The sequence below is a fragment of the Zeus faber genome (genome assembly GCF_960531495.2).
Source record: "Zeus faber genome assembly, chromosome: 15".
Taxonomy (NCBI): Eukaryota; Metazoa; Chordata; class Actinopteri; order Zeiformes; family Zeidae; genus Zeus; species Zeus faber.
Window position 1 is genome coordinate 30,859,181 of NC_137194.1, and position 120,762 is coordinate 30,979,942.

Here is a 120,762-nt window from a genome sequence, read left to right on the forward strand (position 1 = left end):
ATAAATAAATAATTAAGCTCATGGCAAAAAAAAACCCGTTTTTTTTCTCCATAGCATTTACTTTTGATACTTAAGTACGTTTTATACCATATAATGACTCTCAATTCTAAAGTACCTTTACTATCAGCTACTCAAGTAGTATTCCAATGAGTGACTTTCATTTTTACCAGAGTAGTATTTTTAGCAAGATATCTCTCCTTTTACTCAAGTGTGTCTTTCCAATACTTTTTCCATCACTGTGTGTTGCACATGGAATGCTGTTTGGGACACAGTGAAAGGGACCCTTTTGACACACAGAGACACCTGAATGAAACAGACCCTCAAACTGACATTGTTGCTCTATTGGATGCGCTTCCCTTGGTGACTGAAGTGTAAAATACTGTGTGCATGGAGCTGTGTAATGTTCGTAGGAGCAATTACAACAGACCACCCTTTTTAAGTGACACCATTTAAAGGTGTGGTGATAATTAGACTTAAAGTCCCTGTGAGGCAATAATGAATGTGTTCTGAGTCTGTCACACAACAGAAAAATGTGTTGACCACCCAGCCAAATTTGAATTATTCAAAAAATCATATATAAAATTATAATACTTACAAAAGTATATTTAAAAAAGTATATAAAATAAGGTTTCAAAATGGTGAAAAAAGGCAGTTGCTCTGAGATGCTGGGGGCGTGTCAGCTGAAGATGCTAAAACCACACACAATTGCATCTATCGTGTTAAAGGTTGACAATAGAGTAAATAAATTCCATGTTTAAATGTTCTGCTGAACCCAGTCCTGTGTATAACAGTTTACTGGTATAATTCCACAATTAAGTACTGCATTGTTCCGTCTTCACATTACATTAAGCAGACGCTTTTATCCAAAACGACTTACAATTGTTCAAACACCGACGGACGCAGCCATCAGGAGCAATGAGGGGTTAAGTGTCTTGCTCAGGGACACTACAGCATGCTAGCAGGAGGAGCCTGGGATTGAACCAGCAACCTTTAGATCACTAGACCACCAGCTCTACCTCCTGAGCTACCATCCCGGAAATGTAGAAAAGAAAATACATGAATTGTCTAATCTTACAATTTCACCTATTCTAGACATGCAAATGTAGGTAATTGTGGGAGACACATTAAGTTTCAGAGAGAGTGTAGTATCTTGGTATTTTGCCGTCAGGTAACAGAGACCAACTCCTGGTTTGTTCACCTTTTATTAACCGTCTTCAGCAACATGTGGCTTGGCCGTAACATGCCAGGCTGGCTATCAGTACTACAACTGACAGAGCGAGCGAAGGGGCATTTACTTAAGATAGAGTCCCTCTACTGGCAAAGTCCTATAACTGCACTCTATCACATCCCTCCCTTCTTAGCTCTTGCTTTTCTGTCCTTTAGTTAACCAACGAAAATAATAATACACCACAGCATTTTCTTTCCCGTCTAGCCAGTGACATCTAAACGTATATATATATTTTAGCTTGCTGTACCCTGCTTCCTTTATATAATTTTATGTAAATATGACAATGTCAGAACACCTTTTATTTCTTCCGAACACTTTGTTATCTACTTTTCTTTCTTTTTATTTATTTATTCAAACACTCATCTCCCCCTTAAGGAGACTAGGCACATTCTTGCCCCTAAAGGCATCCACTTTATGTGGAGTAGTCTTTCAAATGGTTTGGAGGACGTTTGTCCCTCCTTGATCTGCACAATCCGTCGGCTGATGTACCCCCTGGTGCAGTATCCTCCTGGGTCACCAATGGCACAGCTCTGTCCTCTCTTTGGTGAGAACTTGCGCCCTCCAGTGCTCCCGCAGCTGGTGGACTGGGTTCTGTTATGTCGTCCCCTGTAGTACTGGAAACCGGTGTAGGAAGCTCCCCTTCCTGCCTGCTGAACAGCTGATCGACATGTCGCCTGACCACTTTTCCATCCCCCAGCAACACAGTATAGGAAACTGGTCCTGTTTACTCCTGCACTCGTCCAGATATCCATTTAGGTCCATATCCAAAGTTCTTAGTGTAGACAGAGTCACCTTCCTCAAAGTTGCGATGTTTGGCATGCCTGTCATGGTAGTTTTTCTGACTTGTTTGTTTTGACTCGATATTTTGTTTTAAATCTGGGTGCATCAAGTCAAGTGTACACCTCAGCTTCCTTCCCATCATCATCTCAGCTGGTGACAATCCACTAGTCGACTGTGGAGTGATGCGATAGCTAAACAAAGCCCTATCCACCCTTGTCTCTATTGTCCCAGCTGTGCTCTTCTTCATCAGCTCCTTGAATGTTTGCACCGCCCTCTCTGCTAGACCATTAGATGAGGGGTGGTATGGTGCTGATGTGACATGTGTGATTCCGTTCCTGGACATAAACTCTTTCATGTGTTCGCTGACAAAACACTGAGCATTGTCTGACACGATCATTTCTGGAATGCCATGTGTGCTGAAACTGTTCCTCAAACAATTTACAGTCACTGCAGAGGTGGATGAACATCCAACCACTTGGAATGCGCATCCACAATTACTTAGAACATTCTACCCATGAAGGGACCTGCATAGTCTATGTGGAGTCTTCTCCAGGGCTTTTCAGGCCACTCCCATGGATGTAGTGGTGCACTCGAAGGTGCTTTCCTATGTTCTTGACATGTAGCGCATGATTTTACTTTAGTCTCTATATCCGCATCCCTCAACTCACATTGTCTCTGCCGATAAGGATTAAAGTCAGTGTCATGGTTGCCTGGCCAACCTCTCAGGATATACTCTCGCACCCTGGAGAGTATTGGATCTGTTGTTGTCCATTGTCGTAGCTTGGTTGATGTCATCGGTGGACCATGGTCCTGATCCATCATCAGCACTTGCTCCTCGGGTACTGACACAGGACACTCCGGTAGTGGGAGGCGGCTAAGAGCATCTGCGTTGCCATTGTCTTTACCTGCTCTGTTAGCAATGCTGTACTCGTACGTTCTCAACAGCACAGCCCATCTCATGATTCTCTGTGACGCCATCTGTGGTACCGCTTTCATATCGTGAAGTAGACTTATCAAAGGCTTGTGATCAGTGCAAATCACAAACTTTCTCCCATAAAGATACTTATGGAAGCGCGTTACACCAAAGACAATGGCTAGACCCTCTTTATCTAACTGGGAATAGTTCTTTTCTGCAGCGTTGAGCGTTCTTGACATAAACCCGATGGGTTTCTCCTCTCCATCTGGCATGCGGTGTGCTAAGACAGCTCCAACTCCATACGGCGAAGCATCGCAGGCCAGTATTAGTTCTTTGTTTTCATCATAGTGAACTAACACACTGCTTGACTGTAACAACTCCATGGACTTGAGCTTTCTCCTGCTCTGGCCCCCAAGTCCATGGCTCCTCTTTTCTCATAAGCTTGTGTAGTGGTGCCAGGAAGGTCGATAGGTTTGGAAGGAACTTGTAGAATTTTAAAAGTCCCAAGTAAGCTTTAAGTTTAGTCACTGACGTAGGTGCTGGCGCTTCCTGCACTGCTTTCACCTTTGCTGGCACTGTATGAAGTCCCTTGGCGTCCACTCGATGTCCTAGAAATGTCACTTCCTTCTCCATGAATTTGCATTTGCTTCGTTTTAGGCGCAAGCCTGCATCTTCTAGTCGCTGTAACACTAAATCTAGTGTGTGGATGTGGTCCTCATCATCCTTTCCTGTCACAAGTATATCATCTAGATACACAGCCACATTCTTTAGTCCCTGTAGCACACCCTCCATTGTGCGCTGGAATATAGCTGGACTAGAGCTCACCCCGAAAGGTAACCTTGTGTATGTGAATAGACCCTTGTGTGTATTCACTGTTGTGTATTTTCTAGCTTCCTCCTCAAGCACAATTTGTTGATATGCATGACTCATATTGAGCTTACTGTACTTCTCTCCCCCATCTAAGGATGCAATCAGGTCCTCCATTCTTGGAATGGGGTATTGTTCTAATGGAGACACTTTGTTTACTGTGAGCTTATAGTCTCCACAGATTCTCACTTCACCATCTGGTTTTAAGACGGGCACGATGGGTGCCGCCCACTCTGAGAATTTCACTGGCTCTATGATTTTTGTTTTCTCAAGCCTCTCAAGTTCATGTTCCACTTTTTTCTTCATTGCAAAAGGTACTGATCTTGGCTTATAAAAGCATGGGGTGGCGTCCCGAGCCACATGTATTTTAGCAGTGAATCCTTTCAGCTTCCCTATCTCATCCTTGAACACTGTTTCATGTTTTGAGAGTACTTCCTGTACAGTAGCCTCACTATCCACTATCTTGTGTACATCTTGCCAGCCTATGGGTATTTTTAGAGCTTTTATCCAACTCCGCCCCACTAGACTCGGTCCCGAGCCTTTGACTACAACTACTGGTAACATCTTAGAACTGCCTTTGTACTCTACTGTTAGTTTTTATGCCCCACGTACATTTACCCTGTGACCACCGTATGTCCTCAGGTTTATCTTACACTTCTGTAATCTAGGCTTCTGTACCCTCCATAAGTTGTGGAATGTTGCCTCTGCCATTATGGTCACTCCGCAACCTGTGTCTACCTCATAGGTTGCTCTTGTGCCATTTACACTTAGTTCTATCTTGATGGGCTCTTCTTTGGGAATGACTATCTCTTTCTGCATGTTATACATAGTCATTTCTCTACTCTTTATGCTGTAGATAGTCAAAACCTCATCACTGCTACTGTCCCCTCCATCTTCTTGCATGAAATTTGCTCTCTTATCCTGCTTTTCACTCCCCCCTTTTAGCTTTTTCTCGCCTTTCCACTTCCCTCTATCAACAGGTTTTGACCTGCAGGCTCTCTTAATGTGCCCCACCTTCCCACAGTTATGACACTTTTCATCAGAAAACCTGCATTCATTGGCCATGTGGCTTATTCCCCCACACCTGTAGCATTTCCCACGTCCAACCTGCTCTTTTGTGTACGTATCGGACACTTTGCATATGGTACCTGTCGCTCGGCTCCATTAAGCACTGTCTCTCGTACTGTTCAAATCTTTAATGTCCTTGTTCGCAGCCTCCATTGCCTGCGCATGCCTCAGCGCAGTCTCAAACGATAAGCCGTCCTCCGACAGCAGCCGCCGCTGTATGCGGTCATCGTTCATTCCACAGACTAATCTGTCCCGCAACATCACCGTCAGGGTGTCTCCAAAGTTGCAGTCCTGTGCGAGCCTCCTTAGCTCTGCCACGTACTTTATTACACTCTCGCCGGAATTCCTGCTCCTGGTATTAAACTTCCACCGCTGCACTATCTCACTAGGCTTCGGGTTGATATGGTTCTTTAACCACCTCACCAGTTCCTCGAACGACTTGTCTCCCGGTCGCTGCGGACTCAGCAGATTCCTCATCAGCGTGTAGGTCTTCGCGCCCACACAGCTCAGCAGCACGGCTCTTTTCCTCTCTGCATCGCCGATTCCGTTCGCTACGAAGAAATTATGCAGGATCTCTCAGTACTCTTCCCAGCTCTGCGACTCATTGTCAAAGGGTGCCACCGACCCCCCTGTAGCAGCCATGTTTTTGTCTTTGTCTTTACTCCGTGATAAAGGGAGCGCCCAGCTTCTTCACGCTTGTAGCAATACGCTAATATCCCGTTACCGCGATAGCCTTAGCTTTAGCTTAGCTAGCTAAGCTTCACTCGGTAACAACTTTCTGCTCAAACTCACGCCACAGTTTTTCGAACATTCTTCCGGTTTATCCTCGTCGCCATATGTAGTATCTTGGTATTTTGCCGTCAGGTAACAGAGACCAACTCCTGGTTTGTTCACCTTTTATTAACCGTCTTCAGCAACATGTGGGGCGGCCGTAACATGCCAGGCTGGCTATCAGTACTACAACTGACAGAGAGAGCGAAGGAGCATTTACTTAAGATAGAGTCCCTCTACTGGCAAAGTCATATAACTGCACTCTATCACAGAGAGGAATATGTTAATGCAGTGGAACCACTGTAGCGGGGTGTGGTCCGAACACAGGGTAAATGGGCACCCCAGGAAGTAGTAACAGAGGGTGCCAACCACCCACTTGATGGCCAGACACTTCTTCTCCACAGTGCTGTACTTCCGTCTCCCGCTCAGGCTGATGTAGAGTACTGGCACTGGTCGGCATGCTACACTTGCTCGAACAACACTACCCCCAGCCTTCTGTCCGACACATAGGTCCGCAAGCAGAAAGGGAGAGAAAAAATTTTGTGTAAACAGCACTGGCTTCCCACAGAGAGCTGATTTTACCTTCTCAAACGCCTGCTGGCACTTCTCCATCAACTGGATCGGAACTGACGCAGCTTTTCGAGTTAAATCAGACAAAAGACTGGTCAGCTCTGAAAAGTCGGCTTCAGCCAGCCCCAAGAAATGCTTTACCTCCTTCTTCGTCTTGGACCTCAGACTGTTCCTGACCGTGGCGGTTTTACTTATCTGGTGTCGGACCAGTCCTCCACCCAAGTGCTATCCCAGATACCTGCCTCCCTCTGCCCAACCGCGCCCAACCGCACCCAAACCTCCATGTAGGCAGTGGCATATGCCATGTGCAGAGGCAGGACCCAGTCCATGAGTCTCTAAAACGTGGCTGGGGCCCCGAACAACCTGAATAGAAGAATAACAAACTAATACAACCCCTGCGGAGTGGTTGGTTAAATCCAGTGTCGTGAAAAATTTAACTGTGACCTAACCGGTCAAGTAACTCGTCAACCCGTAGTCTATCTACCAGCACGATGGGGCTACACCAGTCAATTGTAGACTCCTCTATCACCCCCATGTCCAGCATGTCCTTAAATTCTGCCTACACAATTTTGCGTATATGCTCGGGAAGGCGATATGGCCGGGAGCGTACTTTTATCCCCAGGGTCGTCTCCACATGGTGGTATATGAGGGGACGTGCAGCGTGGGAGGAGGGAAAAAGACATCAGAGAAGCGATGCTGTAACACCCTCAAGTCCACGCCCTGGCCTGGCAAGAGATGATTACTGGGCTGGGGTGGGATCACCGCGGTGATTACCGCGGTGGCCAGAGACTCTTTTAGGAGGTTAAGGTCAAAAATCTGAGTCGCCCCACCCCTGTCCGACCTCATAATTGATCTCCCCAACCTGCCGTGCGACTTCGAAGGGCCTTTGCCACTTTTAATTTTGAGCTGGACATAGGGAGCATCTTTAACAACTTGTCTCCCTGTGCAAATTGCCTGAGCCAAGTCCCTCTGTTATACACTGATCAGCCACAACATTAAAACCACTGACATGTGAAGTGAATAACATTGATCTTCTTGTTCCAATGGCACCTGTCAAGGGGTGGGATATATGTGAACAGTCAGTCAGTTTAAGTTGATGTGTTGGAAGCAGGAAAGATGGGCAAGCATAAGGATTTGACCCATTTTAACCAAGGACCAAATTGTGATGGCTGGGTTAGAGCATCTCCAAAACGGCAGGTCTTGTGGGGTGTTCCCAGTATGCAGTGGTTAGTACCTACAAAAAGTGGTCCAAGGAAGTACAATCGGAGAACCGGTGACAGGGTCATGGACGCCCAAGGGCTCATTGATGTTCGTGGGAAGTGAAGGCTAGCCCGTCTGGTCTGGTCTCACAGAAGAGCTACTGTAGCACAAATTGCTGAAAAAGTTAATGCTGGCTATAATAGATAGGTGTCGGAGCACACAGTGCAAAGCAGCTTGCTGTGTAGCCGCAGAGCATCAGAGTTCCCATTCTGACCCCAGTCCATTGCTGAAAGAGCCTACAATGGGCACGTGAACGTCAGAGCTGGACCATGAAGCAACGGAAAAGGTGGCCGGTCAGATTAATCACGTTTTCTTCAACATCATGTGGATGGCCGAGTGTGTGTGCATCGTTAACCTGGGGAAGAGATGGCACCAGGATGCACTATAGGAAGAAGAGAAGCCAAATGTAAGTATAAATGCTCTGGGCACTGTTCGCTGGGAAACCTTCGGTCCTGGCATTCATGTGGATGTTACTTTGATACGTACCACCTAACTAAACATTGTTGCAAACCAAGTACATCCCATCATGGCAATGGTATTCCCAGATGGTAGTGATCTCTTTCAGTAGGACAATGCACCCTGCCACACTGCAAAAAATGTTCAGGAATGGGTTGAGGAATATGACAAACAGTTGAAGGTGTTGACTTGGCCTCCAAATTCCCCAGATCTCAATCTGATCAAGCATCTGTGGGATGTGCTGGAACAACAAACCCGATCCATGGCAGGCCCCATCTGACCCGACTTAAAGGATCTGTTGCTAACGTCTTGTTGCCAGATACCACAGAACACCTTCAGAGGTCTTGTGGAGTCCTTGACAGGTCAGAGCTGTTTTAGCGGCACAAAGGGGACCTACACAATATTAGGAAGGTGGTTTTAATGTTTTGGCTGATCAGTATACAGCTGCCACTGATGTTCCTGGGCCTGGAGCAAATTTTCCTGTGGAGCAAATTCTCTATAACATACTGAACTTTGTTCTTACTGGTGTTTGGCCATTCCTCCCAGTTTTCCTTAATTAGGTCCAATACCCCTCAGGGTCTCCTGCCGAAGAGGAGTTCAAAGGGAAAAAATCCTGTAGAGGCTTGAGGCACCTCCTGCACCGCAAACCACTTTGGGTGCAACCATTTATCCCAATTACGGCTATCATGGTGCACAAACTTAAGAACCATGTTCTTCAGCATCTTATTGAACTGCTCCACCAGGCTGTGGGTGTGGGGGTGGTACACACTGGTCCCAATTGAGCGACATCAAAGAGAGTTCCCGAAGCGTATATGACAGAAAGAAATTGCCCTGGTCGTTCAGGAGTTCCTTCCGAACCTCGACTCGGGAGATGACCTGAAACAGTGACTGCGCCACAATTTTGGCCTTAATACTGACTGCGCAATAGCACCACCTCAGGGTATGTGGTTGCATAATCCACTAGGACTAACACAAAACGATACCTGCAAACACTGCGGTCTACTTGCCCGCTGAGGTCCGTAGCAAGTCTTTCGAATGGCGCCTTGACTAGGGGAAGTGGCCTCAACGGGGTGGTTGGTGTAGCCAGAGGATTGACTAATGGCACTCGCGACATGCAGCCCACCATTGGCGCACATCGGCCCAAGTGCCCAGCCAACAGAAGCAGGCCATTATCCGCTGCAGTGTTTTATCGCGTCCAAGGTGACCGGCCATCGGGTTATGGTGAGCCCCTGTAAAAGCACTTCCAGGCAGCTTTTCAGAACCAACAACTGAGTCATTTCCTCCTGACTGAGTGTCAAGGCTCATTCAATATAACCTGTCCCTAATCACCAAGAAATACGGGTGAGTGAGCGCATCCCAACACTGCTCTAGCGTAAAATGATGTGGAGGAAACCACTGGGACTGGTGAAGACCCCAGTTGGAATTCCTCCACTCTGGACCCCATAGCAACCACTAACAACCCCTCAGCGTCACTGCACACCACTTACAATTCTCTACCGAATGTAAACGCACTCCCCTAGCTTACCTTATTAAAGTGTCAAACCCTGGCCAATCTAGTCCCAAAATCAGAGAGTTCGACAAGCAGGTGCTAACCACAGCCTACACCATATGTTTTTCTCCCTTGTAACGTTTCAAGCCACACCATCTGATACGTATGAATATCCCCATGCACACACCAAATCTCCACCCGTGATGCCTCCACCAAAGCCCTGGGTGGAACCAGGCGTTGCTGGACCATCGTCTGAGAAAAGTCAGAGTCCAGCAAAGCCTGATGTATACCCCCTTGTATTCTTACCGGTAAGTTGTAAGTCCGTTCCCAACCGGGGGAGGAGCCTGGTGGGCCAGTGACCTGAATCACCTGTCCAACCTCTGTCATGGGGCAATTTCAGGGAGGGAGACAGACTTTTGGGCAGTGAAGTAACCATGCTCCCTTTTCTGCCACAGTGCGTTTCCCCTAAATTTACAGTTGGCAAACTTGGTCTACACTGGAGCATGTACGTAGTTTGTAGCTGGAGCTATGTAGTCTCATTAGTGAATATGGACAATGGCAATCATTTCAAGATTTTATTTTTAAGAAAAAAAAAAGTTTAAACACTTTTGTAGAAAAAACATCAGTAACAGTCTACAAAGTCAAGAATCTACCCCTAGGCGCTTTTCTCGCAACATGATGTGGTTGATGTTATTGAGCCAACAATCTAAACGAGATGAAATCTGAAACAAGACAAAAAGCTTAATTGTTTTAACCGCAAATAAATGTACTCGATATGCATTATTGTCATACAGTCCTCCATCTAAGCCTTATGCTAATTGTCCATCAATATTGTTCCTGATGCTCAATCAAACTTTGACACAAAAATTGGATTATAGGGTTATAAATATTAGAAACAAATTAAGAAACCCTTGCAAAAACCCTCCACAGTGTGCTTTTGAACTATAGACTAATGCATTTAACAAATGAAAAACAACACAGTGTCCCTGTGCCATTACAAGGCTTTTTTAACAGTCTTACTTTGGTGTAGTTCAATGATCTATACTTCGATACTTCTGAAATAAACTCCTAGCCACGCACTGTTTTGCATTTGTACAATTTTCCACAATCAATCTTGAAACAAAACTCTCTCCTTGTTGGACTATGACTAGGGGGGTGATAAGATTTGTTATTAACAGTGTCCAAAAATAGCTTAAAGCGAACCTATTATGCTCCTTTTCACCAAGTTAATATAATATATTATCTCTGTGGTCCCAAAACATTTTTTTTATAGTTTTTTGCTAAAAACACAACTCAGATGGGGGGGCTGGGGGGGTGGGCGGGCAGTCTAATTCTACTGAAGTGACGTATATTATTGCAATGACGTACCACGATGATGATCAGCCATAACATTAAAACCATTGACAGGTGAAGTGAATACCATAGCTCATCTTGTTACAATGGCACCTGTCAAGGGGTGGGATAAATTAGGTAGCAAGTGAACAGACAGTTCTTGAAGTTTATGTGTTGGAAGCAGGAAAAATGGGCAAGCATAAGGATCAGAGCGACTTTGACAAGGGCCAAATGTGATGGCTAGACGACTGCGTCAGAGCATGTCCATAACACAGTTCTCGTGGGGTGTTTCCAGTATGCAGTGGTTAGTACCTAACAAAAGTGGTCCAAGGAAGGACAACCGCGGACAGGGTCAGGGGCACCCATGGGCTCATTGATGCGCGTGGGGCACTAAGTTTAGGCCGTCTGGTCCGATTCCACATAAGAGCAACGGTAGCAAATTGCTGAAAAAGCTTTTGTTGGCTATGATAGAAAGGTGCACTGCATGGGGCTGCGTAGCCACAGACGGTCAGAGTGCCTATGTTGACCCCCGCGCACCACCAAAAGCTCCGACAATGGGCATGAGTGTCAGAACTGGACCATGAAGCAATAGAAGGTGGCCTGCTCTGATGAATCATGTTTTCTTCTACATCATGTGGATGGCTGGGTGCGTGTGCTTCATTTACCTGGGGACGAAATGGCACCAGGATGCATTATGGGAAGAAGGCAAGCCGGCAGAGGCAGTGTGATGCTCTGGACAATGTTCTGCTGGAAAACCATGGGTCCTGGCATGCATGTGGATGACAAGTACCACCTACTGTACCTAAACACTGCTGCAGAACAAGTGCCCCTTCATGGTAATGGTATTCCCTGATGGCAGTGGCATCCTTCAGCAGGACAATGCGCCCTGCTGCAATGCAAAATATGTTCAGGAATGGTTTGAGGAAAATGAGACTGTTGACTTGGCCTCCAAATTCCCCAGATCTTAATCCGATCAAGCACCTGTGGGATGTGCTGGAACAACAAGGCCGATCCATCGTGGGGCCCCGTCTAACGCGACTTACAGGGATCAGGACACCTTCAGAGGTCTTGTGGAGTCCATGCTTCAATGGGTCAGAGCTGTTTTGACGGCACAAGGGGGAGCTACGCTATTACGATGTTACATCTAAAATAAAAATAAAAATCCTAAGAACCACTGGAAATTTAACCACTAGTTTAAAGGATAGGTTTTCTAATTTTCAACCTAGGCCTAATCAAAATGTTGGTTTCAATCATTTATAACCATTCATAGCACAACCTTTACTATTGAAAAATGTAGGACCCCGCTAGAGTACAGATTTTCATTGGGCTTAAATGCAGTCCAATTGATAAATGTGTAAAACAAAACAAAAAACACATTGCATATTCTTTTTGAAAAAAGCAAAATTTCATTATAGTCACACTGGGTGTATATTTTGAACATGTTTTGTCAAAACTCACATTTCATCCAAAACCATCATAAATGTACCACTTGAATATGTTCATTTTGTACCTGCCTTTGTTGGTTTAACTGAGCCGGCCCTTGGATAATTTCATGAACTTGCTTGGCTACTTAACTGCGTCAAAACAAACCAAAAAAGCATAATTTTTGACAGCCCCAATACTAGTCATCTTTTGCAAGGTTCAAATTTGCAAGATTAAAATTGTTTCACAGTAAAAGTGAAATGGACACAGCTCCTACAAATGTCAAGCCATTTGTCATTTGCTGCGTGCATCACACCATGTGCTACATACTACATGTGCGTACTATTGTCCAAGTAAAAAGAACAATGGCTTGTCGGACATAGTGCGTCATCCCTTTGTGCAACTTCCTTTCAGTACATTGCTGGTTGATGATGACCCTGCATATAAACTTTAACCAAAGCCCTACACTCACCATGCATTGTATGATACTCGCCTGGTTGGTGTGCAGTGTTTGCATTTTAAGCTATTTCACAGGATTTAATTAGCCATCCTTATACTTTTCACACCCACTAGTTGATGCATCCTATGGTTTCAGACCTACTAATGATGCTCACATGCTAGCATGGTGTACTAAACAGTGTGCTAGCATTCCAGTTAGGATCCAGCCAATGCCGTTGAGGCTAATCAGCTACGGAGATCTAAGGTCAGAGCGCACTGTAGCACCATGGGTACAACCCTGTTCTGAGTTAAAGAGGACAGCTGCCTTATTTAGCGAGGTACGCGTGTATGTCCATCCTCATTTTTGAAGGTTCTCTTGTTGGGGCAACAGTGGCTATGACTCTTTTAACACGCTGATCTGAGCAAAGATCTTGAGTGCAGGTCCCAGCTTGATGTTCATGGTTCCCATGAGGTGGTCTTCCTTCAGCAGAAGCAGGGCTTGTCCATCAATTTCCTGGGAGCGGAATTCCTCGGCTATCTCAGCACAACCTGGGACACAATGGAAAACAATAAAAAAAAAAAAAGTTTTAAAAAGGCTATACAAGCCTTATAAAAGCCTTTGTGCTGACAATTTGTTAAAGGCCACCTATGGCATTGCCTGCTGCAGTACGTCCATTCCAGTGTCACCACTGTAGGTGACTGTGAAATGGACAGTAGATTATAGGTTTTAGCAACAAAAGTTGTCTAGGGCCCGTTGACATAAAACCATTATTTCTCTCATTCTGCCTCTTTGCGACAGTGATGAAAGCTTTTCTGCAACCACTTTGAGTGCTTGCCATGTTCACTCTTAGTCTCCATTACTGACACTAATGTAGGGAGAACAACCCTGATTTTTCTCCACAAAGTGAGGTATTCAGACAACTGGATACTGCAGGACTGTCTCTCCTCTGTAATCTCTCTCCCAGTGACTCTTTGGGGGGGTGGGGGCCTTGCTGAGATCCTGGATATGTTAACATTTTTCTTCATTTTCATTCCCAAACAATAAAAGGTGTACATTGGGATACTCACCAGACAAAGTAGACGTTCCATCCCAAGATAACGACACAAAGGCATGATGTGAAGATAACCGAATTACTTATTATTTTAGCTGGAGACCATGTCAACAGAGACTGGCCCCCTCCCCTCTATCTCTCTCTCACACACACACACACACACACACACACACACACACACACACACACACACACACACACACACACACACACACACACACACACACACACACACACACACACACACACACACACTCTTCCCTTGTAACTGTCTCACACAGAGCTCGATCTCCAGGACACTAATTATAATTATGACACAATCTTGAAGAAAAACCTCACAAAGGAATGTCTTTGTGCTGAAGATTTCTGAATTAATGTGAATCAATGTTAAATCAGTCCCTAATTGAAGTAACATTTTTGCAGATGTTTGTATGAAAAACTGTATAGCTGTATGATGCAAAATAACAAAGTTACAAGACACCACTTAAATGTATTCATTTTCATGTGGCCATACTACCACCTACAGTCCAACGGACAGAAATCTCTGTGACCACTAGGATTGCAATGGTAATTTGTATTGTGTAGTCAGACTATTACCACTATTACCATTAATTAGTAGTGTTACGGTGGCACAGTGCATTGCTGCCTCACAGCAAGAATGTCCTGGGTTAAATTCCCACCTGGGGCGCTGGTTGGCACTGTGCTCCAGCAGGTTACCTCCCGATTAGGGTCCGCTCTGTATGGAGTTTACATGTACTCCCCACACTCACATGGGGTTTCCGCCATGTAACATCAGTAAGGACAACCATGCAGAACATTGTCATCTGACCATGGACATTTGTAACCAGGTCCCTGGGTGCGTTTCTGTATGCTGCCTGCTGTCCCCCGGTGGAAGGACAAGCCAGGATAGGTCAAATGCAGAGGACACCATTTGAAACGTGTGTTAGTCACCATGAATGTGTGTGATAAAGATTCTCTCTTACAGTTAGTCATACATTTTATGTTCCTGATAGAATTGTTTTCTATGTTTATGGGTAAAAGGTTCACATAGGTCACACAGTCATACTAATATCACAAAGGTTTGTTTAAACCACTAATTGGTTTGAGAATATCGATTTATGAAATTATGTGACTTTTGCGTATAAAGTTAAATTACATTCACTAGTCAGGGAAATATTAGCAGCCAGTTTAAGAGAGGAGGCGCCTAAAACTCCACCTCCTCTGGCTAGTACCCAAACTCCTCCGCCTCTGGCCAGTGTTCCAAGAGCACAGCGACCATTTGCCTCGGGCTGGCCCTCAACTTGAGCTCAAGAAATCTGTTATTTTTACTTATGTTTTCAATGACTTTTAAGTTTTCGCTAAAAGTCTGCGCGCAATTTAAATTGTTTACTGTCTGCTTCAGTTACCCAACTGAAGAATTGTTTTCTTATTTTCCATTTGGTATTTTTAATATCACTAAACCTTGCTGTTTTTGTGACGTCATGTTATTCCCTTTTGAAGTTTTTCACCGATTCACGAAAGAGTCAAGCCTAGCTGATTGAAGTCAGTGTTCCCAGATTCATTTTATTCGACACTCAGCAACGACCTCAGAAGAACACAGGGACCGTTGCCAAGCAGTAATCTTAGATCCGAGTCTGCTGCTCCCTGTTGATCCGGCCACCTGAAATTAAGTAGCCACACCTTGTTGCGGGTCAGGACCTCCTCTGTTCGGTTAACTATCCCGGTTCGGCTGGTTAGCAACCGACAGCTGGACTCTCACAAGGCTGAGCCCAAAAACACCGGCAGATAAACTGGCTGTTCAGCGAGCTGCTGCAGTGGACACACCATTGTCTACAAACTTTGGGGAAATCAGCTGAAACTCTCCACCTCTTACTCTCCAACACGTAAGGCTACTTCCAATCTGCTTCATAGTATGAGTTGATGTCAAATTAACTAAATTTCCCTTTTAGAGAAGTAACTGCCTTTAGCGTGAGTCTTGCCGTTATGGTTTGGTGAGAGCTTTCTACGTCACTATTGTCCCTTAGTTAAAGTTTTGACTTCATTTAAAATCCTGTATTAATTTTCTTTATCATATACGGACATGGACAAATTTGTTGGTACCCTTACAGCTTATTGAAACAATGCTTCATTCCTCCTGAAAAGTAATGATATTAAACGCAATTTTCTCATGTATATCTTGGAAACACCTCTGTGCTTAAACTCCAGCAAACGTGATTTACATCTGAACAATTGAACCACCTGCATTCCCATTCTCACAGTGACTCATTTTAAAATGTCTTCTTCCCATACATTTGTATTTCCTGCTTCCTTTCAATTAAATACACATCCATTCCTCTAAACCCCCTCCCCCTGTATGTACATGCCATCGGTATGTCAGAGTAAAGCAAAGAAACTGAAAAGAGATAAATTACTGCTAGAGAGATCAATTATATTCTAAAATTGCCTGGACAAATTTGTTGGTACCCTACGAAAAAAGAACCCACAATTTTCTCTGAAATAACTTGAAACTCAAAAGTAATTGGCATCCATCATTGTTTATTCCATATTTAATAGAAATCAGACTTTGCTTTTGATTTTTGATTCAACAGAATATTTTACATAATAAAACAAAAAAAAAATGGCATGGACAAAAATGATGGGACCCATGACCTAATATTTTGTTGCACAACCTTTAGAGGCAATCACGTGATTTCTGTACTTCTCAATGAGACCTCTGCACCTGTCAACAGGTAGTTTGGCCCACTCTTCCTAAGCAAACTGCTCCAGCCGTCTCAGGTTTTAAGGTTGCCTTCTCCAGACTGCATGTTTCAGCCCGTTCCATAGATGTTTGATAGGATTCACATCAGGGCACATAGAAGGCCACTTCAGAATAGTCCATGTTTTATCCATTCTTAGGCGCTTTTAGCTGTGTGTTTTGGGTCATTATCCTGTTGGAGGACCCATGACCTGCGACTGAGACAGAGCTTTCTGACACTGGTCAGTACGTTTCGCTCCAGAATAGTCTTGAGTTTTCATTGTGCCCTGCACAGATTCAAGGCACCCCGTGCCCGACGCAGCAAAGCAGCCCCAAAACATAACCGAGTCTCCTCAATGTTTCACAGTAGGTATGGTGTTCTTTTCTTTGAAAGCATAATTTTGTCGACTGTGAACATAGTGCTGATGTGACTTGCCAAAAAGCTCCAGTTTTGACTCATATATCCAAAGGACATTCGCCCAGGAGCATTGTGGCATCAATATGCAATTTAGCAAATTCCAGTTTGGCTTTTTTATGTTTTTCTTTCAAAAGTGGAGTCCCCCTGGGTCTTCTTCCATAGAGCCCACTGTCACTCAAAAAGCAACAGATGGTGCGATCAGACACTGAGTTCAGCTTGTATCTCTTTGGAAGTTGTCCGTGGCCCTTTTTCTACCATTCGCACTATCCTTCTGTTCAATCTGGGGTCGATTTTATCTCTTGCGGCCGCGTCCAGGGAGGTTGGCTTCAGTCCCATGGACCTTAAACTTCTTAAAATTATTTGCAACTGTAGTCACAGGAACATCAAGCTGCTTGGAAATGGTCTTATAGCCTTTTCCTTTAACATGCTTGTCTATAATTTTCTTTCTGAACTCCTTAGACAACAGACAGACTTGCTCTGGTCCATGTTCAGTGTGGTGCACACGATGATACCAAACAGCAGAGTGACTACTTTTCTCCATTTAAATAGGCTGAATGACTGATTATAAGATTGAAGACATGTGTGATACCAATTAAAGAAAACAGTTAGTTTGAAATATCACTACAATCCAATTATTTAGGGGTACCAACAAATATGTCCAGGCCATTTTAGAATATAATTGATCTCTGAGCAATAATTTATCTTTTTTCAGTTTCTTTGCATTACTCTGTGACATACCAAAGGCATGCAGGTATACATGAGAAAATTGCTTTTAATTTCATCACTTTTCAGGAGGAATGACGCATGAAATATGAAGCAATGAGCTGTAAGGGTACCAACAAATGTGTCCACATATGTATTTTACTATTATTTCATTTGCCATATATTTTACAATTATTTTATTTATTCAATTATTTTGCGTGATTAAATTAATCCCATTTATCTAAAAGAAGCTGTCTGTTTGTGTTCTTTAAAAATTTAAGACAGGTAAATGTATCGGGAAAGAAATGCAATCGTTATGAGACAAATCAATTGTAATTTATTTATTTTATTTTCCTCCTAAAGTGTTGCCCCGTTTTTATAAAGTTATTTATTAGGATAATTTAATAGTTTAACAGACCTGCCAACCTTGGGAAAATATTTTGAGTACCACAATAGTGTAACAGGGAGTTAGTTGCATCTCGTAACATGTTTACCAACTAGAGATGCACCGATTGCAATTTTCTTAGCCTATTCATATTCCTGACTTTCCGATATTCTGACCTGCCGATTGCGACTTCCGATCTGCTATACGTCAATGATGAAATACATGGTCTGATCACGCTCACGTGATAGGACAGCTGCACATAGGGACTACCACTGGAATTTTCAGTTATCACAAGAGTGAGATTGCTGATTTTGACACTGTGTGTTTATTATTGTTCATTATTCACTATAGAATATATTCAGTATAGAACATGAAACTGTCTGAGTTCCAATATAATAAAATATAACATGGAACGATCACTCAGTTCCAACAAAATAGAATATGGGACTGTCACCAAATTTCAGTATAATGCAACCTGTAACTCTCACTGAGTTTTAGTAGGACACATAACTAACATGGGAATGTCCAGTTCAAACTTCAAATTAATCTCTTTCATTTTTAAGTGAAAATATACATTTATATTATAGTTATATGGTACTTGCCATTTCAAAATAAATTTAAATCATTACAAAAAATAAAATAAATGGCCGACTCGTCTCACTCTTGTTCAATGGCAATCCTCCTTCACTCACTGTGCATTAAACAAACAATCAAAGCGAACGACTCATTATACTAAGTGACACACTCAAGAACCGAGTCAAAAAAACAACATTTTCTTTATTTCGCTCTCTTTTATGAGCGTGAACTACGCAACTACGTTATATTACATTGGAATCGGATTTGAGAACCAGAACATTTTTACCAGTACAGTACATGAGCGCAGTATCGGGCGTGTAAATTTGACTGGCACAGAATCTGAAAATATATCTGAAACTGATTGTCTGAGCACCAGTCATGGCCGATTAAGCTGAAAGCCGGGCAATGCATCTCACGTAAAAACAACATTTTTGCATAGTTTCAGCTGGCATTTCGTATCTGCGTATTTTGACCAACAATTGAGTGGTTGGTACACAGAATGCATGCAGGTTGGCAGGTCTAGTTTAATAAACCACATAACGCGACATAAATTGGTACCCGTGTGAGGCAAGCGCACTTTTAATTTCTAGTTATAATGCTACACTTGTTAGTAGTCTAGGTTTGGTCACCATGATGTTGCCAATATAGTCTATTATTCAATAACTATCCACAACTGATTTTCCCTCCAGAGAGGGGGGTAAAATAACCAAGGCGTGAAATTGGCTGGAGGTGGCCTTTAAGGTGTCATGCGTAATGTAATGCACATGCCAACCACATGACCCATTGGGTGCAGTTTGCATATGTAATATGTGAAATTAGTCATCAGGTGAATAACAATTAATTCAAAAACATCAATATCCAAATTCCCCTGCCACCCATTCTGAATATCCATCCATTTTCTTTCCGCTTATCCAGATTGCGAAGGCAGCAGGCTTAGCAGAGTGGCCCAGACATCCTTTTCTCCAGAAAAGTACTCCAGTTTTGATCTATAGCTATGATTGCTCCTGCAGGACCTGGGTCTCGTCCCAGTTAGTCATACCTGTGAATACTCACTCGTGGATACAACGCATAAATACCTGAACTCCTCAACTTGTGTCAGCTGCTCTCTCCCCACCCAGAGGTGAACAAGCCACCTGTGAAACATGGCCTCAGATTTGGAGGTACTGAATCTCATCCCATCGAATCAATCTCACAGCGGGTTTGACTCAGTGGGTTCGAACCCGAAAGGGGCCTTTCTGTGTGAAGTCCCCACATGGGTTTACTCTGGGTGCTCCGGATTCCCCCATCCCAAAAAACATGCACATTAGGGTTAGACACTCCTGCCAATACCACTGAGCAAAGCATTGGTCAAAAGATATGGAACTGGTCCCTGGGTGCCGCTACGTGGCTGCCAACTGCTCCTAGATACGCAAGATACTAGAATGGGTAAAATGCAAAGAGTAATTTCCCCCAGAGGGATTCATAAAGTATACATATAATGAAGTATACATATATACAACTGCAATGTCATGGCACAGCTCACCTGGCAGAGAGCGGATGAACCTGTAGACGTTTTCCACGTTCCACTTGCCAGGGTCACTTGGTAAGAAGCTCTGAGAGAGAAAGGGGTACAGGTCAGGGGGATCATGGATGGCAGCATCATAGCTGGAGGCGCGTGAACAACGGCTGGACTGCTCCTGGGCTGGACAGGTTGAATTTCCTGAAGACAAACTACCAGTGGCTGGTTTCTGCATAGACACAGGCTTCTGGAGACGAGAAGAACAGAGTTAAAAAAACTTAACTTAATTGGATTGTTTTTGTGAAACATTAAAGATGGACCAAAACAGAAACATCAAAATATAAAGAAACAGCTCTTGTAAGCATTTTGAACTGTACAAAAAAAAAGGTAGATACATATCTTTCAATAATCGCCACCTGTTTAATCTGTTGCTCAGACAATCGGTTTTTTTGATAATTATGACGTCATTGGATACACTCGTTTACATACAGCCAGATAGATCAAGCCATCAAATTGAGAAGCCATAGCCAATGGCTTTACCTACTTAATTTCAAGTCACGTCTGTAGGTTAGTGAGCAAGCTCAAAGGTTAGCTAATTGGTCTAGTTAGTTAATTGTAGTGGCTAATGGTCTACCCTCATTAATTAGGGCATGACCAACTTCCACATCCTACCAGTTCAGGAGATGAGAATCTCTAGGGATAAAATTATGAGAACCGAACAGTAATTCACAAATAAATTGTAGATGAATGCTGAAATGGGTTCAGGGTCTGTAGATGCAAAACATCAAAACTGACTTATGGTTTTGTTCCATCTTTAGAGGAAATAATTACAGGTTGCACAATTTAAACATAATAAGCAAAAGATAAAAAGCTATAAATAAAAGGTGGAGTGATGAAAGGTTTGGATGTTTTTCGAGATTTGGCTCTTAACAAGTGACTCAGTGAAAAGATTTGTTCAATATTCTGACTATTCGTTTGTTTGATGCCTCACAGCAAGAAGGTCCTGGGTTCGGTTATCTCCCAAATAGGAGCCTTTCTGTGTGAAGTTTGCATGTTCTCCCAGTGCTCACATGGGGTTTCCCTCACGTCAGTAAGGACCCCCACCAAAAACATGCACACATCATCGTCTGACCAGCGATGGACACTCATCACCAGGTCCCCGGGCGCGTCCACAAAGGCTGCCCACTGCAACTGGCTGTGCCCCCGGAGGAAGGACAAGCCAGGATGGGTTAAACGCAGAGGCCTCATTTCACTGGCCACCATCCAAAGCATGTGCATGTGTGTGTGTGCATGTGTTGTAGTGTGGTTTGCTGTGACGATTAAAGATTGTTCTTCTTCTTCTTCTGATTGCAATTAGTTGGCATTAATTAGCTCCAAGCTACGTTTCAGGAAGCACTTGAGCTCCGATAGCAAGTTGGCGCTTGCTCAAGTGACTATCATGTATTATCGCCGTTTTTTTCCGAGAAAGCTTTTGTGACTATTACATGACGTCATTTAGCAGATCCTATTGTCCAAAGCCACTAACAATAAGTATATTTGTCACAGTATCAAACCAATTGTATGTCACAGTAAGCTAAGCATTCTCTAGAAAGAAGCAGTTCTAATCGAGTTTGTATTACACATTTGGTTTGAGTGTAAAAGCTAAACTCAGACATGAGAATGGTTCTCACCTTATTTTTGGACTCAAAAGCTGAACATTTGTGGTTCCGGTTTATGCCCTTCTGCTTCTTCAGGTTATCCACGGTGGTTTTGCGGTTTGGGAAGAGACCCATTCGCCTAGTACATCCCACATTGTAGCTGGAACAGAGGGTTGGAAGTTCAAGTTTAACTCCAGTAGGATCTTTTAAGGCTTACAGTTATATTTCAGATAGAGGTAGGCAACACTGCACATTCACATTACAATTGATATAGAATGCCATGTTAGAGATGCATCATTTGCATTTATAGGGTTGGTTATCAAAATTCAATAGTTTATATTAAGGTAGACAAAATTAGAATGATAATATCAAGTATCAAATCATTCTGTGGTGTTCAACACCCAAGTAGTTAAACCTTTCACCATCAGTAAGCAGTAACAGGCTTCAGAAAGTATTCTGACCTTCATTTTATCACACTGTGAAAACTAAAATTTGCCATTTTTTGCCCATTAATCTACAATCAATTACCCATAATGACAAAGGGAAAAATGTTTTTTGAAATTTTGCAAATTTCTTACAACTCAAAAACTAGGTAAATAAATATTCAGACCCTTAATTCAGTACTTTGTAGAAGCCCCTTTGGTTTAGTTTATCCCATTATTCTTGGGAGATCCTTCTCAAGCTCCATCAGATTGGATGTGAAGTGTCTGTGAACTGCAATCTTCAGGTCTCTCCAAAGATGTTCAATGGGGTTTAAATCTGGGCTTTCACTAGGCCACTCAAGGACAGTCATTTGTCCTGAAAGGCGAACAATCGCTCCAGTCTGAGGTTGCGTGTGCTCTGAAGCAGGTTTTCTTCAAGGACCTCCTGTATTTGGCTGCATCCACCCTTCCCTTAATTCTGGTTTGTTCCAAACTTCTTCCATTTCACAATTATTGTTGCCAGGATGCACCTGACCACAATTTGGAGTGCCACAGCAAAGGGTCTGAATACTTATGTAAATAAGAGTTTTCAGTTTTTGATTTTTAATACATTTGCGAAAAATTCTGTTTTCACTCACTCACACACACACACACACACACACACACACACACACACACACACACACACACACACACACACACACACACACACACACACACACACACACACACACACACACACACACACACACACACTTCTGTTTTGCTACCCAGCTTTTTTTTTATCAAGTGTCCTCTAAGTAGTAGTAAAATAAAAATGACATCTAAAGCTCTGGTCAGCGATGTAAAGCCATTTGTAGGAAGAAAACCAAAAGAATACATGTCAAAAATAAAACTGAATGGTAGTCTTTTTTTCTATCCTACAAAAATAATAAATGTACTGTACCGTTTAGCACAGAGTGTAGAGCAGAACCTCTTGGAACCTTTAAAGATGTGGGCAAAATCAACTCTGCCGCAAAGCTCGCATGTAAGCATGGAATCCTGCTTGGCTTTGAGCTCTGAGAGGCCGCATACGAAGAACACAAATAGGTATTACTCACATCATTGTCTAGTTTACATATGGGGAGATGGCATTGATACTGGATTACTTAGCTAAACAGTATTTGCTTTTAATGGATACTACATGTGTCAATTTCACTACTGCGTTTGTGGTTCAACAACACTTCTGACTAGGGGTGTCACGATTCCACTTTCAATTTTAAGGTCACATTTTGATTTAATGTTATGTATTTTTTCCAGCACTGACGGCTATGCCACTGTTAAGCCCCTTTCACACATAGTTCCCAGTAAATTACTGGTAACCTTTCTGGCACCGCAAGTGAGTTTCACTATTCACACATGCAGCTACATTCTGGAACATTTCAGTCTTGCACCTTTTCACAGATGCCATGATAATGCTGGAATAGATGGGACAGTCCAGCAGAAGTCACCTGGTGTGGTCCCGGTCCATAGCCATGTGCCGGAGAGCGACTGATGGAGCAGCAGCTCATTCACATGCACGCACAAAGTTAAACGTAAATATAAATTTATAAATGAGTAAAGATGGTTCGAGAGAACCCCGATGCATGCTCGCCGGGGTGGGATCTTTCATTCTGATTCATGGGATCTTTCACCACTTTCATTGCACCGCAGGGTTTTGCAAGACCCAATGAATCTTATGCGAAGTTGACATTTTCAAGTACAGAGTGAGAAAAGCGAAACCAAACAAACTGCCATTTGGAAAACAGTACCGTTCATTTTTTATTTTATTTTTAATGTTTAGGCTATTTTGGAAAACAGTAAAGTTATAAGAACCTTTTGAATAGGCCATTAGATTTTATATATATATATATATATATATATATTTTTTTTTTTCTCTCCAATTTTACTGTTGAATCGGAGAACACAGATGGTTGGTGTAGACCCCTCTGCGGAGCCAACCGCAGCTCGCCTGACTATGAACCAAATTTCATGAAAATCGGTTCAGAGCCAGGCGAGTCGCAGTCGACTCGCGAGGGGCCAGCACAGTCCAGCGCACACTGCATTTGTTGACCGCCCCAATATGGTGACCATGTCAGACAATATTACCAACAAAAATACGGGGAGAATTGCTTGTGATTTTGAAGTTCGAAACCCAACTAATTTCGATCGATTTTCGATTTAGAATACGAATCGTGACACCCCTACTTCTGACCAATTGGTTGACATATCACAAAATGGAAGTGGCAGAATGTTTTACTGGATATGTTCTTTACCTCAAAGTCCATATAGTGACACTCACTGGAAAAAATGGGTGTGTGGCAGTATTTGAACGTAAAGCAGATTTGTTGACAATGGAATGGATGTATTGCAGCAGGGAGTTTCATCTGAAAATGTTAATATCTTAAGAACACAAAACAAAAATAAATAAATAAATAAATAAATAAATAAATAAATAAATAAATAAATAAAGCGTTGACTTTTATAGTCAGTGACTAAACGCTATAATCTGTCCCCTAATCAGGGGCTCCAAATAACCTGAAGTGAAAGTGGGAAATAACAAGTTACATTATATAAACTGAGGACTTTACCAAGTGCTGAAAGGTCCTCCATCTCTGAAGCCATCTTTAGGCTTCCCCTTTCCAATTGACAGCTGGGTCTCGTCAGGCTGTCAATGGCAAATGAAGGACGCTCCACCTGTTAGCACATTATAGCCGTTAATCAGGAGAATCCTAAAGGGAAGAAAAGAGGAATGCTCCCAAACTGGTCAAAATTCTACTTCATGTGGCCCTGATTATTTTTCTAACTGTTAAAATGTAGTTGGCACACGCCAATGTAGCCCACTCATACATTTTATGTACTAATAGCGTTGGAATCAAGCACATGAAATTATGAAGTAGCGTTTAGTTTGCTTATTTCTCAACTAAACCTGTCATTGCCTCATGCGATGACTGTTACCGATTCCCAAAGCCTTTGTTGCTCAGTCTGTTGCATGTCCCCCCCCCCCCTTTCAGTCAGCTCTCCAATCTTTGCTATAACTACAGAATTTCATTTTCCCCATTTCCCTAGCACTCATAGATTTATTCAAAACCTTGCGTTGATGAATGATTTGGCAGGCAACTTGCAGTACACTTGTAGATGACTCGGAGACAGCGGCCCATAGGTTGGTGGAGGGCTGATTATTATTTATGATTATTTGATCATTTTAACATGTATTTTTCCGATGACCTGCTAGATACCACTAGTCAATTTACAAATCTGGCTAGTACGCACACGTCTTGGGTGGTGATTTTGCGCATCCAGATTATTTGTGCACAAAGTCAAAACATTTCTATGCAGATATTTGTGAATGAGAAACGAGGCATTGTGTGTGTGTGCAAGGGAGTCAGAGCTAGGGAGACAAGGAGATATCATCGAAATATCAAGCAGCAAGATGAAGCAGCATAATGTGTTAAGCAGTCATCATTTCAGATCACAAACATGAAATGCCAATTTGACGCCCAATACCATTCGGCGTGCCTTGCATCAGTTTTACCGCATCAATAGAAAAATCTACCGCATTTGGCACTGGGCAGGTCGAAAATTTGATTATTTGCTCATATCACCCACTGATTATAAATTGTAACTGCTTCCAATAAAAGTGTGGCTGGATAAAGCTATTAACAACTTTCTGCACACAGTCGGGAATGCAGTCAAGCATACTCCACTTAAAACAGGCCTGATTATGAGAGGTTATAGAGAGCCACTGGTCGAAATGCTCCAACCGAAGCTTTGACACAGAGTGAAGACATACATCAGAAAAAACAAATTCTCAGTTGTCTAATACAATTTCAAATAATAACAAATAATACAAGATCAATCAACAAGATTATTGAGACCACATTTAGGTCTCAATAATTATCTTCAGTTTGATACTCAAAAGATTGCATCGCTTGCTCACTGAAACCGAATTATCTTTTTGGGTTCGTTGCTGGTAGTTTGCTGCTGCTAGTATGTTGTCTATGTTCACAAAATTGAGATTTGAAACTCAAGAAAGCCCATGTTCCTGGCTGCAGTCAAAGAGTCACAAACGAAACAAACAACTATTTTGCAATTCTTGGAGTGATACCCAAATCCCAATTTGTTTAAAAAGGCTTATTCAGTAGGAATTGTATTACTACTAAATTATAGGCTGCATCAAGCTAAGTGTTAGTAATCTGAAACAAAAGTATTACATTGTAATGTTATTACAAGCATTTACAAAAATGTTCATAAAAAAATACTTAATTTAGCGGTTAAAATTAAGAAAAAAAGGATTCCTGAACCAAGGTTTTTAAAACAATTAACATTTTTTAAAGAGGCTTTGTAGAGGTCAGCACCTGACATACAAAAATGCAATCAATGTTTACAGACACTAACCATCAAAAATTATATATTTGTGTAACCTAACCCTAGTCACTGGGATCTACATGGCTCTTGCTTCATCAGAATAAGAGACCTATTACATTACATTGCATGTAGCAGACGCTTTTATCCAAAGCGACTTACAATTGTTCAAACACCGACGGACGCAGCCATCAGGAGCAATTAGGGGTTAAATGTCTTGCTCAAGGACACTACAGCATGCTAGCAGGAGTAGCCTGGGATCCAACCAGCAACCTTTAGATTACTAGACGACCAGCTCTACCTCCTGAGCTACCATCCCCAGCTACCTATTACGCTTCTTTTGTTTGACAATTTTCTTGCTACCACTAATAAGATACCACATTATGCATTCTAGCCATACTAACATATGTCTATACCATCCTGTTCCAAAATGGGCTGGTTTCTCTGGGAGAGCCACCTTCTCGAGGCTCGAGTTCTGTGAGCCAATGGCGTTTGAGCATGGCTTCCGGGTTTCACTATATTTTCACTGATTTCACCTTATCAGTGTACCAAAATCAAACAAATTTGAGGTGCGAAATAAGCAATCCAGTTGCTGAATCTCCACTCATATTTGACCTACAAAGCCTAATTTAAAAGTTAGTTCCGACTTTAGTTGCCGTGCTCCAAGCTTGTGGGAGACAGGGAGACCGTAAACCCACCGGGACTCTCGGGCGCGGGGATTTTGTTTCATAAACGCCAGAACGGGCCACCCCACCACCACGAGATGCAGAAGGACACGCAAGCCCCACAGACCTGCCCAAGGGGCAGGTGACAACAGCGGCACGCCGACCACAGGGCCAAGACCCGAACCCGTAGTCTATCTACTGCATACTTTTTTTTAGAAAGAAACAAATACAGAATTATTTTAAATACTTACATTTCCGTTGTCTGATGTTACTTCACGGACAGTTATTTTATCTTTATTTTTAAATATTTGTTTGTTAAGTCACCCAGATGGGGGGGTGGGCGGTTCTAATTCTACTGAAGCCCAATGTGACGTAGGGCTTGGCTGCAAATGTGAAGGGGTTGTTTTCTAAAGGTCCGCTCAAAAACAAAAACAAAAAAAGACAAAAAACTGTGAGTTGTATTTTTGCAGTTTGTGTGTTAGTAGGCCCACAAGAGACCAAAATGTAAGTGCACAAGCACTGAAAAAGGGAGTTTTTCACAATAGGTCCCCTTTAAAATGATGGTTTAATAACGTATTTCCAAATAGTGACCGGGGCCTTTATTTACCTCAAATGCAGTGAACCAGGCCTTTATTGGAAGCAGACTTATATTACGGTCAGGCTTTTATATCTAATTTATATCTATTCAATGAATATATTTAATCATATTTTACTATGAATTTTAAATCTGGGTGGCATGCCTTGCAAAAACATGTTTAAAAAACAGAGCGCTAATGTCTACCCTAAAAGTTGCACTTGTGGTGGTCGTCAACAGAGGAGTCTGAGTGTGCCTTGAATGCACCACTTCCTGCTTGGAGTACTGGAGCGGGAGAGCGTCAGAGTGTTTGTCCCAAGAAGCGATCTGCTAAGCAGCAGTAGGAAATTGAGTAAATTAAATAAATCTACAATAACAACAGAACTGTTTGGGGTGGAGCTGCCGCGCTGTTCCGGTGGGGAGCTCTGCCCCTCAAAAAATCGAATAAAAACAGTTTGTCAGATCATTTTTTTCCCAGTCTTTATTTGAGGCAGGCTTGTATTTGTTTGTGTAGACAACGCCCTCAACATTTATAAGAGGCCCGGTTTATATTTGAGGAAATACGGTATATCAATATTAATGGCCTATAAATGATGCTTGCACTACCTTGACAATTGGGAGTGTTTCTTTTTGGAACAAAAGTTTTTTTTAAGCATACTTTTATAATTTTTTTTTTTTTTTTTTTACTACCTAACAGTTTTTTTACTACCTTGTTTAAAATCCGAAAGCAGATTTATTTCTATTTTACATGGGTCTTCCACATCCATTTCATTTTAATGATAATTGATTCTGACACAGAGAAAATGAACATCACGTCACTGAACCACTTACAGGGAAAGGTCGGGCACCTTCTTGGATGACAAACCCCCCTATGAGGTGAGTGAGGACGTGAGGTTTCACTTTAGGCCGCGGCTCTTTGCTCTTGCCATCCTGCGGTATGCTGACAGTCACCTTGGGCACATTGCTCCCATTCCCCGAGGTCATGGCTGGTGCCAAGCCCACATCTGGACGCTTCACATTCACCCCCTCGGTAACGCCCTCACCTGCGGAAGACAATACGATTTTTAATGGTATAAATTTAACACAAAGAATAGTTCACTGATTTTGACGGGAAACTTTCATCCATCAAAATCAATAATTGTTAACGGCGAATGAAAACAACTTTAGCGCTTTTGATTGGCCGGATATCAAAACACTAAGAATCAGCAAATGGTTACTATAATTGTTAATTGGGAGCAAAAAAACCATGTGAACAAGTTGCTTACTTTTACAGCGCAGAGCATATTTTTCAATCACTTGTTAAACAATGGGTCTCGGCGGAGTGAAGCACGCCGCTTTGTTCCGACAGCTCCAAACAGCCGCTTGCCTTTATCTTCCGTGCGCGGTCCGTGCGTTTCTTTATCTTTATTTTTTTACAACTCGGCGTACAGCATAAAAACAAATGCAGAGCGAACTTACAATAAGACCCCTGCAGTAACTTTTAGACGCCAAAAATCCAAACGTTTAGCTCATGGACAACAGCACCCGGGAGAGTTGTCCCACTCTCCACATGTATGTTTGGAGTCGAAAAAACACAATGAGGAAATATACCGCCCTCCAATTGGTCCGAGAACGCCAAAGCGCCCGTCCTATCGTAGCAGGGTTCCGAACATGACACCTTCCGATTGGCTGAATGACCTCAGGAAACAGCCAGACATGTAGGAGGGGCTTATTTGTTTACCATTCATGTTTTGTTTACGTCAGTTGGCTCTCGTGGGTTTAATATCAACTTTAAACATTTATTTTTGACATGACATTAGCCATTTCGGGGACCGTTTTGAAGTTCAAGATTTTGACCTACACCAGGGAATGCATTTATTTGCTTGTAAAATGTTAGTTGCGTTAAAAAAATAATTAAATCTGAAGTTAATGATACCAGTTTTTATACTGTACAATGAAGTAAAAAAATTTCTGAAAACGTATTTAGGTGCTCTGGTAAAATATTTTTTAGGTATATATTTTGTTGTGTATACTTGGGTTTGGTTTTCCACTTTGTTTATTGCAATTGTTTTGTTAGTACAGTGGTACCTCCACTTACGACTAATTAGTTCTATAAGAACGGTCGTATGTTAAAACAGTCGTACGTCGAAGCAATTTTTCCCATATACACCGTGCCCATATTTTTCTATGATTTCCTTCTTAGTTTCATTGAGAATCATTGCCTTTTGCTTTTTCCCATCATCCTTCTTAGGACTCATCATGAAGGGTGAAAATAAACAAAATACACAGCACATACACAGTAAATATGAAAAAAATATCGATAAGCCACGAACTACGTGCACATGTGATGTAGGTCCCCTGCTGACTGACTGCTGACTAGCCGGCCGGCAACACGCCAACTGCAAATTCCACGATCATATCTCGGAGCAGTCGGTCGCAAGTTGATACAAATTTTCACGACTATTGCTACTCGTATCTTGGATTAGTCGTAAAGTAGATGCAGTCGTAAATCGAGGTACCACTGTATCGCCTATTATTTTTATGTAGGCTGTTACTGACAGTGCAATTTCTCTTCGGGGATGAATAAAGTATCTATCTATACCGACGCAGACAAACATTAAACATACACAGAGGAATAGCATTAACGTGAAATTATAAGGTAGGATGAGAAATTCAGAATTATCTTTTAACTTTTATGGTCCCCAAAATTAGAACATCATTTTATAACGATGTAATAACAGAGCCATGGCTGCCATGTGTTGGGAAGATGACGTCAATGATAGCAGAGAAGAGGATAAATGAGTCAGTGTGCACTTAAAGTCAGTATCACAATTGTGAGGGACCAAGTGAGATGAGGCACAATGGACACAGGCAAGTAGAACATTTTATTATTTTTGTACTCAAAGTATCTACACTTTTATCGCAAAAACAATTTGAATGGAAGGGGATAAAAGGAAGCTAACTAGGCAAGGTACAGATGTATACTAAAAAGTTCTATTGCTTAAAAAAATAAAGCTAAGTGAGCAAACCTTCTTCCGGCTGCCTGTACTACAGAGAAATCAATGAGAATGAATGATAAAGTAGAGTGGTTCTTGAGTGAGTACAGTAGTGTTGGACTGCCCTGAGATCAAATTCAGGGATAGGTTTGTTATTTTTTTCAACCAATGCCTTATGAAACTGTTGGTTCCAATCATTTATAAGAGTTGCGTTATCACAACACAAAATATTGACAGTTTCTCATCACAGCCAACAGAAACAAATATTTATTAAGTGTGAAAGCAATACCCCATCACTGCCCTCTAACTAAGAGTTAAAAAAAAGTTTTTCTTTTTTTTGTATATTAATCCCTGAGAATCTCATATTATATAGCTGCAACCAGGTAAAATGTTCAGCGATTTGACAGAAAAATAAGAAAATTCTGCCAATGAAAATTAGAAATAGGTTATCTTTTATTGAGAAAGACTGTGTACATAAAATAAAAAAAGAGCAAGGGATTCAAATAACATTTGAAAATGACCATACAAGTGTATTTCATTATTTAGTTATCACAGGCACTCTTTTTGAATGGAAAACACACATTTATCAAAATACGTAAAGCTACTTCGATAGCAGAGCCATGTCCCTCTAAGAATTGCAAGCTTAATTCTTCTTTGTTACATTATTTCGAAATACAATGCCAAGTCATTGTCAAGTTATCGGTTCAGTTTCGGTTAATTTACCTCAAGGACGCAGTTACAAATGCTCGCTAAAAACAGACGATTTTCCCCAACAGTTGCCCTGCAGTTTCACTTCCTCCAACCGCAGTTAAGATATTGGCCTTAGTCCAGGTCTTGCATTTAGTAGTAGGCAACACATTTGGGAAAATTCTTATGAGTTTCATGTTGAAACATGGGTTTAAGATTTAATTTAGTTAAGTTAAAATCCATCCCGCTCCACTCCCCGCCCCTACCTAACGCAGTTAATTATCCTAACTCTTTTCTGCACCTGAGAAAAGTTCTTGCTTTGTGTCTTGGTAGTTGGATCTGAAGCTGCAAAAAACAAACAAACAAAAGATAAATAATAATAATTGTCATTGTGGTGTGACGACGGTGTGGTTTGAGCCGCCACACCTGTCCTGGGTCTAGGTAATTGGGGCCCAGGATCAGTGTGGCTGTACACCTGTTGCTCGTTGGTTGGTCTAACAAGCAACAGGTAACACCCCCATCCCAACACACACTCAGGAGAGGAGCCCTTGTCATGACACTTGTCCATCCGCTCCATGGCTCATTCCACCTAGCCTACTCCCTACAATAAACTGTGTCTGAAACACCATCTTCTGTGTCTCTGTGCCAGAGGTCTGTGAAAACGCCACTTGGGTGGCGTGTGGTAGGCAAAACTGCCACAGTCATTATCAAAAGTATTTATATTCTAAATAAGGTGTGACACATCAGTGTGCAGTAGTGAGTGTAAAAATTATATAACAGATTATTTATAGAGGTTAGGGCTTGTTCCCACCTCATGTCTGGCTGGTGTTCACAGGAGAGCCGCTGGTGGTGGAGGCCAATTCATCCTTCAAAGCGGTTAGCATCTCTTTATACTGCTTCCTATGCTGGGGGCGGATAAACATTCCAAATCCTAGAAAAAAAAAACAGAAAATAGACAGACTGAAACCAGCATGACTATTTAAAAGGTTTGCCATTTTTCAACCCAGACCTCATTTAAATGTTGGTACCCATCAGTCAACTGTTCATAGCACAGCCTAGGTGAACACTTTATTATGGAGAATCTTACTGATCTGCTGCAGCTTCTCACTGGGCTTACATGCAGTTAAATGGGGCTAACATCTAAAAGGTGGAGACATACTTAAAAACCTACTTAAGACGTCAGAACCAACAGAGAAAATGTACCAGAATACAGTTGTCAGAATACTCCCTAAGAATGCAGTTTAATTCTTTATATGCCATTCCATGCAACTAGGGGGCTCAGAGTGATACATATGTGTCCCATCACAGCAAAAGCCGCCATCACACGCATTTCTAAAATCGCCAGGAGCAGCCAAATAAATTAAACTTTCTTGAAGGAAAATTTGATTTTTCTCGATTTGTGTTCCTTTGTGTTTTTTAATCTCTCAACGTATTTTCAAAACCGAGTTTGATTCATAAATAGTAGAAAAATGTTAAACCATGGAGTAAATATTCTCGTTAGATTACATGGGGAAACACAGTTCACTTACAGAGACGCTGAACAGCGCTGAACAACGACCGATCGATGGTTTCCTTTAAAGCGAGCGTTCAGGTGAAGATCATTCATCCATATTCCATGTGATATGAAGTCACAATGTAAAACCGTTTTGATAGAATACAACCTTTAAATCGTACTACTTTTACACACACGGAGCCATTGTTGTGAAACGGCGAAGAAGAACCCTTCACGTCATGCACCTACGTCACTTCCGTATACAGACAGTTAAAGCGCCGCACGGGGGTGTTTCGGTGTCACTTGTCTGTGAAAACTTTCTTCTCCGTATCGTTATGGATTATGCCAAGTGGGTGGTGGAAGTTCTGAATCATACTAGCGTGTTAGCAGCGTGTACTGGACTTCATTTTCCGCGAGGATAGTCAGTTCTCCTACAGCGCTGCTGAATCCGATATTACTTCGGACTTGGAGAACATTTCAAACAGCGGATTTCAAACATATTTTCAAGAACCACTGGAGGAGACCAACGCGTTATTGTTACAACAGAAGTTGATGATGTATGAAATCCGTTGGGTTGGCGACAGATTTTCAGATTTCAGATTTTCTGAGACTCATAATATTGATAGACTCTACATTTTGTTGTGTTGTCTGTACTTTTAAACTCCAAAATAATTCCACTTTTATAAAACATGTACATTCATATAAAAGCTTTTTTTTAAAACAAAATGAGTCGTGTGTCGTTGAGCTGTTTTCGTGATTAGCCCATTAGGCATTATGTTAAGTAGCCATGAGGCTTTGTTTGTCCGCCATCCCCCATTTGCATTCTGGGAGCTGAATGAACCTAGTGCGGGTAAAACTTTGAAGGTGATTATCTCAGAAACACGGTTTGCCACACCCTTGTCATTAACAAGTCATAGCTTTAAGAATATTTGCTTGATTTGCACAAGTGACACCTTGTTTCGAAGCTCTGATTCTTCGCATTCAAATGATGCGAAATTATTATTATTTTTTTCGAAAGCCGCAAAATGAACCTACAGTACGTGGTGGGTCACATATGCGTCTGAAATAAGGCTTTCATAAATATGGCATTGCAGGGGTTTTACAAATGCTTACTGTCGAGAAGAGGGAAGTTGCCATCATTCTCCGTGAAGAAGCTCACTGCTGTGGCGATCAAGCTCTTGTAGTCACCCTCCTTTTTATAACTGCGGATGACCTGGAAGAGTCGGCTGGACTTCTCCACGCCGATGGCCGCCTTCACATCAGCTAGAAAGACTGCGTGGACTTCGCTTTTTGGATCTAGTATGTATGTATGCACGCACGCACGCACGCACACACACACACACACACACACACACACACACACACACACACACACACACACACACACACACACACACACACACACACACACACACACACACACACACACACACACACACACACACACACACCTTTATCTATAGTAGATCTATTTATACTGTATATTATCTATCATGCATTTTTGGTTACTTGGATTTATTTTTATTGCACAGAGATTTGCTTTTCCTTGGTTTATATTTCCAAAGATTTCCTCCTTTACCTCCTGCACAGCTTACCTCCTAAACCTTCTTTGGATCCTGACAATGAGCAAATTCAAATTCGGGGCAGAAGAGTTACTGTATGTACCTGTCTGCCCCGTCGTAGGCAGATGCTGCTGACTGACTGCATGGTTGCCAAGGTGACCCCCCCCCTTGTTGAGTTGCAGAGACGTATTAAGTTGACTGCAAGACGAGTCCACGCTGGAAGATCCTACTGTCATACAGACACCGGGATGTTTGCTGTCGGCTTGAAAAAACATCAACATAACTTAAAAGTATATATCTTTTTTAGAATTTACAGTTTTTTTTGAGAGCTTGTGCTATTAACTTTAAAGGGGGGGGGGTGTACCAGTCTGCCACATCATTGCCCCCTTCTCCTCCTTGGAGAGAGAGTGATCTGGCTTGTATCCACAGCCTTGACCCGTCAGCTCCTGGCATTTCTCGTCAAAGATCTTCTTATGATGAGGCCGTATAAACTGGTAAAGCCCTGGAACCCATTGGCATACATCTGGTTAGTGCTTAATATCCCTTACACACTACTATTTAGAACAGCAAATTAGCGTATAATGTAATAATATTAATAATAGTGTTAATATTGTTTTCAAGTAGTTCGTTAGTGGTGCTTAGTTTTGGCGAGAAGAACGATGGATGGATACTACGTTGTCATATTGCCAATGCACTTTCTTTCAGCATGTTGATGATGACACTGTATAGAAGCTTTTGGGTGAGAGGGTCCGTTACACACGGCGCTTACTTTATTTCGTTCAATAACAAACCGAGACAAATGAAATAGCCTACATCTGAAATAAAAAAATCATTTTTTTATTTTGAGTAACTGGGCAAGGGGATGCACAGTGGAGCACAGTTTGTGAGCACCTCATCGCTAGCGTGGGAATTGAGGGTGCCCCATTGGTGGCATGTGGGCCCCTAGAAGCCACCGGGCCGGCGTATTGGTTGCACTGGCGGTAGTTACACCACTGTCTTGCACTAACTCTGGTATTTTCTGCATCCTATACTACTGCGCCATTTTTTGCATCACTGATACAGTTCTTCCTCTCTCAACGTGTTGGGGAAAACAATCAGAGCCATTCACCGTTTGAGCAGCTTACCACGGAAGAGGTTGTGAGTGTTTGCATCTCCAGTCAGGAGGTCGGCCGCTTCTGTCAGCAGTGCGCGAAGGTGATCTGTCCTCTTGTACGTCTGCAGGGCCTGCATGATTTTCTCAAAGCTCACTTGGCTCATGGTCTTCTTCACCTCAACCAGGAAGCATTTGGCTTTTTCAGCCATGTTCCCCTCCCCTGACAGAGCCGGGGAATTGGTTCTCTTCAACAGGGATTAGAGAAAATAAGCCTATTATTTCCACTGTCCAATTGAAATAGGGTCATCAGGCCATCAACCACAACATCGTAGAATTAATTGGTTTCTTGGTAACACCGCATATACCTGTTCTTGGACAACTTTGATTTTACGTTTCCCACTCCGGAACGCTTCATCCATGTGCTTGTCATGCTGAAGAGACGGTGTTGATAAGGAGGTCACCTATTGGGGAGGGGGGCAAAGCGGATGCCTATAAATACAGTCCTCGTATATATATAAGCATTAATTAGATACGTATTTCGAGTAAGTCATCCCTCAAAATAATCTGTGTAGGAGATTACCATGAAAAGCAAGTCATCAACAGCCAAAAATGAAGCGATTTGTACGAGTGACCGTTGGAAATTTTTGGGCTATGCACTTTTTCCTGTTGTGTTGTGCGTTCTTTTATTTTCTATAGGTTCACTCCCATTGATTGGTTGATGTGTCAGGAGGAGTATATAATATAATTGTAAATTTGAGAGATTATAGAACCAAGAACACAAATACACTGTATGGCTGTTTCTTAAAGCAAAAAAAACAAAAAAACAAAAAAACAAAAAAACATCAAATATAGGATTTAACAAAATAATACAAATTACTACTTTAACCAATGTATGTTTATTTGCTACTTGTTTTGTCAAGCATAAAATCTGTTTAGAATGAGCCTGAGGTTAATAACAACTTGTCCTGTAAGTAATTTATGGAGGGATCTCAGTAGCTTTAGACAACCTGAACTTTTGATTGAAGATAAAAGATCCTATTCCATGTTTTGGTCATTTCAACACTTGCAAACAAACCTTGCTGAAAAGTTCCATCCAATGGTGGATTAAAACTACACAGTTCACTCCCCGGTAAAGCTGGGGCCACATTACATGATTTTTCCCCTAATCGTGAACGACAATGAAAAGATTGAGAAGCACACATTTGATGACTGAAATTTGCAGATTTTCTGTCTCTTCTGCGCACACCCATAACTGCTGTCTTTGAGAATTTGTGGTACTCCAGCACTCGCAAGAATGCATCTTCCTGTGAGATGCAAAATATACACAAAAACAAACATGGACGCCATACAGCTGGCTACTGTGGTTGTTTGTATAGCAAACTTGCAGCGGTGACGACATACACTAATAAGATACTCACAAGTCTGTCACTCCTCCATTTCAGAATTGAGAAGTCCACACACTGAGTTCTTTGGCTTCGCCATTGTGCAGGTGCATGACCTCATTGGCTGTTGAAAATTGCTGTTGCTTGTTGATTTGACGCGCACACACCAGAGGATTTTGGAAACAAGTTTACCAAAATCAAACATTTTTGATTGAATCATGGCCTGGCCTATAAGCATGGTATAGAGACAGATTTGCACATACACACACACGCACGCACACGCACGCACTATGATTCAACAGCGCATCTACCTCCGCCAACCCAACTCAGCCGGATCTTAAATCACTGCCAAACAGGCCTTGAAAATCACGTAATTTCGCCCTAAAATGGAGGACTTTTACGGCGCGTGGCCCTGCCTCGAGTCACACCAATCAGCGCGCAGATTAGGCCGATTTGAGGCAGCTTGGCGGTCGCGGGAAAGGGAACCCTGCTGTCATTGGCAGCCGGTGCTTGACCACGCCCCTTGGTCCGCCACATGGTTCTTTACCTTCTCTTTCCCCACCAGAGCGCAGTTTTCCTCTCCATTCTGTTGGTCACTGTGATCCAGTGCGTCCATCAAGCCCACTGGCCTCGGGGTGACATGCATCTCAGTTGTGTACTCCATACACAGCCCGGCCATGCAATTCGGCTCATTATGTTCATCTGACAATTGAAAAACCCACAGGGGCCAAAAATCACATTCTGTGTCTGAAAAGGCTTACTAGTTACTACAGCAAATGAGTATGCACACTATGCCAGCCATGGTACCCCACAATGCAATACGGGGAAAAGACACAGTAAAGTTTCTAGACAGTGACACTGTTACACCATGACCATGGAATATGACTGAGAAGCCATTGTTCTTGAATATATGAACATGAAGTACGCAATTTCGAATGTGGGAATAGTAATGAAAACTGTACCATTTTGCAGGCAAAAGTGCTAACCACTAATCCACCATCTGCCTGACCTTTAGTTTATCTGAAACCAGCGGCAATGGCAGTCGTGAAATGATAACTGAATATGAAATCTGTTCCTATATCTACCTAACAGACAACGGTCACATTCTTTTGCATTTTGCAACCACCGTTGCCTCGTGTAGCTGGTGGCAAAGAGAAAAAATATATATAATCGGGCTCGGTTGTGAAAAAGGGGTGTACTCTATACTGTATATAGTGTGCGCATGTTTGTAACTTTGATAGAGGGGATGATGGGAAGTGTAGATGTATAGATTACAATTTCATTATAATTTTACCTTGCCGATAACGGTTGATTAAAGACATGCATTAAGTGAAATTCGACATTTGATATAAACAAACTTATACTTTAAAAAGGTAGCCGTATCATCGAGATTTGAGCTGCTTGCCAAGGTTTCATAGCAGGATCAGAATAGTTAGTCACCTCTAACAGTGAAAACAATATGTCGAAAAGCACATGTAGCGGTAGATTGGGGAGATGATTCTGTGGCAGTATTTAGCAATCCTTCACATGACGGGGGAGTCTTTTGAACTAAGTTTATTATCAGAAATATTGCTTAAAAGTGGGAAATCACAGGTTTTGAGCATTTAAAGGGCCAAAACTATACCCCCTAAGTCGTTAAGTGGTCCATAAAACCAATTTGTATTTTAGAGGCTGGGCTGTGAACATCGATGTACTGGCACGACCCCTAGAGAGCCTCATTGAACTGACTAGAGGATATAACTTCCATTCAAAACAGCACAACTTGAAGAAAAAAATGGGGGGGGGGGGGGGGGGGGGGGGGGGGGCAGTTTTGACCATTTTACTGCAGAAAACGGGTGGTGTTCTCCTGTAATACCATTTTCAGAAAAATTTAGGGAAAAAAAAAAAAAAAGATACTCAACTCAGTCTTCTCCTTTTGAGAGTAGAAGTGTGGGAGTCCAGTGCTTTGGCCTTCTGGGCGACACTATGTTGACTGGACGTGCAGCTCCTAAGGCAAGAACTGGGAGATTGTAGAAAACCAGTGGCATCGCAGCTTTCGGTGGCCGCCTTCTCAATTGGAGGCCTCTGGAAAGTTTGAAACGATAAACCCCACGCACAACATCTAATGTGTGTGTGTGTGTGTGTGTGTGTGTGTGTGAACAGTATGGAGTAGTGCATCATAAAATTGTTACACAGACAAACAAATATATGGTGAGCTGAAAGAAAGACTTGGGGTTCAGTACACTCAAGCAAGAAACAAATAATTTGCATATCTCTGAAGAATGGGAACAAGGATAACATCATTAATGATTCCTAAAAATAAACAAATTAAATTAATCCATGTTGGCAATTACCATTAGGCCTTATGAAGATACCAGCTCCCATCATTTATAACTGTAAAAAGCACAACCTAATTTTTGATTAATAGTAGTACATTAGTAGATGTGTAATGTTGGCAACAGTAGTCTGTCTTTACTTTTTTTGGGGGGGGGGTGCAGTGGAGCAACTTCTTATTTCTCGTATTACGTTAGTGTCGATGTAGCCACAAAAGCAGATTTGCAGAAGTTGCAAACAATGTTTTGCTCGCAACAAAACAACGAAAAACTAATGAAATGCAGAAATGTAGGGTTGTGATTCAATTAGAAAATATATAAATTAATTGCACAATTTGCTGTTATTAATCACAATGAATTGCTATTTTATCCTTAAGAATGAGGCTTGTAATCATATTCATTCATTTGGATTTGTATGATTGCATTAAAAATACTTTTTAGTTAAATGTCCGAAAACCCCATCTATTTCTAACGTTACCGCAGTACTAAAACATCGGGAGTTCTGCTCTAAGATGATAGATCAAACACAAATGCGGTAACTCAATTTAAAACTTGTAAATCTTCTTCCTTGCCCACCTCCATCATTAGCCAAGATGGTGGTTCACCCTGCAAATCAGCAGGACAGGAAACAAATACTTGGTATTGATAACCAACCGTTGTTATAGCCAACCTTGAAACTAAAACTCATTCAATTGATATAACTTTTTTCCCCTAAGCATTATTAGGACCATTTTGCGACAGAAATGCCCTCGTTGTCCTGTACCTGCCTAGCAGAGTCTCCAGTTAAAGTATTTTCTTGATCCGAGTGTCAAGATTGAATATTATAAGATCAGAATCAGAATCACAAATACTTTAATAATCCCTGGGGGAAGTAAGATGATTAATAATGTAAAGAGGGTTGTATGTCTGTTATGTTATTGTTATGTTATTGCATATAGTATGTGCTTCTAAACATACCAGTTTCTTTGCAACCCTGAAGAACTGAGTAACATCACGGACAAGATTCCCGAAGTTGTCGTACTTGCGTACGTAAGGCTTCAACCAGGAAGGAAGCTGGGCTTGAACATCAGAGTTTTTAAACCTGGGAGAAAATAAACACGACATAATAAGGAGGTTATTCATATACATAATTCTAGCCATTGTTCTTTTTTTACTCACACACAAAAGTATTTTACATGATAGTAAGCACATGTATAGAATGTAATACCTGGATAGCCATTTCAGACGTAGGGATGGCTTTGGTAAAATTGTCCGATAAGCATCACATTTTGTGTTTATATTGCAAATAAAATCCACAAATAGGTTTTCTGGCTCATGCGCATCCGAAACGTTAGGATGTGATTTGATACTTTACAATTCATTGGTGTATCTAATAATTAAATGTAAATTCTGATATCTACGACAGCACATACGATATAGAGATGACTCCCCATTCAAAGATATAGTAGTCTAGTCTTAATTACTGTTGCCAAGTAAATATGTGTAATGGATGTTTTTTCACATCAATAGTGGCTCATCAAACACACTTTTCAGGAACGAACACTGTAGCTCCTCACCTCTGATCGCAAAGGAAGACAGCACCATAATCCTCTTTGTGACGAATTACTCTACCGATGGCCTGGTTCACTGCACGAGACGCCTGCTGTCTGTACCACTCTATTCCCGACAGGTACTGGGAGAGAACACACACAAAATGTTCGGTTACCGAAATTATCGGACCAAAAAAAGGACATAAGCATATTTAAGAAAAATGTTCAACTACCAAAATATAATTCTAGCAGGTGACCTTACCTTCACTCCAGGAACCTTCTTTCTGCTCATTTCATCCAAGAATTGCATCTTTAGGATCACACGGGGGTCCATTTTAGGAGGAAAAGGCAGCCCTGTGATGATGACCCCCCGGCCAAAAGAGTCCGCAAAATCCAGCCCTTCACTAGCCTATAGTATGCAAAAATAAATGGCAGACATTAAATTAATAAATACTAAAAACTTAATACATATGCTGCAGCTTCACTGTGCTTAAATGCAGTCCAATGGGGAAAACGTTGAAGCAATTGGACTGGTTTTGAAAAGCTCACAGAATGATTGTCTTTGTTATACTGAAAGAAAAAAAAAGGAAAAAAGAAAATGGTCAAACGGTGTATTTCACTAATTTTTTTAATGTATTTTATATCAGCTCTGGTTGCATTCGCGCCAACATAGACATAAAAATACACAGCAACATTTGTGCCTATAATGTGAGTTTCCCCATTTTCAAAAAAGGAAATTTAAGGCTTAAACATCTGATCCATTAGAGTGCATTAAAGCTCAGCAGAATGGACAGTTTATTGTTAGTGAAAAGTATGTGCTATTAACATTCATAAATTATATAAACAATTTTTTATAACCAACAATAGTTTGTCTGTCAAGGACCAAATAGAAATAAATGTTACTTTCTAAGTGAAAAGTGTGAGTGGGTTATGCAGATAGGTGAATGGTCCTAAGGTTGCAAGGTGTAACCAGTATCTGTATTATCATTCATGCCCATTCTTAACCACTTGTAAAATAACAACCGGTCACGTCAGCACTGTATTGGAAGCGATCTGAGAGGTTAAACGTCACCTTCCCACGACACACAGCAAAGAAGCTTCCTCCTTTAGATTTGGCATCATTGACCTTGTTGTAATAACCTTCTATAGCCTAAAAGACAAGAAAATAAGATGAATCGTTGCATTAGTTCTGACTGAGGAAGTCCAAAATGGAAATTAAACAACATATTATGCACGTTCATATTAAATGGAACTCAACTTACATCCATGAAGTTTCTCTTTCCCTTAGCTTCTACAAACATTGGCTTCATGTTTTCGATGCGGTCTGCGTGGCCATTTGTCTGATGAGATGCACGCAATTAGCACGTAAGCTTAAAGATGCAACACATATCCAGATAAGATCACAATAAGACTCCAACATGCCTCACAGGTGCATTTAGTAGCTTTTGTGAAAAAAAAATAACATTTGGCCAAGGTTCAATTTACTCACTTTCCAGAACTCCAGGGTTTTATCCATCAAAGGGTAGGAGGGGAAGAAGACTAACAGACCATCAGGAACCACACGGCCGAGGTTGGCTGAGGAGAGACAGTGTGGGTAATATCACATGCTGTAGCCACGGTACAGTACGACTAGCAGCTGAGTCCCGTGAGGTCGTTGTCAAAATGTGAGGGGGAAAAAAGTTAGCCATTAACATTTTGACCTGTTTCATGTCACAGACGATCCTGAATTAACAGAAACAGATTTGCTACAAAAGGAAGTGATGTATGTTGTTCCTCCGGACCACCTCTACTCTGCATAGAACTGATAAGGGAATGCAAAATTGTCATCAGTACCTTATTTGCTTTTTTATCCTGTGATATAAATTGTCCATTCTTTGACATTTACCCCCCTTCCCCCAGTGAACAGGACTCATGCCGGAACAACAAAAAAACAAGGCAAACAAACAACCAACTCACAAATAAAGATGTGGTATTGTTTTTACAGACAAGATTAGAATGGTGCTTTCAGAGCTCAGGACTTGGACTGAAATGCAGTCACATGGAGGCAGAGTTGGAAGTTATTAAAACAAATGAAGACGTTTTAATTGAAGGAGAGCCAGGAAGTTGAACACAGGACAGGGATCATACAAATTGATGTAGTGAAAAAAAACGTGGAAAAAAAAGTGCAGCAGACAGGGGCAGCTGTGAGACGTGGAATTACTTAGTGACCTAATCACGAATATGGACAGCAATAGAATACAGTTTGGGACAGACCCCATGTTTGCAGTACCGGGCATGATTTGCATGATTTGCATGAATTGTAATGTCTTTGCTTACCAACTGTGTTTCCCAAGGATGCCATGTTTTCAGGGACAAACCTATCAAATAAAAACAAGTTTATACATGGCCACAAGCAGCAATGAGAGGGTTCAAGCCCATGGGTTGTTCACAGCAACTGCTTTCTTTAAAAGATTGTTCATCATAATTAATAGTGAAAGTTTAAACCGCCTCTTCTCGTATTAGTATTGATGTGTAAATTGTTAACATAAATATCCTGATATACAGTAAAACTACCATTTGCAGTACAGTGGCATAATTACTTTAGAATGTACATGTCAAACTGAACTTACCTTGTAGTTGTGGTTAACTAACCCTTTCCTCCAATACCACCCATCCCTCACCTGGAATACCAACTCTAACTGCAACTCTGCTCTATATACACAAACTGAATATCATATATTGTTACATTTTAGAAGGACAGGACTTTTCACCCACATTTATGGGAAACGTACTGTATCAACAGAATGATAAATGAGACCCAATATCTGTTCTCTGCTAGTCTGTTTAGTAGCCAAGAACCCTTCTGGAATAAGAAGTTGGCTTTGTGTTAAACCTAGCATCACCATATTCCTTATGAACAAATTTTTCGGAAAGATTTCAGTCACATGAAATGCAAAGTAGCATGACCCACTGGTTGATATGTATGTTGTCTCTGTGATATATTTTCTCCATCGCCCAGTCCAAAGTACAGAGGTATGCAAATGCTAAAAAGCGGTACACAAATGTAGTTTGATGATAAAAAAATAATTTAAAAAAAGGAAGCTGATATATACACAAGGCCTTGAGTGAATTGACGGCAAAGCTTACCTCTGATCAAAGGCTGAACTTAAGCGTACACCGTCTGGCCCTCGGTCAACCACGCTAACGAAGATCTGGTCACGTTGGATCACATGGCCGTTTTCCAGGCAAACGGGGAATGGACTGGGTAATAAGGTCCAGGAGTGGGAAAGTTAACAGAAAGTTTTTTTTTTTGCACCAGCCCAAGTAAACATGTTGTTAATGATGTAGAGAAGCTAATTGTGTGTGAAGGTGAAAATTGGATTGGTTAATAGGCTGAATAACCACAGCTGACTCTTACATCTGCATCTCGGAGGTGAAAGAGGAAAGTGGTGATAGGGTGCCACTTGTGAGTATGATATTGCGTACGCCTTGTCGCACAAGATCCAGCATACTGAAGCCAGGGGAGAAACACCAGTAGCTCAGAATGTTGCCTAAAAGAGCACAGACAAACACAGATAAGCACAGACACATGCATCTTTAGATAGGTGTTCAATGTTTAAGATATGGACACAAGTACAACATTGATTGGCAATCACAAATCTTTAAATACATATTTTTAAAATGCTAAACAGTTGGAAGACAGACAGGGTATCAGAAGAAGCCTTTAATGTTAAAAGGTGTTTATATAATAACCTTAAAATCCAAAAGGCCTCTTGAAGCTTTCTATAATAATAATAATAATAATAACAATAATATTTTCCCCTTCTGAGGCCCACATGTTTTACTGGGGACTACTCAGTCTCAACAATTTAAAGCTAAGCAGTCTTCTGCAAAATAAACCATTATGAGAAGACCCCAGACAAGAATCAAACTCTGTGTCTTCAGGAACGGTGTAGATCTGTTCGCACTCAAGTGCTCTAATAAAAGCTAAATCATACTCCATTGCATGTTAATGTCATGATCATTTTGAACAAGCTTTGTTAATATTGTTATACAGTAATTGATGTTTCATGAAGTATAAGAAGGGTTCTCTTTCTCTCTCTCCCTCCCTACCCCTTCTCCATCAATGAAGGGAGACTGTTTGAAGGTATTATGTTGTCAACGGCCTGTAGGCAAGATCATCTTGTCCTCCCTCCCACCCACCTCAAAAGCACCTGAGGAAATGTACAATAATATTTATAATAATGCAGATTTAATTTCACCATATGATTGTTACAATTATTGTTATTATTATTGTAAACAATGTTGCATTTTATGTAAATGTATTTCTATTGTTTACACTACACTTTTTCCTCAATAAACGTCTCACACATTTGCCCGAGTCCTGCACGACTTGAGCCAAAGAGCAGCAGTGCTTGTCAATGTCACATAATAGTCACTTAGCCAATCAGATAAAAGAGGCTATGTATTTTATTTTACTCAATTTCCTTATTGAACGAAACAAAAATCATCGTGTGTAACAGGGACACTCTTAGTATCACCACCCCCATGTACTTGCCACCGGGCCAAACAACTATTCTGAGGGAAACCCTGAATAAGACATTATAAATAAAAGCCAAGTAAACGCCTTCCTGCAGGTTTCAAAACACATGCACAATTTATACAAAAAACGAGTTCAGATAATAGAAAAAAAATGTTTGTGGAAGTTATGTGACCCCGTGTTTTGTTTTTCCTTTCCCCCTTACCTTGTTTTTTGGATGAGGCCCACACATCAGCTTGCTGTTTTTGCTTGTGATTGCTTGTGTCCTGATGGATATGAACCTACACACACACACACACACACACACACACACACACACACACACACTTAAACCTGATAACATCCACCAAAGTTTTATAAACGCTGAATACTCACTTTAAAGTGACCGGTGTTTGACTGCATGTGTGTTGCGGAGTTGCCCTCTTGGGGTTCATTACAGAAAACAAGCTATGATAGAAGAAGATGACAGTTAACCAAGGAAGCGAAAACAAAATGTGCTGGGTTTACCATCCCAAAAGGTTACTAATGGTGAATATTATCCCAGTAATAAATCACTGTAAACAATGAAATGCAAAAAAATAAATTCAGATTCACCAACATAAATTTAAGTTAAATTTTAGGCTCTGCAAGTGAAGAATCGGTATTCGCTCCCTGGTTGTTTATAAGGGAGATTATTCTCACACACACACACACACACACACACACACACACACACACACACACACACACACACACACACACACACACACACACACACACACACACACACACACACACACACACACACACACACACACACACACCCCTTACATTGATTAACATTTCACCCTGAGAGCCTACCTGAATCATGTCCGTAAGCTTCTGCAATCCACTTGTGTTTAAGAATATTCCTTGTCCTGATGAGAAAAACATTGTACTTTGTGTGACATCTTTTTAAAGCTATAAAAAAAGATATTAGGCAGTATCAAGGTGTGATTAGTCTATAAAGCTTATAAGTTTATAAACAGCTCCCACCGCCTGGTAGTTTTGGATTAACACTGCAGACACGAATATGTGTACATGGGCAAACGGTCAGTCAGCCATTTGCATGATCAAAGGTTTGACATGTAAAACAAACATTTATAAAAAAAACTGCAAGCCGCAAACAAAAAATCCTTACGTCCTGCAAGGTAGCCGGTGATTTGCTCCAGAGCTTCGCTGATGCCCGACTTTGTCTTTAAGGTCACATGAGCCTTCTGAAATATCTCAAAGATAAAGCTGTGTGTGTATGTGTGTAAGTGAGAGGGTGGAAGAGGGAAAAAGAGAGCAACCTGAACATTGATTAGATCCATCAATATCAAATGTTTACATGGATGTTTCAATCTCATGAAAAAAAACACACTAGAACAAATTTGTTGATCGTTCAAAAGATTGATATATAACATATGCATGATAACTGTTACTAAATCGATTCATTTAACCTTCACAGGAAACAAACATGTGAACATCCTACGTTATGACATATGTAGGGTGGTCCATAAACGCACCCATTAACCAACTGCAGATTTTGACTGCAGCTTGTACTCCATAATGCCGAGTTCAGACTACATGATTCTGGCCTGATTTTCCACTCGCCCACAGGTTTTTGGAAACGGCAGAGCAAAGCCCCAGATACGAGGAAAATCATGGCACGTTCCAATGAGCGACGAGCGTGTGGTGTGAACTGCTCACAATACCCTGTCGTTGATCAGTCATGCAGTGTGAAACCACAATGACTTCAAGATTCAAGACAAAGTTGTGTAGTGTGACCAGTACAGTAATCTGACGACTTTGAAAGTCGTGTAGTGTGCACATGGCATTAGGCGCATTAACAGGAAGACATAAAATTGCAGCTGTCAAATACCTAAAAACCAACTGATGAAGTCCTGAAAATTGAGGTTTGGATTAAATGTATTCAATAATGATAGATACCACGATGATTTTCACATAAAGGGTAGAACAACATTAACTGGTAGTTTTCTCAGCTGTCTCTACCTTCCAGGTTTAGTGATCCCCTTATCACTCAAAACCTCGTAGGAATCGATGACAGCCTCGAGGTCCAAGAGGATTTCTACGATGGCACACAGTTGAAATAATGGAAAGAGCAGAGAAGATATTATCAGGTGCATAAGGGATGCCATACGCTTCTGGGATACTTTTTTTTTGGTGTTCATACTTAGCTGAATTACGTTTTATTTTAGCAATGGTGGTAATGTCCATTTTTAAACCTGAAGAAAACAAAAACAAACAAAAAAAAACAAAACACAGAAAATAAAATACATTTATTTTGATTCCATATTTTTATTTATATGATTCCATAGTTATTATCATTTCAGCTAGCTAAACATATTTAGTTATGGCTTTTTTTTTAATTTTTTTTTTTAAACATCACAACGGAGTGGGTTGAGGGTTCTCACTGGAGTTCAGGGATTCTGAGTTCCAGTCGTTGGCACCAGGGTCTCCCTTGCAGGGTTCTTTTGCTTGCTCTGCCAGGAGTTTGTCTACTGTGTCAATGGATGATGCCAGATCATACGGAGTCAAATCGAACGATGTCGATTCCTCACAGGTTCTCTCCTGTGGACAGGGTGGGATGGTAAATTATGAGCACTCAGATCAGATGTGCACTACACAAAAGGATTTTAAAGCTCCGTTTCAGATTAAAAATAAATACTAAAGGGTCCCATTCACAAGTTGGTAATTACGTACTGCCTTGGTAACTGAATACGTATTGGGAGTGCAAAAGGCGCAGATCTGCTGATATTTTTTCTATGATATCTTAAGATTTAAACATTATTGGGAATTAAAATCGTCATTAAATTCAGTCTATTTTTCGGCTTTGTATTTATGTAAACGTTGTGGGTTTTTTTCCCCATTCAATTTGCACTGTGCCTGTCGTGGAGGTAGACCTAGGGTGTATTCCCTAAATGTCGCTTACATGTCGGGATTTAGCGAGGGGACATGTACAGGGACAAAAAAATCCAGGGATATCCAGGGATGTGTGTACAGGGACACAGTGGAGCGACAGAAGGAGCACCACTGTGAGGACACCAGACGCTTGTTGCAGGGGCTGCGGACTATTACAAACTACAACAGCAGCTCCTCCCCAGCCACGAGTGTGGACACCTCCCTAGCCAACGAACTGAACTCCTTTTTTGCACGGTTTAAGTCTGGCAACAACACCGCTAGCTCGCTAGCTAATTGGAATGTGAGATTGCTGTTCATCGACTACAGTTCAGCTTTCAATAGCATAGTCCCCACCAGACTGGCTGTCAAGCTAGGACTGAGCACTCCGCTGTGTGCCTGGATCCTGGACTTCCTCTCAGCCGGCCCCAGGTGGTTAGGGTGGGGAAGCACATGTCCAGCTCCCTCACCCTGAACACAGGGCTGCGTCCTCAGCCCCCTACTATACTCCTTGTACACACATGACTGTGTGGCCACGTCCAGCTCCAACACCATCAAGTTTGCTGAAGACACCCTAATGGTGGGCCTAATCACCGACAACGATGAGAAGGCCTACCCTGAGGAGGTGGCTGACCTGTCACTCTGGTGCCAGGACAACAGCCTCCTCCTGAACGTCAGCAAAACTAAGGAGCTGATTGTGGACGAGAGGAGGGGATAACAACCGAGGACGCACGCGTAACTGTCGACAGGATGAGCAGCTTCAAGTACCTGGAAGTCCACATCACGGAGGAATTAACATGGACTACACACACAGACACTCTGGTGAGGAAAGCGAGGCAGCGTCTTTACCACCTCAGGCAGCTGAAGAAATTCAGGGTCTCTGTGAGGATCCTCAAGTCCTTCTACTCTGGAGCAGTGGAGAGCATCCTGACAGGGAACACTACTGCCTCGTTTGGGAACTGTACTGCTCAGGACAGGCGGGCCCTGCACACTTATACTGTGTGTGTGTGTGTGTGTGTGTGTGTGTGTGTATATATATACAGTGGGGCAAAAAAGTATTTAGTCAGCCACCAATTGTCCAAGTTCTCCCACTTAAAAAGATGAGAGAGGCCTGTTATTTTCATCATAGGTATACCTCAACTATGAGAGACAAAATGAGAAAAAAAATCCAGAAAATAACATTGTCTGATTTTTAAAGAATTTATTTGCAAATTATGGTGGAAAAAAAGTATTTGGTCAATAACAAAAGTTCATCTCAGTACTTTGTTATATACCCTTTGTTTGCAATGACAGAGGTCAAACGTTTTCTGTAAGTCTTCACAAGGTTTTCACACTTGCTGGTATTTTGGCCCATTCCTCCATGCAGATCTCCTCTAGAGCAGTGATGTTTTGGGGCTGTCGCTGGGCAACACGGACTTTCAACTCCCTCCAAAGATTTTCTATGGGGTTGAGATCTGGAGACTGGCTAGGCCACTCCAGGACCTTGAAATGCTTATTACGAAGCCACTCCTTCATTGCCCGGGCGGTGTGTTTGGGATCATTGTCATGCTGAAAGACGCAGCCACGTTTCATCTTCAATGCCCTTGCTGATGGAAGGAGGTTTTCACTCAAAATCTCACGATACAAGGCCCCATTCATTCTTTCCTTTACACGGATCAGTCGTCCTGTCCCCAGCTTTGGGGCAGAAAAACAGCCCCAAAGCATGATGTTTCCACCCCCATGCTTCACTGTAGGTATGGTGTTCTTTGGATGCAACTCAGCTTTCTTTCTCCTCCAAACACGACAAATTTTTACCAAAAAGTTATATTTTGGTTTCATCTGACCATATGACATTCTCCCAATCCTCTTCTGGATCATCCAAATGCTCTCTAGCAAACTTCAGACGGGCCTGGACGTGTCCCCCTGGCTTAAGCAGGGGGACACGTCTGGCACTGCAGGATTTGAGTCCCTGGTGGTGTAGTGAGTTACTGATGGTATCCTTTGTTACTTTGTTCCCAGCTCTCTGCAGGTCATTCACTAGGTCCCCCCGTGTGGTTCTGGGATGTTTGCTCACCGTTCTTGTGATCATTTTGACCCCACGGGGTGAGATCTTGCGTGGAGCCCCAGATCGAGGGAGATTATCAGTGGTCTTGTATGTCTTCCATTTTCTAATAATTGCTCCCACAGTTGATTTCTTCACAACAAGCTGCTTACCTATTGCAGATTCAGTCTTCCCAGCCTGGTGCAGGTCTACAATTTTGTTTCTGGTGTCCTTTGACAGCTCTTTGGTCTTGGCCATAGTGGAGTTTGGAGTGTGACTGTTTGAGGTTGTGGACAGGTGTTTTTTATACTGATAACGAGTTCAAACAGGTGCCATTAATACAGGTAACGAGTGGAGGACAGAGGAGCCTCTTAAAGAAAAAGTTACAGGTCTGTGAAAGCCAGAAATCTTGCTTGTTTGTAGGTGACCAAATACTTATTTTACTGAGGAATTTACCAATTAATTAATTAAAAGCCCCATTCTGTCTCTCATAGTCGAAGTGTACCTATGATGAAAATTACAGGCCTCTCTCATCTTTTTAAGTGGGAGAACTTGCACAATTGGTGGCTGACTAAATACTTTTTAAATACCACTGTGTATATATATATATATATATATATATATATATATATATATATATATATATATATATATATATGTGTGTGTGTGTGTGTGTGTGTGTGTGTGTGTGTGTGTGTGTGTGTGTGTGTGTGCGCGTACGTGTATGTATGTGCGCACACACACACACACCTTATATACCGGAACGCAAGTGACTGGCCGACTGATAAAGTAGAATAGACCCATAGGGTCCGAGAATAATCTCTTTGTCAAAGGTGTAGGATCACATGGAAAATAATGAATTATCCAGTTTACTCGGTTAGACATCCAGTCCCTTACCACGTTGTGTGCCTCATCGAAAATGATCACTGCCCCTTTCAGCTCAATATTGTGTGCTCTGCGGCTCTGTTGAACAGATGGATAATCAGAAACTTTTACAGTTCATTTAGATTTGTGAACAATGCAGCAACCAAACATGAGAATACTATTCATACATTTCCTGGTTTTTTTTTGCATAATAATTCTCAATGATGATCCATGAACTTGATGGCCTTCAACCTCTAATCCTCGCAGAGTACATAGGTCTTAAGGGTCCAAGATGTTGCGCCTTTCAAAGAGTGGTTATTTTAGCATTTCGCAATCCGCAAAATGATTTACCTTTGGATCAAGGAGGTAGTTGTATGGCATGAATATAATGTCTGCTTGCTGCTTTAAGGAACGTGCCAGATAGTAAGGGCAAACCCTAGAAGAATGAAGAAGCATACAGAATGAATACACACACACACACACACACACACACACACACACACACACACACACACACACACACACACACACACACACACACACACACACACACACACACACACACACATACGTAAGTTAAACAAATCATACCTGTGTTTGTTGCCAGCCTTCACCAAATCTTCTACATCCATGATGGAATTAACGATTTCTTTGTCGGTGCTTTTCTCTGGTGAAAAGGAAGCTAAACAGGTTTACACTCGCAAAGCCTGGTGGTGAGTTTGTCAAATGAACTCTATGATAAAAACACGTGACATGATATGTGGAATATTAAAATGAGTAGGTAATAATTACATCAAGTATCCTTCACCAGAAAAAAACAAAATATATATATCGTATGGTTTTGAGTGTCATTCATGCTATTGAATGGGCCGTTTATTAGAATTTTTACCTGAATGACGCAAAATGCATATATTTTGACTTATTCGAACAGAGCCCCATCTCACCCTAACCCAGGGGATGGGGCTGGCATCAAGGTGTCCTGCACAATGTGCACTCAGCTACGTGGGTGGGCACTCGGGGATTGCGGCCGGGTGTGGCATTTAGCTGGTTGCGGTATAGTGGGCTTGGGGGCGGTTCTGACAGGGTGTCGGTCTGTCAGCATGGGACCTGGGCACCCACAGCCCGGGTTCTGCGCTTGTGGGTGCGTCTTATGACTGCAAGTGGTGGTGGTTTGTATGTTGTTTGGACTCTTAAATCCCGATCCCTTGGTGTGGCTGTGGGGCCTTTTCCACTGCTTGAAAGCACTACGATATCATTCCGACCTCATACACCAGAACTAATTGGGACAAGTGTTGTGCACTGGCAGGCACACACACACACACACACACACACACACACACACACACACCTCGATTTCTCCCTCCTTTACTGCCATATCTATCTCAGGAAGAGGACACGTGCCAAATTGCCGTTCCAATTTTACTGGATTATGATGATTATGTTGTCTATACATGTTTGTTTTTCCAGGTACATGTCAGCACAGGTTTAAAAAATAAATAAAATAAAGGCTGGGTACAACATTTTTCAACCCTCATTTAAACTTTGGTTACCATTATTTATAACTGTTCAAGTTCATAGCACAACCTCACTGAACAATTTACTATTTAGAAACTTACCACTCTGCCAGTTTCTCACTGTGCTTGCAGTCCAATGGGGCAAACATTTAAGCCTGAATAAAACATTTTGAACCTAACCATTTTCCAAACGAAATTACCTGTGCATTGCAGTTGAAAACGATGAAAGATTATGTACATTTATTACCTGAAATTCCCAACGTGGGGACATTTCTGTATGTAGATGTCAAACAGACTTTGGTACATGGGCTTACTGTCATAGTTGGGCAGGATGGGAAGCCGCTAATAGCGTAGCCTGGCTCTGATTTAGACATTTTACGTTTGTGCGTTTAAATACTGTAGAAAATAGCAATTACCTTCAAGGTTGTTGTAGAACACGCACGTTCTGGAGGAAATTTTTGCCCTGCACATATGAACCTGGAAAAACATCGGCACGGAGATCAGGATGAGATCTGTCGGTGATTGTTTGGATTACGGCTTTGGGACGGATTAAGTCCCAAAGCCGAGATGCCCAAAGGTCCAGTTACCTTGATATGGTTGCTCTCTTGGCGCATAACCTCTGGGTGAATACACAACTGCTCTCTTGATCCCAGCACACACACTTTAGGCCTAAATCAGAAAGACATTCAAATCTACTCAGAAAGTTCAAATATGACCACAAGGAGTTAAGAGATTGATAAAACTTGTAACTCAAGTAATTAAATTGTGTGCAACATTTTTATCATTACCCAAACAACCAGAATGTGAATACGGATAAAATGTCCGGTGCCAGCTAAAAGTTTGAGCACACTTGCTGGAAATTAGTTTGTTTGTTTCCCTGATTACCAATGTTTTACATTGTACTGCATTTGTATGTGTTTGCCTGGTAGGTCTTTCAATATTCAAGAGACTCAAGAGGTTTATTCGTCACATACTTTCATACATACATGCAGTGAAATGTCAATGCAATGCACCAGGTGATTACACACAATATGTCCTAGACTGAACACAGTAGCTCCCTAAGAATTTCTACTTGACCAACTAACTGATTCCTAAAACGTAATGCAGTTAGTCGAATACTATAGAATAAAATAAAAATATATAGAATAAAATAAAATAAAATTGAATAGATAAAAGGAATAGGCTTATGTATATGGGTTAGACTTATGTATATGGGATAGGCCAATTATGTATCTACAGATATGTGCATTAAAGTGGCATGTGAATTAAGTGAGGTAGTGTTTGTGAGATATACAGCACAGTATACAACACAGTTCCACAACGTTGATGTGTGTTTCAGGTCATTATATTGCTGACGAATGAAGAAATAGTTGTAGTCCTAACAGAATGGCTGGATGGTTGGTTGAGATTGCCACAGGCTTGCTAAAGATCATCAACTGTGTCACCTGTCGGACTGAACAGTTAACCAAATCGAATCAAACAGACATCGCAATTTAACAGAACGCAATTTTCAAATCGTAAGGCCTGAGATTAATGTTACACAATCTAACCGATAGGGCTGTGCAGGGCAGGCTCTTCCTATGGGCGAGATAGGCTGCACCTAGCACGCCGTCCTGGGAGGGCGGAGAGGGAGCCGCCAGAGCACATTTTTTTGCACCTGCTTCCCTCTCCGACGATGAGCGTGCCAGAAAAGTGTTTTTATTTTACGTCTCCTAATGACACAAAATAAGTGTGTATGGAATGAGTCTGTTTTTTTTAAGCGGCGCACTGAGTATGTGTACATACTGTATGTGCAACATTTTTATAAAAAATTAATTGCTGCTGAAACACTGCATATTTTTTGAATGTACATTTTCAGATTATAACAATTACAAGGCTTGAAGTTAAATCAATGAGCCACTATTCTGCTGTGATTCAAGGTGTTTCTTTGTACAATTCAATTGTTAAATAAAGATGTTATTCATATCAATTTATGTATCAATTCATTTCATCATAACGCGTTGGCCTGGCTTACAGGAAAGAGCAGATTATACGTTAACCGTAACAAATGTTGTATTGGTCATTCTATAGAATGATTTGTTGCTTGAGTTAAGTGAAAAAGAGACGATAAGGAACTTATAAAAAATAAAAACTCACCCTCTCTGCGTCTCACAAATACTCTCTGGCTGGCTGCAAATATTTCAAGTTTTGCCTCAAACACGCAGTTAATGCATTGTCTGGCACTGCACTCTTAACAATAGTTTCTTACCCTGCATGGAATTGCAGTGATTCTTCCAATGTGCTTGCACGCACGCACACTCCATACCTTGCAGTTTTGTACCATGCAATTAGTTCAAACAATCCTATTGGTGATAAGAAACTATCATATTGGTGCAAATTACAGTGCATCGCAGAGACGGTAAACCAAGCTAGGAAGCAAGCCAGAAGATACATATAGCCATCAGATTGCCTACATTGAACCACAGAGTCACAACATTGTCATTGAGGTTTAGTTTGTGAAGGCATTGATAATCAAGGGAGAAGGGAGAAAATTGTAATTGTTGTTCTCAGCACAACGACCACAGCAGCTTCCAGAATGAGTTTGTGGCAGTATGTGGACTAATGTCAAGGCAAGGAAGATACACAGAAAAATGTTTAACTTAAATTTCTGTTTTGCTTCAAAGAATAGTTGCCCCCCCATCAAGCAAGTTGCACAGACCATATTCTAACTGATCGTTGAATTATCAAGATGATTAAAATTATGTGTCGCAGTTTCACCGAGTTTCAATCAACTGGGCCCACCAGTGCAGCCTTTGAAAAAACGTATTCCGTCCATATTCTCCTGTTAAATGTAAATGTATGATGCAATAACGACTTGTTTTGCTACAATATCAATAGGTCTTAATGGATATCTTGCAAATATCATGCAATCATACAGTTACTCTATATGATTGAAGCGTGTAAAAAGGTAACCATACAGCAACTTTCTGAATATTATAGGTATTGATCCGTACAAAGTTTTTCATTCGGAAACATCTTTATTCACCTGTATGAAGTATTCTTTAATTCAGTGACGACCTGGGAAAGCTGGGAATGTGTCCGGGATGCGTATATGATTTTTGGAGTCTCTGTGTAATAGGCTAGGACACACAAAAAACAAAGAAAACTATATGATTAAGGAAAAAATGTGTTAGATGTTCATTAGAATATCTGAAAAAAGTACTGCAGCTCAACAAAAGACTTTGTCATCTGCAATGTGCCAGTTCTAGCATCTTAGTTAATTGAAAAAAACATTTCCCACAACAGAAAAAATAAGTGGCAGCAGAATGGAACGGGGCCTACTTGGTGGGTCACCATCGACTGCAGCAGTGCCCCATGAGGACAGGGGGGTGTCAGGAAACAGCTCTCCTCCTTTCAGTCTTTCCGATATCTTACGGGCAGAGATAGTGTCCTTAAAGTATTCCCTCCAGGCGAGGGTGGCACACAGCAGGCAAAGGGTTTTACCAGTACCCGTGGGACTCTCCAAGATTCCATTCACCTTCTAAAAGACAGAGGCAGTGATGCAAATTCCAACAGTGTTCTGTACAATTTTTGTTGATAGAGGGTACAATTATATAAAAGGGTTAAAATCTTGATTTAGACTTCCGGATGTTATTAGCGGTTGTTGCGGATTGCAATCGTGCAAGTGGTTCTGCAAACCCTTCCAGCCAAGTCAGAGTTTAGTTCAATGCATGTCAAGGCACACTGGTCCACTAGCCAATCGTGTAAAAAGATAATACCACTTTGATATACTGACTTTGTTTATAAAAGTATCAGTTTATTCAGGGTTTCATGGGGACTGGACACTGCCTGAGGAGAGTGCTTTAGGCGGGTGAAATCATAAATGTCAATTAACCAACTTCAAATGGCTTTAACTTGGGCCACACCACAAGATTTTTCCAATCTTAAGATTTTGAAAAAGTGAGAGACCCCACACATGACATATCATGATAAATTAAACAGTTGCGTTCCTCGAGTGTGTGGAGAGCCACGATTTGTCCAAACAGCACACCACACACACAACAGATTCCATTCACCAAAGACTTGACATGGAGGTGTGACTATGCGCAATCAAATGTCACTTTACAGTAAACAAACATGGCCAGCTTTGTGGTGCAAGCTTTATCCTTCACCGCATTCGCCGCCATGGCTGCTGTTGTGTTTAAGACTATCAGTATCAGACTACCAGTATGAAATCAGTTAGCATTTTCAAACTTCCGGTTCCCTGTCCCTAAGTAAACGTGATTTTTTTTTAATGGGTTTTTGGTTAGATGCCTGAAATAAGGTCTGTGGTACAACACAAGTTTAAGATGTTTTCACATTTTGTTCTACGACATACACTACGTCAGTAAATACTCCACTCGTTAATTTTCAAGCTTTTACGTGTCTTAAAATAGCCAGTTGCTAACAAGTGGCTAAATGAGACTACAGAGGTTGTAGGGGATATTAAACGGCATCATGCCAATCGCAGAAAGTGATCTACTCACGAGTCGGCCTTAACAGCCTCTAGTTGTGTTTATACTCGCGCTCTTGCAAACCATTGGAACTCAAACTTTCCAGGCTTTTGTAGAAGAGGTAAGTGTGCAAAATGAAATGACAACTCGTAAGCTTAATGGTGGTGATGTTGAAGTTATGTGACTTCCACATCAACGCCATTGTTTATAGCCTAACGTTAGCGTTGTAGCAGAGTTCCGGGCAAATGTCTGTTGAATATCTAAATAGCAGACTAATTGTAATTAATTAATAACCATAAATAATTAAATTGGAGGGATAATATGATGATGGTATTGTAAAATAGCGCGTGGACGTGTTTTTAATCCAACAATAATATGCAGAATACTCATTATCCATCATCACAAACCAAAACGTAATCGATCGGTATCATAACGCAATAGAGTTGGTTTTTCTAACAGACATTTTCCGTTTCGTAATTGGTACTCTCTAGAATTACAACAACCATAAAACTCCCATACCAACTACAATCTTACAGGGTTTGAATTTTAAAGTTAAATACTCAATGTATGGCGAATAATGTTTTCTTTTTATATGGAATTGTCTGGCAATGAAATGGAAGAATTGGTATCTCAGGAGATAGAGCTGGTCGTCTAGTAATCTAAAGGTGGCTGGTTCGATCCCGGGCTCCTCCTGCCAGCATGCTGTAGTGTCTTTGAGCAAGACACACCTAATTGATTCAAGATTTTTTTTTTTTTTTTGTCACATACATATACATACTTTCATACATATATGCAGCGAAATGTAATAGAATAATAGAATTGCTCCTGATGGCTGCATCCGTCGGTGTTTGAATAATTGTAAGTCGCTTTGGATAAAGGCGTCTGCTAAATGTAATGTGCGCAATAACGTAAGCAGGTATTTATGGTAATATCCGATATTACCGTAAGTTGATGTTACGCATATTACCGTAAGTACCTGTTTGTTATTGCGCACCCAAATTCCTCGTCGGAATGCATCTATCGAAAGTTTGTTATTGCGTAAAAGTTTCTTACGCACGCACATTTTCAACAAAAGCGAGATCGATTAAGATTGAATAGAGCCAAAAAATAATAATTAATTGCCTTGATAAATTAATTGTCTGTCGATCAACGACGCCCGCACCCCAACAAACTAACGGTTAAAAAGTACGCGAACCCTATACGAGTATCGTAAGTACTTACATTTTGGAGGCATTCGATGACTTTATTCATGTAGTCATTTTGACACTCATACGGAGTGAAGGGGAAATTGACTGTCACTCCTCTCAGGTTTATTTTGGGCATGGCACGTGTAAAAACCGATGTCCACACACAATTAAAGCGTTATCAACTTGCCAAAAACAATAAGAAACACGCTAGGTTGTACCACCCAATGCTCAGTGTGACACTATATATTCTCCGACAACGGCGAAGCCGGGAAAATATGAATTCTTCCCGCGTCGGTTGCTCTTCCGCTGCTGCTTCTTCTTCTTCGTCTTCTTCTTCTTCTTCTTATGTGGCTTTTAACGACGGCTTGCATATTAAATGTGGCACTACTGCCATCTTCTGGAGTAAGTTAACTTCTACAGTGTTCACTATGTCCGATTCTCCTCATCGTTCCTGTCCTCATTAGAAAGTTGGCCAAGCACCATCTGCCTTGTCCACTTCCTCCACACTCTAGTATGCCCTTTACTCCTACTCCTGTAAGATCTAAACTTTTCATTTCTTCCATCATGCCCTTTCTCTCTGCTACATATTTCCTGCAACTAACAAGCACATGCTCTACAGTTTCTGGTTCCTGACAATGATCACAAAAACCGGTTGGATACTTCCCTATAATGTGAAGTGTACTGTTGAGATTAGATTACTGTGTCCTATTCTCAACCTAGTCACGATTGTCTCCTCTCTCCAACTTCCTCCCCTACTTCTCACAATACCAACCCTATTTTGAATGGGATGTAAATGTCTTCCTCTTATCTCACGACCCCAGTGCACTGCCATTCTTTATTGATTTTCTACCATACAATGCCCTTTTCTTCTGATTTTGAGAGACTAATACGTGAGTCCGTTTCCCTCCTCCGCCTCCTCCTCCTCCTCCTCCTACCCCTCCTTATTCTTCTAGTAAGATTCCAACACACTGATCACTTCTGGGCGTACTGCGACCGTTTAGGAGTAATATACCCCCGGCCCCGCCTCCTCTTCTCGGCTCTTCTAATTATTTTCCCTTTAATTGCGGCGCGTAAGCAACTTTCGGAAACATTTCTGCCGTTTCCTTTAGCTTTAAGTACGACACACATGGGCCGAGACGTTAACTCTGACTGCGGTACCATCAACCACCACTACGCCTTCTTCCTGGTCGGTTCCAAAATCGGAGGAAAACACAGTTTGGACCCAGAAGACACGAACACGGTGGATTCTTCCAAGGTAACAGCAACAAAAGCCAGCCCATAAATAGCTGTAGGGACTATTGCGAGGTGGTTTATTGAAACGTCTTTTTTTGTTTTAAATGCAGGCGATGTACGTTACAGGTTTTGCGCGTCACTCATTTGAAGATAACCGTGTTAAAGAAAACGCTGGCGAGGGCTAGCTGGCAAAAGTCACTTAAGCTAACGTCACGGAAGTAAACGTGACGTTAGTTAGCTCAGGCGACTTTTTGATTGCATGTCAATTCTCGTCATCGCGACGGCTAGCTGTGTTATTCTTCCAAAGCCTTCGTTGCAAAGAAATAGAGAGAGGGAACATCGACTTTTAACTGCTTCTCTTTTCGTGCTCAAGCTTTAAGGTTGAAAGCTTACCAAGCTGCTAGCTACCCTTGTGGCTTTTAACCAAGGCAAGTTGTTTAGCGTTAAGGGAACTTTTTATTTTTTATTTAATTATTTTATTTTACTGGTTTATTAAAAATACATTTTCCCGAAACTCAACCCATTTCAGTTTTAGATGATCCATTTCCGTGTGATGATCGGCGTCATCTTAACTTGCACGTTCTGTCTATTCATAAGCTCCAGAAATAAGTTTCAACACAAATTGGTCAAAAAGCCCTATTTATTTTCCACTAAGCCGTGATGTCCAGGATAAAGATGACTTCAAACTTAATTCACATTTTAGAACGCGATTTTCTCCACCTAAGTGAAAGTTAACAACAAAGTGACATGCCCTTGAAAGAATTTGGAATATATATACATTTTACAAGCTGAAATTAAGGATACAGAAAGAAGATGGATCATGTTGAGGTACGCAAGGATAATGAAATTACAGCCGTGTTCCTGGTTTCTTTGAATGACAGATGTGTTTTTCAGAGCTTAATGCCTTTGTTACTTTGATTGCATTTCGAAGAGTGTTGATCGATATCGTCACTCAGTTGTTATCTTCTGGAATTTAAAATGATCCGTTGGGGTTGCATTACATTTTTCTTTCAAATGTAAAATATTTTAGTACATGAAACAATTGCAATCCCCTCCTGAGACAAATGTGCTCTATAAACCCAAGCTATATTGCACAATGTCACTCTCCACCCACATTAGTTGCAAAAGTACTGCTACGCATACCTTCCTGTTGTTCTGCAAAACCCAACATCATATTCTGAAGTTCTTTCTTTATTTTTAAAAGAGCTACAATCATTTTCTATAATAATACTGAAATAGGAATCTACTAAGATGCCAGTATCGTGAAGAGTTCACAGTCCATTTTCTGCCCTATAGATCCATGAACCATGGCGATGACGGGCCAGAGTTCCTGTTCCTCAATGAGTAACCACACCAAAGAGCGTGTGACCATGGCCAAAGTGACCCTGGAAAACTTTTACAGTAACCTAATTGCCCAGCATGAGGAGAGAGAGATGAGGTGAGATCTTGCTACTTGGTGCTTGCTAAATGTTGGTGGCTTGTTTGCTTCTGACAGGAATTTTCTCACATCTTATTGCATATTTGCACTTACACAATCTAAGGCCAGAGAAAAACAGTAGTTATGATGTTATTTTTGCAAGATATGTAATAACTATGGCAATATTTTATGACACAGTGCTTCTTCGTTATCTGCACATGGGAGCGAGTGTAAATAAACATGGTGGAACATGGTGCTTGCTCCAGGAAATTTCTCATTAGATGGATCATGGATTATTACAGTATTTATGATAATAAATTTATTGTTTAATGAGTAATTCTTGAGCTGAACACAAGCAGCTTTTTGTTTGCCGATCGTGTTTTAGTTGAAGGTGTCAGTGAATTAAAGATTACATCTTAAATTTTTCAAATTAGTCGGATTTTGATATACAGGTACTCCTCACTTAACGACCTACCTGTTTAACGACTGTTTGGTCTTACGACCAGCTATCCGACTAGTCTGTATTGTGTGCTGCGTACAATACCGCGTCGTGCGTGCTGCATGTACGGCGTCTCATCGTCAAGCATCTCATTGTGCATCACCGTTCTCAGTCTGTCTCGTTCCTGCAGTCGGTCAGTACTTTTCTATTTCTTCTCTTCTCTTTCATCGTCCTCCTTTCCCACTAGTGTTTGCAATCGCGAACCTTACCTTGAAATAACATGGGTCCTCGCTTATCGACCAATTCTCTTAATGACCAGGTTGTAGGAACGGAACTCGGTTGTTAAGTGAGGAGTACCTGCACTGTGTGTCCATATTTTGCATGTCCTGTGAATTTGAGAGCCCTGACAAGCACCTTCCCATGCTGTGCCGCGTCGCAGAGCTTATTTATTTATTTATTATCTGCAATCATATCAGATAAAATAACTATTCCGATAATTGATATAATGAGGAATATCGGATCCAATTATCACCGGACGTTATCGGCAGTGAAAACTTTTACGACTCGCCACTTTTATCTGATTGGCTAAGCGACCATGATGTGACATTGACGAGTGCCGCTGCTGTTTGGCTCGAGTTGCACAAGAGAGGAAAGTGGTGGCCCATCATACAGAGGAAAACGGAGTATTTAAAGCAGCGCACGCCAAACGCTAATGTTTAGTGAAAGTGCGTTTGGTGGTTTCGACGCACCGGAGGGTGGATATTTCAATGGGCAGTTCGAGCATGCCGCTGAAATGAGGCAGTAGATACGATCGTCGGGGGGGGGGGGAGTAGAAAACAATGTTAATATTGTGGACACTATGAGAGCCTCAGCTTCAAATAACTCCATCTGACTGAGATCGGGGACGTGAGAAGTATATATGTATTTAAAATAGAGGAATATTAGGTCTTTTCGTTGCGCTTCACTATTAAGGACTTAATTTTTAATAATAATTTACCTCCAACTCTGCAGGATTAATCCATGTGATTCAGCCCATACCCACTCCCCCTACTAGTTAAATATACATCTACTGATGCACTTGGACACATCGTCAGTGATGGAACCTGGGGTCTTTGGGTGTTTCGGGTCTTTCGACATAATACACCCTCACCCTGGTCATGGCAACAGGTGTAGCGTCCTTCTCCCAGGGCTTTTGGGCAACAACTGAGGATGTGCTCTAGCGTTCCTCCTGTGAGACACAAAGGACATGATGGTGTGTCAACCTTGTCCCGACAGAAGAGGTTGGATGGACTGGGTAGGACGTCATAGACGGACGCAATCAATAACTTGATCTGGTAAGGCTTAGCTTGCCAAAGCTCGGTCCAGGAGATCTTGTGGTCCATAGCTTGTTCCCATTTCGTTCATGCGCCTTGCTGTCGCATCCCCACCATCTGGCTAGCACGCAGTTCCTCCACACTAGCTCTCACCTCCTCTTGAACCAGTTGGCGATTTGTCCACTGCTGTCAGCCACGCCTCCAGCTCCCGATTTGTGGCCTTGATAGATGCAGCGTCCTTTAGGGTGCAATCAAAGGTCTTGCCAAGGCTTTTGGTGGGTTTTCCTGGGTGCCGTCCAGAAAGAAGGGGAACTCGTCTGTCACTTTCCCTCTTTTGAGCACCAGGGACCTAGATTTTGCAGGCTTCTAACACATCCGAGCCCGAGTGATGATCTTCTCCAGGCCCTGGAGGATCCATCGGTACACCGGCACTGACGATGTTGTATCTGTAAAGTCGTCCGTCAAAGGCTCTGATGGGCGGCTAGCGGACTCCAGACTTGGTGAGCGGACCTCTGCACTCAATTTCGGCTGACTTGACCAACATGTTCATGGCCAAGGCAAAGAGGATCACTGAAATCTTGCAATCGTGTATTATAGTTGTATTGTAAAATAAAGCATTCAAAAAAGTTGTATTTAGAATAAGAAACAATTCAAAAAGACTTGAATAATATATATTCTGAAAAAGACAAATATGTTTGTGTGGGGCGTTATGTGTATGCCCCTTGTGCGAGCTATTAACTGGTTTGCAGACAGTTACCTGTCTGATTGGTCCAAATATCACTGTGGCGGACAAAGGGGCGTGGTCAAGCACCGGCTGCGGATGACAGCACGGTTCCCTTTTCCGTGGCCAATCAGCGCCCACATGGCACTGATTGGTCCAAATCAATGCAGGGAGTTTTCTTAATGTTTTGTCTGTCTTACAGAGGGAGAAGGGCACACGGCTTGTGAGCAGCCCAGGAGTGGAACGCCGATCCTCCTGCACCTGAGAGGACTATTCGCAACCTTAATAATAGATCCTCAGAGATGTTTATATATAATTGTGGCCTGCGTGCCAGAGACTGATCAATAAATCGCAAGCCATGTCGGTGCACCACGGCCAAAAAGACTCCATCTCCTGAACCCTTATCTGTGGGAAGAAACTCCCACAAGTGGCATAGACAACAGGATCCGGGAGTAAAAGGCGCCCCGGAGATCTGCGGGCTGCAGCAATGCCTAGCGGAGATGGAGAACGAGCGGGAGTACCTCCCCTGCCAGCTGGGGCGCGTCCTCGCCCCACCGCTGACCGGGAGCCGGCCAGAGGTCCAGACCCGTGTCCGTCCCCAGGACCCACGCGGGATTCGCCGGGTCCCCAGCCCGTTGCGGTGCCCCGGAGGACAACGTCAGGGGAGGAGCTACGTCCTTCCCCAGCACCCACACGGGGTACGCTGGGTCCTCAGCCCGTCCCTATGCCCTGGAAGACAATGTCTGGGGGGGGGGGGGGGCACTTCATCCAACCCCAGGACCTACGCGGGATTGACCAGGCTCTGTCGTGCCGCGGGACGCTCTCTCCCCTTCCCGTGCTGTCCCCTCTCTGTCCCCCAGACACAGAGAGGGGACAGCACGGGAGGGGACAACCCTGATTTCCCTGTCCCCCAGGGAAATCAGGGTGCTGCGCAAACGTCTGGGCAGGGGTGCGGACACTGTGGGCGGCCCGGCCACGACTGCCCTTGGATGGAACTCGGCCAGGTGGTCCGGGTCGCCGGCCCGCCGGATCCCTCCCCCGGTCAAAAAGGAGCCTACCAAGTAACAGTAAGGCTACAAGGGGGTAGACATCAGGTTTTGCTGGACTCGGGCTGTTTGCAGACGATGGTCCAGCAACGCCTGGTTCAACCTGGGTCTTTGGTGGAGGCGTCACAGGTGGAGATTCGTTGTGTGCATGGGGATATTCACACGTATATCCGATGGTCCGGCTCGAAATTCGTCACAAGGTAAAAAAAAAAACCTTGGGGCACAGGCTGCGGTTAGTTCCCACCTGTCGCACTCCCTGATTTTGGGCACGGATTGGCCAGGGTTTGACACGTTGATGAGAGAGGCTGGGAGAGTGCATTCACAGCCGGTAGGTAAATGTGAATGTTGCGTGGCCCACGGTGATGCGGAGGGGTCGTCGGCGAGCAAAAGGGGTGCGGAGGTGGGATCCCAAGTAGGGTCTTCCCCGGTCCCTGTAACCTTCCCTATCTACGATTTTTCGCTGGAACAGTCGCGAGACACCACCCTTCGCGGGGCCTTTGAGGGGGTAGTTCAAATCAATGGCGAATTGACACGCCCAGATGCCGTGCTCACTCACCTTTATTTTTCTGTGATTAGCGACAGGTCATATTGAGTGAGCCGTGACACTCAGACAGGAGAGGAGATAACCCAGTTGTTGGTACCGGAGGGCCGCCGGGAAATGCTCTTCCAGGCCACTCTAACCCGATGGCCGGTCACCTCGGTCACGAAAAAACAGCGGATAATGGCCCGCTATTGGCCGGGCATTTGGGCAGATGTGCGTAAATGGTGCGCTGCGTGTCCTGAGTGCCAGTTAGTCAACCCTCCGGCCACGCCAAGAGCACTGTTGAGGCCCCTCCCCCTAGTCGAGGCCTCGTTCGCAAGACTCGGTATGGACCTCATCGGGCCATTACGTGTTCCAAATTATTATGCTAATTGGATTTAAGTGTCATAAACATTTAATTTTTTTGTTTTTCAATTAAACTCATGGATGGTATTGTGTCTCAGGGCTCTTTGGATCACTGAAATCAATCTCAGACACCTGTGATAATTAGTTTGCCATAATTAGTTTGCCAGGTGAGCCCAATTAAAGGAAAACTACCTAAGAAGGACGTTCCACATTATTAAGCTGGCCACAGGTTTCAAGCAATATGGGAAAGAAAAAGGATCTCTCTGCTGCCGAAAAGCGTAAAATAGTGCAATGCTTTGGACAAGGTCTGAAAACATTAGATATTTTACGAAAACTTGAGCGTGATCATCGTACTGTGAAGAGATTTGTGGCTGATTCAGAGCACAGACGGGTTCGTGCAGATAAAGGCATAATGAGGAAGGTTTCTGCCAGACAAATTCATTGGATTAAGAGAGCAGCTGCTAAAATGCCGTTACAAAGCAGCAAACAGGTATTTGAAGCTGCTGGTGCCTCTGGAGTCCCGCAAACCTCAAGGTGTAGGATCCTCCAGAGGCTTGCAGTTGTGCATAAACCTACTATTCGGCAACCCCTAACCAATGCTCACAAGCCGAAACGGTTGCAGTGGGCCCAGAAATGCATGAAGACTCATTTTCAAACAGTCTTGTTTACTTATGAGTTCCGTGCAACCCTGGTCCAGATGGATGGAGTAGTGGATGGTTGGTGGATGGTCACCATGTCCCAATAAGGCTGCGACGTCAGCAAGGAGGTGGCGGAGTCATGTTTTGGGCCGGAATCATGGGGAGAGAGCTGGTAGGCCCCTTTAGGGTCCTTGAAGGTGTGAAAATGACCTCGGCAAAATCATCTTCATGCATGACAATGCACCATCTCATGCTGCAAAGAATACCTCTGTGTCATTGGCTGCTATGGGCATAAAAGGAGAGAAACTGATGCTGTGGCCCCCATCCTCCCCTGACCTCAACCCTATTGAGAACCTTTGGAGCATCCTCAAGCAAAAGATCTATGAGGGTGGGAGGCAGTTCGCATCAAAACAGCAGCTCTGGGAGGCTATTCTGACATCCTGCAAAGAAATTCAAGCAGAAACTCTCCAAAAACTCACAAGTTCAATAGATGCAAGAATTGTGAAGGTGATATCAAACATGTTAACATGTAACTTGGCCTGTTAAGATGTTTTTGATTGAAATAGCTTTTGATTTCAATAAATATGACCACCTAATGCTGCAAATTCAACAAATGACCATTTTCAGTTCCTTACAACCTATAAAATGTTTTGAAACTGTTGTGCATAATCATTTGGAACAGTGCATTTTGAGTTTTTATTTTTGAAAAAAATACTGTTATCATTGGGAGGTTTGTTCAATAACATTCAAATTATACCCTAACGGTTGATGACTTGAAAATTATACTGACTGTCATTTGCATCGACTATTTAGGAAAATCTGAGAAAAATATAATTTGCATAATAATTTGGAACACGGTGTAGACCGCAGTGCCCGTGGGTATCATTTTGTGTTATTCCTAGTGGACTATGCAACCCGGTACCCAGAAGCAGTGCCCCTGCACAGTATTGGTATATGTATATGGTATATGGTAGCTCAGGCGGTAGAGCTGGTGGTCTAGTAATCTAAAGGTTGCTGGTTCGATCCCAGTCTCCTCCTGCTAGCATGCCGTAGTGTCCTTGAGCAAGACACTAACCCCTAATTGCTCCTGATGGCTGCGTCCATCGGTGTTTGAACAACTAGGACCAGTAAGAATGAAATCCAGTATGTTATAGAGCTGAGAGCAAAGTTACACACGCTGATTCGGCCGTTATCACGGGAGAATTTGCTCCAGGCTCAGGAATGTCAGCGCCTCATATATGACCGGGGGCTCGACTAAGACAATTTGAACTGGGAGATGTGTTGCTCCCTACGTCCAGCTCTAAATTGCTCGCCAAGTGGCAAGGGTCTTTTGTGGTCACACGACAGGTTAGCGAGGTTGATTATGAGGTCGAACGGTCTGACAGGCAGGGGGTGACACAGATTTATCACCTAAACCTCTTAAAAGAATGGAGGCGGCGTCCGTGGCTCTTGTTACAGCGGTCATTGAGCAGGATGAGATTGGGCCAGAGTTTCAAAAAGCGGTCGATCGTGTTAAGTGACCATCTCTCTCCGTCCCAGAGGGTGGACGTAGCTGCACTTCAGCGTCGCTTCTCTGATGTTTTCTCCTCCCTGCCAGGCCTCACGTCCCTCATACACCACCATGTGGAGACAACCCCAGGGGTGAAGGTTGGCTCTCGGCCGTATCACCTGCCCGAACACAAACGCAAGATCGTGCAGGCGGAATTAGAGGCCATGCTGGACATGGGCGTAATAGAGGAGTCCATGAGTGACTGGTCTAGTCTCATCGTGCTGGTGAGTAAGCCTGATGGGTCAGTCTGGTTCTGCGTGGACTACCAAAGGGTGAATACTGTGTCCAAGTTCGACGCCTACCCGATGCCCTGGGTCGATAATGTTCTCGACCGGTTAGGTACAGCTCGTTTTTTCACGACACTGGATTTTACCAAGGGGTACTGGCAGATTCCCTTGTCTCAGGAGTCCAAGGAAAAATTGGCGTTCTCCACGCCATTTGCCTTATACCACTTTCACCCACTTCCGCGCGGTTGTTCGGTGCCCCAGCCACCTTTCAGAGACTCATGGACCGCGTTCCGCTTCCACATGTAGCATATGCCGTGACCTACCTGACATTATTATTCACAGCGACACCTGGGAGTGGCATATGCAGTATGTGGGCGCTGTACTGGAGTCCCTGAGGCGGGCTGGGCTCACCGCCAACCCAAAGAAGTGTGCCATGGGACGGCAGGAGGTAGAGTATCTGGGGTACCACTTGGGCGAAGGCCTGGTCCGACCCCAGCTTGTACTCCAGCTTGATAAAACCACGGCGGTTGCAACCACTCCAAGAACTAAGACCAAGAAGGAGGTTAGGCAGTTCTTGGGGCTGGCCGGCTACTATACGAGGTTTGTCCCCAACTTTTCAGAGCTAACCGGCCCCTTGACTGACTTAACTCGAAAAGGTGCTCCATATCTGGTCCAGTGGTCAGAAGTGCCAGCAGGCGTTTGCGAGGGTGAAGTCAGCTCTCTGTGGTAAGCCAGTGCTGTATAACCCTAAATTCTCTCTCCCTTTCTGTCTGCAGACCGATGCATCGAACAGAGGGCTGGGCGCAGTCCTGTCCCAGGAGGTTGAGGGGACAGAGTGTCCGGTGCTGTACCTCAGCCGAAAGCTCTCGGAGAAGGAGTTGAGGTACAGCACCGTGGGGCGTCTTGCCATCAAATGGGCAGTCGATTCCCTCCGCTTCTACCTCCTGGGACGAGCTTTCACCCTCTGTTTGGACCACGCCCCGCTGCAGTGGCTCCACCGCATGAAGGACACAAATGCCCGGATCACCCGGTGGTACCTAGCTCTCCAGCCCTTTAACTTCGGGGTGGTCCACAGGCCGGTGGCGCAGATGGTCATGGCTGACTTTCAATCCCGCTCTGGGGGGGGCGGGGGGCGGGAGGCCTGTCAGCCGGAGAGCTCCCCGGCCTAAGGCAGGTGGTGGGGGTATGTGGCGGACAAAGGGGCGTGGTCAAGCACCAGCTGCGGACGACAGCACGGTTCCCTTTTCCTGCGGCCACCAAGCTGCCTCCAATTGGCCCAATCAGCGCCCCCACTGCGCTGATTGGTCCAAATCAATGCAGGGAGTTTTCTTAATGTTTTGTCTGTCTTACAGAGGGAGAAGGGCGCACGGCTTGTGAGCAGCCCAGTTATGGAATGCCAATCCTCCTGCACCTGAGAGGACTATTTGCAACATTAATAATAGATCCTTAGAGATGTATATATAATTGTGGCCTGCGTGCCAGACACTGAACAATAAATTGCAAGCCATGTTGGCGCACCACGGTCAAAAAGTCTTCCTCCCTGAACCTTTATCAGTGGGAAGGAACTTCCACAATTACATTGTTGGTTGTGTCACAGTTGGTCATGGAGTTTATAGTAAATATACTGACGAAAGTGTTTGGTCACTGGTGCTTCTTTTTCTTAAAGGTATTCCCAAATTCTTTAGTGCACTGCCTATGTTACAATAATTTCATTAATGCTGAAACAGCAAGGTCATATCTTATTAATTTACTTTGAGACTTTTGTGAAGGACCCACTGTACTAAAGTGAGCTTTTCTTTATCTTTCTTCCTGGTGTTTCAGGCAGCAGAAGTTGGAGAAGGTGATGGATCAAGAGGGCCTGGCTGATGAAGAGGTGGGGTGAACAGCTTATTGAAAACATCATCTTTATAGATATAAGGATGTTTGGTAATATAAAAAAAAAAGTGTGTGTGTGTGAATAAAGCACAAACACTTCCCTGTGCTTTTCTAGAAACGAATCCGGCGTTCTCAACATGCAAGGAAGGAGACAGAGTTCCTTCGTCTGAAACGAACCCGACTGGGCTTGGAAGATTTCGAATCCCTTAAGGTCATTGGCCGAGGAGCTTTCGGAGAGGTAAGTAAATAAGCACAAACGCAGCCGAAGCCTGTATGATGATATAGTTCAAGAATGCAATCGGTGCATAGACTGTTTTCCAGTCCGGACTGTGCTTAATATTAAGAATGTTTAAATTCCTCATGTGCAAGGTGACGCTTTCTCGCAGGTTCGTCTGGTGCAGAAGAAAGACACTGGACATGTATATGCTATGAAGATCCTCCGAAAGGCTGACATGCTGGAAAAAGAACAGGTGAAAAAGAGACAAGATCCCTCTAAGATCAGTAGTTTGGCTTTTGTCTTTAAAAATGGACTCGCAGTGAACGATTCATAACATTGTCCCAGGGCTTTGTCTGTAAACGGGTTGTCACAATCGTGTTATAAAAGAGGGGACAGAGCCCTCTATAACCATTTCTCCACCAAAATAAGCGGCAATAAAAAATAGGGGATTGACCCTTTTCCATTGCCAGTATGCCTTTTTTTTTTTTTTTTTTTTTTTTTTTTTTTCTGGTGTGTGTCATGTTCAACGCCACGAAGGCGCTGGGAAAGAGGCGGTCTGTCCGGGTGTCATGTTTCTGGCAGAGTGGACTCCTATTGTTTATATTCTGATTTTTATTATGATATTTCTCCTTGGTATTTTTCAGGCTGAAAGTGTCTGGCCCACGACAACCGCCGAACCCACGGTCATGGTTGGGGTCTTGTTAGAACCGGGACGTTTCAGACATCTTGCGGTTCAAGTTTGATCCACATCAATCTACATTTGGAGCAGAAATGAATGAAAAACCTTTGGAAAATTTACCGGAAGTTGCAGATCGTTCACGCATCGCTGATACGGCAACGTTCTACAACTTTTCGATCTGGCGGTGAAGTGAAATGAGTTTGTGGAGTAGGGCGCTTTGTGACATCATCATCCAATTCATTATATATGTGCAGGTTGTGGCGCTGGTTGGTGTCGATACAAAGTGATGGTGTGTTTTACAGGCCCTCAGAAAATTGTAAATCTTATCTGACACAACTAACCTGGACCCTGTGTATTGCTGCCTGTAGCTATATTTTTTTATTATATATTATTTAATATGCACTTGGAGGAGTCTCCAGGGGCACACACAGGGCATGGCTTGGCGCAGATTACATAGCAGCTACCTCACTGCGGAGCGAGTGAGAGCTGAGTGGGGATGTGAGTGCCAGGCTGTCTGTCCGACCTCGTCTGGCGCACAGCTCCGTGCCCGCTTGTGCAGTAATGCCACAAAAAGATTGCTTTTGCTAATGCCACAAAGGCGTTGCCTTTTATGCCTAATTTCCGGCATGTGCAACTTTTTTTTCCCCCAAACATTTTAATTTTGCATCACGTCTGGAACCTCAGCGCACGTCAGATCGCAACAGAAAAGGGGCAAAAATTTGCGTGTCTACCTGGGTGTCTTGTTTCCATCACTGCCGATCAGAGCCAATAAATACCTGTGACGACTGTAGTCATTTGTCATGGGAATGAATGCTGGTTGTAACCTTTCCCACGAAAGACAAAAGCCAGATGTAAGCAGCTGTTAATGTTTTTTTTGTGCAGTGGGAAAGGGGTATATCAATCCATTAGAGCCAGGTCAACAAAACTCAACAATCACTACACTTAATATCCACCAATAATGGTAATGTGATTCTTTTGAGGAGCAAGGCAATTGTTAAGCTGAAAAATGGTTCCTGTTACAGCAGCCTCAGCGTTTAACGCAAATTAAAATTAAATCTATTTCTCCTCCAGACAGCGGTGCATTGTGCGTGCGCACCGGTTCCCGACGCCTGTGTCTGTGTTTTTATTTTAGATCTATTTATTTCCATTTGTTTCCTACATTTATGAAACAACATTTTTAAACATAACTGAGTAAAAGGACTGTCCTGTTCCGTTCCAAAAAAAAAACAGTGCACCCGCACAGTACACGTCCTGTCCACATCTCCCCGTTTCTTTCCATTACTATGGGACAAAATTTAGTGAAAACAATGTTTTTTTTGTAAATACTTTACTGATCCTGTCACATTTGGCCTTGTGACATATGTGTTTTAACTTCACAAGAAATGGAATTATTTGAATTAAAATGATTTTCTTCCAGACTCTCAAAGAAAAAGTGATTACTCTGTCAGTGCTTAGCTGATGAACTGCAGCATAATTCAACCCACACAGACAATCTTGATCGCCCCTTCAAGTTTGTGTTGGTGCGTTTCCAGGTGGGCCACATTCGAGCTGAGCGGGACATCCTGGTGGAAGCAGACAGCCTGTGGGTTGTCAAAATGTTCTACAGTTTCCAGGACAAGATGAACCTCTACCTCATCATGGAGTTCTTACCAGGAGGTGGGCGGTTTTCATTTTACTGAAATATTGTAGTCCGCAGCTCAGATTTGCAGACTTAAGATAGTTTGCATGGTAGAATGCTGTATTTATTAATCAATAATGACTTGGTTTAAAAACGAGGAACAAAATCGAGAAATAGGAAGATCTTAACTAGGGCTGGGTATTCTTTAAAAAATTACGATACCAGTACCCTTAAAGTGATACCGGTACCAATAGAGTACTTCATTCGATACCTTTTTTTTTTGTTCTACTATACCCATTGTGTGAATGCAAGCATTCAGTTGTGTAAAATGCCGCCACCCCTCCCCATCCAAATTATTTTTTCACTTATACATTTTGAAAGTGTTACAATTATTGAAAATATTTATTAGATAACTGTACAAAACTGTACAATGAAGTATTTGGGCAGTGTAATTTGAAACATAGCCAGTACAAGAGGAATGATTACAGCAAGGAAAACCTCTTTGACTGTTCATATGGACACCTGACTGTTGTTTTAAGACAGACTTGAAAAATTGTGAACCCATCCTTTAACAGACTGTTTTGGTAGTGAGCCAATAACATGTTGCATTAAATCGGAAAATGCTTGCGTTGATTGACTAGCTTATAGCTGCTGCGGCAGTGAGGCAATCATACATCACATTAAATCGAAGAACGCTTGCGGTGATTGGCTGCGAGCAAAACCATACAAAAATTTTCTCTGGAATATTGCTCTTAAATAAAAACCGTGCATTGATATAAAAGTTGTTTCTTCTATTAAATAATTACATGGATGCTCTTTGGTGCTTGTAGCGAAGAGGCAGATGAAGGATTTGGATGATTGGATTTGGATGGTGCAAATGGCGGGGATGGTCCGGTGATTACGTTGCGGCTCCAGGTTATTACTTGCGTTACAAAATTATTATTATTTTTAAATAATTGTTATACAGAGCTGCCAAGTCTCTTGCTTTGACCGTGGGACTCATGCATAGCAACCAGTTCAGATTCTCACAAGCTCACACACCACACCGTGTATCTCTCACGCTGAGAATCCCAAAATAAGTAGAATTTTAGTAAAATTTAAAACTTCCTAGCTGGAGTGGCATAAGGCGATCTGTTCTCCACGATCAGGCAGGTTAAAGGTTCACTGTAGCAAAACAAAGAAAACAAATAGTGTTTTTATTGTAGATGTATTTATCGTAATTGAATGAAATCCAAAATAAGTGTCATGCGTAACGGGAACACTTTCTTCGTAATATGTCCAACAACACTATACAGGGCACTATTCCTAAAGTTGGTGAGACTTTTAAACTTTTAATGGCGACACCGCAGACATCACAATGGTCGTCGGCCGTTGTTTGTGCAAATGCGAAAGCCGAGGCCATGATGTCAGTGTTTTTAAGAAGCTCTGTTTTACCTGTCCACATGAATACACAAAAACTGAGTTTTGAACGATGTCCACCCGGAAGGCATTTTCCATAATCTTCGTTTTCAGTTACCCTAAAATGCTGTTTCTGTGTGGATGGGAGGCCAAAACACATAGAAAATACGATGTTTTCAAAAACATCAGTATACACGTGGACAGGGCTTCATGTTCATCAAATTATTTTCTTGTTTCTACAATTAACATATTTTTGGGACCTCAGTCACCATCTTGAATTACTTCAGAATTCCAAAATTGAACACCTTCAAAATTTGAAGTTTATCAGTCCTGCGCTAGGCTCGGCGTGATGGTTTTTGTCATGCACCTCCTTCCAGGAGACATGATGACACTGTTGATGAAGAAGGACACCCTGACAGAAGAGGCCACCCAGTTCTACATCGCAGAGACTGTCCTTGCCATAGACTCCATCCACCAGCTGGGCTTCATTCACCGAGACATCAAGCCAGACAACCTTCTGCTTGATTCGAGAGTGAGAATGGCAGGCTTGCCTTTGCGCTCATTTTTAATTGACAAACTCAAAGCTGCTGTCACTTAATCAGGTTGCAAATACTGCACTGATGAACCTCTTCTCCTTACATGGTTAAAATCCATAAAAGTGATGGCAGCCCCATATGATGCTGCCACTCATAGCAAGATAATGTTCTGTTGTAATACTGATGGTTTTGTAATGGATCTTATTTTATGTAAAAGTACAGAACCCCTGAGGGTGGGAAGTAAAAAGATGCCCAAAAGTCCATGTTTATCGAGTTATAAGGATTTTTACTAAATTTCTTAAACCAGTAACTGAAATGTTTAAGGGAAAGTTCTAATTTAAACTACTTTGGAAGTCGTTTTAACAAATCAATCCTAAGCTGCTTTCAAACATGCGCTGCAACCCTGAAATTACCGAAGGAGCTGTATGTGTGAACGCGAATGTCCAAATCAGTCCAGCTCACTTGCCGAGGGTGAAGAAGGGTCATTTACTACCATAATATACGATTATATTAGGCTTGGGTGATCGTGCAAAATTCCAAATGCTGGGGGCAGCGATCAGCAATATAAATTGTTTTTTTCGGGTGGGGGGGGGGGTCTGGTCCTGATGTAAGCTTATGCCTTACGAAAGTCGGAACAAACTTTTAAATGAGGCCTGGTAGATCTAATATGAGTGAAGTTCCAGCAACTGGATTGCATATTTCTCGCCTCAAATTTGTTCAGAAACAGATTTTAGTGTACTGATAAGGTGAAATAAGTGAAAGTTACCTCCGTAACTTTAAATACAACACGGAACTCACGCTGAAACCCCATTGGCTGACGTCACTTCAGCATCACGTCAGAGTTCCAGTGCAGTGTGAATGATACCAGAAATAAAGCCCTTGATGTATTTAGTTCTCGGGGGACCTTCTCAGTTCCTAGTCCCCCTCAGGGAGACTCCAGAACTGTTTGTGCTAAAATGCTGAAAGTCACAATTACTGAGTCAAGTATCCTCGTCCGCCATCTTGGGTGTGCTGTAAAACTCTGCAGCGTCATGTGTCATTGCATCACGTCCTGACTCCTGCACGTTCTGCCCAGCTCTGCCCCTCGCCTAAATCAAACAGAGTATTTCCAGTAGGTCTGAACGCGTCTGACACGGACAATCTCCAGTTCTGTGTTCATGTGTGAAAGGGGAACTCCAGACAATGTCCGGAGTCGTGTGAAAAGCAGTTCTAGAGTTCAATCTTTGGTGGCTGTTGAAACCGCATTCTCTGCACATCAGGCTGTTCACTGATATGTGTAAGATGCTCTCCCCCATCGGACGTTGGTTCAAACTCATACTAGTGATAATCGAGGCATTTTTGCGATCAGGCAGATATGAACTCTTTTCCCCTGCTTCGGATGGTGCACGGATAGTCTCGTTTAGTCCTGTTGAAATGATTGGAGATGCAGGAACAGCTTTTGGCCAACGTCTTGTCTTGCATCTTGATTATTTTCAGTAATCTGTTAAAAAACAACAAGATAACTTTCTAGTATCTGCTAAAATGACTTTAAATGAGACGACACTGTAACTCATAACGATTAACCCATTTATTATAATGAGATAACTTTTGGTTAGGCATGCAGCTATACATGAGAAAAATACTTTTAATTTCATCACTTCAGGAGGAATGAAGCATTGTTTCAATGAGGGGGGGTGCGTGTGTGTGTGTGTGTGTGTGCGTGCGGGGGTGCGTGCGTGAAGAAGAAGAAGAAACAGTCTTTATTCATCACGCAACACACCACACTACAACACATGCTTGCACACACACACACACACATGCTTTGATGGTGGCCGGTGAAATGGATTCTCTGCTTTTGACCCATCCTGGGTTGTCCTTCCTCCGGGGGCACAGCCAGGAGCAGTGGGCAGCATACGTAGACGCGCCCGGGGATCAGGTGATAAATGTCCATTGCTGGTCAGACAATGATGGGTGCATGTTTTTGGTGGGGGTCCTTACTGATGGTAGGTGGAGGAAACCCCATGTGAGCACAGGGAGAACATGCAAACTCCACACAGAAAGGCTCTTATTTGGGAGATAACCCGCCGGAGCACGGTGCCAACAGCGCCCCAGGCGGGAATCGAACGCAGGACCTTCTTGCTGTGAGGCAGCAGTGCAATGCACTGCACCACCGTGCCACACGCACAAGGCGTGCGTGCACATCCGGAAATTGTTCACACCCCTTCACTTTCCCCACATTTTGTTATGTAACAGCCTTATTCTAAAATTGATTAAGTTATTTTTTTTCCCTCATCAATCTACACACAATACCCTATAATGACAAAAAGGTTTTTTAGAAATTTTTGCAAATGTATTAAAAATCAAGAAACTGAAATATCGCATGTACATATGTATTAACACCCTTTACTCAGTACTTTGTTGAAGCACCTTTGGCAGCGATGACAGCCTCCAGTCTTCTCTGGAATGATGCTTCAAGCTTGGCACACCTGTATTTGAGGTATTTCTCCCATTCTTCTCTGCAGATCCTCTCAAGCTCTGTCAAGTTAGATGGGGAGCGTCGCTGCACAGCTATTTTCAGGTATTTCAAGAGATGTTCAATCGGGTTCAAGTCTGGGCTCTGGCTGGGCCACTCAAGGACATTCATAGACTTGCCCCGAAGCCCCTCCTTCGTTGTCTTGGCTGTGTGCTTTGGGTCGTTGTCATGTTGGAAGATAAACCTGCGCCCCAGTCTGAGGTTCTGAGCGCTCTGGAGCAGGCTTTCATCAAGGATGTCTCCGTACTTTGCTTCGTTAATCTTTCTCTTGATCCTGACTAGCCTCCCAGTCCCTACCGCTGAAAAACATCCCCACAGCATGATGCTGCCACTACCATGCTTCACCGTAGGGATGGTATTAGCCAGGTGATGATGCCTGGTTTCCTACAGACGTGACGCTTGGCATTCAGGCCAAAGAGTTCAATCTTTGTTTCATCAGACCAGAGAATCTTGTTTATCATGGTCTGAGAGTCCTTTAAGTGCCTTCTGGCAAACTCCAAGCGGGCTGTCATGTGCCTTTACTGAGTATAGGCTTCCATCTGGCTACTCTACCATAACGTCCTGATTGGTCGAGTGCTGCATTGATGGTTGTCCTTCTGGAAGGTTCTCCCATCTCCACAGAGGAATGCTGGAGCTCTGTAAGAGTGACCATCAAGTTATTGGTCACCTTTCTGATCAAGGCCCTTCTCCCCTGATTGCTCAGTTTGGCTGGGTGGCCAGCTCTAGGAAGAGTGCTGGTGATTCCAAACTTCTTCCATTTACGAATGATGGAGACCACTGTGCTCTTTGGGACCTTCAATGCTGCAGACATTTTTTTTGTACCCATCCTCAGATCTGTGCCTCAATACAATCCTGTCTCGGAGGTCTCCAGACAATTCCTTTGACTTGAAGGCTTGGTTTCTGCTCTGACATGCACTATCAACAGTGGGACCTTTATAGAGAGGTGTGTGCCTTTCCAAATCATGTCCAATCAGTTGAATTTACTACAGGTGGACTCCAATCAAGTTGTAGAGACATCTGAAGGATGATCAGTGGAAACAGGATGCTCCTGAGCTCAATTTTGAGTGTCATAGCAAATAGTGTGAATACATATGTACATGTGATATTTCAGTTTTTTATTTTTAATACATTTGCCAAAATTAAAAAAAACAAAACTTTTTCCCTTTGTCATTATGGGGTATTGTGTGTAGATCGATGAGGGAAAAAAAGTAATTTAATCCATTTTGGAATAAGACATAACATACAAACATAACGAAATGTGGGGAAAGTGAAGGGGTGTGAATACTTAAGTGTGTGTGTGTGTGTGTGTGTGTTCTCCATTTTTAAAATGTTTTAGAAAAGTTATAAATGATGCGACCCAACATATTCCAGGCGTATGTATCTTTTAAATACATAGCCCTTCATCGGTTAAAGGAAATGGCCCCAAAAATCCATTCTATGGTGATAACGCTGTCTGTCTGTGTGCGCTTCCAGGGTCACGTGAAGCTCTCCGATTTCGGCCTGTGCACCGGTCTGAAAAGGGCTCACCGTACAGAGTTCTACAAGAACCTCAACCATAGCCTCCCCAGTGACCTCAGTAAGCAAAGTCAGGCAACCATTTTATTCACTTCCTTTTTCCTGTGACCGTAAATGCTATTGTCAATAGAAGCTATGCTACAATGTTAATTATGTGTAGATTATCAAAAAATTTTTTTTATAGTTTCCCAGGCTGTGCTAATAAATGCATATATATGGATGGACCACATTGAATTTATAACTGGGCTCTGTGAAACAGCCTTTCAGAACATGAACTCCAAGAGGAAAGCTGAGACATGGAAGAGGAACAGGAGACAGCTGGTGAGGTTTCAAGTCTTACAACACAACACAACAACATGCTTTAGTCTCTCTAGGGCGATGTGACTTTAATTTTCATGCCTGGTCCCCCCCCCCCCCCGCCCCAATCAGGCCTTTTCTACTGTCGGAACACCAGATTACATCGCCCCTGAAGTCTTCATGCAGAACGGGTACAACAAGCTCTGTGATTGGTGGAGCCTCGGCGTTATTATGTACGAGATGCTGATAGGTAATGGTTTCCACACCCTGAAATTCAGTCCCAAATTTTGTGATGTTTAATTTTCCCCATGCGTGGTTTCTGTGTTCTGCATGTACCACTTATATTTTTTAGTTTTTTATTCATCATGTCTGGTTTCTGCATTCTGCATGTCACTTTTTTATTTTTTATTTTTATTTTTTTTTTGGCATGGATAAGTAAACGTTTAGAAAGCGCCACTCACCCAGTGAATCTCTCCAGCAAATAAGTCACAAGTTACAAGTGAAATTGCAATATAAGTTAGACAGTTGTTTACAGTGTTTATATTCTTCTCAAAATCGTTCAGCCCTATAATGAGTGTTCACCGCAATTGAAGAGAATGTGGCGATTTGAGTTTAAGCCTTATAAACATCGAAACAACATGTACCTGGAAAAACATAAGCATCCAGCCCCCAGAGAGGCTGGGAGCCCACAGAGCAACACCCAGGCACGGCCCCAAGGAGCATGAACCAGTCCCGGAGAGCACAAGGAGACCCTGCACCCCTGAAGCGAACACATACAACCCACCCCGACGTGCAGGCATAAAACGCATCTGTAAGCGCAGGCCACGGGCACTAGGCACGGACCATAGGCGCCAACAGAGAGACACCCCGCCAGAACTGCCCGGCGGGGCCCCCATGACCACCAACAGCGCAAAGGCAAGGCCCGCCATACCGCAACCAGCTAGATGCCCCACCCGGCCACAAGCCGAGTGCGCATGGGGCAGGACACTCCGACGTCACCCCCACGTTAGGGTGGCAAATAGAGCCCCACTGGCACCCGCCGCAGAGAAGCCACGCAGCGGGAGCAAGGCCTCATTGAAAGGCTTTAACTATTTAAATTAAAGATGTACAGTATTTCCTCAAACAATCTTTTCAAGATCCTTTATATAAACAACCGTTTTTATTTTGCTAATTATTTTTTGTTTCAGGCTACCCGCCGTTCTGCTCTGAGACTCCCCAGGAGACTTACAGGAAGGTGATGAACTGGAGGGAGACGCTGACCTTCCCCCCTGAGGTTCCCATCTCCGAGAAGGCTAAAGAGCTGATCCTCAGGTCAGCCTGAGCTGGAGGGTATAGAAATTACCCAAAAAACAAAAACAAATGGTTTTAATGTCGCTGATTCCCCAATGCAACTTAAAAGAGAGAGGTTTTGGTTTTTTTTTTTTCCAACCCTGGTCTTAAATGTTTGATTTAATTTCATTTCTCACTGTTCATAGCACAATTAATGATTTATTGTGCTGCACTTTCTCACTGCCTTAAAAAATGTAAAAATAAATGTAAATGTAAAATCTACATTTTGAAAAGACATTTTCTAATCTTTTTTAGAATAGAAACCTCACATTTCGCTTAAATATAAATCTCTCTCTGAAATGGGAAAAACATAAGAGAACTACACTCGAAAAGTAACAAATGCAACTGAATTCAAATTATAATTAACAATTCGATCAGGACCCAGGAGGCAATAAAGTCAGATTAAAGTCCCTGTAAGGTCAATTCCAATATTTGTTTCTAAACACATCGTACATAGCGGAAAGTAATTGCTGAAAACATGTGAAAAGACTTTGAATGATGCAGTACTGAATTGTGTAGTTTAACTGTTTCTCACCGGTTCCAGATTTTTTGGGCTGGCCTGAAATCATGGCTCGATAATGTAGAGTGGTCATACTTGGCATGGCCCCTTACCTAACACTATATAAGAGTAGAGTGCATTAGCATCAGTGGTTCTTCTGCTCAATCATGAGTTACTACAGCCGACACTAGTTGCTATCAACTGCGGTGCCTTCGTCCCATAAATGCATATTCCCTGGATGCTAGAATGTACAGAACAGAACAGCTTGGTCTCTCTTATGTATAGGGGTGTAACGATTCACTGATACGAATTGGAAACTGTTTTAACGTTAAAGATGCGACTACATTGGTACGCAGACCCTTGGATCGATCTAAATGTACCATGAACCATTTTATGGCCGATTCTAAAGTTACAAATCAGTTGTCTAAAGCTTTGCTGCTAATTCTACTTAAGTATAAACTAAGCAGCTGCGGAAGACTCACTGATCTAAAGTTACAAGTCATGTCTCTCTCTCTCTCTCTCTCTCTCTCTCTCTCTCTCTCTCTCTCTCTCTCCTCTCCTTGAACCGCCCGCAGTAACCAACCAAGGGTCATTCCAATAGTATGTTATATATACAGTATTACTATATCAGAACTACAATATATTAGATATAATTATATCGAAATGCCGTAAAGTAATACAAATACTTGGGATTCCATGGTGTGGGGATAGTGATTTTACCTTTTGCTCGTTACACCAAACCATGCACAACATACTATAAATAGTCACACTGATCCGGGCCCAATCACCTGGACCCAAGACAGGTGTAGCTGCGCTACACTAACCCTAACCCTAACCCACACCACATACCCGACACCAAACTGAGGCCAGGGGGAATCCCTGGCTGAAGCCAACCATCCCAACCCCCAACCAAGCAGAGAAAAAGAAGAGAGAAAAAAGGCCTAGACTCTGACACAGGGTTCCCGTACCTAAAAATACAGACTCTAACACAGGGTTCCCATACCTCAAACCGACAAGAAGGAGAGACAAAACAGAACTGGTCCCCTTCCAGGGGGCCTGGTTCCCCGGAACAGCACGGTCCACCGGCAACCCTCCCCAGGGCGATGGGCTGCTGTGCTGGCTGATGAAGGCATGGCCGGGCTTGGCTGCTTGGCTGCTTGGCGGAGCAGCTAGCTACAAGCGGTTACTTGTGGTGGGCCGGATCCCCTTGTGCTGCTGCTGCCAGTCGGGAGAGGGTTGGTGCTGGGGCCGTCCTTTGACCCGGTGGCTCCAGGACAACCTCGGACAGCCCTTCTGTGTCCCTTCCCCGTACCGGAGAGTCCCTGTTCAGGTGCCATTGTGGCTGATCCGCCACAAGCCCCCCGAGTGGCGTTTTAGAGTCCTCCGGTACAGAGACACAGATTACGGGGAAGATAGCAGTTTATTGTAAACAGGGGGCTAGGTGGAACAAGCCCCAGAGCAGATGGACAGCATGTCATGACAAGGGCTCCTCTCCAGTGTGTGTGTGTGTGGGAGGGGGTGGGAGATTTACCTGTTGCTGTACAGCCAAACTTATCCGGGCCCAATCACCTAGACCCAGGACAGGTGTGGCTGTGCAATCCACATGACATACCCGACACCAAACTGAGGCCAGTCCCTGGCTGAAGCCACCCCCCCCACCAACCAAGCAGAGAAAAAGATAAAAAGGCCTGGACTCTGACAGAGGGTTCCCATACCTAAAAATACAGACTCTGACACAGGGGTACCATACCACACCTGGTCTTTTATGAAATATATCTATTTGAAGGTAAGCAATGCCACTTATAGAATCGGTTGACAGGTACTCAGTTAACGACCTACCTGTTTAACATTACATTAAGAAGACGCTTTTATCCAAAGCGACTTACAATTATTCAAACACCGACGGACGCAGCCATCAGGAGCGATTAGGGGTTAAGTGTCTTGCTCAAGGACACTACAGCATGCCTGCAGGAAGAGCCTGGGATCGAACCAGCAACCTTTAGATTACTAGACGACCAGCTCTACCTCCTGAGCTACCATCCCCGACTGTTCGGACTTACGATCAGCTTTCTGACCAGGTTGTATTGTGCGCTGCGTACATTACCGCGGCGTCTCAGCGTCAAGCATCTCATTGCGTACCACTGGTCTCAGTCTCATTCCCGCAGTCTGTCAGTATTCACTACACCAGCGTTCGCAATTGCCACGTCCCCTTACCGTGAAATAACACGGGTCCTCACTTATCGTCCAATTCACTTAACGACCTGGTGCTAGGAACAGAACTCAGTCGTTCAGTGAGGAGTACCTGTATTTTCACCAGGTACATGTACTAGGAATTTCTTCTGGGGAGTTTTGGTGCACTTCAGTACAGACCATGAGCATTAAAAAAAAAAAAGCTTAACAGTACGGGAAAAAAGGAGATTAAAAATAATAATAAAATAGGATGGAAAAAATACAATTTAAAATATCAAATATATAATCTAATAGTATCTATATAATATATAATCTACATGTATACAAATTGCTAAAAATACAAAACAGAAATTGTCCCATATTTAAGATATACTTACATAGAATTGGCTTATTTTCATTTATAATGGAAAATGAATGTCTACTTTAAACAAATGTTAAGAACTGTATCAGATTGCATTGCACTGAATCGCTCCATATTAAAATGTATCTTCCCTGAATCGTAGCGTAGCCCATGTATTTAGATAGGTATCAGATCATCTTATAAGGGAGAGATGCACACCCCTACTTATTTACATTTCCGTTCTTTTGCTCCGTGCGCTGCTGTGTGTGGGGCCCTGCCCTCGCTCCAGGCAGCAGGGCTCTCCCCGAGCGCACAGCGAGAGGCAGAACAAAGCCCTGCTCACCTCAACAAAATAACCCATTTCTCATGTTCTTTTTTTAACTTCGGAAAAAAATCAAAACAACGAAAAACAGCCCGTTATTGGTTCTCTGATTTTGGATTTGTATATGTACAGTATGTATTGGATTAGTGGTATGACACTTGAGAGAGGCTGCACCTCTCCCACGATTGTGTGTGGTTTCAGCATCTTCAGCGGACACGCCCCCAGCAGCTCAGAGCAGGGGGGCGTGTCCCACAATTTTGAAACCTAATTTTGTGGATTTATTTTATTTTTATTTTTTTATCATTCAAATTTGGCTGGGTGGTTAACACATTTTCTGTGGTGTAACAAACTCAGAAAACATATTTGTTGTTGATTTACAGGGACTTTAAGTTAACTTTACATTAACAATATTAACATTAATTAACATTGCAAATTGATATGCACATTGATATTAGGATTCTTTGTTGTTGAAATAAAATAGTTTTTCAATGTAATGTTGAAACTGAATTATGTCAACACTAGTTGTCCATGCAATCAAACCCATTTATTGGACTAGACTAGGTGACATATTTGTTGTTTGGCCATTGTTCTTCCCAGGTTCTGCTGTGAGGAGGAGCACAGGATCGGGGCCACCAGTGTGGATGACATAAAGAGTAATGCCTTCTTTGAGGGGGTGGACTATGACCATATCAGGTAACATGACGCGACACCACCTATAGTATCTGCATCTCATGTCGGTTACGCACATTTTTGTATTTTTAGTATTTGAGCTTATTGTGCGTATTCACTGGGTGTCATGACATTTCACTGCATATACAGTATGTATGTTTTTATTTTATGTTGTTGCATAATGGTAATGGTTATTTCGGCTGATCGCATGGTCATTGAGTAAAATCATTATGTTCCATAATTTTATGTTTCCGTCTAAATGTAAGAAGTAATCCAAGGCAGCATTAGAAATGCTGCGTTGATTTAAATATGAATTAGGTGCAAATTAACTGCCGAGCAGAATTCTTACAATAAATGTCTCATCTTTCTTTTCACACAAAAAAGACTCAATTGTTAAACACAATTATTCGGATGACACTTATGCGGGTAAACAGTTTTAATCTCTTAATCTTCTTAGTCTTTTTATTTTTATTTATTTTTTGCCAGGGAACGACCTGCCGCCATCCCCATAGAGATAAAAAGCATCGACGACACGTCTAACTTTGACGAGTTCCCCGATTCAGACATCCTCCAGCCCACAGGTAAGAACTATTTCCATTAAAGTGTGTGTGTGTGTGTGTGTGTGTGTGTGTGTGTGTGTGTGTGTGTGTGTGTGTGTGTGTGTGCGTGTGCGTGCGTGATATATGTATTTTTTTAATTATTGTTCTCAAACCGTAACACTCTTTGCCCCCCAGCAGCCCCCGTTGTGTCCAACCAGACCGAGGCCGACCTGAAGAACAAGGACTGGGTCTTCATCAACTACACATACAAACGTTTTGAGGGGCTCACAGCTCGTGGGGCCATCCCCTCCTACATGAAGTCGGGGAAGAGATGAGCGCCCGCTCTCTAAAAAGAGAATGCCAGCAATAAAGTGGCGTCTCTTGACCCCAACAGAGAAATCCACAAAACCCGGCTCCTTAAAGAACTTGGACCCTGATGCCGCCGTAGCTAAGCAAATCCCCAGCCTCTTAACTGCAGACTCATGGAAATTCTCCTCTTGAGGTTGCCAAGAGAACCCGCTGTTTGTTTTTTGTTTTTTTCCTTTTTAAGTTCAAAAGTCAACGAGGAAATACATACATGGATGACGGGAAGTTGCTTTCAAAAAATTTCCCCCTCAGTGCCTCAATTTGTCCAAATCGTTCGAGGTTCCAAATAATAACTCTTGGCTCTTGCTATGTTACGGAACCTTTCTGCCTCTCTTTCAAGCCAGTGGACTGCAATAGGGGCTTTCTTCTCTTTACTTCCAAACACCAGCAGTTTCCCGCAGCGTAGACAGCATAGTCTTAAATCGTGCCATTTGGGGACCAGCAAAGTACTTGCAGTCATCTAAGCATGTCTGCTCTACCAAAGGGCTTTCCTGCTTTGAACTCCTTTTGGATTCTAGGGACATGTTGGAACATGCATTCTTAACTTGAAGAATTTAAACAAACTCTGAAAAGTCAAAATTAGATAAGTTTTTTGTTTTTTAATAAGAGCTCTTTAAAGTAAGTGCTGCTGCTTGGCCATAATTTAGTTTCTAAAATGGCTCTGAACCAAAGCGTTGAATGAAACTTTCTCAATTCGTGTCTATGTATGTCGCTGAATAGTATTCTCTAATAATTGATGCACGTGTTAATAGCAATAATAAAAAAAGACAGCTTTTTAGAATTATGCATTCTATGAATGGGTTCCATTTAGATGTGTGATAGGAATGCTGATAACCTGACTAGATTTGTTTAAATACTATCTTTGTTTTAGACAAGACGTGTTTTTACCTTCAGAGCAATATGAAATTAGGAAACTATACCAGCTGGCAAAACATTTAATATAAGCAGAGAACGAGTCTTTGACCTTGCCATGCCAAGAAATCCACCCCAGAAATGGCTGCTTGCTGCTTCCATCTTTTCCTCATCTTGAACTTTGTGCTTTAAAGACCTGCTATTTTGGAGGGGAAAAAAGCTATTTAGAAACACACTAAAGTTGGGATGTACATGCCTTTCATCTCATGGCTATATCAGAGGTGTTCATTTTCCTCTGTTGTTGAGCTTTCCCTTGTTACGTTTAGCTCATAGCCAGTCAGTACACTTCAAACAAAGTGTGAAAACTAACCCCAAAAAGACTCTCCCCATTTGCTTGTGCATCTGTGATACAACCAACTATATGATTACAGACATGTTCTGAAAATGTCTTTTTGTTGGAGAAAAAGTTGGCACCACATGGGGGCATCAAGTGTTGCATTCACCCAAAAGGCCCCTTCAAAAGCTGCGAGGATGATTTGAATGTAGACAGAGGTCAACTTGGGGGGGGGGGGGGGGTGGACTGTGACGCTGTAATTTCAAAACGTTGGTGTTTTTGAATCTAGCCTGATTGTATAAAATGGGTTTTTGATACTTGGGTGAAATGTTATATCCTCTGCTTATTATTATTATTATTATTATTATTATTATTATTATTATTGTTGTTGTTGTTACTGTTATTATCGGCTACCTTTTATTAAAAAAAAAAAAAAAAAAGTTTGGATTCAGGTAGTATTAAGACATGGTCTCTCATCTTTTAAAGTAAGAAATCATGTTATAATTATACGATGGGGCTAGGTCACAATCCTGTATTTCACTTGTTTTCATTACACAATATGGAGTATTTCCTGTTTTATTTTTACTTTTTTGTGTGTTTCGTTTTTTTTTGCTGTTTGACAATGATTAACCAAATGTATTGACTTGCAAAATTAGGTGAGAAGTCACATTGGAATGAACGCGAATAATGAGCACACTGTAGCTTAGTGAGTCGGTTTTATCAGTTTCAACACACATGAGTTTTAAAGCAACTGAACAAACTGCTGTCTTCAACAAACCGCCCTTTAAAATAAACAACAATGGAAGGCTAGCAGGACCTACTAGTACCCACAATTTGTGGAAAATCACCCCTTGTCCACTTTTAGGGTCACCTCCAATATATTTTGTGTTTTTGAGCTATTACTACTACAACGGTACTTTACAATAAAAAAGATGATTATGTAAGCTGACATGCCATCTTTAAATCCGTTCTGCCTTAGCTGAGTGGCTGCAGCATTTTGACAGGTCTGTTCAGCAGGTCAAGTCAGTTAAACATTTTTTTTGTGGTCGCTACATTTATTTTTCTTTAATTTTCACCATTATTTACGCTAGCTAGCAGCCCAGCATTGGTAAGAATCTGCTTTGCACTCCCAATTTTCTGTTAAGGGGAAACATCCGGAAGTGGTTTTTAAAGGTGTCCAAAGAATCCTCACTGTTGGTTATTTTTTACATTTTTTTCAATCAAGAACCTGTTTTCTCAATCATCGTTAGTTACATATTACTGTTTGTGCATATACAAAATGAAACATTTTCAGTCTAGTTATCTTTTTTACCACTGCTTTAGTTTTGACCTCTTAAAATATTGCTGGTGTTTTCATTTAGTTACGTTCATTTCAGGCTTGTTAAAACAGGTTGCCGCTCAAGTTTGATATCCAAATCACACCTACAACCACATCTCTCTAAACCTATTAAAAAAAGTTATTTGAAGTCTTTATTTACTTTATTTATTTGTTTTAGTCTGGTATGAGGGGTTAATATGGATATGCTTATCATTTATGAGTTGAATGGTGGTAGCAATGCTGACGTGCACTATTATATTCAATCACTTTTTGATAGCAATAAAGGGGTTTTACTTTGAATGTTTTTCTTTGCCTCAAATGCTGTCTGCGAATATAATATTGACTCAAACAAAACGATTCTTCATTCAACAAATACTAGAAGTACTAAAAAAGCAATTTTCAGTTGTCTTATCTGTCACACACAGATCATAATGGTATAAAGGTTAAATCCAATTTGATCATTTGGAGATTGCTGAAGTAGACCCTAATAGCAATGCTACTAAAAGTACTTTTAGTGGCACTTGCGTCACAAGCATGCAATCCTGGCAGCTGATTGTGGGGAAGCAGGGTGGAGGCCTATCACCCCTCCCTGTAAGGTTTAGAATGTACCCTAGATTAGAGTGACTTATTTTCATCATCCTCTGAACATTCAGGGTTGGTTAAAGACTTGAACTTTAATGCATTTCTTTATTGTTATTAATATATCTCTATCTTTTTCCTCCAGCTTTGGATTAGTAACACATTCTTATTTCCCTAGTTAACGTTTCAGGGTCTTGACTAAAGGACTAAATAATAACTAATAACCTTTCATACATGACATGTAACTCAGTGCTTTACATTGAAAGGTGATCAGATAGTAACAAAAGTAAAGCATAATGCATTTACAAAGTCGAATAATAACATTTTTAAAAGAACAAATTAAATACAAAATGTCATTCCATGAAGTCTGGAAATGTACTTGTCATGACGCCCGAAATGCACAAAGTAAACCCATGTACTAACTTTTCTCACCTGCAGTCTTTCATCCTCATTACTGTTTCTTTCTTATCTACTTCCTAAAATCATAGCCTGGATGGTCTCACACACACAGACTTTCTTGCGCCTAGACACACATACACATAAACATTCACCATGGGTTCAAGTGCAAGAGATTTGTCACACACATATACATACGGTCATACATATATGCAGTAAAATGTCATGACACCTGGTGATTACGCACAATAATCTCTAAAAATACAAAAATGTGCATAATCGACATGAAGTGCTCGTGCAGGTGGCTGCAAGGGGCGGTGCCACTTTCACGATTCTGGGTTCTATAATTATATGATAGAATTAATTGTCTGTGTTGTATTAAATATACATTTAAATCCTCCTAAATGAAACTTGCCTTAACTTACCTCCAGTACTTACCTCACAGAGTAGAAGTCATGAAGCTCTCCCGTGGTCTCGGCTGTGATAGGGGTGAAGCCCTGCTCCTCTAGGGGGAGCTCCAGCAGCGCGGCAATGTTGTGACTGAGAAGAAGAGCATTGCCAACACCAACTGTTCTGTGGTCTGCATGCTTGGCAGCTGGGGGCTGACCAGGGGCCTGATGGGGGCACAGAGCTGTCCGGCATAGCGGAGGCAGACCGCTCTGCGCCCATGGCTGATCACTGTAGGTTGGCTTCCACTAGGTACGGGAGGTGGGCGTGCTAAGGCAGAGGGGGAGGGCCCCCCTGTCGGCTGGGCTGGAGTCTTGGTGGCTTACGCCTGCTGACTTAAGGTGTGCTGCGACCTGGCGGGGCGCCGCAGGGTGCTTTCCGGGGCCCCTGGGGGGCCTGCTTGCTGTTGTGGGTGTGGGTTGGGGTGTGGGGGGCAGCGATCGGCCTTTCGCTCATGCTGCACGGCTTCTCTGCGGCAGGCGCCCCGGGTGCTGGGGGTGATGGCGCCTGCACCTGGGGGTTGGTTGTATGTGTGCGCCCCTGGGGTGCGGGGTCTCCTCGTGCTCCCTGGGACTGGGTAATGCTCCTCAGGGCTGGGCGTGGGGGTTTGCTTCATGGCCCTCTGGCTTCTCTGGGGGCCGGGGGGTCTTCTGTGGAACGCAGGGCGGGGTACTCGGGGCTTTCCTGCAGCTGTAGGGTGTCTACAAGGCTGCGGAGTTCGGGGCTTCGGGGCCCTTTCCGCTGCTTGGAGGCACCACGACATAATACTGACCTTCTGCACCAGTACCAATGGGAATAAGTCATGTACACTCACCGGTGGACATCTTACACACACACACACACATACAGGCGGTCCCATTACACACACACGCACACACCACCACACCTGCTTCGAGTGCATCCCAGCACCCTCCTGGTTGCATTCCTCTCCTTTCCTCCCTCATTTACTGCCATAATTATGACAGGAAGAGGCCACGTGTTTTTCAATACATGTTGTCATCCAATGTTTATGTTTTTGTGTAAATGTTGTTTGGTTCTATGTTTATTTGTCTCACCCGTGGTGATTCTCCCCCTCTTGGAGTAGTGATCAGTTGTTTATAGACCCAGACATGATAAATATTTCTCCAAAGAGGGTGGTTCTCTCTAACCAAAAATTGTGCACTCGTCATTTAGTGAGTTATTGCAGCAGTTCTTGATGATTTAAGAATTAATAAAGAGTTGCATTGCAGGTTGAGAACTTGAACTCCACTTGCAGAATAACTCTGTCATAGATGCAATGGCATACAAATATGTATGTTATTTGTATGCCCAGCATGCTGACAGCGCAGGTTAAAAAATAAATTAAAATCAAAAAAAATAAAACAGCCCTGACTCCTTCATCACCTGTTTGGCGGCCAAGGTAGTGCACAGCTTACGACCTTCGCAGAGCCAGAATAAATTAGGGACCTGCCTCTTCTGCTGTAGCAGAACCTCGGGAATAGAATAGCCACCCTCCACTATGGGCATGTCGTTGGGTGTTATCCTGGAAATTGCCCTACGGATTTTCCAGATCAGGTGGACTGAAAGACACTCATGTTGGCTTAGGACAGGGGTCGGCAACCTTCAGCATTAAAAGAGCCATTTGGGCGTGATTCCCACCAAATAAAACCCACCTGGAGCTGCAAAACCTATTTGACCGCTATAATGAAGATAACACCGGATATACAGTATAGTTTTATTACACTTATGCTATGTACTCTATATAAGAATGGTAGTTTGTTGAGTTTATGAGATACAAGAACAACAAACTGATTTTTTTTCTATGCTTGACACAGCAAAACACTGAATTCTTTTGAACTCAAAAAAAAAAGAATACTGGCACCTTTCATTTTTCTTTGAAATGAAATACAAAATGCAGGTCCACTTATTTGTGGATTTGAAAAAATAAATATTCACTTTAATTATAAGGGGCAAAAAAATGTTAGTTTATGTTTTATCACGACTTGTCTGTTTCAGTGTGCCTTCATCCGTGACTATTTCCTCAGTCGCGTGCCACAGTCAACCGTCGACCTGAATATGAAACACAACTACATCAGTTCAGGGTCCGATATAAATATCTATATTTGCAAAATTAATAGCTTGTTTCTCTCACCTACTTAATGCGATTTCTGCCCCTGAACTTTACTGCAGAGCTTCTCCATATCCGGGCTATATGATGTAACTTGAGCTTCACACATTCTGTTAGCTGTCATCAGTGAGTCGCGACCAATTTTTGCTTTTTATGAAGTTCATGGTGGAAAACACTTGCTCGCACAAGTATGTTCATCTAAAGATTGACAGGACCCCAAATGCGTACTTGTTCATGTTCAAATAGGTGTCGGGAATGGCATTCCATGTCTTCATTCCACTCTGCATTCCATGAAACGAACTTTAAGGTTCTATTTTCCTCTGAAACTTTTCTTTTTTTGGATGTATCCATGGTTAGCTTACCGGGGTTCGAGAACTCAAAATAAGTCACCAGCCTGTCGGCAACATGTGATGCACACAAGGTGCGACACATATTTTGATCGACAAAATATTAAAACACGTTTTATTTCAATGTTACAAGATCACTTAAATCTCCAGAATCATAACTATTACATTGAAAAAATTTACTAAATAGAATTAAATTTATTTAAATTAAATAGCCATTATTTATTCACACTATTTTCTTTGCCGACTCCTGGCCTAGGACATTCAATTCGGATAACTGAATGAGCGGTGCTGTCCAATGACCTGGCAGGTGTTTACAGATTGTGTTATTTTCAGAATGAAGAGGGGTTATGACATGGGTGCCAGCATGTATCATGCAGCCGCATCGTGGTTCGACCATGTGCAATCGATTGATTGTGAAGTCATAGATATTTGAGGACCCCACTGTCTTCTATCGGTTGAGCTTGATGCCACAGTATTGGGAGTACTATTGTAGTTTCTTTGTTGTCGATGATGTGTTGATGAAGAAGGACTCTCCGCTGATGCTGACTTGATTATAATATTACGTTTATTACAAGGAACAGCATCAAAACAGACTTGCCATGGATGTCTGGGAAAGAACAGAGGTCAAATGTATTCCCTCCCGAATGGAACTAGGGAGTGTCCTTTATACTTGTACAGAGATAACGTAGCACATCTGATTCCAATCTATGGGTCACACTTCAGCGCCTGACTGACATACATCTAAGCACATTCCACCTCCCTTATCATCGGGGCCCCTGGCAATGGGCTCTTTCTCTTGGGACCCCGGGGCCCTTCTTCACCCCAAACATTCCAGACACCTCATATTTCCCCCCTTCTCGACTACACAAAGTCAGACAGAAGAGAAGAGTAATGAACTTATGATGTTAATTGGCTTAATTGAAATCACATACTAACAAACAAAATGATTATAATATATCCTTCTGACCATGCTAACTCATAGCAATACAGTAAATTTGTGGAGTGTGAGAGCGAAAAACCCATCTGGCAGCTTTCTGAGTACATCCATCAAACAATCTAGACAGGAAAATTCTCTCACGGTCCCTCCAAATCAATAAACAGAAAAAGAAGAATAATTTAGAAAACTGTATAGGATGTTACATATAAATGCATACATTTTGACCTCAGAAATAAATAAACAATTTTCTCGAAAGTCAGGCTGGTCGACCCATCAGAACTTCCAGTGGACCTTTCCCCACCTAACACCAATGTCCCTCAAGACCGCAGAAAAAGAAAAAACCTGAGGTCCCAATGTATTCACTTCACACTGTTATAGAAACCTTAAAGAAACAATACTAAATCAAAGTAATATGTCTTGCAAAAAATATCTAGTGTAGAGTACAGAATATTCATCAATAATACAGGTTACATTGTAATAAACAAACTCCAATATTAGAAAAACATGCATAACACGTATGTATGTATTGAACTGTTGCTTTTTAACACCATCAACTTTTAATGATATTTCACTCGACACCCCTGATCATGAGGTCCTCATTCAGGGTCCGCCGTCCATTTTCATCAACTATTTTTGAATGTCCATGTTTGAGTGTTCAAGTCCATTAGGCTGTTAGGATCTCTGGACACAGCCACCCTCTGACTGGTCCTGAAAGAAAAAATCACCAGCCAGTATCTTACACAAACATGAAATACAGTATAATAATTTCACTTTTGCATTATACTTTAACATTATTCCAATATATGATTAACATTTTCCAAGTCCCCCCTTTGTCCATACATTTTCCCAGGCGAAAATAGTATTGAGTCTATGACGGAATCAGATATTCAGAATGGATATTTCTCTACTAGTGTTAGCTCCTCCTTCATCACTATTTCCTCCTCAACTTCACTGACGTCATTACCACCCAATAGTGGCATCTGAACATTTTCTCCCGGCATTACAACTCCTACCCATCTCAATATCATGGCCTTAGCAAAGGTCAACAACACCGTACAAAAACAAAACATTACACACAGTGATAGAAGAGCAGCACCCAGAATTTGAACTACTATGGCTAGTGGTCCTAATTTATCTTGCAACCAAGCATTAGCTGACCACCCAGCTCCTTCTGATGGCCCAAATGCATCCCTTATAAGTTTCAACGCATCAATGACATTATTCATGTTATCGGCGACATCAGGGATCAACGTATTACAGACATCTCCAGTTAGATTTAAAGCCATGCAGAGGCCACCTTGTTTGGCCAAAATATAATCAAGAGCCATGTCGTGTATCAGCAACGTCAACCTCTTATGGTCTCATTTGCAAAACCTTGTAGGGTATATGTGATATTTTCAATATGATCAGCTAAGAATGTGACCCCATACCATGGAAACAATTTTATGGCCCATTTTTCTCCTAAAGATATCCTCCAATGATAAGAGTCCAAATTTTGAAACTGTTTCAAGTCTCTTTTCTTGCTACTTTCAGCAGTCTTTGTAGAGTTACCCTCATCTGGCTCTTGTCCCTTCCGGATAACAAAAACATCATAAGGAAGTTTCAACTGTGCCATATAGCAACATCCAATCCACCCAGATGGCAGAAATAAGTATTCTTTATCATTACATACCCACCAAATATCTTTAAATGTTCCTATCAGTCACATTACCCGGTAAAGTTGGATTCTTTATGCTTAAAGTTATACTCTGTCGAGTATGTGGTGCATGAAAGGTCACTGTATATGTGTCACCAACCGTCCTTTGTACAATTTGTCCAAATTGCATCATGTAGCTTTCACATTCTGATATTTCTATTAACATACCATCTCCACCATGAGTATAATTTGAACAAAAACAAGCTCTACCTTTCGCAGTCGTCACTTCCATAGCAGGTATTGCTGTTCTAATATCTTCATAGTTATCAAGAAGATTTAAATATGATAATTCTTTCAACCAGGAACACCTACTTCCAAGTCTAAATAGATGGACCGACACAGCCATCCATATTTCATTCGCTGCTTGTTGTTTGAATAGCAGCCACGATAACGCATTACTTTGACATTCAGGCGTCAAAGGTTCCGGTACCGTCTCTAGAATTGGAGGCCATGTGCCCGGAGCTGGAACTCTCACCACACACGGACAATTCTAATTAGTAGTCATTCTAATGGAGTGAGTTATCTGTTGGAACCACAGATTTCTATTTGCCCACGGGTCTGCTATATGCAGCACCGAGGAATCAAACCCATATGCTTTCCACAGGGTTTCTTGCTTCTGTAAAGCATGAAGATGTTCAGTCGTGTCTTTTGATGTCCACTCAGCATCAAGAAAATCATTGACCACATCTGACATAGTCATCTTAACTATTTTACCTAAATCCCTATCAATCTCCTCAGCAATTGGCTCTCTAATTACAGAGCTCTCCTTGCTATTGTTCAAATTAATTTCCAACTTCACCATAGGCTTCTGAGTTATATTTACCAACTTCTTAAATGATGGGGATGTAGTGATAGGTGTCAGCGTCTTATCTACAGAATTTATAGACACCAAAAAAGTTATCATTGTTTAATTGGTAGTGGAGCTCATCCTCACAATCTCACTTGTATGATTACCAGGAGTTACAGACGTACAAGTTGTCATCATCGTTGTTGTAATATCCTTTTCTGGCAATGTTGTAGCTAGAGTAGTAACTGAGGATGATACGTTAATACTGCTAGTTATTCCCCGACCTAAGGTCCCCCCGAGATGTCATTGGTCCAACAGTCACCCTTGGCGTGACTAGTTGCATTTGAACTTTTTGAGAAATCATACTTATTTCTTTAGTAACCAGACCTTTTACTACAAGCATTATCTTATGAGTTATATATCCTGCTTCCCAATAATTTTGCCTTGGGATATATTTAAACTCTGGATCCAAATATGTGCATGTATATTCTCCTTGATCTTCCCATATGACATAACCTATGACAAGCAAACAATCATTTTGAACTTTAACCCATCTCCTGTCATTATACAACATATACTTTCGTTGACCACAAGGCACACTGCTAACATCAAGTCCTGTTAGCACTATGTCTTCACCATGCACATTTTTCCATTTAGGGGGATTATTTCCACCAGTATTCCATTTACTACATTGACATAGAAGGTGAGCTGCATTTCCTAATTCAGTTCTAATCACAGTGTTTGCAGAAATTGGAGTTGTAGAAATCATCTGAGGCGCAGCAGTAGTTAACCGCAATACCTCTGCAACATTAGTAACTTTCAGAACCGAAGAGGTTTATGTCTGCTTTATTTTTTCAGTTGGTGCGAGAGTTGATACTTCAGTTGTCAATTTTCCTACTTCTTTAACAACCGCGGGCTCTACAATTTTACTTTCATTTAGTACCACAAGAGTCACAATTTTGTATCCGTAGTCTGGCCTTGTTTGCACTCCATCCTCGCTCACATTTACTAATATTGGATCATAATAAGAACATTTGTAGTCTCCTTGATCTTCAATCTGGGATCTACGTAGATAAAGCCTTCTTGGATCATTTAGCAGAAATATACTTCTCTAGTGATGATGTTCCCGACAAGTCAATTACCTTACCATGGTTATATTCCCACTAGACTTGGAATTCCCCTTTTTTATTATTTTGTTTTGTACACTGACATGGCAGCTGAACTGCCTTTCCCAAAGTCACTTCAACCCTAGTCCTCGTATCGCTTTGGTCTAACCCTTTTTTGGGTTGGCCTTGGACTCCTTGGTCCAACTGGGGCTGTGTATTTTCCTGGAGAGGTATCACAGCCCTCTGGAGTCTTTGACGACCATTACTTTCTAGAGTTAGACTCTGTGTTTTCTGGGACATGTTGTAAATCAATGTCACCAAAGTGTCTCTCTTGCTCAGGGACTGACAATTCATCCCTGGGATCATCAAAAGTGTGCTCAACATCATCATCGTCAATCCCTTCTTCTGGGTCTTGACCTTGGAGGTCCTCATGAACCTCTGCTGTGTCTGCAGCTTCTGTTGGCTCTCTAGAGCTTTCAACATCTCTGCTCTGGGATCGTGTCGCCTCTTCTTTTAGTGCTCTAACACAGTGTGATAAATGGTACCAAGTAGGAGAACCTTTAACCTGAACCGCAGTTCCCGTACTGTGAGCAACTTTGAATGGTCCTTTGCGGCGTTTGTTAAACCACTTCCTCCTAAACACCTTCACAGATATATTGTCTGCAGGTTGCACCATGTTCCTCTTTTGCTCATCAAGTCTCTCTAGCACCTCCTCTTGTTTTTGCCTGTCAGAGACATATGTGTGTATTCTCTTATGCAGTCTGCTCTGAGCTTTGCATATCTCTCAACTTCCTGAACACAATCATGTGGCTCCCTATCCTCTGGTGTTGGCAAATTCTCAACTGGATTTATCGTGATGCACCTTACAAAGGTGACATCTTCCTGCTCTAAGAGCCTATGATAGTCTCTTAGCCTAGACATAGTCAATGTACATTTACCAAAATTCAAAAGATTTCTGAGACTATGATGGGTAAGAATTGTCACTGGGTAACCCATAGTTACTGATGATGCTTATCATACATTAGATAAACTCCCACCATTGCTCTGTAGCACAGTGGTAGCCTCAATTCTACTTCTGAATAGGCAGTAGAATAATACGAAACAGGTTGACAGGTTGGTTTGTCAGCCCTGTACCTGTGGGCTGACAAAGAACTGCACATGCATATTTACCTCCCAGTGGATGTAGCCACATACAGCAAAAAGTTCTTAGAATAGTCTGGCAACGCTAGCGCTGGAGCTTCTTGTAACCTCTGTTTGATTGTCTCTAATGCCATAAGACCTTCCTGCGTCCAGGTGAGGTTAAAATGGAATTGAGCATTCCCAGTCTCTTTTATCATGGCTCTCAAAGGCCCTGTTAGGCAGGCATAATCTTCTACCCAGGCTGAAGAATATCCCGCAATGCCAAGAAATGTCATCATCTCTCTGACTGTTCTAGGCTTTGGTGCTGTTCGAATGGCTTCCAAATGACTCTCAGAGATGCGTCTGTGTCCATGGGTTATTGTTTGACCCAAATAAACGTCTTTTTCTTGACAATACTGTAGCTTCTTCTGAGAGGCCTTGTATCCTTGTCTGCCAATAGCTGCAACAGTTTGATTGAGTCCTCATGGCACGTTTCCTTATCTGGTGAACAGATGACGATGTCATGCACATACTGAATGACAGTTACTTTTCAAGATCTGATCAATCCCAGCCAAGTCATCCTGCAACACTTTATTGAAAATGTGAGGGCTATGTTTGAATCCTTGAAGGAGCCTCTTGTACTTGAAGGTTTGTCCTTTGCTCCACACAAATTAACACTGTGAAGTGTGTAGCCTCTGGAGGTAATTTGGTCTAACAAGGTATGTGGATCTGGTACATCAGCTGGAAAGTCCTCCACCACTTCATTTACCGCTCTTAAATCATGTACCAAGCGATAGGACTCATCTGGTTTCTTTAATGGCAATATAGGCGTATTACTCTGAGGATCTGAACATATTTCCACTACACCTGCTTTTAACAGTCTTTCAATTTATGGTTCAATCCCTTTGATTGCCTCCTCCTTTAGTGGGTATTGGTTCTCCCAACGAGGTTTGGTTCCTGGTCGCAGTTCAACTCTCACCGGTTGGGCTGACTTCACAAGTCCAATGTCAGTGCTATGTCATGACCACAAACATTCTGGAATTTGTTGCAACATCTCCTCTCTCATCCTGTCTGAGTCCAATTTAGCACTGAACATTGACTCGTGTCATCTGTACCACTTGTGGTTGTCCTTGTCCTTGAGCTGAGATCATGATTCTCATGAACTTCTGTTCTTCATTTATCCAGATAGCAAGATTCTCCTTTATTGGTGCAAAAATGGCTTCCTCAACTTCTGCCATCATTTCTCCGATATGCTTCTGCTCAAATCCTTCAGCCACCATTAAAGTCACACGTGGCACACTTTTCTCATTGTCATGCTCCTCTCAAGATACTCATAAGTGTTTATCCAAAATACTGAAGAAGTCTCGGTCTCTGGTGCCCAATAATTATTTGGGGTTAGACATCAGGTGGCATATCCACTAGACAGCCGTCAGGTGTACACCGTATTGTACAATTTACTTTTCCCAAGAGTGCACCAATTGGTCAGACATGGGGAGATGTATAGCATCTTCAAGCCAAACACAGGTGAAAGCTGCTCCGCCATCTGCCATTACTTCCAATGGTTTATCATTTATTTTCACCTCTATTTTTGGATCTTGCTCCGGCCCTGACACTATCAGTGTCATGACACCTCCCTTTCGAGTCTTCTGGGCACCCCTAGAAACCAGGTTCCCGACCCCTGTAAGGTTCGCCCGTCCCCTGGGTGGCCGTGGTTGTCCTCTGAAACCTCCTCTGAAGCCTCCTCTGCAGCCTCCTCTGAACCTGTAACAGTCACGAGCAAAGTGGCCTAGTTGTCCACAATTATGACACGCTTCTTGAGACTTGGAAATTTCCAAAATTTCCTTGACCCTCTTCCTCTCCATATTTGTGGTTGATCAAAAACTGGCTGTGGAAAGGAGACAGTGGGGACCACAGGTGGTTGAACCTGAATCTGCCCTTGATGTGGTAGTGGTGGTAATTGATTTGGTTGTGACTGGCTCTGCATAACCACAGCTTGTTTCCTTTCCTTCTTCTTACTATCCACCAATTGTATTTGGTTGAGTTTTCTGAGAGTCTCCTGTTCCTGTTCCTTCTGGTCATGCTCCTTTTTCCGATATAGATCCACTTGATGTGCTATGTGATCCGTATAAACACCTTTGTTCATGCTTCCAAGACTAACCGCTTCTGCCAGTTTGCTCCTCACTTGTAGAGGCAGCCCCTTCTGTATTTGGGCTCGGAGAATGGATTTCTCCGTTTGATTCAAATCTGGATCATTTCCTGTGACATTTCTTCACACTGGATGAGCCCTTAACACGTAAGCTCTTGGATTTTCCTTTGGGCCCAATGACTCAAAAAAGATATCCGGGTGTACGTTTGTTGGAAATGCATCTCTCAATGCTCTCCACATCCGACCTCTACTTGCAGCAAACAATTCTGGATCATACACCGCAGTTGCCACATATCTGTTAAGGCCTGCCGCCTGCAGGATATCCTCCATCGCTGCGACTCCTATGAGGCTATCCAAAAGTCTCTTCATATCACCCATGGTGTTCCCACCAAAACCTCTTCCAGCTTTGAGATCCACGGATGTGCTCCATCTTGAAGAGTGGGTAACTTTTCAAGTATGTTAGACATGTCTGTATTCTGCCAAGGCTTGTACTCTAAATTTTGTCCTTGAATTATCACTGGACACATTTTGTTGGGTCTCTTTCCTTTTCTTAGACGTAGTCCATACCTCAAAGTGTCTGGCTTTTGAGGCTTTTTCTTCTGAAATTTCTTCTCCGTTATTTGTAGTTCTTGTAATTGTTTTTCCAATACTTGTTGAAAGTCTGGACAGGTGGAGACACATAGGTCCTCAAGGCATTTGTCTATACTCCTCTCAATCTCTCTTAAAACCATCTGTCTGTCATCTCCTACCCCTGTACTGGCTGCTAACGGGAGAAAACAGGAAGGACCTTCTTTCTCCGATTCTTCATCAATTTCACCCTGTTCACTGTGTCGTCTGTTCCTGGAACCATTTTCCTCACTGGTCGATCTCCTTTTTTCTCCGCTTTAGCCAACATCCGTCTGACTGCTGGGTCGTATCCTCCAATAGCTTCGTCTGAATCACTCACAATCTCTTCTCCTATTTCCAGACTTCTGACTCGTTGTCTGCTTCCCAAACAGGTCCTTCTCTTTGTACTGTTGGAGCTCGGGTACATCTTTATGGTTGTTTTAGCCTTGCCCATCTCTATTATTTGCTCATCTTTGTAGAGATAGTTTCCCTCCTGTGTAATCACTGGGAGCTGGGGATAAACATCGGTGAACTTCACCTCCTTCTCATAAGGCGGGGGCTTTTTTACAGATGCAGTATGTGAGAAGAGTGCCTTAATCTTCTCCATCAATTTTTCTGTTTCCTTATCATTTTTCTTTACTTCTTGTATACTCCATTCCCTTTTTTCTTTTGCGGCTTCGAACAATTTCTGTCCCTCCTTTTCGAACAGCTGCAGAATGCCAACTTCTGTTTGTCTTTTCTCCGTGCGTCTCTTTCCTTTCTTACCTTTCTTTTGATTTATTTTATATGTGGACACAAGCACCTGCATTGTTTTAATCACATCTGGGTTAAGAGCTCCTTCAACTGGCCATGGTTGTTCAATGTCAGGCCAACGCTTGCTTCATTTTCCTGATATTTTTGCAATATCTTTAATAAGGGCATTTTTCTTTCGTACTACATCAACAGGAGTGATTTCTTTTGTCATTTTAGTATCAATTTTTGACATCATAAAGACCCTCTTATTTTTTTTTTATTGTTAATCGAATCAAATTATTAAAAAAATTATTTATAAAGCACCGTGTAATCACACTCAACCAAAAACAACTGAATTTACCAACCCCAAAGGAGATCAATAGCTTCCCACTTATGAAAGCAAATTCACTTGTTCATCATCTGATGCATCTGATCACAGACATTTATCTTAAATTATCAAAATTATATCAGTGTTCAATCTCAAAACAACCTTAATCAAGGTAAACCATACTCAGATAATTAAACCAATATTCACAGCACTCAACAGTATTTAAATCAAATCAGTTTTCCACAAGTGATCAATCAAATCAATAATACTCCATTAATTAGCCAAATGCCTTAATTTGTCAGTCCGTTGCCAAGTCTCCCACTAAATAATTGCAAATGTAGTATATGAAAAAGAACTACTGTAAGCCTATATGTGAAAACAAAACATGAACATGTGTCATTTATGACACATGTTCATTTATGTGTAATTTATGTAGGTTATAACTAGATGTATACACATATAGGTAAATGCAGGTGTCTATTGGTTCAGCCCTGTTTTTCCACTTTTCTCAAACTTTATTTTTCATCTTATTTCCTCTTTTAAGCCTTGAACATTTAACTCTTTTTCACTTCACTTTCATATTTTTCATCTTATTTCATATTAAGCCAATTCCCCTGGCCAGGGTCATTTCCTCTTTGTTTTTCTTACACAGATTTGACTATACTATATTTTCTTACGGCCAACTTTCACTTAGCAGCTAATGTACACATGTCTTACCATTAAGAAGATACGGGCTCTGTCTTCATTAATCTTGCATGGTTATTTAGCTACTTTTTGCTACTAGTTCTGCCATTCTACTATTACTTTTTACTTCAACTTAATTCTCTTTTAAAGTATTTCTTATTTCTCTTTGCTTTATTCTCTATTTCTCTTTTTCTTCATTTATTATTCTCTTATTCCCCTTATTTACGTATTTTACAACTTAATAAACCCAGATTTAGACGGAAACTCACTTCACACACAACACATCATCTCTCATTTCCGCACAATCCGCTCTTGTCAGTGCAGCCTACCTGCACAAAGCACTACCGCTTCACAGACCACACAGCAGCTTGTATTTGTGAGAGAACACTCACCCTGAGGTGTTTAAAGTGGTAACTTCGCTGAAGCTGACGGCAGTGGCAGGTGAGGCCCAACAGATCCTGTTCATGACGCCAATTTGTAGTTTCTTTGTTGTCGATGATGTGTTGATGAAGAAGGACTCTCCGCTGACACTGACTTGTTATAATATTACGTTTATTACAAGGAAGAATAGCATCAAACCAGACTTGCCATGAATGTCTGGGAGAGAACAGAATTCAAATGTATTCCCTCCCGAATGGAACTAGGGAGTGTCCTTTATACTTGTACAGAGATAACGTAGCACATCTGATTCCAATCTATGGGTCACAGTTCAGTGCCTGACTGACATACATCTAAGCACATCCACCTCCCTTATCACTGGGGACCCTGGCAATGGGCTCTCTCTCTTGGGATGCCGGGGCCCTTCTTCACCCCAAACATTCCAGAGACCTCACTATCAATAATGTTGTGGCTAGTATGAATGCTAGGGGGCCTCTGACTCCCCAGAATTGTTAAAATTGGTGCCATGTGCTTTGCGGACTTATGGTTTCTGCTGGGTGTAATCACTGGGTGCGAGTACTTAGCTTTTTCTTACACTGTTGGCCAAATATTTTTCCTGTTTTGTAAATACTTACACAAAGTATTTCCAGATCATACACAATGATCTTCATCCACAAGCCAGTTGTCACACAGACAAAGAAAACAATTGCACAAAGCATGACAAAAAATGTATGGCTCCGTGTGCTTCTGCATTCTAAGTTTATTATATCATTAAAGATTCATCATTCTTACATCACTGATTGATTCTGGTTGTTTAGATTCATCTCTAATTTATTGTTAGTTGATGAAGTTTAGTCTTTCATCATCTTTCATGTTTCATTTATTTTATTTTTGAGTGGACTATTCATTTCTTCAATTCATCATTTCAGTAATATTCAGCAGCTTTGCTTATTCATTTGCTGCAACCATCACTTTAATTTCCCGGGTGTAAACTGTGGAAAGGACATTGAAATACATTTAAAACTATAAAGAAAAAGAAAAAGCTACTTCCTGAAGAGGCTGATGTGATGCCAGGGTGTCTGATAAAGTCTACTGTAGCATTGTCTAGACTCTGGACTGTTCTACAGTAGATACACAGTAGTTGCTTCAATAATAACTACAGAGCAAAGTACTCTCTAGACTCTAGAGAGTGTTTTGCTCAGTAGTTATTGTTAGCGGAATTGCAACGGTGAGAAGGACAGCATCAGAACAAACAGCTGAGGCAGAGCAGTGCAGGGGCGTCACTAGGGGGGTGCGGACCGCGGGCAAAGTGACTGTTTCGGCAGAAATGTATCCATCTTTTTATAAAAATATCCCAGTAGTTAGTTTTAAAAACAAAATATATATTTATATAATATAATATTTTCTCATTATCCCAGCTTACATGTACTGTATATACAAGGCATACTGATACGAAATGCCTAATGAAGATGGAACGATTTCTGCTCCGCTGCAGGTCCCATTCCCCATTTCTCCACACAAAACAAATGTTTTAATTTTAGATTTATTTATCTTCCTCCTTTTCCTAATTGAAACAAACAAAAAAGCCCTGTGCTTCCCATGCGGCATCACACACGTCTCCTTATAGAACTATGTTCCATCAGCCACACAGCTCATTTCCTGTAATATGGAGGGACCAGAGGGACATCATCACAGAGTATGAGCTTCACTCCTATTTTTGCTGAGAAGGGCCAGGTGTCATACCACTGAAGAGCCTCACCAAGCTCTCCTGATGCAGAAGGAAACCGATGACTTACAATGCCAGATAGTTCATGTTCAAGTTCAAGAGACATGACACCCAGTGATTACACACAATAAGCTCCATAAGCTTTAAAAATACTAAAAATACTAAAATGTGTGCAATCAACACGAGGTGCTCGTGCAGGCGGCCGCAAGGGGCGGTGCCACAATCGCGATTCTGGGTTCTATAATTACATAATATAATTAATTGTCTGTGTTGTATTAAATATACATTTAGATAAGCCAACTTCCTGAAATTGTGAAGAAGTTGCAATAAGGGGAGGAAATGGAGGAATTTCAAGAGCCTAGCAGATCACTTGAAAGTGCCAGCTGAGGGTCACAGGCAATTCACCAAAAAAAGGTGTACGCCCTAAATTAAATGGGTATGTCAATGCGTTCCATTGACGCACATTCCTCATTTTTCTGGACTGTTATCCGTGAATATTGCACATACTGTTACACTTTAGACAAAACATTTGCACATTACTGAACAAACTGTACAGCTTTATTTAAAAAAACAAAAAAAACAAAAACTTATTTTACATATTCTTATATATTTTACTAATTGTTTTACATTTATGTTTCATGTATGCACTGTACACCAGGACAAATTCCTGATACGTGTAAACTTACTTGGCAATAAAGACGATTCTGATTCTGATTTTGTATATATATATATATATATATATATATATAATAAACACCTATTATTTATCTTCTTTGCGTATATTATTTGTGTGTGTTTTTTATATGTTTAAGTCTAGGATTCCTGAATTTACTTGTATGTGCAGTTGGTTAACTTTACACAAGCCGACTATAAAGGATTCATATTAATTCAAAAAGCAGGTTTGACAATGGATTATTTTGCTTTATGGATATATGGATATTGGCGTTGGAGCTACAGACACGGTTGAGGTCTCGTTAGAACCAGGATGTCACAGACAGCTCATCATTCAATTTTCATCCATATTGATCCACATTCAGAGCAGGAATTAATGAAAAATTGATAAAATTTTACTGGAAGTAGCCGAATGTTTCTGCATCGCCCACATACCAAGGTTCTAAAACTTCCGGTGGTCGAGCAAGATGAGTTTATGGAGTAAGACGCTTTGTGACATTATCATCAAATTTGCTACAGTATATATGTGCAGGTTGTGGCTACGAACGCACATTCGTACAGTGCAAGCTATGTAGTGTAGACTCCATCGCTCTGTAGTGTGTTGCAGTGTGAGTGTGTGTGTATCGCCTTACCTGCTTGGTATCGGCGGGGTGTTTCATTTGATATTTTATCTTTTTAGCCCTTTATTTATATAAAACATTCTGTTCGCATCTAACCCAGTGTTAGATGCGGTGTTATGTCCCTCCTTATTTTGCAGCATTCGAGCCAGTCGTAACACACAAACTGTAGGAATCCAAAACAGTCCAAAATATATTCCGTGTTTGCTGACTCCATCCGCGACTGCGACAGAGTCAGGGTCGGCTCAGAAATACACATTTGAGCCGGTTGGTTTATCATGTTCAGGGCGTGAAGATAAGTTAAGATAAGTTTGGTTTCTGATACGTGTAGGAGGAGTTTGCTAATATGTAATATGTAGCGGTAACATGTATTTTGTAGTTTTCACCAGATTGGCGACGAGACCTGCCGGATTTCATTTAGGATCAGGTGCTTCTTTGCACACTGCAGAGAGGTCGGTAAAGTTAGGGAGTTTTAATATTACGTTACTTCCGATATGCATGAACTGAAAGGCACTTTCCTGTGTATCACTGTCTGTCTTGTCCTCGTCACCGTTACGATTTTTTTTTATTTTTGACAATGAGCTTAGCGTATGGAAGTGCCACTCCACTGGCTATGGACAGATCTCCTTCTCCTTCTAATTTTGGAATTTTTAAATCATCTAATGTCGGGTATAGTGTCACATATGCAGTCTCAATTTCATCATCATTTGGAGGTTCGTGAGTAGGTTTCTTAATTATCGTTTATTTTTTGGGGGGGGCACATTGTGCAAGTAGTCTCGTTTACAGCGGCCAAATTAGTTTTGCTCTATTCCACTTTTACTGTGGTTTTCGACCCTGGGTGCTTCTTATCCAATAGGGGTTTACATTTAACCCATCCTGTATATGCATCTTGCATATATTGCATCCCATTTTGGATCTACAAGGCTTTCATTCACCACTCGGTTCATTAGTCCCATTTTATAGACTGAAAGAGATCGTTCCTGAGGGATAAAGTGACTTCGACCAACCCGCGACATGATTGATAAATGGAGCTGTGTAATATCCGCCAATAGTATTATTATTGAATTGCACCGGTGTTTTGGGTAAAATGATATTGCTTTGGTTATTTTCTGATTTTGTCATGTCTGTCCTTGTTTTTAATTTAGTTACATTTGTTTTCGATGCATTTTGTTTATCAAGGCTCTTTTACTGCGGAACTGCCCCATTCTGTCTCCGATACAGATCCAACTCAAATCCAATTATTTCCTCAGATCCAATCCTATTTCTGAGAAACTTTGTTTCACTCAGTTATCTGAAATGGGCATTTCAGATAGGCCGAAGTTATTATAATGCAGTGCGCAAGAAGCCACTAGCATTCAGTTATGACGTCTTAAATCTTATCCATACAAAGCTCACAATAATCACAATTTGAGTGTGATTTAAACAAGTTCCAAACATGTTTCTAGGGAAACACCACTAGACGGCCAAATCCGCGGCCCAGCCACTATGAAGTCACAGGCTTCGCGGAATGGTTGGACAAAGGAATGGGTGTTTTTAGCGTAATACACTGGTTTAAATCAGTCTTAGGATAGATAGTGGAAATGACCCTGTACACGATGGAAAAATGCAGACTGGAGTCTACTTCAGATCATATATTGAAATGGAAGAGTACAGACAGAGTGTTATCTCAGCAAGTACCTTGGCAAGGCATGGTTTATGCTCAGTAGCACTCCCGAGCATGTGGCAGTCAATTTAGAATGGTTCCGATTTATCATTATCATTATCTGTTGCTGAATTTGCGTATCCAGCTCTTTTGCGCAGAAAGTAAGAACATTTCTAAGTACATATTCATGAATGAGGCCCATAGAGCCTATATAGCTGGCAAGCATCATTCATATAGTTTCCCTACCAGGCAGCCTGAGGTCACCTCGGTCCAGATTCATGACCGCCTGCGGAGAACATCATATCATCAGTCCATAGAGCGTCTTATCTTACCTGGTCAAGAAAGGACCTACAGGGGCCCTACGCCGACGATTACAAACGTTGTCCATGCTGACTCAAGAGAGATCTCCTACCTGAGGAGAGATTTCCATTTCAGATCCTCGCTGACCACCTGAAGCTCGAGTAGGCCCCTCTCTTCACAAATTCATATACAGTAGCAACTCTCGGTATCCATTCTCAATGGAAGCTCTGAATAAACAGTATGGAAATATAATTTCCTCCAAAAAAAGGAGCAGGGTCCCCCTGAAGAGGTGACCGCGCGGTGAGTATGTGGAAGTTTAAATGAAGTGCTGAGAATAATAAACAGAAGGTGTTGTTCATGGTCACCGACAGAATGCACACACAGATTTAAAGGTGATTGACAATCATTTTGCCGCACAGCAGGCCTATTGTCAGGGGCACAAACCAGGAGCCCTGAGCAACGGACAAAAAGTAATACTTTCACCCTTTGCTTCATCATCCAGACAGATTCACATTGGGAGAAAGCCAAGCTGTTGTTTGGTCCGAGTTTGGGCTGCCATCTAGTGGAAGTCATTGGGTCTGAGCATTGTTAATGACCACAGTCTATGAGGTCATTTTTACAGGGTGATCAGCAGAATCAATCTCCTACCAATGGCCTTGCCAAAAACCTTATCTGAACATCACTGGACCTTTCTGGAGGGTACTGGAGTGAATTGTGTGAAGTAGAGCGATTTTTTTTCTTGAATAACAGCACAATTCAGGAGTTTTATAACAGTATTTCAAGAAGGAGGTGTTGCAGGTGTTCTGAAGGCAAGAGGCGTATTCTTCTTATTAGGTTGTTGGCATTTAGATATTTCTGGGTGTAGAGGTACATAGACAGATCTAAACACATTTAAACACCAGACAGATTTCCATAGAAATTGCACCACAGACCAGAAGCCGATCAGGACCAGAAGGTGGCAGCAATGCTGTGGAAGAGATGGAACCACCACAACTCCCCCACCTGCCAAGTCCACAATAGAGTGCCTTTCCAAGTGCAAAGCTGTTGTATTCATGCTTTCTGCTGACAATACTATATATCTACTGAAAACTCTTTTGGAATTGCTCATCCACCTTCTTCTAAATAGTCAGGAGATTGGAGAATGGGTGTACTGGCACAGAGTGCCACATGCTTCATAAAATTCACACTAGGTTGCGGTTTTAAATTCGTCCAACAGCAATGACGTTCGTTGATCAGCACAGCAACACATTTTCTCTATCCTTCCATTCACAAATTATTCACTTTACAAGATGATATCATCATTCATGGGGAGGGAATTCAATAGGAAATCTGCCACAAATGTCAACAAGCCACTTTAATCAGCGTGGAATTTCGGCTATTGTCCATGCGTGACAACATGAACAGCTCATTCATACTTGCAAAAAACAACAACTAGACAATATTGTGGAACGGAATATGTGAAACATTGTTTTTTGTTCTCTCTCTCTCTCAGTTATTTATCACCGTTCAGTAATTGGAAAAGTACCATCATTGAGTCTGAGTCATCATTGAGTCTGCGATTGTTTTGAATAATTCAAATTCAATTCAATTCATAAAAAGTTTTTTTTTCCCTTAACCCTAGTTAATATCCTATTTCAAGTTCAACGTTTGGTACAGAAGGTTGCCAGTAAGAAGCCGCACAATCAGCTGTTTCTAGTTTCTTATGTTATCGTGGATATACAGGTACACGACAGAGAGCTCACTTGCATAAATGGAAGAGTTAATGAGATGAAGACTGTCTGAGTATACCGTAAGTTTTCAAGTGTTTTCAAAAAGAGAGATTTAACATTTTCTTTCAGGCTTTTAGGGCTTAAACATTTGCCCCATTGAACTGTGTTAACAGCGAGAAGCTCCAACAGAGTGGTAATGCATTCAGCAAGGGTGTGCTAGCAGCAGTTATAAATTACGAGAACCAATATTTTAAAGAGGCCTAGCCTAGAAAAACAGTGAACCTGTCCTTTAAGTATAATAAACGTTTAGTATACTGATCAAGGATAACAAAAAACGCATCATTATGATGTCCTGTGGCCAGCAGAATCAAGTGAGATTCTAATGAGAAAGAATATTGCGCACTCAATGTGGTTCCATAGTTATTTTTAGTTAGCAATTATAGATAATCATCATGATGCAACCATCTGCAATGTGTGCTGTACAACATATTGACAGCACATCACAAATAATTATATACTGTATTACCACATTGAGTGTTATCTTCATTTCAAATCTTGCTCAAAGATACCTACAACATTCACTCCACCGTCATTCCATGTTCATTTGAAAATTAACCATGTGCACTTAACTGATGTACTAAATTGTATTGCGGCGCCATTTCCAAATTTCTATTTGCTTGTGTGGATCGAGTTAAATTATTCTCCGCTCATCACATCGTCACCTGGTGCCCTATACCGAATTGATCTTTGGGGCATCATTTGTCCACTGTGGATGTTTTTTATGCCAAAGCCATATTTCACGGCCGAGCCAGTGGCCTAAGCGCTGTATGGACTGAACAGGTCACCCGATAATGAGGTCAGGGTGTGTATATCCTGGCAGAGGGTTCTGGGGCTGGCCAAACTCCAAAACAAAATAAACAATATGCAAATGTTAAAATATAGTTTGCAGAACATTCCCCTGCCATTACGGTGCCATCTCAAAACATTGTTTTGTTTTAGAATAGTGTTTGTGTGTGCGTGGTACGTGCGTGCGTGTGTGTGTGTGTGAGAGAGAGAGCGAGTGGAGTGTGTGTGTGTCCTAAAACAGCATATTGGATGATGGCAGAATCACGTCAAAAACCCTGGAAACCCTCCGGTAAAAATGAATATAAATCATCTTTGAAGACTAACGGACCTCAACTATTTCTCTCTCTACCAACATTGCTGATGAAAGCTTTGAAAGGACTTACATGGTCAGCCAAGCGTAGATCTGTGCTATCGCGAGGTCTCAACGGGCCCCCTGTTAACTCTATTACGGCCTGTTTGTCTGGTCAGTCAATTTACGCAGCTGGACCATGAAACAAACATCTATTGTGGCTTAAGAACAAAACAAAATGATGAATGGATAAGAGTCTGGGTTTTGTGTCCCTCTACGCTGTGCTCAAAGCTTGCAGAACGCCCTTGAGCAACCATCAACGTGATTATGCTTAGGCTTAAAACATATCATCATCATCTTTTTTCAGCCATGCTTCCATTATTACTTTATTTCTTATCCAGATGTTAAAACGTCCATATAATGTCGGATGTCTATGTCTGGGTAGTGAACAAGCATCTGTAGTTATACATCTCCTGTGGAATTGAATGTGACGGGATTCAGGCCCAGCCGCTAAGCCTCCCACAAATCTGTGGAACTGGGGGAGTTTCTGTGCAGAGCCATCAATACAAATAATAAATATATCAGATAAGGCTATGAAGTGGAACTAAGCAAATGTCTAATGCCTCTCACAAGTATTAAAGTTTTTTTTCACAGCCTCTGTTTCGTGCTATAAAAACCAAGCACTTTAGGAGATGACGGCCACAAGGACAAGTTGCACAGACATTACTTCAATTAAGTCATGAAATACGAATTCACTCTCCATAAGGAGACTGGATTAATTCTGAGTATTTCTGTCTTGCAGTAACTGTGTTGAGAGAGACAAGACCGAGAGATTAGTGAAAAAAAACCTCTTCATAGAAAAAAGGTTTCGTCATGGCTGAATGGTTATTTTTAATGATGAGCAGCAAAATTGTGAACATCAAATGTTTACTTAAAAGGATGGGTTCGCTATCATTCAACACAGGCCTTATTAAAGTGTTTGTTCTCCATGTTATGCTTTAAAAGTAGTTTTAAATAAAAATGTGTTTATTACCATCATTAAAAACATGTTTAAAGAATTTGTGATTAAAATGCGTTTTCCCGGATATTACATTTTTAAGGACCCGTTATACTGCTATTAAGCACAGTAAGAAGCTGCAGTGGAGTTGTTTATCAATTGTAAAGCCCTCAGTAAGGTTGTGCTATGAACAGCATAAATCAGTAATCTTCAACCGGGGGTCTGTGACCCGTAGGGGGTCTGCTGAGGTACTGCCAGGGATCCGCCAATTTCTTTTCAAAATGATCTTTGTGAAAAATAAAAAAATGTATTTTATACAACAAAAAAATTGTATTGAATCCAGTCCGAGTCCATACGAGAACAGCTGGGTTTTATTATGTCAGTAATCAGCTGAAACTGAGCCGATTTGTTTCTTTTCCACTCACCTTTTGCTCTTCCATTAAAAAAAATGCTTCATCTGTGACCCCTCGAACACGCAAAAACTTGCTTAAATCGGACATTTTTAGTCAGCGTGTGGTTCCCCTCCTGCATGATGCAAAATGACTATCTCACCGAAGTTGGTTCCTTACAGGTATCCATAGTTCTGACTTTAAAGTCAGAATTCTTAGAATAAAGTCAGAATTCTGAGAATAAAATCAGACTTCTGAGAATAAAGTCAAAATTCGGACTTTAAAGACTTAAATATATTTTTCACATGCGGCCCTAATCCTCTTCCATACAAACCCTATTTCAGATTTCTGAAACCTTTATTCTATTTGTGAAAACAATTCATAATTTTTTTTCCACAGAGACCTACCGTAAGGAACCGTAATTTTATTAAAAAGAAATCTAGGGTATTCCCTGTTCTGTTTCTCTATCCACCAAGGGGTCCTTGGGCTGAAAAATGGAATACCACTGGTATGAATGATGAATGAAGGTCTGTGTTGAAAAATATAGCAATTATATCCTTTCATCACCATATGAATCCCTTTTACTACCAGATACAAAATACCAATACAAAAATAAATGATGTTCCTCCTAATCCCCCGAGCAGCCAGGGCACAAACAGGGAACGGGGCCGACAACAAACTGGGAGCCATTTGACAGCCTTTTCATTTGCGATCTAGAGAAGACAATAACAATTGGATTAGATAAGGAAAATACAGCACTGTGAATTTATGTAGGCCTATAAAAAAGGATTTTGATTCAACATAAGATAAGATAAGATAGTACTTTGTTGATCCCCCTCAGTAGGGGGAGATTCGGACGTTGCAGCAGCTCATCGGGGAACATAAGTAAATGACAAGTAAATGATAACAGAAATTCACAATATATACATTCAATAATAAAAAAATAAGTAATAAGTAATAAGCAGCTCAACAAGTAAAATTTAATAAAAGGAGTAGTATTTCAAATAGGAGATGAACAATGTGCAAAGTGGCTTATGGAAGTATTTAATAAGACCGACAGCAGCATGTTTATTAATAACTGTCATAATTGTTAATAATATGGGTAGGGATAGCAGTTAGCTGGTGCTTTTGTATAGTCGAATGCACAAAGGAACGCCTGAACGCCCAGTCCTGCACCTGGGAGCGATGAGCTGAATGAGCTACCCATCTGCCACAGCAGGGTTACCCCTTGATGGAAGGGGTGGAAGGGGATGTAACATCAGACCCTAGTGGAACTGGCAGCCCAGTTTCCCAACAAGGAAAATTTGTATAGCTTATGCTTCACTGAGTCAATGTTAAAATACACTTGGGGGTACACTTTTGTCTTTTGTTAACAATTTTATCCAGCTTTCAATTTGCTTATCTTAACACAGATGGTGAAAGTGTGAACACTTAGCTATAATAGATTTATCTTTACGCATTTGCTAATGGTGGTGGTCTGCACAAATAACTGCTTCAAGTGCTCTCTATTCAAAAATGAATCAGTTGCATCCGTTGCTCTTATGTTATCTTTGCAGGAAGATGGAAATATTCTTCTCCCTGAGCCTATGGCCTCCACTTCTAGGTCAAGGGGCTCACAAGTGGTAAAGAATAAACCTCAATTTACACAGGGTAGTCAAAGTGACATTTGTATTTTTATTCAATGGAGCCTTGCAAAGGGACAAAGCTTAAATGTTAAAGCAACTGTATAATTTGTTTTATTTGTTTCAGGTTGGAGCAGACAATGTGAGGTCTCTAAACAAGAGGACATTAGAACTCGAGATTGAGTACAAAACAATTTTCATCAAAAATGTGAGGCTCTCGTGGAAAAACCAGAGTATGGAAAGAAGGTATTTCAACAACAAAAAATAATTCCAGGCATGGGTAACAATTCAACTAAAATGTATTTTTCTTTCTTTTGAGGAACAGGAACATAAAAAAACAATTGAAAAATAAAGACTTTTAAATGAAAAAAAATGCTATGTGATAGCCTATGCTATATTGATGCTGATTGGGCGTGTCCACGAATGCTGCCTACTGCTCCTGGCTGCCCCCCTGGAGGAAGGACAAGCCAGGATGGGTTAAATGCAGAGGCCTCATTTCACCGGCCACCATCCAAAGCATGTGCATGTATGTGTGTGCATGTGTTGTAGTGTGGTGTGTTGCGTTGCGTGATAATTAAAGATTCTTCTTTTTCTTCTCTTCTTCTTCATATTGTGAAGCACAACACATGCTGTGACTAATTGGAAAGCCTTTGGGGCCACTCTGAGCCACGTAGGCAGCTGAAGCAGGCTTTCAGTATTCCAAAAGTCATTTCTATCCTGACCTTTGTTTTGGTTAGGGCCACGTTTCATTTATTTTGTGGCTCTGCATTTGGGTCAGGATAGGGGGTCATAAAAAGGGCTAGCATGCATACCCCTTGTCCCCTAGCAGTAATCCACTGAAAAGCTCTGAAGATAAAAATAAATATTGCCATTATCAGTATCAAAAAATGCCTTCTAAAATAAAAAATAATAATTATTTGCCATACCTTGTTCAAATCTGTGGCACAGTGCAGACTCCCTAAAAATCCGGGAGTCATAGATTGTCAGACAGTCTCCACATCACCCACAGCATACATAAAAGTACCCGCAGCACAAAAATGGATTCTGTGGACTGTAAGTGCATGACTTTGACGTGTCACACTGGCAACATATGGGTCAAGAAGCTAACAAAGATAAGCCATTCCCTCAGCTAAGAATCAATTTCTTTCATATAGATACTCGTCAGGTAAAGCCAGAGTTTTGTTGGTCTTCTAAAAACTCTTGCCTTCCTAAGAGACCCTCTTACTATTCGCGCATCGAGGTCTATGGGATCTTCGGGAATGGTGATGATATTTTCCAAGATAATTGATTGGTCAGTAGACAGTGCTTTCATATGTGTTGATCTGTTATCTCGAACATAACCTACTCCAGAGCAGGTGAGGTGTGCAGCATAAGTTACCATGTACCCCGCTAAAAAGAGAATCACCATTGTGACACTGAAACACAGGGTTAAACCTGAACTTACCTCACTAACCCCAAATCCTGCTTCAAAGTACAGGCCTGATGTTCTTGGTTTTGTTGATGTTGAGCTGCAGGTGGTTGTTGTCACTCCATCCAAAGATGCTCTCCATCAGTCATCTGTACTCCTCGTCCTTCATCAGTGAGGACAAGTCACTGTACAGTACAGTACAGTGACAGTACAGTTCCTTGGGGTGCGCCATTTTTGCCCGTCACCACGTCTGACAAGCAGTCTTGCAGACGGAAGTATTGCCTGTGAGGTGGTCCATAATCCATTCTGTCATGCCATTGTTGATCCACACGTTGGAGAGCTTCTCCTCGAGCAGGAGGGACTGGATGACATTGAAGGCACTGGAGAAGTAGAAGAACATGACTCTCACAGTGCTTCCCCGGCCTCTGGAAATGAGAGTAAGACCTGTGCAGCAGGGAGATTATGGCATCCTCCACACCGATATGTGTCTGGTATGCAAACTGCAGGGGGTCCAGGAAGTCACTCACTGGGGGGTTGAGGTTAGATAATTATTATTATTATTATTATTATTATTATGATAGATAGATAGATAGATAGATAGATAGATAGATAGATAGATAGATAGATAGATAGATAGATAGATAGATAGATAGATAGATAGATAGATAGATAGATAGATGGCTGAAAAAGCAGGAGCTTTGCTTTGTTATTATCATCAGATACATAATATGAAAGTATATTCAGAAAAAATATAAATACTTTTGTAGGCATGAGTGCTAATGCCTCTTAACTTCTGATTATAGATATAATGAACATCTATTTTATTTATATTTTTATATCTCTTTTTCAATTGCACTGTACACTGTTCTGTGGCACGGTGGCGCAGTGCATTGCACTGCTGCCTCACAGCAAGAAGGGTGGGTTATCTCCCAAATAGGAACCTTTCTGTGCTGAGTTTGCATGTTCTTCCTGTGCTCACATGGGGTTTCCTCCACCTAACCTCAGTAAGGATTCCCACCAAAAACATGCACTCATCGTCTGACGAGCGATGGACACTTGTCACCAGGTCCCCAGGCGTGTCAACAAATGCTGTCCACTGCTCCTGGCTGCCCCTCCGGAGGAAGGACAAGCCAGGATGGGTTAAATGCAGAGGCCTCATTTCCATCCAAAGCATGTGCATGTGTGTTGTGAAATAAGTAAAGATTCTTCTTCTAAACTTCTGCTGTACCACCTGAATTCCCCTTAGAGAAAAAAATGTTATCCTCATCCTACCCTCTCGCCACTTTTGCTGCGTCATGCCTAATGTGCTTGCCATGTTGGATTTCCTCCATTGTTAGCGGGGAAAGCGGGAGGCCTCTTCATTCAGATTGCACTGGGTTGTGTAGGTGCGCAGACCATGCATAGTGGTAAATTGGATTACCGTTGCATGGATAAGGATTAGTCTACCTTTGCCTGCTTACACGACACGCGTGTTGACTTGACAGACGTTTTTTATGTGAGGAAGAACCGGGAGAAGAGGAAGTAGCCTAAATTGAAGAAAATCTTCCACTGACCCTGCTAGAATTAGACTCGAGTGTCCCATGGGTCAGCTGAATCAAATAATGGTAACCATAAGCGTAAAAATGACGGGGGCAAAAGGAAGTGATGGAAACCCAGGCTATGTATGTATCAAATAACTGTCATTTATTTATCAAATAACTGTTATTTTAATATAAAATAATTTTTGATAATTGAATTTTTTTTTTACCTGTGCTGTCAGCATGCTGGAAATACAGCACGGAGTATTTGTATGCTATTGCATCTAGGACGGAGTTAGTCTTCAAGCGGAATTCAAGTCCTGCAATGCAACTCTTTATTAATTCTTAAATCATCAAGAACTGCTGCAATAACTGTCCTGTGGATGACCTGTAGGATGACAAAAGCACAGTTTTTTGTTGTACAGAACCGCCACCAATCCCCCTCTTTGGTGAACTATTTTACCATGTTCACCCCAAGAGGAGGAGAATCACCACGGGTGAGACACAGATACGAACATCGGACGACAACAAGTATCAAAAAAACTGAGTTAATTAGGTCAAGGAAAACTGGAAGAGGAATTGGGCACCTGGCCTCTTTCTGTCATAATCATGGCAGTAAATGAGGAAGAAAAGGAGAGGGATACAACCAGGAGGCTACTGGGGTGCATTCAAAGCAAGTGCCGGTGGGGAGACCGCCTGTATGTGTGTGTGTGTGAAGTGTCCACTGGTGAGTGTACAGGACTTATTCTTATTGGTTCTGGTGTATAAGGTCAGTACAACCCAGTCCCAGTCCCAGGGAGTGCGAGGAGACCCCGCACCCTTGAGGCGCACACATACAACCCACCCCCATGTGCAGGCGCAAGGTGCAGCCGCAGGCGCTGAACCCGGGCCCGGAGCCAAGCCCCGCAGCGACAGACCGACACCCCGCCCAAACTGCCCACCCCGAGAGCGAGAGAGCGAGGCCCGCCCCACCGCAGCCGACCAGACGCCCTACCCGGCTGCGATCCCCAAGTGCCCGTCCATGTAGCCGAATGTGCTCACCGCACCGCACCTAGATCTTAGCCCCCGCTCCGCCAACCCTCGCAGGCCGCCAGATATGTGGGCCCTCCACCACCCCTGGCACCAGGCCGACAGTCACCCCCTGCAACGCTACCCACAACCACAACAGCAAACGGCCCCCCAGGGACCCCCCAGGGGTCCCGGAAGGCAGCCGGCTGCACTCGGTATTCATCTTATGGGCCTACATAAAATGTACATAGAAAGTTTTTTTATTGGGACACGCTAATGACTTCTAATGAGTTATGTGTTTACATGACTCAAAACATAGTCAGCATTGCCAGATGTATAATAATTATCGCATTTGTACGATAATTCAGCCCTTTGTACGATGGGCGATAGTGGCACCGCCCCTAGCGGTTGCCTGCACCGGCGCTCCGGTTGACTCTTGATTACATTTCACTGCATATATGTATGAAAGTATGTATATGTACGTGACGAATACGAATCTTGAATCTTGAATCTTGATCAATAATTAAAAAAAAACCTTAATATCATAGTTTCAGGGTTTCTATTCTTCGTAATAGTGAAATGGAGCTGATTTGGAACAAGTCTGATAATTCATCTTATGTTAACTAACTATGTCAATAGAGTAGATATATTACCGAAATCTGACCCCGGACCTGCCATAATGATGATCCATGATCCAATCACACCTCTCGTCTGGGGGTGGGTGACAATCACATCGCTGAGGGGTCCTCAGCACAGATTCATATACATTGCAAACACAGTTCTGGTTGCGCCACAATTGTGATTTGAATGTACGATAGTTTGGTCTGAAATATGATAATGCTGAGTCCTTATTTTCGGCATCGGCATCTAGTTTTTGGCATTGTTGGATTCTGGCAACACTGTTAAGTGTTGCCAGAATCCACAATTGAGTCCACACTGCCACATACCGACACCGAAGAGCAAGTACGCAAAGAGGCCAAATCTTTAATACTATAAGTCAAGCTTTTGACCAAAAAGACATGTTCAGAACATTGCTCAGGGGAATAGGCCCCACCAAGTGGCATGGACAGAAGTAAACAGAGTTCTTATTGAGTAGACGACAACGGTGTTCTGGGACATGTTCTCCTGTGGCTCTTAAGTCTTTTTGAGTATACAGCCCGCTTTACTCATCACATCGGTCGCCAATAACCCCAACCCAGTTAAGTGGATCATCATAGCCAGTGTTGTCAAAAGGTTTTGCTAGAAATCAGATGCTGCTTCTCCTTTTGAACATCATCTTTTTCCCCAAGTTTTGGTCTTATCTTCACCCCATGTCCTCTTTCAAAAGTATTTTGCACAATCTTGCAATGTGAGAGAAACTTGGATGGTTTGATTGCGCGTCAACTGTCTTTATTGCTTGTAAATGCAATTGTACGTACGTACATGTGTTTGCATTTGTCCACGTGTGATTTATCCAGGTTAATGCCCTGACATGTTTTCCTGTACACAGAATAATCGGTACTTTTCATTTTTGTATTAGTAATTTAATAATAACTAGTTGTAAAAAAATATAATTAATCATTATTCTTTCTTGATATCTGGAATTCGGTGGGAGATGGAATTTGAAATAGCCTACAGTATAATGCCATTTCTTGTTCTTGTCATCAGAAATTCCATTCCATTAATTCCAATACAATTCTCGATATAAAAATGGAAAATGTGACATCTACAATAACATTGAAATCAAGACAATACAACTTCTCATTACAGGAGAAGGCGTTTTATCAGTTTAAAATCCCATTTCTTGTCGAAAGGGGGCTGGGGGATTGATTTTCACTAGTTTAAATTTGATTCCTTATATATCAATCAGCCACAACATTAAAACCACCACTGATAATCACTATATTGCATAGCTTCACCTCGTGCTGCCAAAACAGCTCTGACCCGTTGAGGCATGGACTCCACCAGACCTCTGAAGATGTCCTGTAGTATCTGGCACCAAGACGTTAGCAGCAGATCCTTTAAGTCCTGTAAATTGCAAGGTGGGCCCCCATGGATCAGGCTTGTTGTTCCAGCACGTCCCACAGATGCTCAATCGGATCGGACCCTAACCCTGGCCATCCCCATGATGTAGAAGAAAATGTGATTCATCAGACTGCGCCACTTTCTTTCATTGCTCCATAGTCCAGCTCTGACGCTCACGTGCCCATTGTAGGTGCTTTCGGGGGTGGACAGGGGTCAGCATGGGCATTCTGACCGGTCTGCGGCCACCTAACCCCTTACGCAACAAGCTGCGATGCCCTGTGTGTTCTGACACTTTTTCAGCAATTTGTACTACAGTAGCACTTCTGTGGGATTGGACCAGACGGGCTAGACTTCGCTGCCCATGGGGATCAATGAGCCCATGGGCGCCCATGACCCTGTCACCTGTTCACCGGTTGTCCTTACTTGGACCACTTTTGGTAGGTACTAACAGCTGAATACAAGGAACACTCCACAAGATCTGCGGTTTTGGGGATGCTCTGAATCAGTCGTCTAGCTATCACAATTTGGCACGTGTCAAAGTTTCACATGCCCATTTTTCCTGCTTCCAACACATCAATTTCAAGAACTGACAGTTCACTTTGCTACCTAATATATCCCTTGACAGGTGCAAATGGAACGTGGTGAGCAATGTTATTCACTTCACCTGTCCGTGGTTTTAATGTTGTGGCTGATCGGTGTATGTAATTAGTCTATTTAATCCCATAAATGACTTCTGGTTGTTACAGTTCGTTTGGACCACTAAAATATTGAAAATATTATTGCTTTGAAAAATAAATGATATAATAATAGAAAATGTGTTGATTTATTAAGCAAAATTATCTTACAATGAAAAGTGTAAACTTACACTATTTATCTCATCAGTGATTATATTAAATCAATGTAATGAAAATGTAATGATCTTAGACATCTTAAGGAAACATTTTATTAATCTTATATATAAACAACCAACGTCACAGGAAGACTATCTATCAAGCTATCTATCGTGATAAATTTTTCATACACATTTGACGCCATGTGGTGGTGTATTGTAGTGACAAATATGGGGGAAAGGAATTCCAGAAAATTCCAAAAAAAACATGTAAGATACGACTTTAGAGAGATCCGCAGGGGGGCAAATTCAGGTATGATTCATAGTGGTTCATTTATCACTGCACTTTTAGCGGATATGTATGCTTTAGCTATGTTGCTTTTTAATGAGGACTTCGACCTCTAAATAGGCCTTTACAGGTGTCTTCCAACTGTAAGTGTTTCTTTGATGAAAGGAGTGTTTTTCAATGGAGAAAAGTCAATGGAGAGCTTCAACCTCAGCACAGTGGACCACTAAAGTGACTGGTAAATGTGAGTGGCAGAATATGAACATTATGTATAGCTATACTTACACACCTTTTTCGTGCTGTTAACGTTACTTGTCCACCGCCCCATCAAATGTTCTGCCAAACCTCCATATCACTGTAAATGTATAGCATCATTTATACTATATAATATTTATCATATGTACCAGCACACGGCCATGCACCTATCACCGTAATATAGTTGAAACTAAGAAAAACTCAGGAGAGCACACTTGAAAGGATATTCATCATTATAATTAAGCTTTAAGATGAAACATGTAGGAAAATACTGATTGCAAAACCCAACCCCCCCCCCCCTTTTTTATTTTACAAAACACCTTTATACAACATTTAATGGCTCTACTTGACTTGATAAAGCAATCAAAATATGAATTTTACCTTTGGGAAGACACAGACCCCTCAAAATTGGAGCAGGGACTTACAGTGTGATGTTTGGCATAGTGTATCAAGTGTACAACTCCAAGTAACATTTTACTGATAGATCTTACCTTAAAAAAAAAAAATCATGGGCTTTCAGGTCCAGGTAGTGTGATGTACTGAACATTTCTAAATTCATTGCAGCAGAAGCTGGTTCAGCAGGTTACGCTTAACAATACAATATGGCTGCACCTTTTAGGCTCTACTTTACATAAAACTGTCACTCCATTTTATTCACAAGCTTATTTATATGACCTGACGATGAAGAAGCCCAGGGGAAACTACCAATCACACATGTGCTCTACCGTTTTTTAATGGTGATTTATAGCTGGAATAAAAAAAACAAATAAACAAAAAATAATAATAATAAGTACATGACCTACATGAGCAAACTCCTGAACCACATTTTAATGATGAATATTGAATGATGATTCCCCCAGTGGCCATGTTCACATAGAGTGTTTTGGATGTAAATGTAAATTTTTAAGAGAACCTTTTCTTCAGGACATTCACAGATATTTTAAGTATATTGGGACTTCCGAATACTAAAAAACGGTTCAATAACAGTTATAATGTATCAACAGCCTTGTGGGTATTGGCATATTTCAATTTTCTGCACACAACACACACACAATTCCTGGAATTGTTATATAAAAACAGAAGCATGGAATGAGTCTTTTCTTTTAAATATATATTTCTTTCTATTGTCATTATTGCATTTTGGTCTTGAGTTATCTTTAGATCTTTAGAAATATTGATCATACCTGACTCTGAAATATAGCTGATT

General features: G+C 42.0%; 3 protein-coding genes across 9 annotated transcripts; 1 reads left to right on the plus strand and 2 right to left on the minus strand.

The window, feature by feature from the left end:
* Positions 1–11,912: 11,912 nt before the first annotated feature.
* phc2a (polyhomeotic homolog 2a) lies at positions 11,913–29,204 on the minus strand. Of its 3 annotated transcripts, none has more exons than XM_080015982.1 (7): positions 29,102–29,204; positions 28,475–28,686; positions 24,631–24,736; positions 22,968–23,079; positions 21,633–21,759; positions 19,987–20,056; positions 11,913–13,146 (listed from the first exon to the last, which is right to left on the minus strand). In XM_080015982.1, exons 2-7 carry the CDS (start codon positions 28,625–28,627, stop codon positions 12,992–12,994), a joined length of 723 nt encoding a protein of 240 aa, XP_079872108.1. In that variant the 5' UTR covers positions 28,628–28,686; positions 29,102–29,204; the 3' UTR covers positions 11,913–12,991. The 3 variants fall into 3 exon arrangements, with proteins under 3 accessions (XP_079872108.1, XP_079872106.1, XP_079872107.1); XM_080015980.1 differs by having other exon boundaries at positions 19,987–20,209; XM_080015981.1 differs by lacking the exon at positions 29,102–29,204 and adding an exon at positions 28,909–29,042 and having other exon boundaries at positions 19,987–20,209.
* Positions 29,205–31,519: 2,315 nt separating this feature from the next.
* On the minus strand, positions 31,520–58,409 carry rtel1 (regulator of telomere elongation helicase 1). Its single transcript, XM_080016008.1, has 33 exons — positions 58,205–58,409; positions 55,833–56,031; positions 55,537–55,630; positions 53,099–53,180; positions 52,928–52,988; positions 51,589–51,664; positions 51,349–51,433; positions 51,031–51,096; positions 47,630–47,786; positions 47,402–47,440; positions 47,208–47,283; positions 46,354–46,451; positions 46,035–46,090; positions 45,570–45,641; positions 45,400–45,475; positions 44,073–44,205; positions 43,802–43,915; positions 42,992–43,032; positions 42,165–42,250; positions 41,938–42,015; positions 41,748–41,825; positions 40,938–41,084; positions 40,703–40,818; positions 40,104–40,227; positions 38,736–38,898; positions 37,382–37,536; positions 35,818–35,913; positions 35,484–35,697; positions 34,724–34,861; positions 34,463–34,621; positions 33,911–34,093; positions 32,117–32,236; positions 31,520–31,650 (listed from the first exon to the last, which is right to left on the minus strand). The coding sequence occupies exons 1-32, from the start codon at positions 58,304–58,306 to the stop codon at positions 32,118–32,120; spliced, it is 3,483 nt and encodes a 1,160-aa protein (XP_079872134.1). The 5' UTR covers positions 58,307–58,409; the 3' UTR covers positions 31,520–31,650; position 32,117.
* A 934-nt stretch (positions 58,410–59,343) lies between these two features.
* LOC307241076 (serine/threonine-protein kinase 38) lies at positions 59,344–87,344 on the plus strand. 5 transcript variants are annotated; one of them, XM_080015066.1, is made up of 14 exons: positions 59,344–59,425; positions 60,700–60,841; positions 69,461–69,512; positions 69,630–69,752; positions 69,901–69,984; positions 71,943–72,066; positions 73,804–73,958; positions 77,948–78,059; positions 78,249–78,310; positions 78,419–78,536; positions 79,474–79,597; positions 83,564–83,659; positions 84,122–84,216; positions 84,370–87,344. In XM_080015066.1, exons 2-14 carry the CDS (start codon positions 60,711–60,713, stop codon positions 84,507–84,509), a joined length of 1,416 nt encoding a protein of 471 aa, XP_079871192.1. In that variant the 5' UTR covers positions 59,344–59,425; positions 60,700–60,710; the 3' UTR covers positions 84,510–87,344. The 5 variants fall into 5 exon arrangements, with proteins under 5 accessions (XP_079871192.1, XP_079871193.1, XP_079871194.1 ...); XM_080015067.1 differs by having other exon boundaries at positions 84,373–87,344; XM_080015068.1 differs by having other exon boundaries at positions 77,948–78,050.
* Positions 87,345–120,762: the final 33,418 nt, after the last annotated feature.

Bases quoted from the DNA above. Each gene is read 5' to 3' on its own strand.
- LOC307241076 (XM_080015066.1), top strand. From the start codon at position 60,711: ATGGCGATGACGGGCCAGAGTTCCTGTTCCTCAATGAGTAACCACACC. The intron at 79,598-83,563 runs GTCAGCCTGAGC...TGTTCTTCCCAG, and splicing joins GCTAAAGAGCTGATCCTCAG to GTTCTGCTGTGAGGAGGAGC. The intron at 83,660-84,121 runs GTAACATGACGC...ATTTTTTGCCAG, and splicing joins GTGGACTATGACCATATCAG to GGAACGACCTGCCGCCATCC.
- phc2a (XM_080015980.1), bottom strand. From the start codon at position 28,627: ATGACCTCGGGGAATGGGAGCAATGTGCCCAAGGTGACTGTCAGCATA. The intron at 23,080-24,630 runs GTAAAGTCCTCA...GCGGCCTCTCAG, and splicing joins GGAGGACCTTTCAGCACTTG to AGCTCAAAGCCAAGCAGGAT. The intron at 21,760-22,967 runs GTACAGTACATT...CCTCTGTTCCAG, and splicing joins TCTACACTCTGTGCTAAACG to CTACAATGTGGGATGTACTA.
- rtel1 (XM_080016008.1), bottom strand. From the start codon at position 58,306: ATGCCCAAAATAAACCTGAGAGGAGTGACAGTCAATTTCCCCTTCACT. The intron at 55,631-55,832 runs GTAGGCCCCGTT...TGTGTGTCCTAG, and splicing joins AGTCGATGGTGACCCACCAA to CCTATTACACAGAGACTCCA. The intron at 46,091-46,353 runs GTAAGGATTTTT...TTTTCTCATCAG, and splicing joins CACCGGCTACCTTGCAGGAC to GACAAGGAATATTCTTAAAC.